This window comes from Eumetopias jubatus, unplaced genomic scaffold (genome assembly GCF_037043125.1).
Source record: "Eumetopias jubatus isolate StellerSeaLion01/CBP00866 unplaced genomic scaffold, mEumJub1_p1.0 scaffold_1, whole genome shotgun sequence".
In the NCBI taxonomy this organism is placed as follows: Eukaryota; Metazoa; Chordata; class Mammalia; order Carnivora; family Otariidae; genus Eumetopias; species Eumetopias jubatus.
The window spans coordinates 172,598,187-172,742,365 of NW_028274807.1; the positions used below are offsets into that span (position 1 = coordinate 172,598,187).

A 144,179-nucleotide genomic window follows, 5' to 3' on the forward strand; every position below is an offset into this window, starting at 1 on the left:
AATAGCACACTGCACAAGCTCAACGAGTAGGCACTAACTAAAGGTAGCTGTTTACATTTAAATTGATTAAAATAAATACAATTAAAAATTCAGTTCTCAGATGTGCTAGCCGCATTTTAAGTGCTTAATAGCTACAGTTTCTAGTGGCTACCATATTGAACAGCACAGGTTTAGAACATTTCCATGATCACAGAAAGTTTTATTGGGTAGACAGACTTATTTGCGCGTAAAGACCTCCAGAAGAAAGAGAGGGCCTGGAGTGTTTGAACATAAGCAAAAAGACGGGTGTGGCAGGAGCAGAAGATTGAGTATGAGTGTAGGAGTTGAGGGAGGTCATGGGGGTAGTTGGCAGAGTGATAAGAGCTCATATTGAGCCTTACCGGAAATCGTCAGCCTTTCACTCTGAGTGAGCTAGGAAGCCACTGGAGGATTTTGAGCTAAGGAATCATGGGCTCAGTTTTGTATTTCAAGAGGATTATTCTAGCTATCTTTCAAGAATAGAGTGTAAGAGGCAAGGGCAGGAGCAGTGAGGCCAGTAAGCAGACTCTTGCACTCAACAAAGCAAGAGATGATAATTACTTGATTCAGGTGAGAACCAGTCTAAGACCCTATAGGATTCTCCAATAATACAAGTAAGAGGTGATGGTGGTGTGGATTGGGCTTGTATTATTGGAGGAAGCAAAAGTAGTTGCATTCTGATTTTATATTGAAGGTAAAGCCAATGGGATTTGCCAGTAGAACATGTAAGTGATATGGGGGAAAAGAGGAGTCCGGGGTGATTGGAGTTTTGAGGTTTGAATGAATGGAGGATGGAGTTGCTCTTAACTGATATGGAAAGGATTTGGGATACAGCATGTTTGGGGGGAAGATCAAGAGTTCAATTTTGGAACACTGTTAACTTTAAAATGCCTGTTAGGCATCAGTATAGAGATGTCAAGTAAGCAGTTGTATGTTGAAGACTGGAATTCAGGACAGAAGTCTGAACTGGAGATAAAATTTCAGAGCCATGAATGTGCAGGTGACAATTTAAGTTCTGAGACTGGAGTGTGGATGGAAAGGAGTGTGAGAACTGAGCCCTGGGGCACTCCATTGTGAAGAGGTCAGGGAGATAGGAGAAACTATCAGCAGAGACAGAGAAGGACTCGTTATGGAAAACCAAGAAAGTATGGTGCTGTGGAAACCAAGAAGGAAATAGTTTCCGGGAGGAGGAGGTGATTGTTAGAAGGTGGAGGGGGAGGGACCATAAAGTATCCTTCAAACTGAGGTGGTACTTTGAAACTGAAAAATGAAACAGGCAACTCCATACAGTTTACACAGTTCTCTTCAGGTCAATTTACTGACAGAGAGGGTCAGGGATGATTCAGACAGCTCTGCAGTTGTTCTCTGTAAAATTTGGACCATAGCCTACAGAATTTATCTAGCAAGAGGATGTACAGGAGGACCTTGTAGTGAGGTCAAAGGGTCTACATACACTTAATTGAGAGCTCACACTTAATGGACCTTGTGGTGCATCTGTGTGTCAGGAGGAGGGCAGGGAGCAGAAACTATATTATCTCTAACAGTTATCTGAACAAATTTAGGGAAGACCTAAGAGAAGCCTCCCTGCATTTCAGTCAGGGCATACACTAATCTCCAAGGGGGCTAGAACACGTAGCCCTGAGGGAGGTCATCGTGTGGACATGGACAGGGCAGTGGGCCAAAGATGGAATCTCTATTGTCAGCGTTCCTACAGTGGCCGACTGTGTCAAATGCTGCTCACCATTCAGGTAAGATTAGGTGTTAAAGTCAGCCATTATATTTAGCAGCATGGAGGACATTGTTGTCTTTTGTCAAGACTAATTTCAGGGAGGTAGATTCAAAGGAGAATGAGAGAAGAGAAAGTAGATAGGAGTTTTGCTATAAAGGGCAGCTGAGGAGAAATGAAGTGATAGCTTTTCAGGGGGATAAGGGGTCAAGATTGTTTTGTTTTGTTGAGATGAAAGAAATTATAGCAAGGATAATTCAGTAGAGAAGGAAATTTTCATAATGCATGAAAGAGGGAACAAATACAAGGACAATATCCAAAAGTAGGCAAGAGGGGATCTACTGTACGCTTAGAGGGAATATATTTAGGTAGGAACAAGGATAGTTATTCCAGGAAGCAAACAGTAGTAATGTGAGGGAAAACAGAGCATATGGACCCAGATGCAGATGGGTGTATAGATGTGGTGGTGAGAACATAATGAAGTTTCTTTTCTGATTGGGTCTGATTTCCCAGCGAAATAGGGAGCAAGGGCATTAGCTAAGAGTGAGGGAGTGGAGGAGTTTGGGAATGGGGGAAGAGAGAAAATATAAAATAATTCTCTCAGGACAGAGGGAGAGGGAATGATTGGGAAATATAGTAGGTTTACAGGTGACCACCAAGATCCTTTTAAGGGCCTTGCTCTGTGAAAGGGAGGTATAATATGCAAAATAATTTCCAAAGACCTCTGGAGCCATAAGACAGACAAAAAAGATGGACAAGTCCAGCTTGACAAGAAATGGCTTCTTAAAGGGATTTATAGACAGAAGCATGTCTTGGGTAGCTGCAAGACCAATAGATCTCCACAATCCCACTTCCCATAAGACCTACATTTATAGCCCTAGAGGCTAGGGAGTACATACTGGAGGACCATCCATGAGGAAATGTTTAAGAATCAGTAATATTTCCAGAGCAGATCAAGGACATTATTTCTCACGGGTATACTTAATGATGGGGTTAAACAAAACCAAAGAATGTTGGGTGCTCAAGAAGTCTTCATGTCACAGAGTGGTCGTCACAGAGCATTTGTCCAAGATGGTGTTAGTCTGGTTCACACCGTGGTCATGAACTTAAAGGCAGAGCATTTCTAGAGTTACCATGTTCAGCTACACAGGTATAACTTCAGGGATGTAAATAGTTGGAGTTAGCTAGGATAGGGTTTGGGTCGAAAGTATGAAAACAAGAAGACAGGGCAAGGGAATGGGTGTTGTGTGTACCTCAAAGAATGTAATGATCTATCAAGAGTGTAAACTGGGTAAGGAGGAAATGACAACATGGGAGGTGTAGGGGACAGGAGAATGGCATTAGGGCTAATGGTTTGCTTGTCCTGGTTGTGTACAAAGAATTATCAGAGTGAGCTGGAATGATAGGGGGTAGTAGGTGGGGAGTGGGATATTTGAATTGAGACTATGGAGGGTTGTTAGGAATGACAAGATCCACAGTTTGCCTGTTGGGGTGAGTGGCTGAGGTCATGTGGGGAACAAAGTCTTTGGAAGAGAGGAAGGAAGCCAAGGAATTAAGATGCTATGCGACTGAAAGGTTAGTACCTGTGGATATTAAAGTCATCAGGAATTATGATAGGGTTGTATTGGAGAAAGTGACAAGTGAGTCAGGACTTAAGATCTCCAAGAATAATAGAGCGTGAACCTGGGGTCTGTAGAAGCCAGTAACAAGGAGAAATAATAAGTGGTATAGTCAGATATTGGGGTATTTTATAGAGGGAGGAAGGAAGGAGAATGGTCTTTAAGTAGAATGAAGCACCTGCCACATCAGAGCCCTATTCTTTTCTGAACGCTTATGTCTTCACCTAGTTCCCATGAATAGGGAGTTCCTCCTAGGTGAAGGAAAAGGGATAGGTTCTGCTCCCCACCAGAAAGAGTTGGCATTGTTCATGACTTTTGTCAGTTGAGAACAATAACTGTGTGCTATAACATTCTTGGGTCCCAAGGTTAAATAGACACATGATTGTAAGAGATGTCGGAGGGAACACAGCCCATTGGTGAAAGGTTTCATTTCCAGAACTAAAGAATCCTGTATTCAAATGTCTCTTTCCCTACTTATTAACTATGTGACTTTGGGGAAATCACTTAACCTATTTTTGTTCTCCATGTCCTCATCTGTGTAACTAGAGTTAATAGTAGTATCTACTTTATCAGATTATGATGAGGATTAGAGGATTAAATATTAAATCTAAGTTAAGGGCTTTAAATGTACTTTGTGTTGGATGAGTTTTACTATTATTAATATTCAGATTATGATGTTTATCTTCACTCAGCAAGATTTATTTTACAAAATGCATTCCTAAATTGGGAATTGGTTCATTTCTTTCAAAAACTGTACTTGTAATTCAGGTAGGTGCCATCAGAGGAAGTGAGGGCCTATTAGATTTCCCAGATACACCTCCCCAGGCTGGCTTGCTGATTATATGTCCTCTATTCAAAATTCGAGAATTTACTTCTGACCTTGAGCAAACCATTTAATCTACTGCACCTTAGTTTCTATGTCTGTAAATTGAGGTAATGACACTTCTTTTACCTAATACAGGATTATGCAAAGAATCAAATAACAAGTGTGTATTACAATGTAAACCATATTGTTTATGTAGATATAAGAGCTTTATACTGTTATTATAACATTAGTCTTTCACTCATTTTTAATGAGTTTCCCCTCAAATATCTAACTAAACTGATATGTTTGTAACTTGGGTTGATCAAGTTTTGCCCTTGTCCTCATGTGAAAGTTTTATATAGATCTCAAATAGACAAAAACTCTGATGGCAACCTTGTGGCTAACAGTTCACTAGAAGACAAGTGCCATGAGGACAGAGACAATGTCTTTCTTGTTCCTCATTTTATTTTCAGTGCTCAGCATAATATCTGACACATAGTAGGTGCTTAATAAATATTTGTTAAATCAATCGATCACTAAACTGATCAGTCAGTTGGTCAGTACTTGGAGGAAACCTACCTTTTCAGAAGGCTGCCTCCTTTCTCACTGCTCCCCATCTGGAAATCCATGCTCTTGTCATACCAGACTATTTGCATTTCTAAGAACATATCATTTACTTTTATCCTTCTGTACCTTGCTTCTATTGCTCTGTCAACTGGAATTTTACCCCTGCTTTTCCAAATGGCAAAATTCTACTTTGCTTTAAGGACCAATCATAAAATAATCTTTTTTTTATATATTATGTGACTAGATGGATTTATTCAGACACTTCAAGACTTAACAATGGTGACGAAAACAAAAACTAAGTATAGTTTCCATTGTATCCAAGAGCTGCAGAGGGAAATGGGGTAAAATAATATCTCTATGTGGTTAGCAGGTTAGCCTTTCAGGATTATTGATCGTTCCACTAAGTGGGCAATTAAAATGAAAACCTAAGAGATGAATATCCAGATTCAAACAAATGCTTGTTTGAAATTTTGTAAAGCAAAGACATTAAAACACCTTCTATTCTTCAGCATTTCTTTGAAGGAAAAATGGGATTCTGAAACTTGGTATATTCAGCTCATCAAATTTACAGACAAATACACACGGCCCCTAGAGAGAAAAGTAACAGGGGCAGGAAGAAATAAGACAAATGTGATCAGATCCAAATTGTGAGGCCTGATCATTTCTCAGAATTTTTAAGAGATTGGCTTCTAATGTTGTTGCAACTATCATAGTTAAAGAATTTATGTTGAAATTGTGCAGTTCCTAAGCAATGAAAAAGTTAAAGAATTTCCTAATTAAACTGGGTTGAGGTGGGGGTCTACAACATTTAGAACAGAAATGGTAGCCATAGGATTAATCTCCTTTTTGAAATATTCTCCATTGTCTTTATTAAAAGTTGTTCACTCCCTGCTTTCTGTCTCCAAGGTATTATGAACGTGCAGTTATGCTTGTATTAACCATATGTCATATTATAGTGGGGGAGTGAGGAATAAGCATTTTCATTGTTCTTTATGGGCAAAGATGAGTCTCATTATGATTGTATTCCCAATGGTTAGTTCAGTCCTAAAAGTAGTATCTCAAAAGTAGTACATGTCTGGGAAATATTGGCTAGGTATATAGGTTGCAAGTAGGCTCTGTGTTTAGTTATTTTATATATATTATCTTTTATATTTTTACAGTAGTATCCTGTGGGAGTAATTACTATTATTATCGTCATTTTAAAAATGAATGAAAAGACCCAAAGAGGTTAAGTTCTTGTCCAAGGTCTCAGTTAGTAAGTGGCAGAACCTATATTTGACTCTAGACAGTTTGACTTTGGAGCCTCTACTTCTGAAAACTTTTGCAATTAAAATGAGGGTTTTAAATACAGCACTCTTGTCTTGAGCATCTCAAGTTCATGTTTCAACTGCCAACTTTGCAATCACTCTAGTGAAAAATAGGATTTGCCGAAACTGTGCAGTGCAGAAGTCTGCTGTCTTCTCTTACATGGCACAGTTATTGCTGTCTCTCAACTTTATTTCTATAGGCAAAGTTGAGTCACTTCTTTTAATCTCTTCTTGAAAAGTTAATTTTCAACTCCCAGAAGTACTGTGTTTCTGAAGAGTCAGGGGAAAAAGAGCAAAGCATGAAAGAGGAATTAGAAGAATAGGGTAATTAGAGTAACATGTGGCTGAGCCTATTTCTTTGTGCACAGTTTGGTATGAAGCAGATCCTAGGGGGTCATAGAAGAATCTTGCTTGATGTTTTCTTTGCCTTTTTGAGAAATTTTCCCATCCATTCTCTCCTTCTTTGAACTCCTGATGTAAGAATCTAGATTATACAATGTAGTGTTTGACTTTGTATTGCCTAGATGTTTCTTAAATGTAAAATTTTCTAAAATTCTAAGGTTTTCAAGAGGGAGAATGTAAGTGACTTGCCTAAGTTCATGCAGCAGGCAAGTGACAGGGCTAGGATCGGAAGACAAGTCTGCTTGTTGTTAGACTAGGAGTTGGGCCACTGGATCAAACTACCTCTTGCCTTCTCAATTTGATTTTTAAAGATCTCTTAAAATATTTATTCTTGCATTTAGCTAACATTTATAGAATGTCTCCTGTGTGCCATGAATGCAGCAGATCCTGAGTTACAAAGAGTAAGTGATGGTGCCCCCTCAAAGAGTTCAGGTGTAGAGATAAAAAATTCCCTGAAAACACATCCTCATGGGTGGTGAGCATTAACAGAGATGTGTATACAGAAGGCTCCCAGGGCCTCTCTGTGAGCCCAGACAATAACCGGAACGGGAGTTTCCCAGACACATTGGGAGGTAAAGAGCACCCTGGCAGAGGGATGGGCTTTGGCAATGGTGTGCTGCACGAGAGCATGGTGTGAGGAGGAGGTGGGCCACCTGGAGGGAGGCTGCTGCTCAGGGAGTGGTGGACAAAGACTATGGGCAAGGGCCACACTGTGAAGCGTGTAATACGCTATATACCTAGAAGGACAGACTTTATCCAATGAGCAAATCCTGCAGGGTTTTAAGCAGGAAAATAATATGAGCAGATAATGTTCCCTTTACTGTTTCTAAAACCCCCACATAGAGTCAGGTTGGTGCTAGGAATATAAAGACATGAAGCTAATTGACTTAAAAACAGAAACTAGATCCAGTGATAAGTTTCCAATCACATACGCACTTTCTCTTTCAGGAATTTCTGGAAAATAGGATACATCATAAAATTAACATTGTTTTTAGACAACTACAATGCTTTATACATGTGGTGGTTGCTATAAAAGTCACAGACTTTAAAGTAAAGGTATAGTCCATTTATTCTGTCTCTCATTTTTTTTTTACATTTTTATTAAGATATAATTCATGTACCATAAAATTGACCCTTTTAAACTGTCTACTTCATTGGTTTTTATTTGGGTATGTCTGTAAAGCTGTGCATCCATCATACTAATTCCAGAATATTTTCATCACCCCAAAAGAAACCCTGTACCATGAGCAGTCACACCCTATTCTCTGCCCCCTCTCCTAGCTCCTAACAACCACTAATATACTTTCTGTAGATTTTTTTTCTAGAGATTAGCCTATTCTGGACCTTCATATAAATAGAATCAAACAATATGTGGTCTTGGTGAATGGCTTCTTTCACTTAGCCTTAATGTTTCAAGGTCCAGCCGTGTAGGATTGTGTGTACTTCGTTCCTTTTTATGGCAGAATAATATTCCATTGTGCTTGTGTGTGTGTGTGTGTCTGTCTGTACAGTTGACCCTTAAGCAACACAGGTTTGAACTGTTTTTAGACAACTAAATGAGTGCACTTACACATGGATTTTTCATAGTACAGTATTGTAAATGTATTTTTTCTCTTAAGATTTTTTTTTTAAGTAGGCTCCACATCCAGCATAGAGCCCAATACGGGGCTTGAACTCATGACCCTGAGATCAAGAGTTGGACTGTTAACTGACTGTGCCACCCAGGCTCCCCAAGATCTTCTTAATAACATTTTCTTTTCTCTAGCTTACTTTTTTTGGAAGAATACAGTATATAATACATGTAACCTATAAAATATGTACTGTTTATACTATTGGTAAAGCTTCCAGTCAACATTAAATGATTAGTCGTTCAGTTTTGGGGGTTTCAAAAGTTATAGATGAATTACTTATTTTGGGGGGGTCAGCACCCCTAACCCTGCATTGTTCAAGAGCCACCTGTGTATGTATGTATGTATACACACACACACACACACACACACACACACACACACACACTACATATTTGTTTTCTCCACTCATCAATTAAACTGACATCTGGGTTGTTTCCACTTTTTGGCTATTATGAATAACATCGCATCTCTATATAAGTTTTTGTGAGGACTTATATTTTCAGTTCCCTTGGGTGTGTGCCTAGGAGAGAATTGCTAGGTCATATGGTAACTCTGTGTTTAACCTTTTAAGGAACTGCCTGACAATTGTCCACATCATCTGCATCATCTTACATTTCCACCAGCAATATACAAAACTTTGATTTCTCCATATGCTTGCTAACACTTATTATTTATCCTTTCTTCATGCACAGTGGTTCTCCACTTCGCACAAACACCAGAATCTTACTATAATACTGCCCTACATGCATGCACATAGATGAAGTAGAAGTGTAGAAAGAGACAGCATGGATTGATTAGTGGAAGATGCTCAAAAGGAACTTCAGAGATACATATTGAGCACTCAATGATCAGAGGTTGACAGTGGATATTTCAAACTCACCTTGGCATTCGTTTCCCTTTGGGTTATTTCCTTATGTACTGGTTATATCCTACATTTCCTTCTATAGATAGTGCCATATAGTAGTATTCTCCATTTTTTAAGAGTATTTTTATAGACTTCTTTTGTGATTATAGTATAAATTAAGATCCTTTATTTTTCTTGGGCTTGCTCTGTAGATGTTTAAAAATTGAACTTTTGTCTTATCTGTGATACTTGGATATTAAACATCTCAGGGGATGTTGGAAAGCTAGGTTTTATAAATGATATCAATGTATTATAAGCCCCTGTCCTTATCTGGGGCTTTTTTCAGATAATAGACAAGGACATTTATCTCAAATTGCCAAGAATCCATAGCAAGAAAGTAACATTCTAAGATGAGATTCACAGAGAGACATCAAAATGTGATTTTGCCTCTTTCAATAATATTCCTCATTGCTTACTCAATGATTGAATTGCTGTGGTGGAAGAAAGGGTGTTTGCTGCTCTGGGAGGAGATTAGGAAATAGGCTGCAGTTTGGTGATATAGTAGAGGCCATCATTGTTCCGTCCTTATGTGTTAGATGCAGACCAGCCCGAGGTATAGATGCCTACATTTGTATCTCTTTTTTTCTGAAGGCTTTTCTCACCTTAGTTCACTTACCTGCCTGCAGGCCAGAAATACTGGAGAATTAACACTCCCTAACCAGTGAGTTGGTGTTATGTATTAGTTTCCTCTTCCTGCTATAACAAATTACTACAAACTCAGTGGCTTAAAACAATAGAGATTTATTATCTTATAGTCTGGACATCAGAAGTCCAACACTGGTCCCATGGGGCTAAAGTCAAGGTATCAGCAAGGCAGTGTTCCTTCTAGAGGATCTAAGGGAAAATCTGTGTCCTTGCTTTTTCCAGCTTCCAGAATTGTTTGGCTTGTGGCACATCATTTTGACCTCTGCTCCCGTGGTCACATTTTCTTCTCTAACTCTGATCCTCCTACTTCCCTTTTATCATGACCCTTCTAATTACTTTGGGTTTACCAGGATAATCTTCCCATTCCAATATCCTTAACCTAATCACATCATCGAAGTCCCATTTGCCTTGTAAAATATACAGACTCTGGGAATTAGGATGTGGATATCTTTGGGGGTCATTATTTACCTCAGTGTATAAACACCCCAGTTTCCTCACTCTTTGAGTGGGAGAACTCTAAGAATATGTTCTACACAGTGCCCAGAGTTTACCAGTGGGGTTGAGCTCTATCTATTCACATTGATTACTAGCTTAATGACAAACTCTTTTCTAGTTGTTTTCCATTTCCTGTTCCACTGCTCCCCTATTTCCTGGAATAACTTCCCAAATTCAGATACTTGCATTCAGGTTTGCTTGTAGCTCAATTATTTAACTTCTGTAAACACTTAGGAGAGTGAATTTCTTTGAGTTCTCCAAGAATGATGGGATCAAACTAAAAGGATACAAGAAACAGCTTGAAGGAACTCCCACCGATCAAACTGGGACAACTGGAGAATCAAAATAAATAATGATCATAAAGGATTACAACCTATTGAATAAAATAAGAATCCACGAGTCCATGATAAATAAAAGCAACAACAACAAACAAGAAGTGGAAACTTCATTATAGTCAAATGTAAGGAATGTGGAAGGGAGGATGGAATTATAAATCATTATTTGGCAAACACAATAATAAATATCCAAGCAAGAATATTCGATGGATGCTAAAATCAGGGAGTGAAAGGGAGAATAACAGGAATTAACATAATCTCAAAGTATTTTCCTATAAACAAGATCATTATAAAGGGTAAATGAGTAACTATGGTGGAAAAAGCTGGTAGACATTATCTTAACCAAATGATCTAATTGGTTAATGGGATGTATTCATAGCATGCGCCTTCTGATATATTGAAAAGAGCTCGGGATTGAGCAAGATGGCGGAGGAGTAGGAGACCTGGATTTCGTCTGGTCTCAGGAATTCAGCTGGATAGGAATCAAAACATTCTGAACACCAACGAACTCAACAGGAGATCGAAGAAAAGAATAGCAACAACTCTCCGAACAGAAAAGCGACCACTTTCTGGAAGACAAAATGACAAGACAAAAAAAATCACCTAAACAAAAAGAACAAGAGGTAGTACTGTCTGCCAGGGACCTACTCATACAGACATTAGTACAATGTCGGACCTAGAGTTCAGAATCATGATTTTAAAGATACTAGCTGGGCTTGAAAAAAGCATGGAAGTAATTAGAGAAACCCTTTCTGGAGAAATAAAAGAACTAAAATCTAACCAAGTCGAAATCAAAAAGGCTATTAATGAGGTGCAATCAAAAATGGGGGCGCTAACTGCTAGAATAAATGAGGCAGAAGAGAGAATCAGCGATATAGAAGACCAAATGATGGGGAATAAAGAAGTTGAGAAAAAGAGAGATAAACAACTACTGGATCATGAGGGCAGAATTAGAGAGATAAGCGATACCATAAGATGAAACAACATTGGAATAATTGGGATCCCAGAAGAAGAAGAAAGAGAGAGAGGGGCAGAAGGTATTTTGGAGCAAATTATAGCAGAGAACTTCCCTAATGTGGGGAAGGAAACAGGCATCAAAATCCAGGAGGCACAAGGAACCCCTCTCAAAATCAATAAAAATAGGTCAACACCACGACATCTAATAGTAAAACTTACGAGTCTCAGAGACAAAGAGAAAATCTTGAAAGCAGCTCGGGAGAAGAGATATGTAACCTACAATGGTAGAAACATTAGATTGGCAACAGACCTATTACAGAGACCTGGCAGGCCAGAAAGGACTGGGATGATATCTTCAGAGCACTAAATGAGAAAAATATGCAGCCAAGAATACTATATCCAGGAGGCTGACAGTGAAAAGAGAAGGAGAAATAAACAGCTTCCAGGACAAACAAAACTTAAGGAATTTGCAAACACGAAACCAGCCCTCCAAGAAATATTGAAAGGGGTCCTCTAAGCAAAGAGAGAGCCTAAAAGCAAAATAGAACAGAAAGGAACACAGACAATATACAGTAACAGTCACCTTACAGGCAATACAATGGCATTAAATTCATATCTTTCAATAGTTACTCTGAATGCAAATGGGCTAAATGCCCCAATCAAAAGACACAAGCTATCAGATTGGATTAAAAAACAAGACCCATCGATATGCTGTCTGCAAGAGACGCATTTTAGACCCAAAGACACCCCCAGATTGAAAGTAAGGGGGTGGAAAACCATTTACCATGCTAATGGGCACCAAAAGAAAGCTGGGGTGGCAATCCTTATATCAGACAAATTAGATTTTAAACCAAAGACTGTAATAAGAGATGAGGAAGGACACTATATCCTACTTAAAGGGTCTATCCAACAAGAAGATATAACAATTGTAAATATCTATGCCCCTAACATGGGAGCAGCCAATTATATAAGGCAATTAATAACAAAAGCAAAGAAACACATTGATAACAATACAATAATAGTGGGGGACTTTAACACCCACCTGACTGAAATGGACAGATCATCAAAGCAAAAGATCGACAAGGAAATAAAGACTTTAAATGACACACTGGAACAAATGGACTTCACAGACATCTTCAGAACATTCCATCCAAAGCAATGGAATACACATTCTTCTCTAGTGCCCATGGAACATTCTCCAGAATAGATCACATCCTAGGTCACAAATCAGGTCTCAACCGGTACCAAAAGATTGGGATTATTCCCTGCATATTTTCAGACCACAGTGCTTTGAAACTAGAACTCAATCACAAGAGGAAAGTCGGAAAGAACTCAAATACATGGAGGCTAAAGAGCATCCTACTGAAGAATGAATGGGTCAACCAGGAAATTAAAGAAGAATTAAAAAAATTCATGGAAACCAATGAAAATGAAACCACAACTGTTCAAAATCTTTGGGATGCAGCAAAGGCAGTCCTGAGAGGAAAGTATATAGCAATACAAGCCTTTCTTAAGAAACAAGAAAGGTCTCAAATACACAACCTAACCCTACACCTAAAGGAGCTGGAGAAAAAACAGCAAATAAAGCCTAAACCCAGCAGGAGAAGAGAAATCATAAAGATCAGAGCAGAAATCAATGAACTAGAAACCAAAAGAACAGTAGAACAGATCAACGAAACTAGGAGCTGGTTCTTTGAAAGAATTAACAAGATTGATAAACCCCTGGCCAGACTTATCAAGAAGAAAAGAGAAAGGACCCAAATCAACAAAACCATGAATGAAAGAGGAGAGATCACAACCAACACCAAAGAAATACAAACAATTATAAGAACATATTATGAGCAGCTCTATGCCAGCAAATTAGGTAACCTGGAAGAACTGGATGCATTCTTAGACATGTATCAACTACCAAAATTGAACCAGGAAGATATAGAAAACCTGAACAGACCTATAACCACTAAGGAAATTGAAGCAGTCATCAAAAATTTCCCAACAAACAAAAGCCCAGGGCCAGATGGCTTCCCAGGGGAATTCTACCAAACATTTCAAGAAGAATTAATACCTATTCTCCTGAAACTGTTCCAAAAAATAGAAATGGAAGGGAAACTTCCAAACTCATTTTATGAGGCCACCATTACCTTGATCCCAAAACCAGACAAAGACCCCATCAAAAAGGAGAATTACAGACCAATATCCTTGATGAACATGGATGCAAAAATTCTCACCAAAATACTAGCCGGTAGGATCCAACAGTACATGAAAAGGATTATTCACCATGACCAAGAGGGATTTATCCCAGTGCTGCATGGTTGGTTCAACATTCGCAAATCAATCAATGTGATAAATACATTAACAAAAGAAAGAACAAGAATCATATGATCCTCTCAATAGATGCAGAAAAAGCATTTGGCAAAGTACAGCATCCTTTCTTGATCAAAACTCTTCAGAGTATAGGGATAGAGGGTACCTACCTCAATATCATAAAAGCCATCTATGACAAACCTACAGCGAATATCATTCTCAATGGGGAAAAACTGAGAGCTTTCCCCCTAAGGTCAGGAAGGTGGCAGGGATGTCCACTATCACCACTGCTATTCAACATAGTATTAGACGTCCTAGCCACAGCAATCAGACAACAAAAAGAAATCAAAGGCATCCAAATCAGCAAAGAGGAAGTCAAACTCTCACTCTTTGCAGACGATATGATACTTTATGTGGAAAACTCAAAAGACTCCACCCCAAAACTGCTAGAACTCATACAGGAATTCAGTAAAGTGGCAGGATATAAAATCAATGCACAGAAATCAGTGGCATTCCTATACACCAACAACAAGACAGAAGAGAGACAAATCAAGGAGTCGATCCCATTTACAATTGCACCCAAAACCATAAGATTTTGGGTTTATTTACTTATTTATTCCTTACCTAGGAATAAATCTGACCAAAGAGGCAAAGGATCTGTACTCAGAAAACTATAAAATACTCATGAAAGAAATTGAGGAAGACAGAAAGAAATGGAAAAATGTGCCATGCTCATGGATTGGAAGAACAAATATTGTGAAGATGTCAATGCTACCTAGAGCAATCTACACATTCAATGCAATCCCCATCAAAATACCATCCACTTTTCTCAAAGAAATGGAACAAATAATCCTAGGGCGCCTAGGTGGCTCAGATGGTTGAGCGTCTGCCTTCGGCTCAGGTCATGGTCCCAGGGTCCTGGGATCGAGTCCCGCGTCGGGCTCCCTGCTCCTTGGGACCCTGCTTCTCCCTCTACCTCTCTCTCTCCCTCTCTCTCTCTGTCTTTCATGAATAAATAAATAAAATCTTTTGAAAAAATAATATTAAAATTTGTATGGAACCAGAAAAGACCCCGAATAGCCAGAGGAGTGTTGAAAAAGAAAAGCAAAGCTGGCGGCATCACAATTCCGGACTTCCAGCTCTATTACAAAGCTGTCATCATCAAGACAGTATGATACTGGCACAAAAACAGACACATAGATCAATGGAACAGAATCAAGAGCCCAGAAATGGACCCTCAACTCTATGGTCAGCTAATCTTTGACAAAGCAGGAAAGAATGTCCAATGGAAAAACGACAGTCTCTTCAATAAATGGTGTTGGGAAAATTGGACAGCCACATGCGGAAGAATGAAACTGGACCATTTCCTTACACCACACACAAAAATAGACTCAAAATGGTTGGAAGACCTAAATGTGAGACAGGAGTCCATCAAAATCCTAAAGAAGAACAAAGGCAGCAACCTCTTCGACCTCAGCCGCAGCCACTTCTTCCTAGAAACATTGCCAAAGGCAAGGGAAGCAAGGGCAAAGATGAACTATTGGGATTTCATCAAGATAAAAAGCTTTTGCACAGCAAAAGAAACAGTCCACAAAACCGAAAGGCAACCAACAGAATGGGAGAAAATATTTGCAAATGACATATCAGATAAAGGGCTAGTATCCAAAATCTCTAAAAAACTTATCAAACTCAACACCGAAAGAACAAATGATCCAATCAAGAAATGGGCAGAAGACATGAACAGACATTTTTCCAAATAAGACATCGAAATTGCCAACAGATACATGAAAAAGTGCTGAACATCGCTCAGCATCAGGGAAATCCAAATCAGAACCTCCATGAGATACCATCTCCCACCAGTCAGAATGGCTAAAATTAACAAGTCAGGAAATGACAGATGTTGGCAGGGATGCGGAGAAAGGGGAACCCTCCTACACTGTTGGTGGGAATGCCAGCTGGTGCAACCACTCTGGAAAACAGTATGGAGGTTCCTCAGAAAGTTGAAAATAGAGCTAGCATACGATCCAGCAATTGCACTACTGGGTATTTACCCCAAAGATACAAATGTAGGGACCCGAAGGGGTACATGCACCCTGATATTTATAGCAGCAACGTCCACAATACCCAAACTGTGGAAAGAGTCAAGATGTCCATCGACAGATGAATGGATAAAGAAGATGTGGTGTATATATACAATGGAATATTATGCAGCCATCAAAAGAATGAGATCTTGCCATTTGCAACGATGTGGATGGAACTGGAGGGTGTTATGCTGAGCGAAATAAGTCAGAGAAAGATATGTATCATATGACCTCACTGATATGAGGAATTCTTAATCTCAGGAAACAAACTGAGGGTTGCTGGAGTGATGGGCAGTGGGAGAGATGGGGTGGCTGGGTGATAGACATTGGGGAGGGTATGTGCTATGGTGAACGCTGTGAATTGTGCAAGGCTATTGAATCATAGATCTATACCTCTGAAACAAATAATGCAATAGGTGTTAAGAAAAAAAAAGAATATAGCAGGAGGGGAAGAATGAAGGGAGTAAATTGGAGGGGGAGACGAACCATGAGAGATGATGGACTCTTGAAAAACAAACTGAGGGTTCTAGAGGGGAGGGATGTAGGGGGATGGGTTAGCCTGGTGTTGGGTATTAAGGAGGGCACGTTCTGCGTAGAGCACTGGGTGTTATGCACAGACAATGTATCATGGAACAGGACATCAAAAACTAATGATGTAATGTATGGTGATTAACATAACAATAACAAATTTAAAAAAGAAAAAAAAAGAAAGGAGCTCAACATCACTTCTTTGGTATTCCAGCCCAAAGTGCGTAACTTGGATCTAATCATGAAAAGAGGGATGTTTTATAACATAACTGGCTCATCCTATTCAAAAATGTCTGTGTCAAGAAATGCAAGGTAAGATTAAAGAACTATTCCAGATTAAAGATATGAAAAACTAAATGCAGCATGTGATCTTGGATTTTTGTTTTGCTCTAAATAACATTATTTGGGCAATTGGAAAAATCTGAGGAAGGGCTATAGATTTATAGTATTTTATCAACATTAAATTGTCTTGATTTTGTAAATTGTACTAAGGTCATGTACAAGAATATTCTTATTTTTCTATGTTTAGAATACCTAAGAGAATATTCTGATTTTGAGGAAATGCATACTGAATTATTTAAGGATAAAAGGACATCACATCTGAAACTTATTCTTAAACAGTTCAGTAAAGGGGGGTTGGGATATAAAACATATATAATAAAATGTTATCATTTGGAGAATCTGGATAAAATTATCTGGGAATTCTTTGTACTATTCTTGCAACTTTCATGTATGCCTTAATTCTGAGAAGTTTTTAAAAAGTAAAAAAGTATAAGGGCTTTAAATCATTGAGTCATAGCCCTGCTTGCCAGCAGACTGCTATCTTGTCATTATAAGTAAAATGTCCTCAGCATTCTTTTTTTTTAAATATTTTAGTTTAGTTTAGTTTAGTTTTTAAAGATGTATTTATTTGAGAGAGAGTTTGAGCAGGGGGAGGGGTAGAGGTGGAGGGAAAAGAGAAAAAGAATCTCCAGCAGACTCTCCACTGAGCATGGAGCCCGATGCTGGGCTCCATGATCCTGAGATCATGACTTGAGCTGAAATCAAGAGTTGGATGCTCAACTAACTAAGCCACCCAGGTGCCCCTAAAATGTCCTCAGCATTCTTAAGTCACAGTGTCTCTGTCTTCACTGTGTCTCAAGGATGTGTTGACTATTGAGTAGAGTTTCTGATACGTTTAACAGCGCACTGGCTTTAGAATCAAAAAACTGTAATTTGAATTCTGGCTCAATAGTTGTGAGACCTTAGAAAAGTCATTTTAATTTTCTTGGCTTCAGACCATGTCTGGAATCTTAAAGGTTTGAATTAAGTGATTCTTCTTCATCCCTTCCAGAACACTCTATGATTTTCTCATGTCCTTTGAATATTTAAATAACTGAATCTATTCTGGCTGTGGTTCATGATGACTCTGCCTTATAATAAATTCCACCTGATGTGACTACTGTGAATTTCCATCAAAGGAATTTCCAATGTAGGGTCATTTGTTTGTTGTTGTAAAGAAGATAAATCCAGCTGAAAAATTCAACAAAATTATTCAGTTTGTGATTCCATTTATAGATTTCTCACATAGGAAATTTTATAAGTTTAGGTAAACAAACTTCATATTAATGACTATTGGGAACAATTTTCTTGGTGTAACAAATAAGCCCTTTTGCTGAGTTGGGATTAAGCTGGTTTGCTTCCAGAACCTCCAGGCATGCGTGAGCTGCCAAATTATGCTGAAGGATAGAATGAACAGTCTAGTGGAAAAAGCTAGAAACAGGGGCTCTGAGCTCAGCTACAGCATCAACCCCACAGCTGCTTTGTTCCTTGATATTTGGCTGGTCATTGCCCTTCCTCTTTCTTAAATAGAGGTAATGAGGCTTGAACCTCTCTCTTGCCTGTCAGGAGTGCTGCGGTGATGAATGAGCATGCCATTTGCAAACTGCTGTGAGTCTTCTGCTAGGGAGATATTTAAGTAACAAAGCATCCTCATCAGAGTACAGTTGGCTCTCACTACAAAGCCAACACCAAGGGATTTTTCATATTAGCATGATCTAGATTGTATTGTAACTAGCCATGCAGGAGGAAAGGAATGGATTGCCCTCTCCTACACCAGTTATTCTTATCTCAGTCTTTTTCTTCTTTATAGCACTTATCATGTGTGTAATTAATTAACTAATTCTTTAACTTAGTTATTCAAGTTGACTTTGTTCTTCTTGGGTCCCCAGTGCCCAGCATGGTGCCTGACAAATAGTAAGGGCTCAATAAAGGCTTCTTTAGTGGTCATTGAAAGAATTATGTAATCCATGATACAATCTTGCTATTCCTTTATGACAAGATTTGAGCTTCATATTCCAATAACCAAATAGGCAATTTCCCATTTATGTGGTTTTAAAGATACCAGTTATGGACCGTAAATAAATAAGTTGACACATGATACATAATATGTGGGCCTCTCATACATCAGTGGGAACCCCTTGAGGAACTTTAGCATATATACTTGGTAGCAGTAAAATGGATAATTCAGATCGTGGATTCTTTTTTGGTTTGGAAAGTAATTTGTATTATCTATTTTTCTGGTGAAGAGGCTCTCATATTTTATTTTGTTAAGTTGCTGTAAAAAGTGCAGAAAAAGAAGAAGATAGCAGGAGAGGAAGAATGAAGGGGAGTAAGTCAGAGGGGGAGACGAACCAGGAGAGATGATGGACTCTGAAAAACAAACTGAGGTTTCTGGAGGGGAGGGGGGTGGGGGGATGGGTTAGCCTGGTGATGGGTATTGAGGAGGGCACATTCTGCATGGAGCACTGGGTGTTATGCACAAACAATGAATCATGGAATACTACACCAAAACAAATTATGTAATATATGGTGATTAACATAACAATAAAAAAATAAAAAAAAAAGTGCATCACTTTTATGTTAGTTTTGAGAAGCTAAATAAGTAACAGCACTGAAGGCAGAAAGGTGGTGAGGGAGAAGTAGGGATATACATTGGGATTACTCACTTGCCCTGGATAATTCCCAATCTGTATACTTCTTCTATGGGTGATTGATTTTTGCTTCTATACAGCTTTAAAAGATGAGGCAGTTTGTGTGTTTAACCTTTCAACAACCACCTGTGAGGATTTGAGTCGTCTGTCCCTAAACCTTTCTTTGTTCTGGTGCCCAAAGCCTGATGACCTGAAGCCATGTATGAAATGGGGGTGAGGAAGGATGGGGACTCTCTTAGTGACTGCATCAATTCCTTAATGGTAGTTGAGATTGGGAAATAGCCTTTGTTTTTGAAAGCTGTGTTTTTTCACTCTCTGTATAAATTCTGGGGAGGTCTTTTTTGTATTTATTTTGGACACATGATCTGTGGTCACAGATCCCTGTGCCTTCCTGAAGAATGATGTTAATTATGTCACTTTCATTGTTCAAAATCTTTCACAGCTCCCCAACAGTTGCAGAATAAGGTCTCAGGCTTTTATTCTGGCACTTGGTTTTCCTCCTAATCAAATTCTAGGATAGTTTTGTGGTTATGAGCATAGATTCTGGAATTAAATATCTGATTCTGTCTCTTGGGTGATCTTGGGCACATTGCTTAACCTTTCTAAGCCTTCCCATTTTCTCATGGAGAAAATAATGGAAACTAGTCATGGGGTTGTTTTGAAGATTAAATTAAATTATGCATATAGAGTGCTCACTATTGTGCCTAGAACACTACGAAGGCTCAATAAAAGCTTATTTTTACCACCTCTCTCTCCTGATCCAGCAACTAATTACTGTTGCAAGTACTATTGCAAATACCTCATAATTTACATTTTCTTTAGCTGTCTTTTGCCTCATGCTTTTCCTTACTCCTTCCCCACTTTCCCAGGTTCAAGTGTTCTTCATTCTCTGATGCTCTGTCACAGTGCTGCCTTTTCTCTAAATGCATCCACAAATGTAATTCCTACTTTCCTGCTCTCCCCACAGTTTTTAAGTGAGCTCTCCTTTCTCTAAATTCCCTCGACATTTTTTTCTGAGTTTGAAAGTGGCAGCCGTTTGAATCAAGGATGCTCTTCTGGATTCTCACTTAGGTAGTTGAGATCTGGAGCAAATTTCTTCCTTTCTCATGCATCTCAGGGGTGAGGTAATGTCAGTCCTCTCTAGCATGCTACCTGACCCTAACTACTAAACACACCCACCCTGTGATCATGTCCAGCGTATAATAGATGCTCAATATGTATTCAGGGAAAGGATCTTATGGAGCAAAAGGAACTTTTTGTGGTTATTACATATATCACTCCATCAGAAGATCTCGTTTCAGCCTGAACTGAAATTCCTCAGGAAGTGTGTATAAGTGAAATTCTGAGAGCTTTTGAGCTTTGAGCCTGGGAGGATTTGGTGGCAGTCGGATACATTTTATGATTCATGAATTTAAGTTGGTTTTGGGGATTCCATATGAGAGAGCTGAATCTTTTTGGATTAATAGTTCTTTTCTCTATGACAGCTATCATTTACAGTCATGGCCCAGGTTAAAAACGACTGCATGGGAAGGAGAGTGCTTTGGTATTTGAAAAGATTATGATGGATTATTTCTGTCTTGCCATCTTTTCCTTCACAAGATGGCAGGAAAAAATTAAGTCCTCTATATTTTGAATAAATGTCTCTTTTTAAGAAGAATAGAAATGGCCTTAGGGATGTGCTGCTTATGGTTTTGCTTAGCACACTGATTTGTGCAAGATGTTGGGGTAAAAACAGAAAGGAACTTTCCACATATATTATAGGAGCTAAAAGTAAGATTTTCATAACCAGAACTATATATCACCACAGATTATTCATCCTTGATAGACTAAATGAAATAAACCTGAGGCAGTTATCCTGATAATGCAAGGTAGAAAAGTCTGGGGGCAAATCTTTGTTTTCCTATTTCTGAACTAGGAATATTTCTGAAATAGTTTCTGTTTCTCCACTCACTGGTTGGGAGATCTTGGCCAGGTTGATATCTTTTTCAGTTTCTCCATCTGTAAGAGGAGGATGTTAAGCTAAATCATCTGTGAAAATTCCTACGACATTCATTTCTCACTAAGCCTCCGACAAGATGCCATCAGGTCAGAGGCACCCATTTGATGAATGAGGAAAGCAAAACTCCCTTTGTATGTCATTGTGAAGAATGAGTTCACAGTGACAGCTGGCTAATTGTATGTACCCATCCAAGCAAGCCTCCCAAGCAGGGCTGTTGTGGGCTGCATTGTATACCTCCCAAAATCATATAATGGAACCTAACCCCTCAGTACCTCAAAATGTGGCTGGATTTGGAGATAGGGCCTCTAAAATGGTTTTAAGTTAAAGTGAGGTCATTAGGGTGAGCCCTAATCAAGTATGACTGGTGTCCATATATAAAGACGAAAATGGGACACAAACACACAGAGAGGGAAGAGCACAAGCCTAAGTGCCCAGTCCTTGACGCAGAAGTTGGACATATATTTACTCATTTGGTTGGGGAGGAGAGGAGAAAACAACAGTTAAGATGCCGGAGATTCATTAGTGAATAAGGACAATGTAGTTGCTCCCCCTGTATTTATTTTCTAGTGGTACATGAGATCAACAGCCTTTATGATTGCTAAGAAGAGAAAACAGGCTGATGAGAGAAGGTAGAACAGGCCGAACTAACTTAATCTGAGGGTTTGGGGAAGGCTTGTTTAAAGAAGCTGCAAGGAGAGAGTGAAGATTAAGTAAGGAAAGAGGAGGAGGTGTTCTAGGGAAGGGAGAGGCTGTGTGTGAAGCTGGGAAGTTTTGACCAAAAATCTGAAAAGCAGTATAGTGTAGCTGCAGTGCTGAGAGCAAGAAGCAGGAATGGGAAGAAAACTGAAGCTAGTGAGTTAGAAAAGATAAGCAGCTTAATGCTTTTTATAAGAGGAAGAATCTGAGACTAGGGCTGTGACTACGGGCTATTCTAGACCCTATCATTCATTCTCTAATCTCCAAGAGAAATAGCCAAGAGATGCTTAAGCCAAACATGTGCATTTTTTAAAGAATTCATGGAGAGAACTTTTGCTCTGGATTTTCCTTTTTTATATTCCCTGGGGAACTGGCTGGTACAACTTAAAACTTGAAACTTAGGAACCTTAGGTCTAACTTGAAGTTCTCCTCACGCCCAGAATATGCATTGCCTGTGAAGAATGGTACCCAAATGAGAGAGGGATTAGGAGTAATTTCAGGAATATTAGACAGTTCTGCTTTGAGAAAATGAGAAATGGAGAGGGAAAAGATCAGTTTAAAAGGCTCTTCTTTCACCCAACTTTAATTTGTCCTTTCTCCACTTTTGCCATGGTTGCATGGTACAGAGCTTTTAGGGAGGGAGGTAGATGTTTGTCTGTACTCTGCCCCTATGAAGTTTTCTGTTCCTAGTGTCTGGCATTTCTGTGGTGGTTGCATGGCTTTTTTTCCAATTCCTCCCTTAGTATCATTACTCTTCCCAAAACTCCTCCCCATCAGGGCCATTGGTAGTTATGGAACGTGAGGGAGATTGTTTATGAATTCCTGCTAGTCTTTACAGTGCAAGGTTTTCTGGGAAAAAACAAAACAAAAAAGATGGCTGTACTGTTTCGAATAAAGCTTTCAGAGTTTGGGGATTAGGAAAGTGTATTTCACCAAACTATAAAGAATATGTACTCATCACGTAGGGAGTATTTGGGGCTACCATACCTACTGACAATTGTTAGATGTCCAGAAAATGTGAACTGTTGTGTCGTGTGTTCAGAATAGCACCTTGGAGGCTAAACAAAAATCCCAACACAACGCTCGTGGATCACTATGAGTGGCTCAGCCCAAGCAGATGTCCTGGGTTACACGATTTCAATAAACTTGGACTGAAGTTAGGGGAAAATATCCCAAGCCTCAATACAGAAGAAAAAAAAAGGAAAGAAATGCTGTTGCCCAAATCAACCAAATGGCAACTTGCTCTCTGCAGCAGTCTTTTTAAAAATCTATTACCGGACAAAACAAAATCTAACTAGAAAGATGAATCTGCTTCTAGCAAAAACTTGTTATTCACTCCAAAGTCAAAGTTATGAATGACTTCATTCATTCAATAAAACTCTATTGACTTTTGGATTGTCCAGTGTTTTTCATTGTCTACAAGAGGCTTGTCTCAATTTATGTTCCTAATGGGAAGCTAACTATAACTTACATTGTCTGTCTCGGGAAATAGAAAAGAATGAAGATATCTGTAGGGTGGTTATTTGAGTCTTTGTACAGAGAGAGACCAATAATTCACAGGGTGGGTTGATAGATTCTGAAAACAGGCTTGGACAAATCTCCCAATGATAAAAATGCCATTAAGCATTATGTTCACCAATATACTTGTTAATAGCAGAATTAGGGAAAAGAAACTTTCGTACTAATCTGTTCTTGCTACCATGAATTTCTATTCTCAGGAATTAATCAATTAAGAATCCAAAAGAAATCCTGCAAGAATTGATTCTACATTCAGAAGTGCTTTGTATTAGGTTATACTATAATGTCTTTGACCTATTTTACTTTTGGGAACAAGGAGGGGGTAGTGTGTGAGTTTGGGAGTAGATGCATCAAAGTATGACTTGTCCTTTATTGCTATTCCCAGTGCAAGATCTTCTTATGCCACTAAAAAAATCGTATTTTTTCCCTAAATAAGTGAAACAGAAATATTTGTATTTCCTAGGCAAGGAGCGAGTGAAACAGAGGATTAATTTGTGCTTTACATCATCAGTTTCCATTTTCTAAGCATGCACTTCCGATTTCTTGGACCCTACAGACACCAAAGGAAACCTATACTGACTGCAGGTCACTGACTGGGGTAGACGAAAGAAATTTGGGCAATCTCTCATCTGTTTACAACTTAAGTTTTACGTATTACCACAGCTGAGATTCCACATGGAGGCCCCAGGGCTTGGGAGGTTTATCAAACTGCTCTTGCAAGCTTCTTTTATCTCACCAGGGAGGTACTTCCCCAGGGATCATGCTGAATGGCTAAAAAAAAATTAAATTGGGAGCAAAGCTCTTTCTGGGACCCATAGCCTCCTTGTATTACTCAGCCTCTCCCTCTCATTTTTGCACAAAACCTTGCTCTATCTTCTCTCCTACGTCAGCTTCCTATGTAGTTACTCTGTATTTTTGGTAGCCTCTTTTCCATCACAGGAATGTCTCCAGAATCTCCAGTTTCTCTGGGAAGATTTCTTCCATGTCCTCCAAAGCTCTGTAATCAGGGGGATTTGCCCCCTCTGCCCAAGATGCCCTCCCTCTGGATATTGGCTTGGTGAACACTCACCTCATCTTTTAATTCTGTGCTTAAATTGTGAGATTTGAAGTTTGGAGTTCCCAGCCTGACCCGGGTTCTTCTTCCTTGTGGTTTCGTGCCACCAATTCATCCTTTTGGTGATAGTTCTCAAACTAGGTGGTCCTTTATGTAGATGTCCACCTTCCTCAGTGCCCTGGAGAGCATGAGCACAGTAGGCTCATTTTCATGCCCCTAGTGCTTGACATAGAAAAGGTAAAATGCCCCCGAAAAGAAAGAATTGTTCAATCCTGGATATCTATGTAGTAGATGATTATACAGACTTTAATATCGTGCTTTCCAAGAATCTTTAATAATATGGAAAAATGCTTATTTTTTTGTGTGACAGGAAAAAAAAAAACACTATACAAAACTATATACACCAGGATTCTAATTCTGTATTCATAAACACGTATTTTTATAATTACATGTATATATACATATATAACTATATGCACAGACCAGAAGAAAGCATACCAAAATCTCACTTGGTTTTTTGGAATTGTGGAATTATGTGCTATTTTTTCTTAATACATATTTTTCTCCAGATTCTCTATAGTGAGCATATAGTACTGTTATAATCAAAAGAAAAAAATAGCATTTCAAAATGAATGGCAGATAAGAACTGTTTTCTGATGTGGGGAAGGGGTCACACCTAAACCGGTTAGAATAAAATTAGGTGAAATCAAGCATTGTTTTAGCGTGTAATGCTCTAACAAGAAGGAAAATAATATGGGAGCATACATTTTAGTTAGGAATCATAGTTGCCTTCCTTTCAGTTTTATCGGTAGAATGGGAGATACTTAAACCAGTTTGTCTCTTAGAAGATAGAGAGTAATACATTTTTTAATTAAGGGCTATTGAGATCACAAAGATATGGGATTAGGTATAAAACTTCCCACTTTAACAGTTCTCCAGGGATTGTATCCTCCCTGCACCCCATACTCTGGAATGATTTACAAGAAAGTTAAGATTAGATTACATAAGGAATTGAAACAAGTCTTTGCTCTGACTAATGTGGAATAGCTTTAAAATATAGATCAGAGATATTGTTAAAATGTGTGACTAACTTTAAGGGTTACAAAAGAAAAACACTGAGGCAGCATTTTTCCTCTTACTTAGGCCTATTGCATTAATTCCATGTTAACAATCTTTTTGTGGGAAGGCCCATGAAAGATCCTAGACAGGTCAGGAAACCTACTCTTTTCCTTGCTTCCCAAGTCTCAGGAAAGAACTGAGCCAGTCAAGCAAATGAGAAGGCCAGCCCAGTACTCTGAGAGCCTCTTCAGATAGAAAAAAGTTTAGTGGTTAGTCTTGGGTCTTGGAATCTGACAGCCAGAGTTGAAACCTGGGCTTTATCACTAATGACTGGTGAACTGAAACTCAGCTTCTCTATGTGAAAAATGGAGATCTACCTACTCATAAAGTTATTAACAGTTACATGAGATGATACAGGTCAAGTGCTTAGCACATCTGGAATATGCCAAGTGTTTCACATAGAGCAATACATGGTATCTACAGACTTCCACCCCACCCCACCATTTTTAAACATTTTTTTCTTCTGCAGCTTCACTCTCTTCCATTTGTTTGTATGCAGATGTTGTCACAAACTTTGAAAAGTTGTCCTTTATTTTTTCCTCTCTTTGGCTTGCTGTTATTTCCATGTATTGATCTCAGGTTTGGGCCTTAAATTAGACCGCTATAACTCAGATGCCTCATTGCTGGGCATTCCTCCCTTTTGCTTCTTTTTTCCCCTTCTGTCTCAAGTGACAAACTGACTTTTGGGCTATGTGTTCTACACGCCAGATCCAGATTTAGTTTGCAGACCATTTTATAAGTGAACAACTATAAGTTTTAGTCATATAGACCCCAAGTTAAAATTCTGCCTCTTGCCAGCTGGCTTCAGGTAAGTTGCTTGCATCTCTGAGGCTGAGTACCCATTTTTATCATTCTAATGTAGGGACAATAAGATTCACCTCCTGGGGGCAATCAAGAGGATTAAATGTAAATGATCTGTGTGAAGCTCCTAGGGGAGAGCTATATACAGCGTTTTCCTACCTTATTCCTTCAGAAGTCACTATGGTAAATGGTTTGTTTTCCTTCCCCCATGACTACCCCGTTTTTCTGTTCATATTAGTGAAACATGCTAACAAGAAGACTGATGCATTAAAATACCACTTAATTCAGGACAGCCCCCTTATTAGGAATTCATGAGCATTCTGTCAGGGCCCAGGCTAAAATCTACATCATTTAATCCTATGGGACAAAGAGGGAGGCCAAGGAGGAAAGGAGAAAAGTGGCAATATCTGAACCACATTGTGCCTGGAGCTACTTAAGTGAGGTGCATGAGACTGGTTTTGCTTCATAAAAAGTAATGTGTAACTGACAATGGGATATGTTGGGGAGGCTATTGCATTTATTTAAAAAAAGACACCTTTTTAATGTCCTATGGCTTCCAGATGGACTTATTTGAGGGAACAGTTTCCTGAGTATAAATATCCCACAAACTCCACAAACTTGGTGGATTGTACAAAAGCCTTTTGTTTCCAGATATGTCAGATACCACCCTTATAACTACCCAATTACATGAACTTCAAATTTCCCCACATAAGCTTTTGAGCTAAACACTGAGTTTGTCAGTGATTTTCCACTAGCCTTCCCTGGTTTACTGCAAAGGAAAGAATGAGCTTAGAATCTCCTCCACAAAATCTTTAAAACTTTAATTTTCTAAGCAGGTAACAGAGAGGAGAGTATAGGGAGAATTAAAGATTAGAATTAAAATTTAGCCTGATATAAACAGTTTTGATGTGTAGCTCACAGATCTCCAGCACATAAAGCTTGTTAAGGGGGAAAAGAGAAGTGCATTTTAATACATAAAGAAAACTTTCAATGTCATCTCCCATTAGCTCTCCCTTGGTATATTTACTCTGCCTTACCCACGTGCCCTGTGGCCTCCAGCCTCTGCCTTTTCACACATGCTCCTCTCTCCACTTTAGAAGGGGGCTGGACAGAGGAAGAGGAAGCTAGAAGTGAAGGACCCCATCATGGTGACCACTTACAGAGCTTTATGGTGTCAGGCAAATGACTATTCCTACGGACCTTAGTTTCCTTATCTGTAAATTGTAAAGAATACCACCCAGTTCACCAGAATTGTTTTGGGGATCAAGTTAAATCCTCAACTTCTCAGGATCTGTAGGATGGTATAGTACCCTGAGACATACCAATGGTAAATGGCTGTGGGAAATGCTGTGTAGTTTATATTAGTGCCATCAAGTCTCTGAGGAATTCTACAATACAAAAAACAAAACAAAACGAACCCATTTAGTTCTGTTAACCTGTGCTGGGCAATGCCGAACCAGCAAGTACAGAAATAATGAATTCCATTGTCATCTCCTTATTTTTACCATAGGCCCTAAGTTTCTGACTTAGAGTTCAGAGAGAAGGAGCTGATCTCAGTGCATGTGGGGAAGGAGGGGAGGGCAAGGATGAGAAAGCATGCCCACCCGCGTCCTGCAGAGATTTTAGGCCAAGATAATTCTATAGCTCTGGAGGGTGATTCTAAAACTCACCTTTAAAGAAATATTTTCCCTCTAGTTAACCACTTATGAATAATAATAATAATAAAGTCTATCTGCAACCAGGGTAAGAGTGAAAGGATGGAGGTGAAGAAAGCACTTTCAGTTGTAGTTAGAATGCATCAGAAGTAGTTAAATCCCCTTTTTCAATGACTAGTAAAGCAGAAAGTATGTTTTTCCTGGCAAAGTGCTAGAAATACAAAATATTTTTCTTCCTCCATTATAAAAATAGGAATGAAGAAAAGAAAATGCTTTGGAGGATAAATGCAGAGATAGAAAGCAAACAAGTAAAGAGTTGATTGTGGAGTTTTCAGCAAATGAATGAATGAATGCATGAATGAATGAGTAGAAAACCACATGAGAGAAAATAATGGACTTTGGTAAAGTGTGCTAAAGAATGGAGATGATTCCTTTTCGCTAAACTAAACCCACAGCCAAATTAGAAAACTTGATATTCAAACATTGCATTTGTTTTATATATTCATGGCATCAGTTCAATTTGTCATTAATTAAACAGGCAAATTTGAGAATGCCTGTTTTAAGTAATACCTCCAAAAATAACCTCGTAAAATCAGGTTGAGATACATTATATGTCCTGAGAGCAGCAGGAAGCAAAAGGGAAAATATGAAATTAGAAAGTGACCTGTAATTGTCACTTCACTGGTAAAGGTGATATAACCTCCATTATCAATCAGGAACTTACTTTGATGCCTAATTTCACTGGCTGTCTAACTTACCACATTGAATTAAGCACAAATGAAGAAATACTTGGCTAGGGAAAAAAGTACCATGCCATTTTGCTTTCTGTCAACTGAAAACCAACCCAATTAGGACAGACAAGGAAAAATAAGCTCAAAATATTTTATTGGAGGAATAAAAGTTAAAAGGGATTGTTTCCCCCAAACTGGCCTGGCAAAAGGTAGTTGACAAAAACACCAGATTCCCTGGTGCCTTCTATATATCCAGAGTTGAAAAATTGTTGTTTCCCTTCATTTATTCCACTAATATTTGAGTGATGATAATGTGCCAGGTTCAAATCATTGCTTTATCGGATAAACGATGCCTCCTCTTTCCTCCCTGCTCTAAAGCCTGATGCTTCAGTGTCACTCCCCTTTCATTGTTTGCAGAATTACGAGGAGTTTGCTAGATGGTGTATACTGCTCTCTGTAGATATTTGAAGACAAGAATCACCCAACAGGAAATTTCCCCAAGGTTGCATCCAAAGCAACATCAATTCTCTGCTTCCTACATGTACTTGGTAATATCAAGAATGTAGAAGCTTTTGTGACCCTCCGGTTCTGCCCCTGTGCTGAATTTTGTCCTGAGTAAATAAGAACTTGAGGATATAGAGCATTTTTGAAGCAAGGGCACTAGAGGTTGTTGAGAACTGTGAGAAATGAGCTCTGCACGGGAGTCTAGAAAGCTGCAGGACCCAGAGCAATAGACGGGAGTGCAGAGTTCTCAATGGTCAGGGGAGTCTGACCAGGGCAAGTTTCTTCTCTGGGTATAGGTTTTTCTAATCAAGAAAGGAAGGCTGTGGAAGAGATGCTTCTAGCTCAAATACTCGTTTTTCTGCTGCAGCTCATTTGCTTCAGCATATGAAAAAAAATGATTTTTTTCTAAATGATTCATGAAACAAGGAATTTTACAAAGAAAGAAATCCTTTCAGCTTGCCTCACCTGCGTGTTCTTTCTGCTTCCTTCTTCCTGCTTTTGCTCAGCTGGCACGTGCTAGTTCTCAGTCCCTTTTTTACAATCTGATCGTTCCTGGTGTGATGGCGTGTCCCTGGCAGCAGGTGCCATCTGGAGAAGCTTTTCTTTATTTCTCTGTATTATTCATCTGCATTTTCAAATGGTTCCTTTTTCCTCTAAGTATATCTTCAGCCCCTCCCCACCTCCCCCAACACACATACTTTGTGGAACTGACCTTCTACCTAAATCTAGCTTGTTTTCTGTCCGAAATTTCACACACACATTTCCCAGGAAACATAATTCTGCCAAACTCTATTTTTTTTGGCTGAAAAATGCCAAATGTACAGAAGTTGTTCTGTTTTCTATTAACCATTTACTTGTCTCAGCAGATATCTTCACACAGATATATGGGCTAATATGAGTCTAAGCATATAGAAAGGCATTTAAAAAGGACTAACATGTAATATATTTTGGAATACTGCATAGCTCTGTTTTAGACTTTGATGGAGAGTGTGGATACTACTAAAAAAATTCAGATTTTAACAAAACCCTTACAGAAAAGGAATGTGACATATCTATCTCCTTATAAATGTGTCTTATCTCTATTTTTTTTAACCACATTTAGTGATGCATGGGATAGAGTAATATGCCTTTTTGTTCGTGAGGATGTTTCCCTCCATTAGGTCTGATCAGTAATATTTAAAATATAGAAATCCTTTTCATTTAAAATATCTTCACTAAAATAGGTATTTCTTCCCTTAGAAAAAGAATTCAAAACTTTTTAGGGCCTAGTTTTAAAAAGCATCATGCTTTAGTTGATTTATTTTGGTAGTTGTTTTAGGGATGTGAAATATATCACCACTGCAACTAGCAAGAACTATAAATGATACATTATTGCAAGTGTTCTAAAAAAATCAGAACAAAACTAATTTATTATAGTTCTGTCTTCATTATACACCACATATTGGTGAGTTAAACACAACAAAATTGTCTTTTCTTTTAAAAGTGTCTACTAAAGATAAAAAGAATAAGGTAACAATTAACATGTAGTTTGTTACATTAAAAAATCTGATATACATATTTCTATTGCCTGTTAGCTTATTCTTAGCCTCTTTAACTATTACAAAAAAAGAAAAATCATTGTTCAAAGGCAAACATTCAATTCAGTTGATACAACATTACAGTACAGTCAACTAACATCATTCAAGGAAGGTAACAAGTCTAGCCTTAGCTTCTTGAGTTAAAAGTCTGTAGACCAGATTGCTACAAAAGGTTCAATGCTGCTTCACACTTTGTTAGCTTTTTGGAGGACATGGTAATTTCTACTGATGGCTTCAGAAGAAGAGGTCATGCTATTGGTAAAAGCACAGGGGAACCCCAACCTGTCATTAATAATTTTATTGAGCATTGTAGTTAGAACAGCATTTTTGAGTTTAGCACAACAACTAAAACAAAATAATAATAATCATAATCATAATAATGATAAGAATAAAAACCAAACACAAACTGGAAGCCTAGAGATGCTGCCAGCCGTGTCAAACCCTTGCGATACGCTATACTAAAAAAATTTGAAATATCCACCCGTCCTCTCCACTCTGCCACAAACTAGCAAAGTCAAAAATACAAAAGTCTTCAACTTGTTACTTTTGCAGAATAAAGCAAAAACGTCTTTGTGCTCCTTACTACCAGAAGCGAAATATCCACTGAGTTACCACATGTAATAGCTTCTGGATGTGTCAACCTGGGTTGGCTTGGTGTCTGCAGAACCATCTTTGTCTTTCTCACTGTCACCTTCCCAGAGGTTAATGAGTGGTGGGTACAGCTCATTTAGTGGGATTGAAGAAGTTTTTTGCATATACTTTTTTAATGAATGGTGGTAGTTTTTTCTCTTAAACCTTTTGGCAATGTACACAGCAATGGACGCAAGGCTAATGATGGCAAACATGGACCCCATTACTGCAGCAAGGGCCGTACTTGTTTCTTGATCAGAAATGTCCAGTGCAAAGGCGGCATTTTTAGTTGTGACATTAACACATGACTTTTGAGTCTGCTGATGAATATTGGACACTGTGAGACACACTTCATAATCTGTGGAAGGCTGCAGATGTGTTAAGTTGTACTCATGAACATCTACTGGGACCCTGGCAGTATATGTTATGTGAGGATTGTCAATCTTCATGGTGGCAGATGACCATTTTAAGTTTGATGTCATGACATTGGAATTAACTTTCCAGGACACTAAAATGGAATGAGATTCTGTCTGCTTGACATATATTTTCAGCACCTGGGTACCATCCAGGAGGGTTCCATTAACCTTAATTGTTACCACACGCGTGTCGGCCCCTTCGACATTCTGGGCAACACAGGTGTATCTTCCTGAGTCTTCAGTTTGTATGTTAGATATTTCTAAAGTACCTTCACTACTTAGCTTGTATTTATCTGAAAGTGTATCCACAGTTATCTTGTTTCCAAGAGGAGTGACCCAGTAAATTTCGGGTTCTGGCTCAGCCATGGCCCGACAGTCTAGGAAAACTGTTGTGCCAATATCCATGTTTAAATGATTCGGGAATGTGTCGTGAGATATCATTGGGAGGCACTGTTCACTTGAATCCTGGATTAAAACTTCCTTTACCTGGTGCCCTCTATATTCAGGTGGCATGGCGCAAAACATGGACAAAGGCTCCATGAAGCGAATGTTGGTCTTGTTGGAGTTAATCCAGTGGATGACACAATCACACCTCAGGGGATTGCTGTGGATACTGATCTCACGAAGATTGGGAAGGGATTCTACCGTCTTTTGGTAAACGGCATTCAAGGCATTGTTGTTCAACATCAAGCTTTCTAGGGCAGGAACACTTCGAAAAGCCAAGCGGTGGATATAAGATAATTTGGGGTTATTAGTGGCTTCTAACTTTGTGAGTTCAGGCAAGTTATCAAGGGCATAACGATCCACAGAAACAAGTTCCCCCATATTGTTGATTCCCAGTTCTTTTAGCCGAAGCATATTTTTGAAATCCCCTTCTTGGATTTTGTGAATGGGGTTTTTGTTGAGGTCTAAGAATTTTAAATTTGGAACTTTTTGCAGGGCAAGCTGAGGAACCTTGACCAGTTTGTTATCATAAAAAGACAAGCTTTCGAGGCTGTCCAAGCCTACCAAGGCATTTCCAGGAATATCAGTGAGATACATTCCTGCCAAAACCAGGCTTCTCAAATTTGAGAGGGGTTTAAAGTTCATATCTAGAATTCCAATCACGGGGTTTTCCCCAATCATGAGAATTTCCAGGTTGGGTGTTGAATCAAACCAGCGGCTATCGATAACTTTCAATTTATTGGAGTTCAAATGAAGCCTTAAAAGATTTTTTAAGCCTGAAAAAGCATTAGCAGAAATAGTGCTAATCTGGTTATGGTTGATATAGAGTTCTTGAAGGTTGCTGAGGTCTTGCAGACAGTAATCAGTCATTTCTGTAATCTGATTTTCCTCTAAATGTAGAGTAGTGAGCTGGGTCAGGTTTGCCAGCCCTACCTCCTTAATATTTGTAAAGTTGTTTTGGGAGAAATCTAGTTCAGTCAAGTTGAAAAGCTGCTGGAGCTCATCCACGGTCTTTGCGATGTTATTGCTCTGTAAGAGAAGCACTTGGGTATCACTAGAAAGGTTGCTGGGAATCCTTGTTAAGCGGAGATCATTGCAATCAACAGTAGTGGCTTCTCTATATGTTGATTGTGGGGTAAACCAGGGCCTAATTTCACATACACAAAGTTGTGGACACTCACTATTTTGTAGGGAAGATCCAGTTAATGAAGTCATTAGCAAGCCCAGTACCAACTGGCGAGCTGCTAAAGCAAAGCCCATCCTAGCCATGCTGGCTTGCCAAGCAAGCTCAGCTCCTGACACCCCTAAGTTTCAACAAAAGTTGAACACTAGATAGTGGTATGTAGGACAGCAAGCAGAAAATGTAAACATTCAAGCAAAATCTTGGTTGAGATGTGTAAAATTCCAGAGTCCAAAGGTATGGTTTTCAGGAGTTTTCAAAAGGCAGGAAGCAACTGGGAGTCTTAACTGTGTCTCTCAATTCCAGGCATGCCCACAGCTCTGTGGTATAAGTTACTTCAGTCAAATCAAAGTCTGGAGATGTGCCTGAAAATTAGATTAGGACAGACGTTATGTTTTTTTCCATATACTTTCTATATTATAGATTTTCTTTTGTCTACTAAAAAGGCATAATCACAAATCTATTAACAGGATATTCAAAGTAACTACACAAGTTTTTAAATTACAGTATACTTTTCTATATTCCACTTACTACACTAAAAATAGTTGCCACTTTTACAGTTTAATTGGGTAAAATCGTCAAATGCACACACATACTCACACTTAATAGGGACACTCAGAAAAACATACAGATGTCATTTTTTCAAAAACAAAGTTGGCTTTAAAAATTGCAAGGCTCCAAAAAGTCAAAAGCAAAGCATGAAATGCAGTTTATAAGAGACTCAAAGTTCATTTTTAGTTATTTATATTTTATTTTATTATTTTTTAAAAGATTTTATTTATTTATTTGAGACAGAGAGAAAGAGAGAGAGAGCACGAGAGAACACAAGCAATGGAAAGGGAGAAGCAGGCTGCCCAAGGAGCAGGGAGCCCGATGCATGGCTTGATCCCAGAAGTCTGGGATCATGACCTGAGCCAAAGGCAGATGCTTAACCAACTAAGCCACTCAGGCACCCTTAATTTTAACTAATTGTTTTTATTTGTTTTCAGCAGTTTTTCTTTTCCAAATGGTATATTCTGTAGATATATTCAGCCAATGCTTTTCTAGCTCAGTTATTCTTATGCAAAAAATTAATTTAATACAATTACAAAAAGAAAATGTCAGTTTTTCTTATATTCTAACAGTCACAGCTGATCTTGACTGAATAAAATAGTCAAAGGATTTTACCCCACTATTATCACCGATCTTCATGAAAAACACACGCATACTTACACATGTTTAACTTCAACAATCTCATGGGAATGTCACTGGCCACTCAGTAGCTATAAAGCATGGATATATTGGATATATTCTTTTTGGGGGACATATTCTTTAATATCTTTAAGCCTCAGTTTCTTCAACTATATAAGATAGGGTTGGTCATTAGGATTATCAAAGGAATTAAAGGAATCTATATAAAGCTCAAAAAGTTATTTATATTTATTGTCATCCTTTTTTTTTTTTTAAGATTGAGGGGCAGAGGGAGAGGGGGAGAATCTTAAGCAGGCTCCATGCCCAGTGTGTGAGACTCACATCAGGCTCACAACCTGAGCTGAAATCAAGAGTCAGACACTTAACTGACTGAACCACCCAGACATCCCTATTGTCATCTTATTATATCTCTCATCCATATTAGTTTTAGCTGAATAGTGGTTGTTAGAGAACAAGTAAATGAAGGAAAGCTGGGGACATTTGATTTTATTTCATCATTGTCTATTGGTTTTAATAAGGTCTTCTGAGGTCAAATATGTATTGCTCATCTGCTTATAAAGATAATATTAGCAGTTAATGGTTCTAGTTTCCTGGATTCCAGTCAGGTATAAAAAGCCACTGTGGATCCATTGTCTATCTTGCTTTCTCAAAACTAGGCCTGTCACTTGCTAAGCTATTAAAAGTAGAGTTACATATTTCCTTACATTTGTCTTTCTATAATGAACTTCATCTTTGAGTACTGAAGGACCTTCAGTGACTAGTGTTTTCTTTGGCCTCATAAAATTACTGTAAGTATTCAATAAAATACAGCATATAATGTACTTGAAATCTAGTGTCCAACACATAGCAAACTTTTGATTCACATTTACTGCTATTACTTTGTACTTTGCAAAACATAGTTATGCTTGTGATTGACCAAGAAGCAAACTAATACAAGTAGCCAGTCCTAAAAGTTCTGTATTTGTCAAATTTTAGTAGAAAGAAAGAGAAGTCCTACATTTCTGTTGTTGTTCTACAAAATATGCAAATCAGGCTACGGTCTAACAAGATGGTATTAAAAAAAAAAAATCACCCAACCCAGATTTGGCAGTTGGAGGGAGAAGAAGGAAATGAATGTGTTGCATAATGCTGATGCTGGATACTTGCTATTCTTTGTGGGGAGGAAACACACTGGCATTCTCCTCTACCTAATCTGGCTATTTTAGCATATATTATGTACGTACAAAACTTTTCAACATTATAAAACTACCTGATTCTGACTTTTATCAGGAAATTCCATAAAATAAAAACATATTTCAGAGAATAATAATTTTCCAAATATTATTGCCTCCACAAATTTATTCCACTCTTTGTTTCCATTTAGAATAATCCTAAAACATGTATAATGACCACAGCAAATTTTCCATTAAGAAGATTTCTACCACATGTTATTGCTTAATTTTAATTCAAAATAGAAAACCAAAACAAAAATCTACTTTTCATAACTCTGAGATGGAATTTCAACTAATATTTATGTTTTGACTGAATTTAAGGAAACATAGCAAAAAGTAAGTATGTGTTGAAGCTGTGCGAGACTCCCAAAACCATCTGTTGCCATTGAAAAATATCTTTTATGGCTTTGGATATTTTCATGAGTAATGCCTCCATTTTAGTTTAAAATATATGATGAGGTAATTGGATTGCAATACTCAAATTTCTGTTTGACATACACATTCCTCTTTAAGCAAACCAACAAACCACACAAGTTGAGAATGTTAGACACCATATCAGACATAGAGGAAAGACATTTTCCTCTCCCAACGTGCATTTGGCTTCTTTGAGAGTGGAGAATGAAACTTCCTTGACACAAAAGGAGGTGTTTTAAGATGTTTCTAGTTGTATGCCATTCTGAATTCTCTTTAGCATATTTTCCAGCCTAATTTTTGAACATGACATTATACATAGAACAAAGCTTCATAGAGTGCTTAAACCATTTTGTCTGTTATAACATAAGGCATGTCTCAGAAGTTATTCACTAACTCTGTTTATAAGTAAATCCATTATCACAACAAGAGTAGAAAACTATAGACCAATGTCCCTGATGAATACTGATGCAAAACTCCTCCACAAAATACTAGCAGATTGAACTCAACAGTTTATTAAAAGGTTTATACACCATGACTAACATGGATTTATACCTAGAATGCAAGCATGGTTCAATATATGAAAATAATTCAAAGTAATATACCATATTAACAGAATGAATGACAAAACCCACATCATCATCTCAGTTGATGAAGAAAATGCACTTGACAAAATTCAACACTCTTTCATGATAAAAACACTCAACTGACTAAGAATAAAAGAAAAAACTATATATGAAAAGCCCACAGCTAAAATCATAATCAGTGATGAAAGAGTATAAGCTTTTCCTCGATGATCAGGAACAATGTAAGGATGCCCACTCTAGCTACTTCTATTCAGTATTGGAAGTCCTAGCCAGAACAATTAGACAAGAAACAGAAATAAAGCATCCAAATTGGAAATGAAGAAGCAAAATTCTGTTTGCAGATGGTATGATCTCACATGTAGAAAACCCTAAAGATGTCACAAAAAACCCTAAACTGTTAAAACTAATAAACAATTTCAACAAAGTTGAAAGACACAAAATACATAAAATCAGTTGTGTCTTTGTACCCAAACAATGACCAATCCAAAAAGGAAATTAATAATTGAACTTACAATAGCATCAAAAGAATAAAATACTTGGGAATAAATTTAACCAAGGAGGTGAAAGACTTGTGCACTGAAAACTACAAAACACTGCTAAAAGAAATAAAGTATTCAAATATATAGAAATATATCCCATGTTCATGAATTGTATTGTTAAAATGTCCATACTATCCAAAGTGATCTACAGATTCATTGCAATCCTTATCAAAAGCTCAATCACAGTTTTTGCAGAAATAGAAAAAAAAATCTTGGGTGCCTGGGTGGTTCAGTTGGTTAAGCGTCTGCCTTCGGCTCAGGTCATGATCCTGGGGTCCGGGGATAGAGGCCCGCATCGGGCTCCCAGCTCAGTGGGGAGTTTGCTTCTCCCTCTGCTGCTGTCTCTCTCTCTCTCTGTCAAATAAATAAATAAAATCTTTAAAAAAATCGTGAAATTCATATGGAATCTCAGGGGACCCCGAATAGCCAAAACAGTCCTAAAAAAGGACAAAGTTGGAAGCCTTACACTTCATGAGTTCAAAACATACAATAAAGCAACAGTAATCAAGATGGTGGGTTACTGGCATAAAGACAGACATATAGACCAATGGAAGAAAGAGCACAGAAATAAACTCTCCCATATATGATCAAGTGATCTTTGATGAAAGTGTCAAGACTACACAATGAGGAAAGGATAGTCTCTTCAACAAATGGTGTTGTATATCCACATGCAAAAGAATGAAGTTGGACCCTTACCCTATACCATATACAAAAATTAACTCAAATGAATTAAAGACCTAAACGTAAGACCTAAAACTGGAAAACTCCTAGGAGAAAACATAGGGGAAAAGCTTCAGAACATTGGAGTTGACAATGACTTCTTGGAATATAACACCAAAAGCAAGGGCAATAAAAACAAAAATAGCAAATGTGACTAAATCAAACTTAAAAACTTCTGCACATCAAAGGAAACAATCAACAGGTTGAAAAGACAATCTACTAAATGGAAGAAAATATTTGCAAATAATATATCTCATAAGGGACAAATGTCCAGTATATATAAGGAAATCCTATAACAACTACCATAACAACAAAACAAATAATCTGATTAAAAATTATGCAAAAGATTTAAATAGTTCTCCAAAGATATACGAGTGGACAATAAGCATATGAAAAGATGCTTAAAATCACTAATCATATGGAAATATAAATCAAAACCATAATGGGATATGACCTCACACCCATGAGGATGACTACCATCAAAAGAACAGAAAGTAACAAGGGGTGGGAATGTAAAATGATGCCTCCACTATGGAATATAGTATGGGGGTTCTGAAATAAATTAAAAATAGAATTACCATATGATCCAGCAATCCCACTTCTGGGTATATATCCAAAAAAAATTCAAAGCAAGATCTTGAAGAGATATTTGCACACCAGTGTTTAATGCAGCACTATTCACAACAGCCAAGAGATGGAAACAACCCATATGTGTATAAATGGATGAATGGAAAAAGAAAATGTGGCATATACACAAAATGGAATATCATGCAACCTTAAAAAAGAAGGAAAACTTGTCATATCTACAATGTGGATGAACTTCCAGGACATTATCCTAGATGAAATAAGCCCATCACAAAAGGACAAATACTGTATGATTCTACTTATAGAAGTATCTAAAGTTGTCAAAATTATAGAAACAGAAATTAGAATGGTAGTTGCCAAGGGTTGTGGGAATATCCTTAATGGATATTTAAGTTTTACAAGATGAAAAAGAGAACTCTGTTGTACAACACTACTGAATTGTATACTTAAAAATGGGAGCTGGTAAGTTTAATGTTATTTTTTATCATTAAAAAAAGAATCCATTATAATTCAGGCCAACTTTTATCACATACATACCAACTGATTAACTTAAATTCTGCAACAAATAAAAAATGGCTGGTAGATTTTTTTTTTTTTTTTGAAAAGTGGAATTGCTTTGTTCTATGGCTTACTGGGCTAAGTTGGTCAAATGTGAGAAGAAAATATCCTAATTTCTAGAATGATGTTCCATAAACAAGTCTGGCAGTTTAAGGAAACAATCCCTTAAATAAAAACCCATAGCTTTAAAGGCCCAGAATTGGCAAGGGATGCATTTTAAACAGGCCCACAAACAATTATATAATTACATTTGATGCTTCTTTTTCCAATAAGATATGTTTAGGACACTCTGAATATAAAATTCCAAAGGAAATGGACTGCATGGTCATCACCAGCAGTCAATTTGGCACTGATCCCCATTTTCCCCATAGAATCATAAGAGATGGGATGTTATTTTAACAAAATCACAGTATTTAGTATGGCTTGGGGTTGGATCCTTATGCATTAAGTTCTTATGAAGTTGGGTGAAAGAAATAAGCAATCACAATAACATGATGATTAAGTTAATTCTAATTATATTAAAACCCAGATAGCTCTCAGTTTGTAGGAAGAATTCTGTCTTGGGGGATCAAGTGATCTGTATTCAGATTCTGACTTCTTCACTTATTACCTTGTATAAACTATGGAAATTCTCTCAGTTTCTGTGCCTAAATTAAGGCTAATTATACATACTTCATATATGAAAATTATAACTAAAGAGCCTGGGAAAGAGTCCAGCACGGAGTGAGCCCTCAGATACTTATTTGAATCTCTGGAACCTCATCAAGTTTGCTATTAAATTTCATTTTCACCCTACAGGAGTATTGGGAGGTAAAGAATAAGCAAATCTCTTTAAGACCTTTGGGCATGACAAGTATTTGGAAAAAAGTCGTGGTTATTTTTTACCATTTCCATTATGTTTTCAACCAGTGTTATTGGAATTAAGTGTTAGAAATTCAGAGACCAGATATGGCACTGTGCTAAATTAAAACCCTATGCAGGCAGTCAAATTATGGAATACAAACCTCCAACCTGAAAATTAGCATCCTTTCATAGACATAGTAGTCGCAGTGAAGAACTAAATTTCTGACCCCCTCTTCCCCCTCCCTGAAAATGAAGAAAAATGCCTTCTTAGGACGTGTGCTTTTATGCATACTGGCCAAATTCACACTGTGTACGTGTTTCGGAAAATCAGTTTTTTAGTCTGTTGGTCCCCAAATAGATCCAGAGCTAATGAAGCATTCAAATTTGCTTATCTTCTTTTAGGTATGGCTTAATAATGGGACAATGGGATTTTTGTTCAATGAAGCTTTCCTTCTGGTTAAAAAATGCAGTATCTCAATACAAATTATCCCTGTAGACACTGTGTTGTGGGGGGATGGGAGCAAGGTGGAGCCAGACTGCATTCATTGGATTGACCTCCCAGAAGTAATTTCCTATGCTGAAGACCACCTTGACTTCTGCTGCAGGTACAAGTGGCTGATTGTTAGGCTCAAAAGGCTATACTTTATTTTTTTTTAAGATTTATTTATTTGAGAGAGGGGGAGTGCAAGAGCCGGGGTGGGGGGCAGGCAGGGGGAGGGAGAGAGAGAGAGAGAATCTCAAGCAGACTCCCCTCTGAGCGCAGAGCCCAATGCGGGGTTCAGTGCGGGCTCGATGCAGGGCTTGGTCTCATGACCCTGAGACCATGACTCTAGCCAAAACCAAGAGTTGGTGAGATCTGTGACCTGAGCCAAAAGCAAGAGTCGGCCCCTCAACTGACTGAGCCATCCAGGTACCTGGCTATCAGCTTTTGGAAACAGGAGTTTAGAGTAAAAAGTGTGGCTTCTGGAGACAAACCTGGTTTGAAATTCAGTTCTGTGACCTTGGGCAAGTTACTGAAGCTTTCTTTCTGAGTCTCAGTTAATTTTTTTTTTAGAAAATGGAGATCATAAAACCTACTTTGCAAAGGTGGTGAGAGAATTAGGATGAGATGTTAAATGTAAAGCTTTTGGCAGAGGGCCTGGCACATAGCGAGTGCCCAAGAGGTGTTAGGTATTATTATTTACAGGTTTGATGTCTCACTGGATCTAGTCTTTTTAGTGGGTGTTGAGTATGAAAGGAAGGAGTAGCAAGTTGAAATTGGCACCTTTTGTGGTATTAGCAACCATAAGTTCTGAAAAAAAGCCTGACCAGGCTTTTTTTTTAAACAACATAGATGGCTAGTGCAGGTAGAGCCAGAAAGAGAGAGATCACAGCAAATTCTTTCTGGAGGGTATATTTTATTTTTCTTGGGAAGGAAATAAGATCTTGCAAGTACATTGTGAACACTGAATCTGCAGGGGCTATTTTTATTTTTTAATTATTTTTTTAAAAGTAATCTGTTCCCCCAACATGGAGCTCGAACTCTTGACCCCAAGATCAAGTCACATGCTCTACTGACTTAGCCAGCCAGGTGCCCCTGCATAGATTATTTTTAAAAATATTAGTTTCTTGGACTTTTGTCTGGTCCCTGGACCTTTCTGAATCTTAGATTTCTTTCTTCAACCATTTCCTCAAATTATGTTCCTTGTTCACACATTATCCAAACCAAAACACCCTGTAGTGTGTGTCAGTGATCACAGATGGAGGGTTCGTATGGGAGGAAGAGCTATAATAGTCTCCATAACGCATTAAGGAAACAATAAAGTCTATCCCCTTGCAAGGACATAATGGAGCTTGCTGAGGCTCTTTTGCATAAGGAACTGTTCCTGAGAGCCCACATTATTCATCAGCAAGCAGTGCAGCAGCATGTCTGAGTGGGCCGAGCAACAGAATGAGGACACCAGGGAAGGGATTCTTAATTTTGGCTTCACCACAAACTTCCTAAGTGACCTTGAGCAAGTCTAGTAACTTTGTGTCCTATTTTATTTATCTTATAGTAAGTAGGTTGAGACCAAAGGTAGTCATAACTTCCTTCCCAGGCTAAGAGGAACCTCAGGAAGTCATCTATCAACCCATTCTGGGTGTCATGCAAAACTACTTCTAGCCATTTTCTGAGAGACAATCCTTCTTCCCTTCTTCCCTTCCTTTTCTGTTATTAAATTGTTACGGAGGCAACTAGCTTGATTATGCCAAAATCTCAAACTCCAGTGCTTTCAGGGGCTAGGTAGGTGAAGTCAGCTGAATCTAATACAATCATGTAAAAAGCTGGAGTGTGCATGGACTCCAAAAATGTCCAAAAATGTTAACTGTGTAGGCCAGACAAAAACCATATGCTTTCCAAGGCCTTTTATGGCCTGTGGCCAGTTTGCAACCTCTGAATTATATATAAATATAACAATAATCATATCAGTTATAATGCTGAGCTAATGTATTTGATAAGTAGATGATTATCAATTTTAAACTAGTGGCAAATACTCCATATGTAAAAGCCTATAATTAGAGACTCAGTATATTATAGTGTGAATCTTTGCTCTGAAGAAAACTTTAGTGGTTTAAAAAAAAAGTGTTGCATTTACAAAAAATTCATTTTACACACTTCTTTTGGAAGACCTACTTTTAAAGGCAGGCAGAACCTTCCAGGTCCCCTAGGTGATCCAAGATGACCCAGTTACTTGGCAGAGAAATGAAATAAAACCCAAATGCCTTGATCCCTAATTCAGCTTTTCCTAATCTGATCACTTCAAATGCTTATGGTTTTCCTGGTTCCCAGAGAAAAATTTGATTGTCCATTCTCTAGTTTTATTTTAGTTTCTTCTTTTTCTCCTTCTTCTTCTTGTATTTATTATTATTATTATTAATTAATAAAGTCTCAAAAATTCTCTGGTATACTTGGGTGGCATAAATGCACTACTGTGCAAAGGAGAGGGTAAACACAAGTGATCTTTTGATTCCCCCTGATTTTCCTTCCCCTTTCGGTCCAGGGTAAATCTATCACATTGCAGGTGCAGTGTCGGCCAACATCTCTGGGAAAAACCCAAAGGTGCAGCTGGTCTCCAAACTGAGCATAGAAGCTGGGGTCACAGTTCATTCAGCTTCTAAGAGGAACTGGGCATGGACAGCACATTAGCCCTTGCACGGTAAATGGCAAGGCTAGGCTAGATGGACTGAAGAATTACAAAAGAAACTTAAAAAAAGAAAGAAAGAAAAATGAAAAGCAAAAAGCCCAGACACAGCCAGCTGGCATAAATCCAAATCCAAGTAGGTGGCTTGGCATGGTGGGGAAAGGTGCTTGTGGAAGAGCCTTTGGGAATAACATCTACTTCAGATTCTCCTTTGGCTTCAACTGATCAAAGGCAAACAAGCTGACCTCCCTGTGAAGTATGAGAAACACAAATTGTGAAAGTTGGAAAAGGCCTCAGAGATCACCTAGCACCTCTAAAAAAACTTCTCATTTTATAGAGGACACCTCAGGGAGGTGACATTAGATATTTGGAAGCCAAACTTGACTCCATCCTACTCTCCAAACATATGATCCTTTACACTATAGAACCCCACACTGCTTCGCTTAGTGTAGGGTTAGTTGAAATTTATATTCTTGATCACTTGGGCAGGAACTAAAACTCTTTGAAGGATGTTAGCCTCTAGTGCTCTATTAATCAATTACCCTTTATTAGAAGCCTAAGAAAACATCATTCAATTTAGGGAGTAAAATGGCTTATTTAATAACCACTATCTTGACCTTTGATTAGGTAGATCAGGGATAGGGTAGACAGCTCAATCAATCATCCTGATGGCCAACTTATTCCAAAAAATTAAGTCAGGTCAGCTTAACCATGTTCATTGATTTTTTTTTTTTAATGTGGCAGTGAATTGATCATAGTTGATCTATTCTACATATGCATGGCCAAATCACAAGTTTAATTTTTAGAATGTATAAATTAAACTTCTCTTAATTTGACAATGGATAATGTGTTGCAAACTCTGTGAGGGCACAGAAAATCAAATGTATGAAATGTAAAGTGGATTTGAACAATTAGTAGTAGTTGGAAATGGGCATTCAAGATAGAAGAGACCTTATAAATAATATAATACTAGGAATATAGCTAACTTTAATAATAGACTTAATTGAATAAAAGACTTACTATGTATTAACCGCTATAGTGAATGACTACATGTGTATGGTGTAAAGTATATCATCCCTGTTTTTCACAGAGAAGTTGTCACTTGTTCAAGATATCAAATAAGATAGCAAGTCAAGGACATAGGGCCCACACCCTAAAGCTATCTAGCTCAGAATCCCTATCTGGTTTTCAGGTAGTTTGAGAGGTAGTGTGGTACGGAGACTGAAGCACTGGACCACCAGTTAGCGGGTCCTTACCTCTTGTTTTGCCTCCAACTCAGATCATGCAGGCTATCTGCTCTACCTGTAAGTGTTGAGGTTAGGCTAAACCTAGATGATGTCTTAGTGCTTCTCCAGGTCCAGGATTTTAGGCAGTTGATGATTCTTTTCTGGGTTTCTACTTTTAAACGCACCCATGTAAGCCAGCACTCCTTATGGCTGGGAGCAAAACATTTGGTCCTGGCTTTTAAAAAAGAAAACAACACTGTTCAGTAACTATTTTTTTTTTAAAGAAAAGGCATGGTCTCAAGAGGCAGACAGAGCTAAGTCCATATCCTGACACTACCTACGGTGCTTTGGATAAATTGTCTACTTCCCTGGCTCTTGGTTTCCTTATCTGTTAGGAGATAGCTCTAGATCTTCCTCATGAGAGAACAAGGTTTGAGAAGGGGCTGGTACAGAGTAGAATCTCAACAATCATAAATTTCCTTTGGAGTTCTCAACTTAGAAAATTAGAGTCAGGTGCTAAAAAAAACCAAGTCAACATTTGCTCTTCCAACAAGGAAATTAATGGTTTTCTTGAGAATTATCTGGAACAGATATCCTTCCCTTCCTTCCTTCCTTTTGTTCTTTCTCTCCCCTCCCTCCCTCCCTCCCTCCCTTCCTTCCTACCTTCCATTTAAACCCAACCCTCATTTGGTGCCTTATTTTTTCTTCATAACATCCCTGGGAGGTAAGCAGTATGACTGTCCCTTTTCACATTGAGGAAACCATGCATAGAGATAGTGCGTAACTTGCCCAAGACATGTAGCTAGACAGTGATAGAGCAGGATTCAGAGATAGCCTGGCTCCAAAGCCCATGCCCTAAACACTATCTCCCAAATGTCTCATGGTCATCCCAAAGAACCCTCAATTTTGAAATGGATGACTGGGACTGTCAATGAAGTATCAAAAGTATAGATCAGGTGGCTGGGAACATTTATAGCTCTTGAAAGCAATGTAGAGTCTTTGGAGCTCAACAAATCACAGTGAAGGCCTAGAGATGGTTCATCTCTTTGTCAAATAGCTTGGTTACTACTGAGAAATCCTCTGTCCCTCAGATAATTATATAATAGATTTCTAGGATATGAGATTTCTAGAATACGAGAAAGGTTTTAAAGCAAAGGTACAGGAATATTTCTGCAGTTTGGTTTGCAATGAATTTTACAGGAGAATCTGGTAGGTCCAAGATTTTCATTTTATTTTATTTTAATATGATATTCAGGTACATAAGCAGGTGTCCTCTGTCAGACAAACAATGGGCAGGGCTCAAAAAAATCTCAAACCCAAGTATCACATGACTGTCTTCAAAGTTCAATCGCCCCTCTTTTACAACTCATTTCCAGGATATGTTTTCAAAGGCAATGTCATTTTTGGAAGAAAAAAGTCACACATTTATATTAATGAGACCATGCTAATTAAATCTTTGCATGCTAGTTACTTAGGATTTCAATTTTGCAGTTTAATGGTAAACCTCTTTAAAGGATTCTCCTTTGCCACTATGTTAAAAAGTACATATATCTCTAAGAGAGGTTGAATGACACCCAAAGCATTTCTGTTCCTGCCTTGGAAAGAAGTGTCCCAAATGAATAAAACCCTGCACCATAGAAACAAAAAATAAAGGATGGGCATCTAGCAACACATTTCAATCTTAGTTACTCCTGGTGCAAAATATAAACATAAGCAAAGGGAATTAAATTGTTAGGCCAAAAAAAAAGACAGGAAACATCCTTTCCAAATAATGAGGAATTTTCTAGCCATATAAACACTTCCCATTATTTACATCTAATGTTTATTTCAGGGCCATCCTGGCTGAGTAGTAGTCATAAGAATAATAGCAGTTAGTACTTACTAATAGCACTTAGCTCTTACTATGCAGCATGCACAGCACTAAGCACTTCACACAAATTATTTTATTTAATGCTTACAGCCACATGAGGTGGGAACCATTTCCCCCCCTCTTTTTACCGATGATGAAATGGAGACTCAGGTATGATGAAGCAATCTGGTCAAGGTCTTGGAACCAGGAGAGTGGTGGAGGTTCTATGTGAATGCAGGCGTCTGAGGCCAGAGCCCAATCATGCTCCTCCCATCCCAGCCTGTCTGGGCAGGGGGAGTCCTTGCCAATATTTTAATCTGCCAGAACTAGAATGAGTATCACAGGGCAGGGACACTGTTTCTGTTTTGTTCAGTGAGTCATCCAGGGCCAGGCACTAGCCTGCCATCTACCTCATGGGCACTCAATAAATAAATAACTGAATCAATTAAAATGTGCTTTCCAGGTACCCAAATATATCAATAATTTTAAGCTTGTAAATACAGTCCTGCTGGGTCTCTTCTATACTTGGGCTGATATAAAAACAAATAAAAACCCTTGCCATTTAGCATATATCTGCTCCCCATACATCCTAATCCTTGTGGTTTAGGAAAAACCTACTCTGATTCATTCTTTTCTCCAGACTTCAATGAAATCTAGACTCAGACTAAATGCAAAAGAGATCCAAATAACTGGCGCCTAATTTAATTAGAGTAACTAAACACTGATTGGGTGTTTACTGTGTCACAGGGCCAGAAAGACCAGACCCCACCCTTAAGGAGTTTATAATCCTGTGGGGAGAGAAGACAAATATACAAGTGACTCTGTAAAAAAAGATACCATGTCAAAAGGGAGGAATGAGTGAGTAGATATGTGAATCCTTGGGAAGAGGAGCAGAGAGTCGCTACCTGTGCTTCTCTATCAGCACTAGCCAGTACAACTCTCTGCAACGACAGAGATGTTCTGTGTTGACAGTCCCTGATTGGGTAGCTCTTAAGTACTGAGTACTTGAAATGTGGCTGGTGTGAATGAGACATGGAATTTAAAATCTCTGAATTGTGAAACAATACATTTCTGCTAAGCCAACCAATTTTTGGTATTTTGTTGCAACAGTCCTAGGAAATTAATACAGTGCTCTATGTGCATCAACTACTCTCCTAATTATTCTTATATGATTGCTTATTTTATTAAATACTTAATATGCTGCCTCTCCTCACCCTCCTTCTCCCCACTGCATACCTACTACACATAAGAACTGATTATGAAAGGAGATGTTTTCTACTGTTGCCTGTAATCTTATGGATAGTCAGATACCCATCTCTTAATTTTAAAAGCAGTGGTAAACTTAATGATCTCTGCAGCTTCTTATTCTAGGACCTAGGAAGCAAGACTAATACTTTTTATGAACTATCTCAGCTCTATGCCAAAATAATTTTTCCTTCAATATTTTAAAAGTCATATGCCAGATACACTTTTTAAAAAAATCATATACCATATTTTATTTTATTTTTTAAAAGATTTTATTTATTTATTTGACAGAGAGAGACACAGCGAGAGAGGGAACACAAGCAGGGGGAGGGGGAGAGGGAGAAGCAGGCTTCCCACTGAGCAGGGAGCCCGATGCGGGGCTCAATCTCAGGACCCTGGGATCATGACCTGAGCGGAAGGCAGACACTTAACAACTGAGCCACCCAGGTGCCCCAGTCATATACCAATATTTTAAAAGTCATTTACCAGATACACTTGAATCTGTGGTCTTTCAAATCCCCTTTAAGAAATCGAAAATTCTGTGACGGGCAAAGTTGGACCAAAAAAAACACCCAGGTTTTTTTCTGTTTAAATCACTTGTAGGATCAAGAAAGTTTGGGTTTTTTTTCTTTCTTTATAAGAAATTAGCTATTTGCATCGCTGGAATCATAAAGTAGGAATTTAACATTATTGAATTGAGAAACTTACAGAAGGCTAAACAGAACAAAACATGAACCAACTGGGCTATTTTTATTGCTCCTTTTTAGTACCAGCAAGTGTAGTAATATAAAAACTACCATGAAATCAATTACTTTTATTCTTTTTACAAATTGTTTTAATTCTCCTCCCATAATATGTCTATATGAAATAATTGCTTTGCAATTACTGACATAATTAAACGTTAAATAAATGTAAAATCTTCAGTTTGTCAGCCTTGTATGCCTAGAAGGCTCAGTTTCATCACTTCCTTTTAAGTACTTCACAGTATATTGCTTAGTATTTTCACTGCAGACATAGATTTTTACCATTCCACATTAATACCTGTTGCATAAGGAGCCAGTTGCTACGATGGCTCCTGATTATACATTCAAAACTTCAGCTAGACCAGTGAAATAGCAGGCTTATCATAGTTGGTCCTGAAAGTGCCAATATGTAGGCTGCTAATACCAATACCGTAGATTTTTGGATGCTAACCAAGTAAAGCAATTCCATTAGACTGTATCAGATTTGCTTTTGCTCCCAGACCAAATTAAAGTTTAGTTCGTAATAGTGAAAATAACTTCTCATCAAGAAAATGGCAAACATTTTCACATCCTTTCCAGATTATTTACTGCATTTTTCTTTGCTCAAAATGAGTTCTATACCTATTTTGTTATATTTTTTAATCCACTAGTAATCTTTATTAACTATCTGACATTTAAACAAATTTTTACTTAAAAACATGAAGTATCCAATGTCGTTAAGATGGGAGCCTATATTTTTAGCTCAGATCTAACAATATTTCTCTAAAGAGTCTGATTGCTTAGAATTTGCCAATTAGGAGACTAAAAGTTTAGACAGAGAAAATGTCAAAAACATATCCCTTCCACATTAAAATGTTCCTTTAACATGTGGAGACTGATATATGGAAGTGTACATACATTTAGCATTAAAGCTCCTGCTACTCAAGGTTAAAGACAGCCCTGTTTGGGTAAATGACAGTACTTGTCCTTCAACTTGATAGACCTCAAGCACATTGTATTTCTACAGAATACCATCTCTTTAAAGAAGCAAAATAAAGCCATCTGCCCCTGAACTCTTAAAATAAACCAAGTTCTTTTACTGTTATGTTTTTATGACTGTTCTAATAAAGGAGTTAAAGAACTTGATTTTCTTCATCATCAGGAGAATGAATATGGTAAAATGTGCCTGCCTGTTCAGACCTCTCTGAAGGCTGGGGGCTGCAGTAGCTTTCTAAGGAAGTGTCACAATGGCCAAAGGACATGGATAGAGAGGATACAGAACAAAAGGGGCAGCCCCATGGAAAGTGCTTTATGTTTGTTCTCACAGCACCCAATGGAGGCAGATGTGGTTATTCTTGTTTTATAAATGACTTCAGGGCTCAGAGATTAAGTGACCTATCAGAATTCTCACAGCTAATTGGTCAAAGAGCTGAGATTAAATTCAAGTTTGTTCTGTTCTGAAGTCAGGCCTTTTCTGTGATACCACCTGCTTCGATCGTCTTACTGGATTTCCAGAAAGATTGTGAGTGCATACAGCATTCTCTTATGTACACACAAGAAAACTAACTTGTAGAGTAAAACCTGGGTTAGCCAGAAGATTAAGGGAATTTGCAAATTTTATTTTCTGGGTTGCTGAAGGTTTCCTAGAAAGCTTTTAGTTTCAATCTTTAATACCCACTTTCTTGTTTTTGATAAGGACAGTTATGCTTTAGGTGTTTTAAAGACATTTTTCTTCAAGTCCTGATAATGAACTCATATTGGAAATCTTATTTTCCCAAATGTAAAGTCTTGGTTATTAACTTATTTTCTTCCAATTTTCCCTTTTCTCCTAAAAGTGCACTCCAGAGGAAAAAAATTCTAGTTAATTAGAACTTCTGGTAATCAGGTTTTAAAATTATTTTGGTAAATGAAAATCAGGTGAAAGCTACCTCCCTGAATTTGAAATTGTTTCTTATTATAGGTTCTTCTTGTTGCCAGTGTGTTCCCCTATGTTAGTACGCATTTGAAACTAATGGTCCAATACTCAAAATGCTCAGATCCTTGATGACCTGGATACCATAAATCCACCAGAGCACATTAGTGGGATGGTCCTTAATTACACAGTTTAGGCTTTGTGTAATCAAATGGTGCAAAGGAACAGCTGAGAACATTAAAATGACAGCAGGCATTATAAATCATAGTGCTTTCTATAGTCTTTCTTTAACTCACGTGTTTTGTTAAATTGAAAGTAAAAAGAATAATTTTAGTTGAATATCCATATTGTCATTTATAGCCATTAAAACATAAAATACTGCAATGCTATTAAAAGATCATCTTTATTATTTACCTCCTAGTTGCCTAATAAAAATTGCAGTTATTTTTTAAACTTGAAATATAGGAATCATTTTTGTTAGTGAAACAAAATTAAAGTTATCTCTTAGAAAGGTAGACTAAATAAAAAGGCTATTTCTAAATAAAATACAATTTAGATAAATTGCAGTGCAATCTTATCTATCTAGGACTAACATGCACCTTAAAAGTTTTCTGTAGAGTTTTAGGTTTAAGGGGACACAATTTAAATTGTGTAATATTCAAATTGTTATAATGGAGAGGAACTATATTTTAATGGTGTTTTATTACTTTAAATGATATTTAAATGAGGATAATGAAGACCATATTTGAAAACAAGCCCAGCAAATGAGATTCATTTTCTTGGAGAATTAAGCAACTTTAAGTAGTAAGCTTCAGTAACTTGGCATAAAATGTGCAGCTTCTATTTGCTTCAGGGCTTTTAAGTCTCCAAAATCTAACTAGCACCCATGTTAGCACTCAAGAGAAAATTCTGGGTTAAGAAGTATTACCATCAGCATGTGGCTGGTAATTCAGTACCATTCCAAATGCTCACAGGAGTGATAGAAATCAATCAGAATGGCTTACTGAGCAGGTGTTCTGTGTAAGGTCTTGGGGATCATGGGGCAGGAAACGGCATTCTTGGTGAAGGGGAAGATGTATGCAAAGCAGTGGTGTCCTGAGTCAATTGTCAGCATTTCTTTCTAAATCCAAGTTTAGAAACATCATATCAGTAGCTTAAAATTGGTCCTGGTGGGTGTATTTACACCCCAGAAATTAGTGAACTTTACAAATGAGGGCTTTATGTTTTTGGAGAGCTGGCTATTAAATATTTACCAGCACACCACACAGAGGAGCTTGAATAAGTACATGGAGCAGGAACTATTTCATTTTGAATGGGATTTAAGATCTGCCAAGCTAGGAATGGAAATCAAGACAGAAAGGTTGGATGGGGCAATGCCTAGGTGGCTCAGTTGGTTAAGCGTCTGCCTTTGGCTCGGGTCATGATCCCAGGGTCCTGGGATCGAGTCCTGCATCAGGCTTCTCGCTCAGCAGGAAGCCTACTTCTCTCTCTCCCTCTGCCTGCCACTCCCCCTGCTTGTGCTCTCTCTCTCTCCCCCCCTGACGAATAAATAAAATCTTAAAAAAAAAAAAAAAGGTTGGATGGTACCTAGATACAGAGGGCCTTTAATGCTTCACTAAGGAGCTTTTTTTCATTTATTATCCTGTTCAAGACCTAGCAGAAAACAGATGGTACATTCAAAAACAGTGACTAAAGCAAGTTTTAAAAAGGGACCATTTACAAGGCATGGACAAGGTTAAGGTAGATTCACAGACGATGGCCAAACACCCCCGAGCTAGCTGCTTCAAGAAGCAAAAGCCAACGAGAAGCCAGACAGCAAAGGACCCACTGATGCAGGCCATTCAAGTCTGATGCCCAGAGTACAAAGAAAAGTGGAGAAGGGCAGGATGGCTCTGGAAGGGTATAGAAAATATCCAGCACAATCCCAAAGCAAGTGGAGATCACTAAATGTCTTGTAATGGGAGCTATGGGCTCATTTCTATAATTTAGAAAAATTTATCCATCAGCTATGTGTAAGACAGACTGGAGAGGGAACATGATGGATATAGGGACACCCATTAAGAAGCACTCACAATAAGCTAAATAAGAGGTAATGGAACTGGGGTTTTGGCAATAAGAACAGAGAAGGGTCATATTTAGGAAACAATGGAAACTTACAAGTGGAGAGGTAACTATTAGATATTACACTTGACTAGATGTAGAAATGGGGGAGGGAAGAGAAAAAAATAATATCAAGGTATTTAGCCTGTTTGACTTTGATGATAGTGGTTGCCAAAACCAGATAGGAGCATGCAAGAGCAAGAGCAAGAGCTCACTTTGAAAGTGGGCTGAGTTTCCATTTGTGTGATTAGAGGGTGGGAAGAGAAAGGTTAGAGCACACTTTCCTCCAGTTTTCTCCCTGCTGGGCCAGTTTATGGTGGATTTGTTCCTCTGCAGAAGGCTATGGTATATTCCCCTACAGCCATAGCTCATTCTGGATCCGAGAAACCACTGCATCCCTTTGACCCTACAGTGATGTGATTCTTAGGGTGAAAACAGCCAGCAAGCATTTGGAACAAAATTAAAGTTATCTCTTAGAAAGGTAGACTAAATAAAAAGGCTATTTCTAAATAAAATACAATTTAGATAAATTGCAGTGCAATCTTATCTATCTAGGACTAACATGCATCTTAAAAGTTTTCTGTAGAGTTTTAGGTTGAAGGGGACTCAATTTAGATTGTGGAATGTTCAAATTGTTATAATGGAGAGGAGATATATTTTAATGCCAGTTGGGAGTGAAGTTATAGAGAAGTTGGATGTTTTTCTCATGAAGGCCTAGTGTAGAAGGCTTAAGATCTCAAGAGGCATAGAGAGAAAATGAAAGGGCTCAGGGGAGCCAGAGATGTACTAACATAAAACACAGTAGAAAGTGAAGGTTAAGTCTGCATCTTACTGAAAAGTAAGTGGCTATCTCCACCATTTCCTTTGATAACTACTTGGTGATAGTGTCTGGATTTAGTTATATGTCAATACAAAGATGGAGCTAAAACAGATTATTACACAGCCATGCATTAGCAATTCAGTGTTGAAATGATCTCTGTATTATGAACCATAATAACTGAGATGAGGCAGAAAAGTAGATCTCTCCATGGAGGACAAATCAATAACAACTAGGTTTTATGGTCATTAGTGTCCTAATGAAATTACTTACCATCTAAATCTCTTCGAGGGTCTTGAACATTCAACATCCTTCACCTCTTTTATGTTAACACCAGCCAGATGTGGCTAAGTGCAATTTACATAATGGAGATCATGAACAAAAATATTTCATACATGAAACATTTGCATGCCAAGCAAGAGGGATTTTTTTAAAGGTATCCCCAAACTAGTACTAAAAAAAATTATGTCTGTGGGCAAGACAGGTGATGTGCTATATCAATTAGCCAGTACCTTAATCAGGGGTTCATCTACAATAAAAGGGAAATGTATTACAAGGGGAGAAATAGGCAATAGAAAGCAAATAATAAAAGAAGGTAAACTAAGTTACTAGACCTTATGTGTCACTTTCACATACATTATATCTAAGAGTCACACAGAAAATGATGGAGAGATTTTCTTCTTCATGTGCCGTTTAGCTCTTGGAGTTTGGCATGTGCCACTCCAAACATTCCAGGCACTAGCTTGCCACCCAACCAGCCAAGGGCCCTTGCTTATGTGCTTTGTTTCTCCAGACATTCAAGCCTTCTGTAATCTTCCCCCTTCTATGACTAGATTCAACACATCCCATCCCTTCCATGCATAATGCACACTCTCCTTTTGTGGAATTTCATACTAACTAGCAATTCTGTTTTCTCTGAACTCCAAGTATACCTTGGAGGAAGGGGCAAAGGAAGGTCTGAGATTAATGATCTCCCTTTTTTTCTATTCTAAGCCACACTGGTCTTCTCTCTCTTCCTCAAACCCATCAAGCTCCTTCCAATGGCCAGGGCTTGGCTGGCAAAGGTCTTCTCTTGCATACCCCATGCCTGAGCAACTCGCTTATACTTGAGATTTTGATTGAAATGTCACTTCCTTAGGAAGGATTTCTCTTAGAATCCTCCATGTAGAGGGGAGGAGCAACATGGCGGAGGAGTAGGAGACGTGGATTTCGTCTGGTCTCAGGAATTCACTGAATAGGGAACAAACCATTCTCAACACCTACGAACTCGACAGGAGACGGAAGAAGAGAGTAGCAAAAACTCTCTGAACAGAGAAGCGACCACTTACTGGAAGGTAGGACGTGCGGAGAAGTGAATCAGAGGCGATATTCGGGAGGATAGACGGCGGGGGAGGGGCCTCCATCGGCCGCTTCTGGCAAGTGATAGAGCCACGGAACACAAAATCAGAACTTTTAGAAGTCGGCTCCACTGAGGGACGCGGCTCCAGTGGCTAAGATGGGGGTGGAAACCTCGCGGGACAGTGTGGTCTCAGGACCCTCGGTGTCAAGAAAGACCGGGGGTACCTGAGTGCAGCAGAGCTCCCAGGTATCGGAGCGGGGAAGCCAGCTGCAGAGACGGAGCCGAGGCGCAGGCTCTCAGCTCGGGGTTGCCATAAACTGTGATCCGCGGCCCAGTCGGGCCACTGCTCCTCCAGCAGGGACCCAACAAGCGGCAGATCCGGGGAGACTCCCCTATCTCCCCCGGGGAGGAGTGGCGCGGGAGCGCACTGCAGGGATCTGCTGGGTTTGGAGACTCCACAAGGGTCGGGAGCCAGAGATAGAAACGCTCAGTCACAGGCCAGGTGAGCACGGAGTGCGGCCGGAGACTGGGGACACGGGAGTGACTGCTTTTCTCTGGGGGTGCACTGAGGAGCAGGGCCCTGAGTTCTCGGCTCCTCCGGGTGGAGACTGGGAGGCCACCATTTTCACTCTGGTCCTCCAAAGCTGTACCGAGAGCTTGCAGGGAACAAAAGCTCCCGAGAGCAAACCCGAGCAGATGGCTTAGCCGGGACCAAAAAGGGCGGGGCAATTCCGCCTCCGGCAAAGACATTTCGGAACCACGGCAACAGGCCCCTCGCCCAAAAGATCAGCACGAACAGCCAGCAAACCAAGACCAAGTTTACCGATCAAGGAGAACGGGAGAACGCCAGCGCTAGGGGAAGACTGCACATAGAATTCATGGCTTTTTTAATCATGATTCATTAGTTATTCAAAGTTAATTTTTTTAACTGTTTTTTTTTTAATTTTTCTTTTTCCCTTTTTCAACCAACATCTTATCAATCCCTTTAAAAAAAAACATTTTTTTTCTATTTTAGAGTCATATTTTATCCCTTCATAGTAGTTACCTTTATTTTTGGCATATATATATATAAGTTGTTCTCTCTTTAAAATTTTAAGATACAGTTTCTTCTAACAGATCAAAATATACCCTAAATCACTGGTGTATGGCTTTGTTCTAGTCTCCTGCCTGATCACATTCTCTCCGTTTTTTTTTTTTTAAATCTTCTTTCTTTTTTCAAACAACATCTTATCAATTCCTCTTATAAAATCTTTTATAATTTTCATCTTTACAGTCATTTTCCATGCCTTCATTGTATCAACCCTAATTTTGTACATATATAAGTCTTTCGTCCTTTAAAATTTTAGGAGGCACTTTCTTCTAACAGACCAAAATATGCCCAAAATCCAGTGTGTGGCACTGATCTATGCACTAGCCTGATGATATTTGATCATATTCTGTTTTTTTTTGTTTTGTTCTGTTTTTGTTTGTTTTTATCTTTTTCTTTTTTTTTTCTCCTCTTTTTTCTTTCTTTCCCTTTCTTTTCCCCTGGTTTCAGGTCTTTTCTGATTTGTATAGAGTATATTTGCTGGGGACGTTGTTAACCTGTTAGCATTTTGTTCTCTCATTCATCTATTGTCCTCTGGACAAAGTGACAAGACGAAAAAAATCACCTCAGCAAAAAGAACAAGAGGTAGTACCGTCTGCCAGGGACCTACTCAATACGGACATTAGTATGATGTCAGACTTAGAGTTCAGAATCATGACTTTAAAGATACTAGCTGGGCTTGAAAAAAGCATGGAAGTTATTAGAGAAACCCTTTCTGGAGAATTAAAAGAACTAAAATCTAACCAAGTCGAAATCAAAAAGGCTATTAATAAGGTGCAATCAAAAATGGGGGCACTAACTGCTAGGATAAATGAGGCAGAAGAGAGAATCAGCGATATAGAAGACCAAATGATGGAAAATAATGAGGCTGAGAAAAAGAGAGAGAAACAACTACAAGATCACGAATTTGAGAGATAAGCGATACGATAAGACGAGACAACATTAGAAAAATTGGGATCCCAGAAGAAGAAGAAAGAGAGAGAGGGGCAGAAGATATACTGGAGCAAATTATAGCAGAAAACTTCCCTAATGTGGGGAAGGAAACAGGCATCAAAATCCAGGAAGCACAGAGAAGCCCTCACAAAATCAATAAAAATAGGTCAACACCCCGACATCTAATAGTAAAACTTACGAGTCTCAGAGACAAAGAGAAAATCCTGAAAGCAGCTCATGAGAAGAGATCTGTAACCTACAATGGTAGAAACATTAGATTGGCAATAGACCTATCCACCAAGACCTGGCAGGCCAGAAAGGACGGGCATGATATCTTCAGAGCACTAAACGAGAAAAATATGCAGCCAAGAATACTATATCCAGCTAGGCTGTCATTGAAAATTGAAGGAGAGATAAAAAGCTTCCAGGACAAACAAAAACTAAAGGAATTTGCAAACACGAACCCAGCCCTCCAAGAAATACTGAAAGGGGTCCTCTAAGCAAAGAGAGAGCCTAAAAGCAGCATAGATCAGAAAGGAACACAGACAATATACAGTAACAGTGACCTTACAGGCAATACAATGGCACTAAATTCGTATCTTTCATAGTTCCCCTGAATGTAAATGGGCTAAATGCCCCAATCAAAAGACACAGGCTATCAGATTGGATTAAAAAACAAGACCCATCAATATGCTGTCTGCAAGAGACTCATTTTAGAACCAAAGACGCCCCCAGATTGAAAGTGAGGGGGTGGAAAACCATTTACCATGCTAATGGACACCAAAAGAAAGCTGGGGTGGCAATCCTTATATCAGACAAATTAGATTTTAAACCAAAGACTGTAATAAGAGATGAGGAAGGACACTATATCCTACTTAAAGGGTCTATCCAACAAGAAGATCTAACAATTGTAAATATCTATGCCCCTAACATGGGAGCAACCAAATTTATAAGGAAATTAATAACAAAAGCAAAGAAACACATTTACAACAATACAATAATAGTGGGGGACTTTAACACCCCCCCTGACTGAAATGGACAGATCATCAAAGCAAAAGATCAACAAGGAAATAAAGACTTTAAATGACACACTGGAACAAATGGACTTCACAGACATCTTCAGAACATTCCATCCAAAGCAATGGAATACACATTCTTCTCTAGTGCCCATGAAACATTCTCCAGAATTGATCACATCCTAGGTCACAAATCAGGTCTCAACCGGTACCAAAAGATTGGGATCATTCCCTGCATATTTTCAGACCACAGTGCTTTGAAACTAGAACTCAGTCACAACAGGAACATCGGAAAGAACTCAAATACATGGAGGCTAAAGAGCATCCTACTGAAGAATGAATGGGTCAACCAGGAAATTAAAGAAGAATTAAAAAAATTCATGGAAACCAATGAAAATGAAAACACAACTGTTCAAAATCTTTGGGATACAGCAAAGGCAGTCCTAAGAGGAAAGTATATAGCAATACAAGCCTTTCTCAAGAAACAGGAAAGGTCTCAAATACACAACCTAATCCTACACCTAAAGGAGCTAGAGAAAAAACAGCAAATAAAGCCTAAACCCAGCAGAAGAGAAATCATAAAGATCAGAGCAGAAATCAATGAACTAGAAACCAAAAGAACAGTAGAACAGATCAACGAAACTAGGAGCTGATTCTTTGAAAGAATTAACAAGATTGATAAACCCCTGGCCAGACCTATCAAAAAGAAAAGAGAAATGACCCAAATCAACAAAATTATGAATGAAAGAGGAGAGATCACAACCAACACCAAAGAAATACAAACAATTATAAGAACATATTATGAGCAGCTCTATGCCAGCAAATTAGATAACCTGGAAGAAATGGATGCATTCCTAGAAATGTATCAACTACCAAAATTGAACCAGGAAGAAATAGAAAACCTGAACAGACCTATAACCACTAAGAAAATTGAAGCAGTCATCAAAAATCTCCCAACAAACAAAAGCCCAGGGCCAGAAGGCTTCCCAGGGGAATTCTACCAAACATTTAAAGAAGAATAAATACCTATTCTCCTGAAACTGTTCCAAAAAATAGAAATGGAAGGAAAACTTCCAAGCTCATTTTATGAGGCCACCATTACCTTGATCCCAAAACCAGACAAAGACCCCATCAAAAAGGAGAATTACAGACCAATATCCTTAATGAACATGGATGCAAAAATTCTCACCAAAATACTAGCCAATAGGATCCAACAGTACATAAAGGATTATTCACCATGACCAAGTGGGATCTGTTCCTGGGCTGCAAGGTTGGTTCTACATCTGCAAATCAATCAACATGATACAATACATTAACAAAGGAAAGAACAAGAATCATATGATCCTGTCAATAGATGCAGAAAAAGCATTTGACAAAGTACAGCATCCTTTCTTGATCAAAACTCTGTTCAGAGTATAGGGATAGAGGGTACCTACCTCAATATAATAAAAGCCATCTATGAAAAACCTACAGCCAATATCATTCTCAATGGGGAATAGCTGAGAGCTTTTCCCCCAAGGTCAGCAACGTGGCAGGGATGTCCAGTATCACTACTGCTATTCAACATAGTATTAGAAGTCCTAGCCACAGCAATCAGACAACAAAAAGAAATCAAAGGCATCCAAATTGGCAAAGAGGAAGTCAAACTCTCACTCTTTGCAGATGATATGATGCTGTATGTGGAAAACCCAAAAGACTCCACCCCAAAACTGTTAGAACTCATACAGGAATTCAGTAAAGTAGCAGGATATAAAATCAATGCACAGAAATCAGTGGCATTCCTATACACCAACAACAAGACAGAAGAGAGAGAAATTATGGAGTCGATCTCATTTACAATTGCACCCAAAACCATAAGATATCTAGGAAAAAGTTTAACCAAAGAGGCAAAGGATCTGTACTCAGAAAACTATAAAATACTCATGAAAGAAATTGAAGAAGACACCAAGAAATGGAAAAACGTTCCATGCTCATGGATTGGAAGAACATACATTGTGAAGATGTCAATGCTTCCTAGAGCAATCTGCACATTCAATGCAATCCCCATCAAAATACCATCCACTTTTTTCAAAGAAATGGAACAAATAATCCTAAAATTTGTTTGGAACCAGAAGAGACCACGAATAGCCAGAGGAATATTGAAAAAGAAAAGCAAAGCCGGTGGCATCACAATTCCGGACTTCCAGCTCTATTACAAAGCTGTCATCATCAAGACAGTATGGTACTGGCACAAAAACAGACACATAGATCAATGGAACAGAATCAAGAGCCCAGAAATGGACCCTCAACTCTATGGTCAACTCATCTTTGACAAAGCAGGAAGGAAAGTCCAATGGCAAAAAGACAGTCTCTTCAACAAATGGTGTTGGGAAAATTGGACAGCCACAGGCAGAAGAATGAAACTGGACCATTTCCTTACACCACACACAAAAATAGACTCCAAATGGTTGAAAGACCTAAACGTGAGACAGGAGTCCATCAAAATCCTAAAGGACAACACAGGCAGCAACCTCATCAACCTCAGCCACAGCCACTTCTTCCTAGAAACATCGCCAAAGGCAAGGGAAGCAAGGGCAAAAATGAACTATTGGGATTTCATCAAGATAAAAAGCTTTTGCACAGCAAAAGAAACAGTCCACAAAACCAAAAGACAACCGACAGAATGGGAGAAAATATTTGCAAATGACAGATCAGATAAAGGGCTAGTATACAAAATCTCTAAAGAACTTATCAAACTCAACACCCAAAGAAGAAATAATCCAATGAAGAAATGGGCAGAAGACATGAACAGACATTTTTCCAAAGAAGACATCGAAATTGCCAACAGACACATGAAAAAGTGCTCAACATCTCTCGGCATCACGGAAATCCAAATCAAAACCTCAATGAGATACCACCTCACACCAGTCAGAATGGCTAAAATTAATAAGTCAGGAAACGACAGATGTTGGCCAGGATGTGGAGAAAGGGGAACCCTCCTACACTGTTGGTGGGAATGCCAGCTGGTGCAACCCCTCTGGAAAACAGTACGGAGGTTCCTCAAACAGTTGAAAATAGAGCCACAATATGATCCAGCAATTGCACTACTGGGTATTTACCACAAAGATACAAATGTAAGGATCCGAAGGGGTACGTGCACCTCAATGTTTATAGCAGCAATGTCCACAATTGCCAAACTGTGGAAAGAGTCAAGATGTCCATCGACAGATGAATGGATAAAGAAGATGTGATATATATACACAATGGAATAGTATGCAGCCATCAAAAGGAATGAGATCTTGCCACTTGCAAGGACGTGGATGGAACTGTAAGGTGTTATGCTGAGTGAAATAAGTTAATCAGAGAAAGACATGTATCATATGACTTCACTGATATGAGGAATTCTTAATCTCAGGAAACAAACTGAGGGTTGTTGGAATGGTGGGGATGGGAGGGAGGGGGTGGCTGGTTGATAGACATTGTGGAGGGTATGTGCTGTGGTGAGCGCTCTCAATTGTGCAAGACTGTTGAATCACAGATGCGTACCTCTGAAACAAATAATGCAATACATGTTAAGAAAAAAAAAGAAGAAGAAGATAGCAGGAGGGGAAGAATGGAGGGGAGTAAGTTGGAGGGGGAGACGAACCATGAGAGACGATGGACTCTGAAAAACAAACTGAGGGTTCTAGAGGGGAGGGGGTGGGGGATGGGTTAGCCTGGTGATGGGTATTAAAGAGGGCACATTCTGCATGGAGCACTGGGTGTTATGCACAAACAATGAATCATGGAATACTACATCAAAAGCTAATGATGTAATGTATGATGATTAACATAACAATAAAAAATTAAAAAAAAAGAATCCTCCATGTAATATTCTCTTCTGGCCTTATGTACTTCTCTTTCACTGGACTTAACACAGTCATACTTCCACATTTACTTGTGTGGTAATTGGATTAATGCTGTTACCCCCATCAGATGGCAATCCCCACATGGGAATGGACCACATTTCATCTGTTTTGCTTGCCACTGTATCACCAACTCACAGAAAAAGATCTGCACTGAGGTCGTGGTGTTGATATCTGCGAAATAACTGAAATGAATTAACTGTCATGTTCTAAGCACTGTCTCAAGTGCTTTCCCACATATTCTCGTAGCAACCCTGTGGGTTCATATTATTCCCCATTCTATAGATAAGAGAGCTTGGGGGTCAAAAAAATTGAGTCTTTTGGCCAAGATCACACAGCTAGCATGTAATAGAGTTGAAATTCATACCCAGACCCATCTCATCTGAGCTCTGTTTTCTTTCTTTTTTGTTGTGGAATTTCCATAGATGATCACTTAATTATTTTCTGTCTTGTTTCTGTTCATTCTCTCTCCCCAGTGAGTCTCAAAACACATTTGGGATGGAAGTAACACCACGTACATTTTTTTCATCCCCCACATCACCCTTGTAATAGCACTTGATATTCTACATGCATTTAATGAATACTTTTTGATTAATAACACTTCCTTGGCATTAATATCATCAAAGCATCCCCAAATGAGTTCAGCTTTCTGTAATAACCTCTCTAAAATAGTAATGCAGTACATCTCTGATATAATACACGTTTATAATCTACTCATTTCTACCAAACTATATAGGAAATAATTTTGTAAAAAAATTTAGTAAAAGCAGTATGACAAAATGAAATAGGATATGAAAATCCCTTTCCTCTTTCATTCACTGACTATTTGCTAAGTGCCTATTCCATGTGCCAAGTGTTCTCTAGGTGCCAAGGATCCAAGTCTAAGTAAGTCATAGTCTTCCCTCACGGAGCTGTTGTTGGTGGTATTATTAAGGAGATGAAAATACATAATCCAAAATTAAGATAACACATCCTATACTTGAAGTGAGTACAAGCAAATGTGGGAAAATCAAGGACATTGTGACTAACTCAGCCTGGAGGAAAACCAGAGCAAGTACCTGGTCCTATATACTTATTATCTCTAAAATATTGGGCCAATTCCTTATCTCAGGTTTTTTTCCATCTTTAAAGTGGGGATAATACCTCCCAGAGTTGCTGTGTACTTCTCTCAGCACACTTAGAAAATGCTATTTATTGGCCTACAAGAGTTGCCAGAGATGACTAGCTTGGTGGTTGTACTAGCTGTCCCCAAGAGCTAAGAGTATAGGTATCTCCAATTACCTGTAAATGCACTCACCTGTCAGTTGGGGAACTTTGACTAGGAAGATTAAACATGACAATGAAAATGAAGTTCTTTGTAAATAACTGTTATTTCCAGCTCCAAAAGAATTCAAAGAATAATGAGGCAGTTAATACATATTCTCAATGCTCTCCTTCATGTGTATATGAAAATCTGCTAGCTGTAACAGGGTAGAGGCTAAGTCTCCTTAAGGGTTACCTGATTTAGCTCGCCTGGTGACCTTCTCTTGCTTTGTAATTGACCCTGCTGCCAAAAGGACTTTGGGTTACACTGCACTGGGTTCTAATCTGGTCCCAACCAGGAGGCTCGTAGTTTGGTCCAGCAAAACAATGATGTTATGAAGATGATAATACCAAGAATCAGTAATAACAATGGTAGCAGCATGATTTGTTGAGCACTTACAAGACGCTAACCATTGTTCTAAGAGTTTTACAGGCCCCAACAACTTTATTACTGGATCCATCAGCGTTGAAGCTTTTGGGTCTGCTAGTTTTGACAATGTCTTGAATTCAGTTCCTCTTTGAGGAATGGTAGCTCTGAACCAAATCTGTTCTCTCTGGTTAGAAAATGTGATTTTATGAATTACAACTTAGGGGCAAATAGTTCCAGAGTGAGAAAAGGGAGAGTGGATACAGAACATAATATAGAAACAAAAAAAAAGGCTGTAATGTATTCGTCTGTCTGCCTTTTCTTTTAAAGCACATCAGCTGACTTAAGATTTCTTGAATGGGCAAATTGAAATCTCTCCTGGGGTCCACCACAAAGGTGACAACCATGTGAATTACTGACTTCACAGACATCTAGTCTGAATCTTGTTGTCTCTTAAAATCCCTACACTTTCCTCTGAGTAAGCATCCTTGGAACGCAGACACCATACATTCAGAAAGGTCAGATTTCAATGTAATACCACTTCTACTAATTGTTCCTATTTACAAAGTACTTACCTTGGTCCAGGAACTGTGCAAAGAGCTGTAAATGCATGATCTCATTGAACACATCCAGTGATGTGTTCTATTATTAACTATATTAGGCAGGTTCTATTATTAACTCTATTTTACAGATGAGGATACTGAGGTTCAGTGAAATCACTCCAGACCACACAGCAAAGATGCAGTTTTGGAACTAATTCCTCCCAATTCTGAGTCCTGTCTAGTTATCCACTCTTTTTGCCCTGCCTTGGGCTATATACATCCTGTAACACTATCGTAGTGACTCACATTGTTCTGATGTTCACTTGCATATCAGAAAGGTCCCTTAAAGCAAAACAATCTCTAGAAGCAAACTCAAGTAGTTTTTAATATTGCTAGCAGTTTTAAGCTCTTGTATCACTCAACACTTTTCATTAAGGGTCAGCAATCTAAATTCTGCAAATATCAAAGATACTAACTTTTCTCTAATAATTTTACTTCTTTTTTCTGTGTAATAGAAAGGTGCTTTTCAGTTTTTAGGAACCTTCTAAATTTAAGACAATGATGATATAACAGTATGCAATGTGATGGTAATGGTTAGAAGAATGCAATCTTTATGCATTTCTATTCATTAGAAATTTTTTAATCTTAAATATGATTTAAAAATATATTGTTAATGAGGCGCCTGGGTGGTTCAGTTGGTTGAACATCCGACTCTTGATATTGGCTCAGGTCATGGTCTTGGAGTAGTGGTATTGAGCCCCTGCATTGGGCTCTGTGCTCAGCAGGGAGTCTGCTTGCAACTCTCTCCCTCTGCCCCTCCCCCCGTTCTCTCCCTCTCAAATAAATAAATAAATCTTTTAAAAAATATGCTGTTAATAATGCCAATATAAATTTAAAGACTAATTCAATGATGATTGGTTAAATAAAAATACCAAGGTAGATTTCAAAATTTAAATAAAATGCATCGTTTTATTTTATATAAACCTCACTTTAATAATGGAATTACAGAATTTTTAGGGCCAGAAGGGCTACGAGAGCTAGTCTAGTCCAATTCTTTTGTTTTATAGCTGCAATTAAAGATGAAGAAACATAGCCCAGTGCTTTAACAGTGCAAGTTCAGAGTCACATAGACCCAAGTGCACATCCTTGCTCTGCCACTTCCGAGCTCTGAAACTATCTGTCATCCAGTCACAGAGCCAATTCTTGCAAGTGCCCTGCCTAGAAAGCAGGACTGCTATAAACTGAGAACTCAAATAAAAGACTCTCTCCTCTAAAACAGATGTATATTCATTCATTCATTTGACAAACATTTATTGAGTACACACTAGTTGTATGACCTTGCACAAGTTCCTTGTTTTGTGCCTTAGTTTCCTGCACTGTAAAGTGGGTATCCATATTATAGAGTTTTTGCAAGGATTAAATGAATTAATGCATATAAGATGCATGGGATGGCTCCTGGCATGGTGGAAAGGCAAACAATGTTAGATATCATTACCTTTCTCCTACTGCTACTGCACTCTATATTAGGTAATATAGCAGGGCTCTGGGGATATAATTCAGGAGCCCTATGTAATATTTTCCTCCTAATTACTAAGGCATCTCTTTTCTATGGAATGAATCTCTCACTCCACTGTCACTCCTGAGGGTAAAGCCATTTGTAAGCTTCTTTTCTAGGGTTCTGTTTTGACAGTGCTATCCTTCATGCATGAAGAGAAAAATATCTCACCAGCATTTGCCCACATATTTTGTGTTTTTCTTTCAGATGACTTTGAAGACACTCAAGTTTTGTTTTGTTTTGTTTTTTTTAAACCTGGTCTCCCAGGTGAGAAATGATGAGGTTGCGAGTATGTGAGGATGTTGGCTGGGATTCCAGAGACGGGTTTCCCCCAAAGGACATGGTAGAACTAACTAGTCTTTTGGGGGTTTTAAACCTTACATGTAGTCCTCACTGCATAGAACCATAATGAGCTGGAAGAACAAGCAGAGAAATGCAGTTAATTGCCACTCCAGTGTCTTCAGTGGTTCTGTCATGGCTGGATGAGTTACTATGGATTCCATCAGTGTTCTGGAAACTCTCAGGACATGGGCTGAAGTCCTACATATCATGATCTTGGAAATCAGAGAATTGTAAAGATGAAAAGAACCTTGAGAGGTCATGCAGCTTCTCAGTCTTGCTTCTCACAAGCAAATGTTACGCCGTCACAGAGAAGTGCAAAATTAGATCTTTAAGACCTTGAGAGAAGGCTCTTTACAAAACTCATTTTGATGAACAAGTCTTATTTTTGAAAACAAAAACATAAACTTGTCAGTATGGAATCCGTCTCCCCTGTTTGTGTATGTGTGTGTACATGTGTGTGTGTACATACACACAAAGTTAAAATACCCCTGCCAAACACAACCAGAAAACCATGCCACTATTGCTTTTCTTTTGTAGGCAGAACACCCTCAGTTCTTCCAATGTTCTGGGATATCTCATTTTCTTATCCTAGCCATCACTCTCCTATGAACCTTTCTTCCCAGCTTGTCACAAGTATTTTTTTTTTTTTTTTAAGCTTCTAAGGTCAACTTAAGGTAAGATATTAGAGAGAAAGTCTGGTTAGTCCTTAGGTGTCTGGGAAACCCAGCTTAAATTTCCCTGCATGATACATTTTAATTGATACATCCCAGATCCTTGCTCTCCTTGGTAGCCCAAATGCTAGAGTGCTGAGTCACTGTCATATTACCTGTTCTGTCACCACAGTCCAGGAATCAGGCTTCATGCAAGCAGGGAGCCTCGGGTCTTATCCCAGATCCAGTCTTATGCTAGATGTATGACCTTATGTAAATTCAACTTACGCTAGAAAAGTGAGAGTTGCAACCCTTCTTCTTTTACAGCGCAACCTTAGAAATTTATTAAGTGACTTGTCCAAGGTTACACTGAACCTGTCCATGGCTCTGGGTTCCTTAGTTATTGAAAAAAGAGAAAGAATGATACTTGGTGTCTCAGAATGTTACAGGTCAAAGGAAATATATATTTAAGAACCCTGCAAAATGTGAAGTTCTAAAATATGAGGCACTATTCACTTTCTTTGTCAATGAAGCCCATCTTCTCTTAATGCAGCATGTGCTGTTATAGGTTTCTTACAACTGACTTTCATTCTGTTTCTAGCTTCCTTTCCTGCTTGCTCAAGACACTGAATTCTAACCAGTTTAGAGGGGTCTACCCTCTTGTAAGCAACCATCCCACTCATTTGTGTTCAATGAGACTAGATTTAAAATTGTCTCCTGCCAAACACTTGTGTTCCAGGTGAAAGCCTATTCTGTGAATTAACCATAAGGTTTTTAAAAGCCTTTGCTGATGGCCAAAATCTGAATTAAGGTCCTGTTTCTATACTTCTGTAGCTCACACTTTTGCCATCAGAATACACACAATATACTCCCCTTTCTGTTACCCCTAATGGGCTTTAACTCCATGAGGGCAGAGCCAATGTCTTTTAGAGCAGGGTTTCTCAAAACCTTGATACTATTAACACTGGACCAAATAATTCTTTGTTGTGGGGGAACTATCATATGCATTGTAGGATGTTTATCAGCATCCCTGGCTTCTACCCACTAGATGCCAGTAGCATCCTCCACCTTCAGTTGTGACAACTGCTAGAAATGTCTCCAAATATCGCCAAGTTTCTCCGGGGTGGGAGCAAAATCACCCCCAGTTGAAAACCCCTGTGCTTGATCCAGCAGAGTACCTTTTTCGCTCCATAAATATTTGTAGAATACATGACTGATGGAAAGAAAATGCTTCTGATGGATTTAATGTACAAGATGCAGAAAAATCAAGCTAATTTCTTTTGGTTTTAGTACCTCCTGTAATGCCTGGCACACAGCTGTAGCTCAGTATATATTCATTGGGTGAACAAGTGTTCCAAGATCATAAACAGCTTCCTGTATCCCAGGTAAAATTATTTCCCTCAAGAAGGCCCAGGTGAGGTCATAGGGAACTGTCACATTAGGGGGAGAAAATTTTTAAAAGAACAAAAAATTTTCTTAGCTGTGGGATTAGGAACCAGAAAAAATACCTTGCAGAAAAGAGCATCATGGCTATGTTCCCCAGACCTTTAGCTCTCCATCCAATTGTGGCATTTAGGGCAGAAATAAAATTCTTTGCAGTGGTAATGCTAGAAACATCTAGCATTCCTGCATCCTTTAAAACAACTCAGTTAGGGACATGAAGCACCAGGAGGGTTGCAGGACATCTAGAAGGTCACACATTCAGTCATTAGTGTCAGAGCTGGGAAATGAGCCTGTGCCTTCCTGACTCCCTGTACAGTACTTGATTACAGTGATTATTATGGATGCAAATTAAGACTTATTACTATTGTGAAATAACAATGCAGGTTAATGATATTCTTTATTGCCATGCTAACATTTTTTCTAGAGGGGAAAATTATAGGCATGAAACCAATTAAGCAACCTTTCTTTCTTTGCAAAGCTTTTTAGTGTTCCTAAATGAAGACTCTCTCTTTGTGCTTACTGCTTAATAGTGCAAACTGATTTTTTGTCTCCTAAGTCTTAGTGAGATGGATGCTAATACTGGTGCTGTCTTTTCTTCCCGTATGAATTGAAAATGACTATGTTAATACATTATCTTACAAAGGGCAGGCATAAATAGGAAGAGCAAATATTTTGAAATGAATATTTAATGGACATTCTCCTATAGAGGTTAGGCATTTTTGGAAATACCTCCCTTGGAAATCTTTTGTGAGCCCAAGTCTTGCAATTGCCCTCTCCTGGACACCACTGAGGGACAGCTCTCCTCTCATGATTGAAATGTTGGCTCCAGAAAACAATGGCACGTTAATTTACGTATCCCCCAAACTTTACATAGTTGTCCTTCACTCCTTGTTCTACAAAATACAAAAACGTTCAAGTAGAAGGATGTCATGTCACATGTACATTGTTACTGTAGCTATGGGAACTGAAACATGCCACCAGTGTGTCTGTTTCATACACAGATGAGGGGACAGCTGTGGAGTCCACATGTCTTCCGGTGGTATAATAGATGTGAGGTAGGATGGCCTGGGTCAGAAAATTACAACTCATTTATATTAATCAGAGCTTTCAAATAACATCCCAACCCTTTTGCCATAAGGAGCATAAATGGAAGGCAATAAGTCACTGTAAAAGCAGTTTCATTCCATAGCTTTCAAAACCGTGTTGTAAGTAGATGCAGCAGCATCTCTGGAGAGGACTCTCAAGTCCGAGTTGACGGAACTTCGTTGTGCATCATGAAAATTTAAGCTTCGTTTCTTTGCATGTCAGGGATGATTTTCAGTAAGTATAATAGTTCCATCCAAGTTAAATGTTTGTTAGTTATGGTATTGGAAGCATGGCTTCCACAAACCCCTATAGCAGTTTCACTGAGTAAGTTAGTCCTTCCAGCTCTATTCACTCAATACTATCAGGTTACAAATGAGAAAACTGAGGGCTGGCAGGGTTATGAAACATCTAAGATAACTCAGCTAGGAGTGGATAGTAGCTTCCTTACCAACCAAATAATGAATAAAATTGCTAATAATATCCTACCTTTGCTAGACCTTTTGAAAATACCCAAAAAGTAAAAAAAAAATAATATGTAACCCAAATGTTTCTCTTTAAAAAAGTGTAACATAAAATAGCATATATTTTAATTATTGAATAATATGCATAACAGTTCTATAGGTGCCATAGGTCTGGAAATATATACTATATTATTTCATCATGTATTGTAAATGCAATGTCAACTATTTATTATGCATTTGTCTATGTTTTAATCCTTGGAGGCCATATCCTGTAATATATCTATATAAAGTAGGCAGATGGTAATATGTTAAAACAAAAAATTTAGAAAACAAACTTCAGTTAAGATTTGTAGTGCGAATGGTTCCCTTGGACAGTAACTATTGAATTTTACAGATAGGGTTTAACTTTTGTCTCCATTCTATACTTTAAGCCAAAAACAAGAGAGGATACATGTTTTCCTGACTTCATCTATATAATTATATTCTCACCCTGAATAAAATATTAATCAAAGCTCTATTCATGAGTCAAAGAAACTTCCATTGTTCCCAGAAGCCAAAATATGATTCTAAAATGGAATTTGCTTTATCTCCTGACTGGCTTAACCCCAAATAGGTATTCAACATAATAATTTTGAAAAATTAAATATAATATTTAAGCAACCTTACATTAGTGTTCAAGTGAATCATTCAAAGAACTATTATTTTGTAGCTGAAAATAAATTTTAAGAAAGCATTATGAAAGCCTAGTAAAAAGTGACAGGTAGATCCTATAATTTACTATATTTTTTTTATGGTGTATGGCTTATTTATGGTGGCATAAAAAGCCCACCATTCTGTTTATTTATAGTCATACCCAACTGGCTTGGAAAGTAGCAATATAACTCTATAGAGGCATATTTTCTTTAATACCTACCAGTTTGTTCCCATGAGTGTCACTGCTTTAGGATATGTGGTAATTGCTCCAGCAATTCAGGTCAAGAAACTAGCCTTAGCAGGGCCTAACCAGAGAGAAATCAATGGTTGAGTTTTCCCTTGCTTCTTTTGAATTCCAGATACTATCCAGAGCTATGCGTATTATCGTTCAGGGCCAGAGTCTGCAGTTAGATCTGGTCCAAGATTTTATTTAGCCCAGTGATTTTTTAAACCAATAAGTACTTTATTACTTTTATTTACCAAGGAATGAGCTCTAATTTTCCCTTTTATTAGAATTGCAGAATAAAGATTTCACATAGGCAGGATAATAACCAAAGTTCTCACAAATGTGAGGCTGTGGTCATTTTAAAGTTATCTGGTTTGTTTCAACAATACCTAGATACTTAACAGTAAAATCATTTACAGCCTAGTTTAGAAAAGTCAACTATTTTCTAGTTAATCCTCAAGTCCATAATGAGGACAGAATCTCAGGCTTCAGTCACTATTATTATAATGATTTGTTACTTTCTGACTTCTTGATAGCTTTAAGACACAAATGTAATCTTGGCTATAACATTTTCTTACTGAAATTTGACTCAATTCATGTCTCCCCTCCTGGGAAAATACTGCCTTATGTGTAAAAGTCACTGAACCAGCAAAAGTAACTTAAAGGAAACACATAAAATAGCAGACTAACATCTGTTGTGCACCCTCCCCTGCAAACACCAAGCCCTCAAAACAATGCTGTCTTTTCGGTGGGGGGAGTGGTATTTTACCGTCCCTTTCAGTGAATATATAGAATACAGGGGCAAGCACTGTTTAGTGAATAGGTTCTTTTTCCCTTCAACAGTGTTTCAGACTGACAAAAGAGGCCAAAGGGGCTGGCTTGTCAGTAGGTATAATCCCAGGGCTCACGTGCAGCCCACACCATCGGCCTTTTGTTTGGTGGTCACACTACTTCCAGGAGGTGAGCTGCACAGTGGTCTATTAGCTAATGTTAGACCCTAGTTTGGGGTCCAATGCATGACTGCCTCCCATTCATCGTTTGGTCCTGTGACCCGAAAACCCCTCGGGTGACTAGGAACATGATGGTTTCATCACCTTCAGTTCTACAAGTTTGCCTTAACAGCTAAAATAATTTTGATCAAACAGTAAACATTCTTCACGTCAGTCAACTACAACTATTTTTCCCATTTGTCTATCTCTGAGGATGGAGAGAAAAGGTGAGCAGGGGGTAAAATTACTAAAAGACAAAGAAAAGAAACTCTAAAAGTTAAAAGGTCAATTCAGTAATCACCTCAAACCACTAGAAATGGATTAAAGTTACTGCCTGCTTCATATAAACATTTTTCTCACTATCCAGCTCAGAACATCCAGCCTGAATGTTGCACAAAAATACTCAGCCAGGTAAAGAGCAAGTAGTACTTTGAGCTTTCAACACAATAGCACTCAGAGAATTTGGCTCTTGAATAAAGGTGTCAGCAAGCCATGGAATTCCTAAACAGAAAAACTCACACTGCGCCATTATTCCATTTTCTTAAGGTCTATTGTTAACTAAAGACTCCTTGTCTTTTCAAATTCCTTCATGTGAATGGATGAGGCCAGACATCTGCCAGGATTCGCTCACATTTGCATGCAAATCAGAGACTTTGGGACACACATGGCCAAGGAGCCAACAACACCACTTTTACTCTAGACTTATACTGATCAAAGTGTCTTCCTGAACTTTCAACATCTCTAGTCCTAGCTCTTAAAAAGAAAGTAATGAGCATATATTATATTATTTAGACCCTGGCAGCAAAGCATACTGCAAAACAAAACAACATACTGTTTTTCAGAAAATCCTACAAGCAAAAGCCCAAATCAGCAATACCTGTTCCCTCACTTAATCTGGCTTTTCCTTTATTATGTAGGTCTGGAAATGAACATGCTAATCGTGACATAAGATTTAGGGAAGGATCCATTTTCTTGGACTCTTGACCTTTGCCTGTGTAGTTCAAATGCCTCAAAACTATTCACACCCCGTCGTTCATTCATTCATTCATTCATTCATTCATTCATTCATTGCCAGGCACTGTACTGGTCCCTGGGGCTACAGCGGTGAACCCAACAGACAAGATCCCCCTCTCCCAGAATAGGTACCACCGCCGAGTCTCCCACTCCGCGTATCTACCTCGACTCCTTCGCAAGGGTCCCGGGACGGGTTTTCCACCAATCCTGGGTGCGTGGCTCCGCTCCCGTGCTTGGATCTTTCTAAAGCACCCCAGCCTGCCAAGGCAGGGGACTCCTGCCGCGGGAAGTGGTCGCGACAGGGCCCCGGGAAACGGGGCTGCCCACACCCCTCTACACGCAGCACGAACGACACTCGCTGGCAAACTTTCCTTGCTCCAACCCCGGCCGAGCGGGGAACTCAGCACCGGCTCGGTTCCTGGAGCGGACGGAGGCTTCCCTGACATTTCGGCATCCCTGGCAAGCCTCCTGAGGCTGCTACTCCTGGACTCAAAACGTGTAGGGTGAGGTCTTTTCCCCATTTACACTGCCCGACAATTGAGTAGATTCTAACGAACGCTCTGACTTCATTACACTCGATGCTTTGTGAATTGCGTCCCTTGCCCCTTTATCAACAAGGCCACCGCCAAGACATCCTTACTCTTATCTCTTCCCACTACCTGCCACCTTCCTTTCCCATCTCTTGGTTCTCTTTCCAACTCCCCAGACCCCTCTACCCGCTCTTCTCCGGCCCCGGCTGCCTGACCCGTTCACATCCCAGCAGCCCCTCCTTCCTTTGGATCCCCGGGCACCACCCTCCCCCGCCTTGATCCCTGAAATTCAGCGGGCTTGCCTCCTGTCACTGCCTTTTGCCCATTTCTGTCTGGTCTTCATTCCGAACTATCGCTGTACCCCACCACTGTGGAGGGTTATTTTTGGGAGCGGGGTGGTGAGAGGGTAGGGAGAGGGTTACTAGATTCCGTTTCCCCGACTTGGTCATTTTCCCCAGCTCCATGAGCCGCGCCCCCTCGTCCCCCGTAGGCCCGCAATCTTATCCCGCGGTTCCCCAAACCCTCTCAGGCCCGCCACGCCGCCAAGTTTGCCTCGACTTCCCCTAGTTGCCGCCCAAACCTCCCGCCACCGCCCGGCTACGCGAGCGCACTTACCCCGAGGCCTGGCTGGCGGGGGTGTGGGGTGCGCACGGACCCGCGGCGGCAGCAGGAGGAGGACGACTGGCTGAGCGGAGCCTCTCTGCCAGCCCGCAGCGCGCACTGGCTCCTTGGGGGGTTCCCAGCAGAGCACCAAGACGGGAGGAGAGGCAACGACACGAGCAACAGCTGCTGCGCGGGCCTGGGCTCAATCCGACTCTCGGGGATCGGGGCAGAGGCAGGCAGGATTGGGAAGGAGGGTTGGAGAAGTGGGGTGCAGAGGGCGAGGCAGAAAGCGGCCAGGTCCTGAGGAAGGCACCCGGGGCAACTAGGGATGCCACCGTGCGGATTCCGCCGCCTGGGCTAACGCCACCAGCCCCTCTCCCCAAACGGAGGGCGCTGCGGGCGCTGGCGCACGGGCCTCGCCTAGCTCCCCGGCTCGCTGACGGCGCCCTCGGTGCGCCCCGCTTTGTGCTCCCCGCAGCCGGCGTGCACCTGGTGTAAGCAAAAGCGGTCAGCTGATGGGCTGCGCGCCGATTGGCTGCTTCGCGGTCTCCTCCCCTCCCTCCCGACCCCCTTCCTGGCCTCCCCCTCCCGGCCTCCAGCCCCCGGCTCAGACCCGTGCTGGGGCACCATCTGTAGCCCGCCCAACAAAGGCGCAGCGCCACGGGTCTCGGGTGGCCCTGCCGTCCTGCGCCGCCTCCGCGACCGCTGTAGGGAGCAGTGGGCCGCCGCTTTTTGTCTGGGGGACGACAGGCTGCGGCTGGGTTAGGGAGGCAAAGCATAGTGTCGTTTCTTAGCAAAAGACATTAAAAAAAAAAAAAAAAAAGCCCTTGTTAGGAGGCCAGCTAGGTACAATGGGGCCCAATCTGCACAACGTAGAACTTGGGCTCAGAGGCTGAGAATCAGGCAAAAATCAACCCAAGAGAGAGCCAAGTTTCAGTATGAATCTGACCTTCCTCTTAAAATGCATGGCGATTACTTGGAAAGCAGCTCTGCTCACCACTATTCCACCAATGCTGCACTCATGGTGATTACTCGGGCTGTGTGTTTGCATATTTAGGTGGCTGTGGAACTGGCTCGTGCCCTTGTCATGGGAAGTAGTATTTGCGGACACTTAAATGAATGGTGAAGCCACTTCTGATTTAGGGAGGCTTCAAAAACAATTCCGAAACTTTGTAATTACAGCTTTCCGATTTGTTAGGTGTGAAAGTGTGTTCAGACAACGGGAAGATTGGGAATGCAGTCTATTCAAAGTGGGGGGTGTCTGAGAGCAAGAAGTGGAAATGGGTTTTTGGAAACCGCACATGAACCTGAATCTCACCTTCCAGTGACCAGCTTAGAACCAGGCTGGAGAGAAAGAAGCCTTTGATACTTTTCACTGGGGAATCTGCTAGACAATTATTAACCCCTCATTACTGAACAGCTTCGGGCAAGAATGTGGTGACATTTCCTCATGATGTCCAAGCTTAGAACTTTTGGAGAATTTGGAAGGATACATTATTACAGAATCATCTTTTGAACTCCTTGAAGACATAGTGTAAATTTAATAACAATAACTTCTATGTTGGTCTCTATAGCATTTCTTGATGTCCTTCATAGATGTCTGATAAATACTGATGCTACTAATGTTCATCTCCTTTATGTTATTTTGAAACTATCATGGAGATACCAGTGGGTCACAGCTCTAGGGAAAGGAGATGTTAGGATTTAAGGTAGAAGGTAAGTGAAGAGTAGAACAGCTATGAGAAAAGGCCCATTGCAACTAGGGTAGGAGAGTACTGCCTATAAATGAATAAGATTTAAGCACTTTCTAAGCAAGTGGAGTCTAGAAACTTTCCCAAGATTCATATTTTTGTCTCTTTTCCCTTTCTCATACTGATTATATGCAAGTTAGAGTTTGTCTGAAAGGAGGCATGCCTCTGGTGAAAATACAGAACTTGGATGATCAGGGAAAGATAGAACACAGTTTTCTTAGGGAGTCTCCTTTAGGTTTTCCAACCTGTCTTTCTGGGAATGGAGGGGAGTTGATGCTGTACCCTGCATGGTGGGGCTTTACAGAGGTATGTCATGGGGGGCAGTTGAAGCAATTAATGGTGTGGAGAATTATCTTTCTAGGAGGCAAGACTGATAACAGCCTCTGGGTTTTGGAAGAGACAAGAAACCAAATCAGGCACCAGCGTGTGAGGCCATTACTGCTTTAAATCCCAGCACTGCAATTTATGAGGTGTGTCCCTCTGGGGGAGGCTTAGGTTCCTTGGCTGTAAAGTGGGGTTAATAACAGTACCTATCCCAAAGGGTTATGCTGATTGAGAAAGAGTAAGCACATAAAATGCTTACTGCAGTTCTTGGTATACAGTAAGTAATCAATAAATGTAAGCAGTAGGCATTATTAGCCAGGTAGTAAAAACTGAAGCCAAACATCAGGTCAGACAGGTGGAATAATTAATTCACAAAAGTGACACAGGTGACAGAATATTTTAAAGGCATTAGCACCAACAATGAGAGAAATAGACTTGTCTCCCAACTATTCAATTCATTTCTTTTAAAATCAGCATCTCATTTACTTAAACTTATTTCCTTCTTCCCCAAGGCAAGAGTAACAATGGAAGCTCTGCCTATTTCTACTTGACCAGTGCATTTACTTGGCACCAGAGTATTATCATTTTGAGGAAATGCTTGTGTCAGAGATGGGGAGGGGGCTTGGGCAGAAGGACGGGAAATGTTTTGTGTTGGGAAGATTGCTGTGGGACAGAAGAGGACAAATGTAGGCATAGCGATTACAAAGGAATCTGAAATTTAGTCTAGTGGTTGGAAATTTAATAAATTGCCTGAATGGCTAACTGGTCCAAATTTTAGAAACTGCCATTTAGTAACTCTGTAAAAGTTTTCAGGATTATTTTACTTAGACACTTAAAAGCCCTTTGTCATTGGGATGGATGAAGAGGAAACATCCAGTCAATGGACCAGGATAACTAAACCAAACTCACTTATTTCTTTTTTAGAAGTCTATCTGAATTACTCCTAGTGAGCTCACCCAGTCTTGGGGTCTTAAGTTTATTAGTGGAAGAAAACTTTATCTTAATACTTACTTATTTGGGGCATTGTAGAAGACCTTGGAGGCTTTGGAGGACAGTGGAAATGGGTAGAAGGGCCTATGAGTTCCCCAGAAAGCTGGATCTTACTACTGATGTAAGGAGGAGTTCTTGCCCCTGGAGCTGGCCATGTTGAGACACTACAAATCCCTCGGGGTTCCCCCAACAGCCCCTTGAGGTTCTTTAGCTTTGGTTTGAAGAAACATTATAATTGGTATTAGCCTAATTGTAATGATCTCTGTGGTAAAAAAGAAAAATGAAACTGTAGATGGTGATCATATTAAAATAATCTTTAAAAGAACATTTGTATTTTGAGAATAAAATTATAATATGCCATTTAAAACCACAATTTTTAAAAGTTGAAAATATGTCTCTCTCTAACTGAAATATTAATAGAGTGCTGGTAGTCAGTGTTCTTTACAGCCTCTGAATTAATATTATAGTTTGAAAACAAACACCACCAAGCTCTTAGAGGATAATGACTTTACAGCTCATAATTATGTGACTGTTGTGATTATTGTTAAATTTCATACCAAATGTGTTGTTTCTCTAAAAAATTTTTTTAAGATTTTTTTATTTTAGAGAGAGAGAGAGAAGGTGTGAGTGAGCAGGGGGAGGGGCAGAGGGAGAGAGAGAATCCCAAGCAGACTCCACACTGAGCTTGGAGCCCTACTTGAGGCATGATCCCAGGGCCCTGAGATCACAACCTGAGCTGAAATCAAGAGTTGGATGCTTGACTGAGTCATCCAGGTGCCCCTCATTCTCTAAAAATTTTTGACAATGGAGTGGGTTTACTACATATATGTAATTCCTATTCTTCCAGTTTTGTTCTGCATGCATACCAACTTATTCCAACAAAAAAATCATTCCAACACAACACAAAATTGAGGTTTCTGTAATTTAAATTATTTAAAATCTAATAATTTGGCATGAAACTAAGGTGACCAACCATCTCAGTTTCCCTGGGACTGTCCAGGATTTAGTACCAAAGGTCTCACATCTCGGGAAACACCTCAGTCCAGGCAGACAAAGATGGCTCTTTGTCCTAAATGGAACTCACATTAGTAAGTATATGGTATGGTATGCCTGATGGATCAAGTATCTTGTTTTCACTTGCAGAACTTAATTGCTGCAGAGCCCTTGACAATGATCTAATTTAACCTTATTTTATAGATAAGGAAACGAAGCCCTAGAAAGAACTCTGCCAGTCTGTTGACAAAGCCTATACTAAAGAGCTAGACTATATATATTTTTGGAAGGCAGAGACCAGAGGGCTAACTCCTATCCCAGCATTCAGCATGTGTTAAGTACTCATGAAACATTTTTGAATCACTGAATTGAATAAATTAAATAAATGAGTGTCTTTATGTAATTGGAGCACATTATAGCACAAGCATTTTCTTCATATCATTAAGAAAAGTCTTTGAAACTATAATGCTTAATGACTATATAATTCCACAATCTTCTGTTGATGAGAAATAAGGGCTTTATCAGTTATTTTCTATGACATATTATAATAAACATACATGTTAGAAATGCCCATTTTGGTTACTGAGCTATAGATACATACACAATAGTTTGGATTAGCAATTTAACATTCAATTGTTTCCATTTTTATTACTATTTACCTTTAGACAGCCAGACCTTACTAAAAAATAAAAGTTCATTTAGGTCTTTTGCTTTTATAGTGTAAAGATTTTAGTTGGTAAGAGGATTTTAGAATCAAGTTTCTTTGTTTTCAATTATTTGCTCTCCATTTTGATTTCTCTTTTCCCTGTATAATAATAGCTAACATAAATTAAATACTTTGTGCTGGGTACTACACTTAGTAATGTTTCCTCTGTTGGAATAGGCAATATAGTACAATGGTTATAAGCTAGGGCTCTTGATTTGTGCTTCTGAGGTTTATACGCCAGCTCGACACAGCTGTGGAATTTGAACAAGTTAAGCTCTGTGTTTGTAACAGTACCTATATCATGGGGTTTATGAGAATTAAAGAGATGTGTATGTGCCTAGCATATGACAAGCATTCACCAAATATTAACAAATTAGTTAATAGAATGTTAGCTTAATCAACCAAAGAACCCTGGTGGTTTAAATAAGGCAAGTTTTTTTGTACTCATGTAAGGGAGTGTGTTTCTGGCTGAGTGGACTCCTCATGGTCATTCAGGGCCTAGGCTGCTTCCATCTGTTGGTTCTTCCTCTTCTATTTCCATTGACTTCTTTCCCTTCACATAGAGGCTGGGGAAAGAGAGAAAAAAGAAAGGACCACAAGGGCAAATTTTATGGACCTGGCTAGGAAATGGCTTACATCGCCTCCACCCACATTCTGTTAGCAAGAACTCCCGAGGAAAGGCTGCATGTAATAGCAAGGGAACATGGGGAATGCAGACCAGGTGTGTGTCTAAAAGGGTGAGGAGGAAATCTTACAACATATATTGATCTATATTAAAAATATAGCTACATATGTTAGCAATATAGCAATCTCTCCTACTGCAGACTCTCATCTTACTTAGTCTGAATCACAAGTCTGATAAACTAGGAGGGAGGAAATGACTGGATCAGAGTCATAGGGCAAGTAAGAGGCTATCATTATAGCAAACAAAATATACTTGAAACAATTACTAGGCAGGGGTTTCCAAATATCAGTTCCTTTTAAAACTGTTCTTGGGTGATTGCCAACTTGAATATCGTCACACATTACCTTTCTGAAGCTCCTAGAGACCTCCAGCAGGGAGAGGAAGACCATCACCTGCCTCACCAGCAGCTTATACTCCTTTTTCTTTCAGTAATCATAAAACTTTAAGGTAGTTCAGATTCGTTCCTCATAAGAAAATGCTTAGAGACTATTGCGCTGGAATTCAGTGCCCCTATTATCATAAATTTAATATCCACATTTACTTTTACTTTTGGTCCTAGGGACCTACCAGGCTATAAAAGAGAGATTGGCAGGTAGAGTAAGTACAACCAGTTTATATACATTCTGCAGAAACACTGAAGCTCAGAGAATTTTCCCTACATTTCATCTAACACCTTCCTCTGTCAGGTTTGTCTGCATTTTGTCTGCATTTCATCTTATTTTTATAATAGAGATGCTCACACTTTTTATCTTTGAGCATGTTAACAGTCTCTTCTGAGTGAGGCACTGCCCAAATTCCATTTTCATGGATAACTAAGTACCCATCTACCAGACTAATCATCTGTTGGAATCCTTATTCTCTTAAATTTGATTCACATTGTGCCCTTGACTTTGTATCCTTGTTTAAAACCTTGCACTGAATGCATGCTGTCTTTTGGAAAAGGGACTTTGGTTTTGAGTTTTGTGACTTTGGGAGAAAGAAAAGCTGCAGAAAGATACGTGATGTATAAATGGTGACATGCTAGTCATGAGAAGAAAGTCCATACTGCAGTTCATTTTAGCAAATACCATTGGAATTGAGGACTGAAAAAACCCGAGAGATAATCTAGCTCAACCCTTTCATTTTACAGATGAGCAAATCCAAGTCTCAAAAACACTAACACTTCCATGTCCTTGAGAGCATCTGGGAAATTTGAGTAGATTTAAACCCTTACTCAAAGTCATAGTGCTGGTTAATAGGAGCACCAAGCCTAAAATCTAGTTCTCTAGATTCTCAGATCAGGAATCTTTTTCTAATATTAGTGTAACCTTCCCTGGGATCCTCAGACCTTCCAGAAGTTTGTGGATATACTCTCAAGAGTCTGCTATGCTGCTATTAGAAATTCATATTTGTTCTAATTACAATAATAATATGAAAAATAAATATAAGCATATTCTGAATATCTGAGTGACTTTCTTATAATTGAATGCAGAGAAATGATATCTAGTGCCAGCATTCTACATTTGTGTTTATGATCATGTTGATGCCAAGCAGTGCCACTTAAAGTATTTGGAACGAATGAGAAAAAAACAGAGTGGTTTTGATGTATAAATGATGTCTTCTCACCAGTGAAGGCCAGATGATGTCTCAGCACATTTTAAGAAAGAAGGGTCCACAGAAATTTCATGAGTTAAAGGTGATGGGAGAAAAAAAGGATAAAAAACTGAGTCACCTCATAATATGGAGTAGTCTAAGCATGTAAAAAATGAAAGAGAGAGAGAGAGAGAGTGATTGGGCACCTGTACCATATTCACACTTCAAGAGATGACTTAATTTTAGAAAAAAGAAAGAAAAAAGTTCAATTATTACATAAAATTGACAGTTGAATTTGGGTTTAATTGTTTTGGTAGTTTTTTTCATAAATAGTTTTATTTAAGTGTAATTGCTGGTATAAGTTGACTTGTGTCTCCCACAAATTCATATGTTGAAGTCCTAACCCCAGTACTTCAGAATGCAACTTTATTTGGAAATAGGGTCATTGCAGATATAATTGTTAAGATGGGTCCTACTGGAGTTGGGTGGGCTCCAATGTATTATGACTGGTATCTATATAAAAAAGGGGAAATTTGGACACAGACACACACACACACCCCATGTGAAAACAAAGGCAGAGATCAGGGTGATGCTCTATAAACGAAGGAACAAACCAAAGATTTCTGGCAAACTGCCAGAGGCTAGCAGAGAGGCATGGTACAGATGCTTCCTCACTGCCCTCAGAAGAAACCAACCCTGCTGACACCTTGATCTCCAACTTAGTGTTCAAAACAATGAGAAAATAAATTTCTCTTGTTTAAGCTTCTCAGTTTGTAGTACTTTGTTATAGTTGTCCTAGCAAACTTTTACAATTGCCATAGAATAAACTACACATATCTAAAATATACAATTTTGACCATATACACCTGTGAAACCATCATCGCAATCAAGATAATGAACATACCCATCATCCTCAAAGGGTTGTTTGTGCCTTTTTGTATTTAATTCCCTCCTACCCACCATGCCCTTTTCTTTGCTGCCCATCCCTCGACTCAGTAAACTCACCTGCTTTCTGTCACTGTAGATGAATAAGTATTTTCTAGAATTTCTTTCATTTTGCATGATTATTTTGAGATTCATCCATGTTATTGTATTAATTGTTTTTTATTGCTGAATAGAACTGCCATATGTTTATTAATTCACCATTGATGGACATTTGTGTTGTTCCAGATTTTGCCTGTTACATATCAAGTTGCTTTGGGTATTTGTGTTCAAGTCTTTGACTTGATATATGCTTTCATTTCTCTTGGGTAAATACCCAAGCATAAAATGATTGTATCATATGGTAGGTATATGTTTTACTTCTTAAGAAACTGCCAAACTGCTTTCCAAGGTGGTGGTACCATTTTTCATTCCTACCAGCAGTGTGTGTGTCCCAGTTGGTCTGCACATTCACATTAAAATCTCTTGAAGGCAAATCCCTTTAGGAAGGTAGGAACTTTTAGAGGATTCAGTCACACTGTGCGTACTGCCTTATACCCAACTTGATTCACACACTTATGTTATCCACCTGTATGGTTTTGAGTGTGCAACCTGTGATTTATAAATTGATTCAGAATTGGCTATTCAAATATGTTATTCACACATTATGTGTACAAATCTCTACAGAGTCCTGGGCCAAAGTCAGAAGATACGAGTGTGCCGTTGACCAATCGTGTCCCTCTCAGTATGTCACAGCTGCCTCTTAGCTTTAATGTGCTCCCTGGAAAGTCAGAGTAAAGAGTAAAGTCCTGCTTGCCTCCTCATAGAGTTGTTTTTGGATCAAATCAACTGTTCAAGGAAGCATTATGGAAACTATGGGATATGTAGACTATATTTTCATGATGCGACGACAGTGGAAGGATCTTTGAGAGGTGGGTTTCCACAGATTGTGAAAGCCTTCATGATGTGGGTGGTGTCTAATGTAGAGTGCACTGACCAACTGTACCTGCTCTCTTCCCCCTCATTTCTGGGCAGAAAACAGGTACCAGTAGACCTTGGGACAATGGCTAAATGTCCTATAGGACAGTTTCTCTCGAGGTCTCTAAGGAGTCTGGGATTGAAAGTCAGGAGACAATAACAATAAATATGGCAGCTAACTCTTATTAAGCATGTATTATATGCTAGGCTGGTACAATTTTTTTTATTGAAGTATAGTTGACACACACTGTTACGTTAATTTCAGTTGTATGACAGTGATTCAACAACTCTATATATTATGCTATGCTCACCACAAATGTAGCTACATGGTGTAATTCTTACATGAATCCCATGTAATTCTTATAATACCGTGGATAGATAGTTATGATTATCACTCTTGTTTTTGTTTTTGTTTTAGATAAGGTAAAATTGAGATCTTAACAAAGATCTTAGATAACTTACCCCAGATACTAGAGCTCTTTCTCTTAGCTATGGTATAATCTATATTGTCCCAACCTATCTATGCTATAATAATATAATCTGAAAGGCCCATATCATTTTAATCATATTGACATAGAAATACCTGTTGGGAAAACATTTTTAAAATTAAAAAAATAAAACAGACTGAAGTAGTGTTCCAGGAACTGTCCCCAAATATCTTAATACTTTCAGAAAGGAAGAATACGAGGAACACTGCTCAGATTTTATTAGAATAACAGTCACATTCACAAAATAATAAGATTTGAAAGTCAATAGCAAGGGATGGAAATTGTTGAAATGTAAAAAGCAATGAAATTTCAATTTGTAACACTAGAGCTTTTGGACAGGTATGCATGAAGGGCCAGCCATGGGCCACCTAGTTGATTCTTAAGGGCTAAGCAATCCTATGGGATGTAGTTTGCCAAGGACCAGTATTGGTCACTCCTGGAACATCACTTGGTGAGCCTATAGAGAGAATTAAATTCTAGACTAAGCTTTACCAGTAATAGTGTCACTTCTCTGAACCCCAGTTTCTTTATATGTAAAAAGAGATTGCTGATAAAGTGTGTGAAAACCACAGAATTCCTCCCCCCCCTCAGAATTCTTTAGTTAAATTAAGGAAACACATGACATAAGGAAACACCACATGAGGACATAAAAGCAAATTTGTCCAGGCTCTTGGTTACAACAACCAAATCTACTTTAGGGAGTTTATATAGGAAGAGATTTACTAAAAAGTACTAGTGAGTCTTTGGGTCTTTGGAAGAGCTGGAGAGCTGGGCATGGATGTTGCACATCCAAGAACAAAGCACAAGAGAATATGCCCTACCACCAGGCACCTATTCTAATGGAAGCACCATTGTCACTGTTGTCCATCTTGATCCCTACCACACTATGGTTTGGAATCTAGAAACTACACAGCCCTCCCTAAGATGCTGCCATGGTCCTTGCCAGATCTGAATCCCCTGCCTGTGGCATGTAGTTCACTTGTACCTATGTGTTGCTTGACTGAACCCAGGCCTTGTTTAGGACAGGAAGCCATCTTTAGAAAGGGGTTCAACTGGGTGCGGGTGGGCAAACTCACAGCATCTGCCATCAGTGCTCCTTTAAGATGGCCAGAGCCCCTACTCAACCTTCACCTGTCACTGTTCCTTGATGATGATGGGGCCTTGTTGACTGGTCATTCACTAAATAGGACCCCAAGGCCCCTGCAGACCAAAGTTAGAAAACCACCAAACTAGATTTTTCTAACACTCTCTAGGGCTAAAATTCCTTGACTCTATGCATTTCCAAGATTAAAGTAGAGGTGTTTAAAAAACTTTTTCCTGTAGGGCTTGGCTAATTCTAATATATTCTCTGTAATTATCAGTAGTTAAGAATATTATATCCAGGGACTATGGCTTCATGTACATTTGCATTTTAGTTGAATCCCTCAATTAAGTATATTAGTACAAGAACATACAATTCACACAAAAGGAAAGGAAATTGTAAGAGAGAAAAAGGGGGACATTTGACAAAGATGTATAGGATTTCTTTTCAGAAGGGTGTATTTTGAGACTTCCAAGGGGAGCGTTTTTAAGTTGTGAGTACTTGCAGATGCAGTTAAACTGCTTACAGTGTTTGGCATAAGCTCAGAATTACAAAATCCAAGCACAAAGATCCAATAATCAGAAGAAAGAGCAAGTAAACTTAAGCTACCTTAAATTGTACACATATCTGTTTATATAATCTTTTGCAATCTAACATCTTTCAATGACCAGAAAATAACATTCTTGTTATCACCAAGGCACTCCGAAGACATCAGAAATCAGTGAGATACCATATTATTAGACATGGTATGTCCATCAACTGTATGTTAACTTGGGATGTACTATGTCATTGTGCCTAAGAGCTTGGGCTCTGGATTCAGCCCCTGTGGAAGCTTTAGCTAACTTACCTAGGAGATGGGAATAATAATAGTAACTGCATCATGTTGCAAGTATTAAATTGGGATAATGTATGTTAAATTACTGGCATGTTCCCTGGGAACATAAGAAATGTTTTCTAGTCTACCCATTAGGACACCTACACTGGCCTTTGGCCTTGTGCAAGCTCAACTGGTGTTGGCAGCCAAGAAGTGATCTGGGGAGGCTGCTGCCCAGGAGAGAAAAAGTGGCTCCACACCAGTTGATTCTCCAGAGGAGAGAGATGTGATATTCATAAATGTGCAATCAATCCACCATCCTCCACCATCACCGAGACATAGAGATGGATCATCCCTCTTCCCCTGAGTCTTCTTTAACTCTTTAAGATCACTCTTGCAATTCATTAGGGACTGATTTCACCTGTATTTGATTCAAATCTGTATGCACATTGACTACATACATGCAAAACACTGTGGCCTATGAACTGAGAAATGAGACAAACATGGACACTGATTTAACAAATATTTATTAGGTTTCTACTATATTCTAGGGGCTGTTTTTGGCTCTGAGCATTCACTAGAGGACCTGATATGGGCTCTGGTGACGACATAGGGTAATGATATTAAATATGCAGATACTAGGATTGACTGTGTCCCTATATGTATGGGGACACCACAGGGAGAGTAAACAATCATCTTAGTTTGCCTGGGACTGAGGGCTTGCTGGTGCACACAATTTTCTGTTTTAAACCATGACTGAGTTATTTCTCAGGATGTGGTATTTTGGTGCTTAAACCAGGAAGATTCTAACTAAACTGGGACGAACTGGTCCTGTTAACAGGTTTTATATCCCTTATTGGACATTCTCTCTACCTCTGAGGAATTTAATTCCCTTCATTAAAAATGAGGAACTCTGTCCTGGGATGCAGCTGTGATGTGCAAAGAGATCTGGAGTGGGTTTTCAGAGAGCAGCTGAAAACTTGGCCCTAGCTCTCGCTATTGTGATGACCCTCGACAAATTACCTCTCTGAACCATAGCTCATTCCTCTAGAGAAGCAAGGATTTCTATGCCCTGGGTGTTTGAACAGGTTAAATGGAATAATATGTGTACAAGTGCCTGGCACAGAGAAGAAGAACAAAAATTTTAAAAAATTTTTTCTATTTTTGCATAAGAAAACATATGGTACTGGTTTAAAAATAAGAAGTTGCTTATATACACGGTTGTCTACATTAGCTTTGCATCATTTATGCTTTGTATATTGTCCTGGAAATGCTCTTTAAATGTTTCCACTGGGTGTGTTCCAAGTTACTAACAAAATTGTAAAACTCCCTGAGCGCAAGCATGATCCTTTTATGTTTTGGGTGTCTCCTAAATGTTTCGTAGCATGGTCAAATCTTGGGAACACAAAGTGCTGAGGTTGGTTTGTAACGCCCTGGGGATAAAATAAGCAGCAAATATTGTGTTTATTTTTACCTGCATTTTATTTTATTTTAAAAAAGATTTTATTTATTTATTTGAGAGAGAGAGATTGAGAGCATGAGCAGGGGGAAAGGGGTAGAGGGAGAGGGAGAAGTAGATTCCCCACTGAGCAGGGAGCCCGATGTGGAACTCAATCCCAGGACCCTGGGATCATGACCTGAGCTGACGGGAGATGCTTAACCAACTGAGCTACCCAGGTGCCCTTTACCTGCATTTTAAACTTTAAGTCTACCACCATAAATGTTATTCTTATATAGATAAATGATCTCACTCAGATCAAATCTTTTTGAAGCCTCCCCCTTAACCTAGATTATTGCATTTTAATCCCTTTAACTGTGTGATTTGCTTGCAATGTGCAAATTTAGTGGAAGGCAAAGGTGGCAGGAGAGGACAGATGTAAACCTTGCCATGCTAAGTAGGCAGAAATCCCTCTGTGCCCGTGAGTCTGAGAAAACACAGTTTAAATGTCAAAGCTAATGCTGTGCGTCCTAGAGTTTATAAGCAGCAACAAGCCAGCACATACAACCCACATTAGCCAAATGGAGATAAACTTCTTTGTAATTTTGAATTTTCTATTAACATAATAGGTTAGTGGGTCTGCTCCTTTAGGAAATCCTAAAGAGATTTCTTTAAAAGTACCATTTAGAAGAGAAAATGTCACCCATTATTAGCTAGCTTGACTCTCCCTGTATTAATTCCCCATCTCTCTTTTTCCAGCCTCTCTTCATGTCTTTCAAATCAGGCAATTTCTGTCACTGATTTCTTACCAAATATTCATTCAGCATCCTTGACATATATTGTTGTGCTATGGCTGTAATGATCTTCACATTAGGTCTCTTCTCCTGATGATTGAATCAGCTGGGCCACATGCTCTTGTGGCTAAAGGCACCATAGATTCTGAGAGATGGCTCATCACCAGGTCATTGGGATCAACCCCTAAACCAGATTGGAGAGATCTACTCAAATCGCATTATTAGAATCATTCCCTTCTGATGCTTGAAGGATATTCCTGAGTTTGTGTCCATAGGTTATAAGAGGTTATTTCTAATGTTTTATTTTCAGGGTGAGAAAAGGGCAGGGAGGGTTCTACAGAATGTTTATAATTGCTAAAACAGCTAATGAGACTTCAGGCTGTATTAAAAGAAGTATTGTGTTTAAAACAAGGGAGGGGGGATAAGTTTTAGCAGAACATGAGCAGCGGTCTTCAAATTAAATTATTCATTTATTCATCTAAAATGTGTGACATCTCTGTAAAAGGCACTGGGCTGTGAAAGATACAAATATAACAAGTAGCACACTAAGACAGATATAAATCGTATTAAGTGATAGTCGTGTGCTGCTTTTCTGGTTTGGTTCATGGGACTGCCAGAATCTTTTTTTTTTCTCTGTATTTATGAGCCTATTTTTCATATATATATATATATATATATATATATATATGGTAACATATAATGTATTATTTGTTTCAGGGGTACAGATCTGTGATTCATCAGTCTTAAACAATTCACAGTGCTCACCATAGCACATACCCTCCCCAATGTCCATCACCCAGCCACCCCATCCCTCCCACCCCATTGCACTCGAGCAACCCTCAGTTTCTTTCCTGAGATTAAGAGTCTCTTATGGTTTGTCTCCCTCTCTGGTTTTGTCTTGTTTAATTTTTCCCTCTCTTCCCCTATGATCCTCTGGCTTGTTTCTCAAATTCCTCATATCAGTGAGATCATATGATAATTGTCTTTCTCTGATTGACTTATTTCGCTTAGCATAATACCCTTTAGTTCTATCCATGTCATTGCAAATGGCAAGATTTCATTTTTTGATGGCTGCATAATATTCCAGTGTGTGTGTGTGTGTGTGTGTGTGTGTGTGTGTGTGTGTGTGTGTGTGTGTTTGCTTTATCCATTCATCTCTTGATGGAAATCTAAGCTCTTTCCATAGTTTGTCTATTATAGACATTGCTGCTATAAACATTGGGGTGCACGTGCCCCTTCAGATCACTACATTTGTATCTTTGGGGTAAATACCCAGTAGTGCAATTGCTGGATCATATGGTAGCTCTATTTTCAACTTTTTGAGGAACCTCCATACTGTTTTCCAGAACGGCTGCACCAGCATGCATTCCCACCAACACTGTAGGAGGGTTCCCCTTTCTCTGCATCCCCACCAATATCTGTCATTTCCTGACTTGTTAATGTTAGCCATTCTGACTGGTGTGAGGTGGTATCTCATTGAGGTTTGGATTTGGATTTCCCTGATGCCAAGTGATGCTGAGCACTTTTTCATGTGTCTGTTGGCCATTTGGATGTCTCCTTTGCAGAACTGTCTGGTCATGTCTTCTGCCCATTGGATCGTTTGTTCTCTGGGTGTTGGGTTTGATAAGTTCTTTATGGATTTTGGATACTAGCCCTTTATCTGATACGTCATTTGCAAATATCTTCTCCCATTCTGTCGGTTGTCTTTTGGTTTTGTGGACTGTTTCCTTTGCTGTGCAAAAGCTTTTTATCTTGATGAAGTCCCAATAGTTCATTTTTGCCCTTGCTTCCCTTGACCTTGGTGATGTGTCTAGGAAGAAGTTGCTGTGGCTGAGGTCGAAGAGGTTGCTGCCTGTGTTCTCCTCAAGGATTTTGATGGATTCCTTTCTCACATTTAGGTCTTTCATCCATTTTTAGTCTATTTTTGTGTGTGGTGTAAGGAAATGGTCCAGTTTCATTCTTCTGCATGTGGCTGTCCAATTTTCCCAAACCATTTGTTGAAGAGACTGTCTTTTTTCTATTGGACTTTCTTTCCTGCTTTGTCGAAGATCAGTTGACCATGGAGTTGAGGTTCCATTTCTGGGCTCCCTAGTCTGTTCCATTGATCTATGTGTCTGTTTTTGTGCCAGTATCATACTGTCTTGATGATGACAGCTTTGTAATAGAGCTTGAAGTCCGGAATTGTGATGCCACCGGCTTTGCTTTTCTTTTTCAACATTCCTCTGGCTATTCGAGGTTTTTTCTGGTTCCATACAAATTTTAGGATTATTTGTTCCATTACTTTGAAAAAAGTGGATGGTATTTTGATAAGGATTGCATTGAATGTGTAGATTGCTCTAGGTAGCATTGACATCTTCACAATATTTGTTCTTCCAATCCATGAGCATGGAACATTTTTCCATTTGTTTGTGTCTTCCTCAAATTCTTTCATGAGTATTCTATAGTTTTCAGAGTACAGATTCTTTGCCTCTTTGGTTAGATTTATTCCTAGGTATCTTATGGTTTTGGGTGCAATTGTAAATGGGATCGACTCCTTAATTTCTCTTTCTTCTGTTTTGTTGGTGTATAGGAATGCCACTGATTTCTGTGCTTTGATTTTGTATCCTGCCACATTACTGAATTGCTGTATGAGTTGTAGTAATTTGTGAGTGAAGTCTTTTGGGTTTCCCACATAAAGTATCATATCATCTGCAAAGAGTGAGAGTTTGACTTCTTTGTCTATTCGGATGCCTTTGATTTCTTTTTGTTGTCTGATTGCTGTGGCTAGGACTTCTAATACTATGTTGAATAGCAGTGGTGTTAGTGGACATCCCTGCCATGTTCCTGACCTTAGAGAAAAAGCTCTCAGTTTTTCCCCATTGAGAATGATATTCATTGTGGGTTTTTCCATAAATGGCTTTTATGATATTGAGGTATGTACCCTCTATCCCTACACTCTGAAGAGTTTTAATCAAGGAAAGATGCTGTACTTCATCAAATGTTTTTTCTGCATCTATTGAGAGGATCATAAGGTTCTTGTTCTTTCTTTTATTAATGTATTGTATCATATTGATTGATTTGCAGATGTTGAACCAACCTTGTAGCCCAGGAACAAATCCCACTTGGTCGTGGTGAATAATCCTTTTAATGTACTGTTGGATCCTATTGGCTAGTATTTTGGTGAGAGTTTTTGCATCCATATTCATCAGGGATATTGGTCTGTAATTCTCCTTTTTGATGGGGTCTTTGTCTGGTTTGGGGATAAAGGTGATGTTGGCCTCATAAAACGAGTTTGGAAGTTTTCCTTCCATTTCTATTTTTTGGAACAGTTTCAGAGGAATAGGTAGGTATTAATTCTTCCTTAAATGTTTGGTAGAATTCCCCTGGGAAGCCATCCAGCCCTGGGCTCTTGTTTGTTGGGAGATTTTTGATTACTGCTTCAACTTCCTTACTAGTTAAGGTCTGTTCAGGTTTTCTATTTCTTCCTGGTTTAGTTTTGGTAGTTTATACATCTCTAGGAATGCATCCATTTCTTCCAGATTGTCTAATTTGCTGGCATATAGTTGCTCATAATATGTTCTAATAATTGTTTGTATTTCTTTGGTTTTGGTTGTGATCTCTCCTCTTTCATTCATGAGTTTATGTACTTGGGTCATTTCTCTTTTCTTTTTAATAAGTCTGCTCTGATCTTTATTATTGGGACTATCAGAATCTTTACTAGAGCAATCACATACCAAGATATCTAAACAAGGCTAGCTGATAAAAGTGAGTAAAATAGCCCAGTGGCAACTGGGCCAAATTGGATAAAACATGCCCTGTTTAAAGTGGGCAGTTGCTATTCAGTACTATTAGATTGTCATCTTGTCAGAATGTGGATCCGGTTTTGCTAAGAGAAACTGGAGATTCAGAATTGCATGTGAAATATTTCATTTAAAAATATTGTCAAGATGGTAGCTAATTCAAGTATTTAAGATTAAGATTTTGTAGAATCTTACATGTCCTTGGGCTACATCTTGCTCATGGGCTCTCAATTGTAATTTCAATTTCAATTTGTAAATTCTGCTCTAATCATAGATTTCACCTAGTCAAGGTGTATTTGTCAATATTTAGAGGGGCTCTTTAACTTGGGACTTCACATAAATAACCAATTGGTATAGATGCCAGGAGTCTACAACGAGAATAACTCTGTTTACTTAATATAACCAGTAGGTAAGATAAATGAGTGACATATATGTATTTTATATGATTTTTGGAGGAGAGAGTTGATTCTCTACTCACAGTGACAAGTTTTAGCATATTCAGCTGCCTGTGTAGTAGAGGCATTTCACACTCCCATTGAGACAGGGTAAGGGGACTAGAAACTCCTGGACTCCATTTGTTAATTTGGACTGAATAAAGCTATTTTTCTGGAGGTTTTCCAGGATGGATTTATGGTGGCCTCAGGCTAAATTCTCTGTTGATGCTTTGAAGTTATGTCCAGAGCATCCTATCCATTACAGAGGAGCTTGCCTTCTTTATGTCCTTATGAAAGAAATCCATGTGCTCAATTACTGGGTGGGTAGCTCTTGAGTAACTTCTAGAATTGTCTGGATGGAAACCTCTATTCCTTATGGAGCAGCTAAGTTTCATCTCTTTCCCTGCTGCCTGTATCATACCAAACAGAAATGCCCTAATTAAACTATGTGCATGATGAACCAGCCCCATTAATAAGAGAAACAATGGGCCATTTTCATCTCAGTTATTAATTATATAAATTACATTTGCAATACCAAATCTGATTATGGTTACCTTTTTATTTGTTTGGGCAGAATAGAGAAGGTAGATGGTATACACTTCAGTTGCCTTTTTTATTTTTTAAGTAAAATAAATGGAGTAATGGTTACCATTATCAGTGAGGGATGATCACTCATTTGTTACAAAGAAGTGAAGATTTGGCTGGTACATTTGTTCAGATTTGTCTTTCTTGGAGTAGGAAAGTTAGAATTCAGGCAGAACCTGTCACTCACACAGAGACCGGCTAAGTACTTTACCAATGACTTACCTGGATTAGGCTGTCCCACATTAGTGTAGGTAGAGCATGATTAATATGCTTTGGGACAAGGCTGAAGGAGTGAGGAACAAATTTTATACTTGGTCATGAGATGAGCAATTGAAGCATTAACGTCTGTTGAACTTATCATCTTTGTTTTTATTTTTTAAATAAAAAATTGTGATTTTTATATTTTTTACATAGTAGAAGAGTAAGTTATATCTTACAATTATTTGTAGGTGATGGTGATATACTTTTGATAAGTCTTTCACATTTTTAACATTTATAATTTTCTTCCAATGGAAAGTTGAAAACTTTGTGCCCTTTTTAATCTGTGCTTATATGAAGTATGTTTTCCAAAGTTCTTTTTTATGTGTGTGCTTTTTCTAAGCACTAAGCACTTTACAAAACTCAACCCATTATTCATCCCAAAGGTTTCATGAGGTAGATATTGTTATCCTGCTTTACACTGCAGGAGCTCAGGCTTAGCATAATTAGCAACTTGCTTGAAATCTTGCAGTTAATAACTTAAACATACAAGATTTGAACCCAGCTCTGTCTTATTCTCATAGCAACTCCCTTGCCAGCTATGAAATATCCATGTAGCCTGCTTAGGTTCCAGGAAAAAATTAGTTTTATATTTACTTTTACCTAGGACATAGTTAATTTGAGTCCAGATATTTTTAGCAAATACATTTAAACCAGGAAGTTACCTAACACTTGAGAGGCAAAGAGATGGCACAAACTCAAATTTAAAATTGAACAGGAATACTGTTGTCTTCAGGCAAATTAACTAATATAAACAAATAGAAATTACCCTCTTCCTTAAGATATGGTAGTTGGATCTGTGCTTTTGCTTTATGAAGATCTAGATTGAGGTTTGAGTAAAGAACCCATCTGGGGGCCTGGGATCCTGGAACTTTTAGGCAAGTCTTTTAGATCCGACCTCATCAAAACAGCTGTGTTGAAATGTACATAACCCAAATACAAGCTGCTATTCTCCGTAGTCCAGTTCTTGTCAGTGTTGCCTTAGAAGAAAAATACAATCCATCAGTCAAAAGTAATTTAGTCAGTTTGAAGTTTTACTGGACTCGCCTAAATAATGTCTAGGCAGATATGATCTGAAACTCCCATCAGTTTCTTTGTTTTATTAAAATCATCCGCAGTTCTCTCAAATATGGTATCTCTCAGATAAGTAGCTGACCTTAAAATTTTTCTCTCTTCTCGCTGTCAACATTCCAAGAGTTTTTCTTTTATAGCTTAAGCAAGTCTTTGTTTTTAATACCTTATCCCTTTTCCTTCCACTACTCATTTCTTCCATAAACAAATCATGGCTTTTTAAAAATACTGCCATCGCCCAGATTTTCCATCACAAAATCCCAGATAGAATTCTCATTAGAGAGAGACCAAGGAAGGTAAGACAGGGAATAGTCACATTGTAATAATTTTTGTTCTATCACATAAAAAATGCAATTACTAAGGATCATATATATCAAATATGCTTGGATGTACTTAATCCCTGAATGCCCCTTACACCCTCACTGTGGACAAAACTGAAGAATAGCATGAGGCTGAAGGCAGGAGGAAAGTGAAGTTTTAGGAGAGATTCAAGTATGTGGTGAGAGGTGAGGTCAGGTTCATAGGTGGACCAAGTATCAGCCATGGGTTGAAACTCAGCATTGCGTGAATATGCCAGTGATATTTTTGTGTGTGGGTTTTAAAATATCATTTGATGACTTTCACTTTGAGCAGCATCAAAATAATCCTGTGCCATAGTAACTGCTCCAGAAGGTTGTTGACTCTGTCTTTGGTATACTCTAATGTTCTTGCCTCTCTCTTTTCCACTTGTATCAATTTTTCCAAATTTCTACATTCCAGATCAACTGTTTAGGTTGGAGTCATAGCAGCTTGGAAAGATAAAAGTCATGGAGTTCAGTGGTTTCCAAATAACAACCCTGAGCTGTTTTTAAAAATGCACATTCTTATATTCCACCCCTTAGAGGTGTTCATTTTTCAGTTTACTGTACAGTTCCAGAATCTGTTTCTTTGTTGTTGTTTGTTTTGTTTTATATTGTTTTTTAAATCTTCCCAAGTGTTTTCACTAACCATTCTGGTTTGGGAAATTCTCATCAAATTCATCTCCTTCCATGCCACCTGATGCTTTTCTCCAACAGCACACCTTGCTGGTGGTCAGCCCAAGGATAATGATGGTGGTGATGAAGGAAGCTCAAATGTGTCAAGTGTTGACTAATTGTTAGACATTGAGCTAAGGGCTTTACCTAATTTGTCCCATTTAATACATATAACAATCTCAAGGGACAGGTAAGATTATATACATTTTCCCTCTAGTCTTCGAATTTGCCATGAATTCACTCTCTTCTAGGTTTTTGGTTAGATATTACTTGCGCTGCAAGGTACCCCTGCCTAACCTAAAGCCTTGGTTACATGCCTTTCCTTTGAGCTTCTGTGGCATGTATGCTTACTTCTCTTCTTCCATATTTTATTGAGAAAATAGTAGAGTTTAAAGCTAAGGGTGTGAATTCTGTAGCCACTCTGGGTTTTAAAACCAGCTTTGCTACTCTCTGGCAATGTTACTCTGGGAAAGCTAACATTGCTCTGCAGTTTCCTCTTCCATAAAATGGAGATTTAAATTACTACCTCCTCACCCTGTCTTGAAGGAGTGGCCTCTTGTATGAGATGAACCTTATCATTCAACCCTGCCTCAGCTTTTGGTTGTCTCAAACTTTTGTGCTTGCCCAAGTAGCCTGATATATTTTTTAATAGGTTTCTAGTAGTTAAGACCTGTCAGTGTCCCCAAAGAGAGGAACCAAGCGCCTAGAATCAGGCAAGCCATACCCTCAGGCAACAGTTTTTAAAACTATGAAAATAAATACAGTCCTGTGAGATCATAAGCATAAGCCTCGTTGGCCACCAGAGCCACGCAATCTGGAGGTGTTTTCTGGGTGGCAGTCCACAAAATTCAGGGCTCCAAATGAAAGTATAAGATCTTTTCTGGATGATACCAGTGAGCTGGAGCAAGGCAGAGGGGGAGCCCCAAGATGGCATTCACAGCTGTTCTTTGAGAGCAGCTGTATAAGCCATGAAATGTGTGCCAAACCTGAAGGCTGCCCCTACGGCCAAAGCTCCAGGACAAGCAAAGAAGCCTCTTTCCCAGAAAGACCAAGGGGTGTGCCTCAGTTTGCTGTCCCGTGCAGTTTCCCAGGGTGGTAGCCTGCCAAAAACCATCTCCCTGATTGCCATGGTCCCATGGGACCCAAGAACGAAAGGCTCCTCAGCTGCCAGAGCCAGGCACTCAAGGCTGTCCCCTAGTCAGCAGCCACAAAAAATGAGGCACCAATCATAACAACCAGGGCACCAGGCACATGTAAAGCTTCCCTCCAGGAGACACCACCAGCACTCCAGAACATGGCAGAGGATGAGTGTGAAATAGTTCCCACTCTCCTTGGTCTCTGGGAAGCACTATAGTCAACCCCTATATGTCTGTTTAATTAGAAGCCTGCCCTCAGGCCACAGCCAGGAGCTAATGGCCCCCCTTCACACAAAGATCAAGCTCCAGGGTTTGTTGCCTCTTGCTGTCCCCTGGGGGTGGTAGCTGTGTAAGACCTTTCTTCGTTGGTTACACTCCTGAGGGACCCACAAATGTAAGCCCCACAGGCCACTAGAGCCAGGCAATGTAGAGGTGTCTTCTAGGTGGCAGCTGCAAAAACTGGGGTCCCAGATGCACGTGAAAGCTCCCTTTTGGGAAATACTGGTGCTTGGGAGCATAGTAATGGGAAAGTAGGAAGGTGGCGCCTGCTGGTGTCCATCCTGAAGCGTATTCTAGCCAGGCTCCTAGGTGTGTGTGTTTAATTACATGCCTGCCCCTCAGGCCAACACTTTATTGCAAGCAGGTGAAACTTCACTTTAAGTCTAGGTGCAATCAGCTGCTTCTGAGGGGCCCTGGGGTACATCATTCCAAGCCCAGGAGAACTTTCAGAGCTGTTTCTCAGATTCCTTCAGTCTTATGGGCCTCAGGATATGAGCCATTGGTTTTCAGTGTTAGATGTTTTGGGGGCTTGTCTCTCAAGTGTATGTCTTAAAAGCTGGAATGCTTGGTATAGGGTTCAAACGCTTTGCTGTCTAGGGATAAGCTCTGGGTTGTGAGTTCCCCCCTGGTTGTGGTTCACAGCACCAGGGCTGGGGTTTATAACAAGCTTGTATAAGACATATGCACCCCCATGTTCATTGCAGCATTATTTACAACAGCCAAGATATGGAAGCAACCTGCATCCATCCATGGACAAATAGATGAAGAGACTGTGGTGTATATATGTACAATGAAATCTAATTCAGCCATAAAAAGAATAAAATCTTGGTGTTTGCGGCAACATGGACGGACTTCGAGGGTATTCTGTTAAGTGAGGTAAGTCAGAGAAAGATGTACTGGATGATCTCTCTTATATACAGAATCTAAAAATAAACACAGGTATTCCCCACTATCAAAAGTTTGTATTATATCACTTTGCTTCTATGAAAGACTTCCATTAGTAGTTTTCGCTATCTGAAAGAAATCCAAAGAGGATTTATGCTTTTGTGGAAAAAGGCAAAAAACAAAAATAGCACTCAGCGTTTGTATTGGAGTGAGACATTTTAGGGGCAATGCACGCCCCAGCAGCAGGAATGGTACCACCAAAATGCTTCCCTGGGAACTGTAGTCAGCTTCTCAGCATCAAGCTGCCTAGCTTTGAACTGTGTCTGGGAGCATCTGTGCTTTATCTCGATTTATTTTGTGCATCTGTTGGCAAGATGTGTCCTAAGGTATCAGAAAAGCCTATGAGAGTTTATTTTTGGGGTCTGTGAACGCCAACAATTTTTTTCCATAGAAATTAATGGTAATTGCTTTTTTGCTTTAATCCATTTTGGTTTAGGACAGGTTTCAAAAGGAATGCTCTACTTTGGATAGTGGGAAACCCATAAAACAAAAACAAAAACAAAAAACAAAAAACACCAAGTTCTTAAATACAGGGAACAGATTGGTGGTTGCCAGAGGTATGGGGTAGGGGCTGAAAGAAATGGATGAACTTGTTTTTTGTTTTTTTGAGTTTAAAGAAATTGAACTTAAAAAACAAATAAAAATGTGATTTGGAGGAGCACTTTTACCCTTCGTTGTATGTCAGATTGCATATATAATACAATTAAATTATAAATCATGTAATTGAGCAAAAAATAATTTCTTTATGTAAACTATTAATAGATGTTTTAAAAATGAAATCATTGTATATAGTAGTATTCATAAATGCAAGTACACTAATCAAAAGCTACATAACAACATTAACAGCAAATCCACATACAAACAAAGATATTCCTCTGAATTTTATGTTTCATTGAACATCAGAAACCACCAATGTACTAAACTGAGTTGAGGACAAAGTATTTAAAAATTATATAAAAGATTTAATGCTTCCAGCTCACTTTCTTTTTGCAATAAGCTAGTTTGTTATTTGATCTAAAATGCACAAAAGAATGGAATTTACTGTTTACTATGATAATTGGAAATGAAGAAAAAAAACAATTTCAATTTTTATTACTCCCCTTTCATGTTACAAGAGACCAATTCACCAAAAAAACACTGAAGCAGGTTAAAGGTGATAACTTGTAGATTTAAAAAATATTGTTAGGTACCACCTAAAAAATTATTCCCAGTCTTTCAGCTAAATTGTAAGCCTCACTTTTTCCATCAGGTAGCATATATACACACTATTTTTATTTCTTTTTGTATGATTTAGTTTGTCCATAAACTCAACCTCAAGAAGGAGTACTTCATTAAATAGAGAATAGGCCCAGGAATGGACTAACTGCCTGATAAATGTTACATAATTATTGTCTTATTACACCGAATTTTGATTGTCCACATCTTGTAGGAAGAGATGACATATTGTTTAATCTTGTATCCCAAGTGTCTGCTGTAAACCCTAGCAGATAATAAGTGTCCAATAATGTAATTCTAATCTGTAGGAGGGTTCAGAATAAACATCATAAAGACCTCCAGCCCACACTCTGAACATTTACAACCCTTCCTAATGATACCACTCCACTGTCAATGAATAATAACTTATGCTAGTATTATTTAACTACGTGACTCTGTAAGTGTACCCACTGCTTTGTCTCTCAGACACCCTGGATTTGAATCTTGCTGCATGTCTTGCTCTCTTGACTTGACATTGGGCAAGTCATTGTACCTCTTAGGTCTTTCTTTTCCTTATCTGTAAACCTGAAATGAAACATCTACCTTGCAGGATAGTAGTAGGATTAGCATAAGAGACATGGTGGACAGTGCCTGTGATGGAAAAGGTGCTCAGGGAGAGTCAGGTAGGCTTATTGTTGCATGGGAAGGGGTTCAACAGGAATGTTTGTTGATATGGTCTTGGCCTCTTCAGAGTTCTTCATTTATGTGGCCTGAAATCTTTTGGGGTCAGATTTCTTTAAGTATTGTGATGGTTGAATTGTTTCCCTGAAAAAGGTACGTTGAAACTCTAACTCCTAGAACCTCAGAATGTGACCTTTTTGGAAATAAGGTAATTGCAGATGGAATTAGTTAAGATGAGATCCTACTGGAGCAAAGTGAGCCCTAATCCAATATAACTGATAGCTTATATGCAGAAGAGAAAGAGACACAGGGAGAAGAATGCTGGGTGATGACAGAGAGATCCAAGTGATACAGCCTCAAGCCAAGGAGCACCAGTGGTTGACAGCCACCACCAGAAGCTGGGAGGAGGCAAGAAAGGATTCTATCTAGAGCCTCAGAGGAACCATAGCTTTGCCTACACCTTGACTTTGGACTTCTGGCTTCCAGAACTGTGAGAGAATATATTTTAAATTGTTTTAAGCCATCCATTTTGTGGTACTTTGTTATGGTAGCCCTAGGAAATTAATACAAGTACTATGCTAAACTTTAATGACCATGACTTAACCAAAGTTACTCCAGAAAAAAGGAACACTTGCAATACTCAAAAAAATGAGTGAATTGAGGTTTTTCACAGACACCAGATTTTTCCCATCCTAAAAATGATTATAACTATAGAACAACTGGTAGACTTCTGGGGAAAAGGAGGGGGAGAAACAAATCCTTGATCTACCACAGTCCACAGAGGCTTTTGTTTTTTATTGTACCCCTGAATTTCCAAAGATTTTGTAAAGAAGTTTGAGTCCCTGGAGAACCAGAAAGCTTTCAGTCGTACTTGTTTGAAAAGGTAAGAAAATCCTGTTTGCATTTACTATTTATGAGCCATGGTTTCATATTGCCATGTGGCCACGTGATGCTTGCTTTTAAGAACCTGCAAATGAGATCAGATTCATTATTTTTTAATGTAAAGAGGATGATGGCAAACTCTGCAGAGTAATATAAACAGACTGTCACTCTTGCCCTAGAATTTGTAATAACATTGTTCCTTTAGAAACTAGTAAACTACATGCCATATTTAAAACATTGCATTTGACATAAAAGCAATTATTTGTTGGAAATAGCATTCAAGTACTTAATTGCAGTACATGATTCATGGGAAAATATTCAATTCTGGGCAACTCCATGGTACTAAAACTCAGGTGCACATTTTCCCATGTAAAGCACACATCTAATAAGGAAACCCATTGGCTGTGCTCTTGTATTTCTCTTTCATCGAGGCGGCAGCTGCCATTTCTGCTGCTAAGTTTTATTCAACTTCTAAGAACAGGGAGAATGAAATCAAATAGATGAGTTGGTATAAAAACTAAAAACTAACTGTAGGGTAATCCAATGCGTTCTAGAAAAGAATTTCATTTTATTTATTTCTAAAAAGTCTCTTCTGCAGAAAAAAATGTATTCTGTTGCAAGACTGAAATAATACAACTGAGAATCTAGTCCCGTTCTGGAAAAGATGCCATTCTCTGACCTTTGCTTATCTTCAACTCTCATGTATCCCTCCTGGTCTCAGCTTCAAGGAAGACACTTAACTTACGGATAGATGAAATTCCTCTCTTGAAGGAAGTAGTTCCACATTTCCTAGGGTGAATTTTTTGGCCAAGGTTCCTGCTGCATATTTGTGATTTTCTTAGTGTTTTTTTACAGATTAACATGTTCCCCCAGAATTTTCCTAAAATAGCTGGATTACCATAGAATATATTTTCCTCTTGAAGTCCATCTTCCATTGCTCCTGGTGTTATCTATCTCTGTTCCCTAAAACACCTAATAAATCATTTTCACTCATTCATTCAACTCTAGTCTGACACTAGAGTTGCCAAACTAAAGCCCATGCTGTATTTCTACTATTCACATTTTCACAGATGGCTGGGGGGAAAAACAATGAAAGAAGAATATTTTGTGACTTGGAAAATTATATAATATTCAAATTTTGGTGTCCAGATAGTTTTATTGGAACACAGCCACACTCATCTGTTTGCATATTTTCTTTGGGAGGTCATGGCCTTTCAAAGGCCCATAGCCAGTCTAATACCTCAGGAGTTCTGCCTCCTTCTCAAAGTTTCATATCCACCAGCGCCACCCTGACTTCTTGTTGCTGTCATGGCCCATGGCCTTGCATCTTTTTTAATCTGTTCTCCCTAGTGCCTTTTGTGTGACACTCCAGTAGAGTTCTACATGGCTGGATTCCAAATTTGTTCTTTTCACAGTAGCTCTGCAGGCCATGATCTAGCACCACCCACTTTTGATTCCAGCCTATCCATTAGTGTGACATTTGTTTAGAAAGCTTGGGCTGCTATAACAGAATACCAACGTCTGGGTGGCTCAAAAACAAACATTTACTTCTCACAGTTCTAGGGGCTGTGAAGTGCAAGATCATGGTGCTGGCAGATTCATGTCAATGGAATGGGATCACTTCCTACTTCACATTCAGCTATCTTTTCACATGATGGAAAAGTAAGTGAGAGCTCTCTGGGGTCTCTTTTATAAGGGTACTAATCCCATTCATGAGACTCCATCCTCATGACCTACTCATGTCCCAAAGTCTCCACCTACTAATACTATCACATTGGGGGTTAGGAGACAATGAAGAGATAAAAGTCTTGAATTTTTTAAAAACGAATAGCTCTCAAGCTGGGCCTCTCATCTTGCATTTGTTTAGTTGTTTCTTTTCCATTTTTTAAAGGCTTAAATATAAGAATCTTCTTTCATACTTGTATTTCTTCTGACTCATTTCAGCCCAGCATAGCTACCTGCAGAGATGGTTTTGAACTTCATTTTGTTGGCCCTTGTACTGCTATCTTTCCCAGAATTGTTTTAGTCTAAAGAGTTTTTTACAGACACATGTTCTACATTTTAATCAGATGTATTGATTAAAATATTCAGGAGAATTGGATCCCAAACAGAGCTTTGTGGCACTATTCTAGGGACTTCTCTCTAAATCAATATTGATCTTTTAAGCAGTACTCATTGGGAATGGTTCAAATCATTGCTAATCCTTGTAAGAACAGGTGATTATGGGAGACTGTGTGAAGTGCTTTGCTAAAATGGACATGAATTGTATCTAAGCCCTTACCCTCATTCAGTAGCTTAGAGATTCCCATCAGGCTATCTGTGAGTAAATTTATCATCCTATATATTTGACTCTAATTCCTTGGCATCAAATTTTTTGATTAAAAAATTTAAATCTCCTATTTAAGTTCTTAAATATTACTAATGGTTTTTTCATTTTCAGACCCCCATTATGTAATTTGCTTAAATATGTGGATATGAACATATGGAAGCAGCCGGGTATTTCTGTATCATCTCTCTTTTGCAAGCCTTCTTTTTAGCTGAAAACCTTGATTTGGGGTTAAGAGCTCAGGATCAGGAATAAAAACATCTAGATGCCGATACTTAATCTGCTCCTTAACTAGCTGTGTAACCTACGATATGCTCTCTAACCTCTCTTAGCATTAGTTAATTCCTATGAATTCCATGAGTTCCTTCTTGTTGTAGAAATCATAATCATAGTCAACCTATTGAGCACAAACAAGAAACCCTCAGAGGAGTTTATAGGGAGGGAAGATGAGTGGTACCATTCAGTAACTACACAATTTCAAAAAATGACAGTTATGCACAAACAATGAATCATGGAACACTACATCAAAAACTAATGATGTAATGTATGGTGATTAACATAACAGTAAAAAAATTTAAAGAAAAAAATGACAGTGAAAATAAGGGTGGCATATAAACTGCAGGAATGTGGAGAGGGGAGAGAGCTGTTGGGATTAGACTGTTGAGAGTGGATTTCATGGATGCAACCTAAACAAAAGGGAGAATAGAGGTAGTAAAGTGTTGATATCTGAAATACTTTTTATTCTTGTTTTATTTTGTTATGTTTTAATCCTCTCCAAGGTCAACGTCAGTGCAAGATACCTTCCCACCATTTTTGGAATACTGCCTTGACACTTAATCAGGAGTCCTAACTTATACTTTGATTTCAGAAATGGACAAGGTAGTGCCAATTATTTCCAAGCACACCATTTTGAAGTAATATATCATTTTGTTTGGAGTGAAATAACATTCAACACATAAGAACTCATAAAACTAGGCAGAACAATTTAGAAATTGTCTTCTGGCCTTAGCAGCATTTGAAGGCAAACAGCTCATATAATTGCTACTAGTGTTTGCTTTTTAATGTTGAATAAAGATTGAGAGAAAAAAAACAAGGGAATAATAGATGGCATCAATTTAGCTTGCTCTTTGAGGGATGAAGTAAAATGTGGTGGTTAGGAATATAGGCTCTGGAGTCAGACTCTGGATCCATCATTTGTGGTTGGATGAGGTTGTAGATGTTACTTAACCTTTTGTGTTTCAATTTCATTCATCAAATGGCCATAATAATAAAACTTAGAGAGATATTGTTAGGGTGAAATGTATTATCCCATAAAGGACTTAAACTTGTAGCTGGATTCGAGGAAACACCAAATAAATATTTATTATTATTATTATTACCATTCTTAGTGTTTTTGTATTCTCCCATAAAAGCATACACATTACTAAAAGGAGTACAGGATGGAAACAACATGAAATGGAAAGGAGAAATTAGAAGAATACTGAGTTACAAATTCTAAAGACATAAATTATGGTAGATGGAGCCTTGTCCACTACAAATTCTCTTTATGAAGTGGTCTCTCCAACAGTTGGTCTCTTCATGCCTCTTTACTTTTGAATCCAAAATTGTTGCAAAATTAAAGCAAAAGATCTTAGAATTTTGAGTAATATCTCTGGACCTTAGAAATCATCATGTCATGTGACTCTAATCTGTAATTTTATTATTTAAGATTAATTTACTTATCATTATCATTATCATCAACTATAACTAATTAAACATGGCAAGAATGCAACAATAGCAAAACATAAGCATTGTTTTGCCTAACCTATGAATTCATTGGAATGATTAAGGGTATGAGAATTTAGTTATACAATAAAATAATTAAAAAATCTACTGGAAATTATTAAAATGAATGACCCAAGATAAATAATCCTTCTAGGAATTTTTGGCAGAAAAAAAAACTATTCCTAATTGTCAAATGGGTATAATCAATACTCCTCTTTCAAAATGTCTGTGATTATTTTGTCTTGAGTCAACTCAGTTGTGGGAATCAACACCTGGAGAATTAGTGGGGTGAGACATTACGTGTGGGAGAGAAGAAAGCATAAAAAGGCTTTAAAAATTGGGGGTACTAGGTAGGAAATTCATCCACTCCTATAGAGGATCAACTAGCTAATGATTATAAAGTACTTAATGCATTCTTAATTCTGTAGGAGAGCTAAGATCTATTTCTTCAACTCTGTATGTCTTTTCAAAGCCTTCTGGCAATTCTCTCTCCTTTTTTTCTCCCTCTCCCCATGCCTACTTTTGTTGGGGGACAATATGGGTACTGGTAAGGAGCAGTGAATAGAAACAATGGGATGAACATAGTCCAATGTACACTTATAGGTAAGAAAGGACACTTCTTGAACAACGAGAGATCTTAGGCAGTGAAAGACTCTTTGCTTGATCTATTTAAAATGAGGCTAAGTAAAGCAGTGGAAAATACCTGCCAAGCAAGACTGTGGCTTTGTCAGGAAGATGGGTTAGATGCTTCAAGAGTTTCATCTTGAAGTTCTCTATTTTGGTAGCACAAGACATTATTAGTTCATCATACCGAGTCCTGAGAAAATTGTCTGCTGATATAAAACAGCTAGATTTGAGCAAATGAAAACAAAGTCAATAAAGAGCTGCAAGATAAGACTTGCGCATAAAACCAAACTTCGTAGTTTCCCAATGAGCCGCTTGCTGAATGCAAGGCTTAGTTTTCTTTCAAGTGGGTCACCTGTGAATGTATTGAAATGTGGACAAACTCAACTTTCCTCCAAGAGTTGGATGAGGCTGTAGAGAACATACATGCCGTATTTTCACCTAAGCATTTCTTTGTCATTCATTCTCTACTACCTCCACTTTCTTTATTCATGAAGTACAAGTTGACCCTTCTCTGCAAAACCTATTTTTTTCTACTTTATAAAAGGAATCTTATTTGATATGACATAATGCATGCATGTATACTATCTTCCACAAAAGGGCTGAAACCATTGAGTATCATGGAAAACAAATTTTTTTAACCTTTTCAAATGTTTTAACTTTCCACATTATGTTTTCACCTCCTGCCTGATTATCCTTCATCACCTGGACAGGGCAAGTGTGTTCTCTTTTGTGATCTCTCCTAAAATGAATATGAAAAGTAAAGGCCACCTGTTGCCATTTAAGAATATGGTTTTTCTCTAAATCCACTTGACATTTCAAGGCTTCACATCTGCTACTTTGTGATAACATTTTCCTTTATAGACCATGTGATTTCTAAAATGGTGTCACGTGAGTCAAAAATCTAGCCAAGAATGGTGTTTACAATTTCTAAGCTTAGGGTTGTTTTAGGATTTCGTCCCCCATAGGCGAAAGGGTGCACGGTGATTATTCTGGGCTCTTATTTAAAATATATGAGCACATTTCTTCTCGAGTGCCCATTCTAATCAGTTGAAAGTGATTGCTCATACTACTGGGTTGAGATTGGTGACTAATGGATGCCCAGGTAAAACAGTCCTTGCCAGTTTGGGATGTCTGGCATTGGTGAGGGATTGGCCAGCGTTCTGTATTGGCCTTTCTTTCTTCAGAGGCTTCTTACAAGCAAGAGAAGGCTGTCACCTCTGTTCCAAACACATTTGCATATCTGGCTGAGAAAGCAGGATTACCACAGGCATGTGGCAACAAACTTCTTCCTACCTGTCCCCCCCTTTCCCCCTCCTCTCTTAGCTTGGCTGTTATTCAATCCCTGTGAGTTTTCTGAACAAAGAGGAACTATTGCTGGCCTCAATTAAAAAGCCTAGGCAGGGTGATGTGTGCTTATCAAGATAAACATTTATCTGCAACCCTCCTCTCTGGGCCTCTGGGGGCTCTTAATCACCAAAGAGGTTAAGGTTGCAGCAATATTTGCTCTTGGTGCATTTTCAGAGGCCAGGGTAATTCCATGGCCTGCAAATGAAGATAAGAGGCGGGTTGCAGACGGGGCAGCAGTTGCTGGTAGATAAGAGTGTGTTATTCCATGCCAGAGGTTAATGGGAATTGTCAGTGTGGTGGTGATTTTTCCAATCCTTTGTCTCTATTTTGACAGAGGACATGGCCCAAGCCAAACACAGGATCCCATTTCCAAGAACACCTGTCGCTTCATGGATCAAATGTAAGAGATACTTCTTGGGAACTCCTTCTATCCCAATACACCGTGTCCCTAGGTCATATTCTGTCTACATTCTTGGCATAAGCTTTCCTCTGGCGGGGCCTCTTGTTGCCAAATGGCTAATCTTCTCTCTTCTGTATGTTGCTTGCTTGCAAAGCTTTAAAAATGTTTCTCTGTTTCTTTCTTCTTTGTTTCTGAGCAAGGTATGTAAATGACAAATTTATTTCAAGTCAAGGCTTAAATGCTTAAATATTTCTGTCAGCGTTAGCAGAGAGCTCTGGGTAATAATAATCCACAAAGGAGTCAAAGTTAAAGTTTATTTTTATATTCATATTTAGGATACAGTCAGTCAAACAAATATAAACATACCCACTGAGTACCCAGGGTTGCCCTCTCTCCATGGCTGCTCTCTGCATGTGAGTCCAAATCTAGGGAAATCCTGCTCCTGCAATTGTAAATTATTTGGACCTAGTAACTAAATGACTAGCATTAGTTTTCAGTGGATTTTTTTCCTTCTGCTTATCTGAATAGCTGCAAATGGGCTCTGTTATTTTAAAAATGCAAATATTTAGTAGACTAATCTATAACATGATAGATACCATTCACCAGCCTAAAGAAAGCAATTTGCCATAATCAGGTTATTTCACCTAGAAAAAAGAAGGGGCCTCTTGAGAAAATAAAAAAGACTTGTTGCCTCTGTTTTGAGGGCGTTAGTCATTGTGTTGTTATCTACTATAATAATACCATATCCCATTTTTGAGTGCTTACCAGGAGCCAAGCACTGAGTTAATGTCGCACACGGGATCCCATTTAATTCTTTTTTTTTTTTATGGAAAGTTCCTGAGGTGGGTATCTATCTCTCTCTGATGGACGAGGATACTGACCTCAAGTGATAAAGCAACTTGCCTGAGGTCACACAGCTCAGAAGAGATTGAACTAGGTCTTTCTGCTCCCAATGCCCATGTTCTTTTCTGCCTCCCAATAAAGCAACAGACTTGGCCTTCAGAGAAACAGTACTAAAGGATCTCTTTCCAGTTTCTGAATTTCTGAGGCCTTCTCATTTTTCCAGACTTCCCTGAGATCTTGAATATAAGTGTACCTAACAAAGATGAGCCCCCTTGCTGAGAAGGCTGTGCTTAGAGCCCATGTCTCCTGCCTCCTCACCCAGAGCTCTTTCTCAGTTTCACCGCTCCCTTTCTGGGGGCTAATGGCTGGAGGTAAGACAAGAGCGAACCATTTTCATAAGCCCTTTCCCCACTTACCACCTCCCTTTTTCACTCCACAGCTACTCTTCTTTTCTCATTTCCAGAGACTGTATCCCTCAACATGTTATTGCATATGTATTTGCTTTTTGTTTATCATGTTTCCCCATAATAGAATGTCTGCCTTAGGAGAAGAGAGACTTTGTTTCATTCACTGCTGTATCCTCGGGACCTAGAAGAATGTCTGGCTCTAGTAGGCTCTCAATAAATATTTATGGGATGAATGGATGAAGACACAGATCTCTACAGGCTTAGTTAGATGCTTCCGTTCCCTTGAACACATTGGTATTTGAAATTTAACAAAAACCTCTCTCCTTCACAGGGTATATACGAAAAGCTGTGGATACTTGGTTATGTACTCTAGAAGCAGTGGGTTTTCTGTTTTGTAAAAATGATTTAATACATCATTAATATAGTAATGTTTCATATTCAGGACACATCTATCTATAAGCTCTGTCCTTTGAAAGCTCAGGCCAATTTGTAATTAAATATACTTCAGAAATATTGCTCTAATTTATCATGCAACATCATAGCGCTAAATGATTTGACATTTCTTTTTCCTCTACAATATGCAAAACAGAACAAAACCAAATGACCTCCCCCCCTTGTTCCATTACATTGCTTCAGCTTTTGGTAAAACTTTTTTCAGATGTTCATTAAATTTAGGCAGAGCGTGCACATGGTATCTCATGTTAAAAGGTTCAGATACTCCAACTTTGAAAGATGTAGGGAAACTTAAGCTTCAGTGAGATTTCCTTGTTTTGGGGGGTGAAAGGAATGCCCCAAGGTGTCCTGCAGCATTTTTGGCCTTGCAGGGTATTTAAGGGTTAAGGTTCAGGCTACAACACAAACTTTCCGAGGCATTAATACTTACAAAGCTGTGAGTGTCAAAGGGTTAAGAAAGGCCATGGTTGCTTGATGCTGGAGGGAAAGCTGGGAAGAAAATATTTTTATGCTTCTAATGTTAATCTAGGGAATGATCTTCCCTGCTTGGATAAGGGGAGAAAAAAGCTTTCTTCTTATTTCATAATGCAACTGCATAAAACGTGATCTTTCTTGCATACAGAAATGACTCATTCTGAAAGGGTTTTCTCAGCCAAGGTTATCAGCTTTTCATTTTTCCTTCAGCAGTACTAAAGGCTCCTTTGCTTTCTCTTTTCTCACCTCCCTACAGTGAGCTTTTGCCATGTAATTTCTTCTGAAAGATCCAAATTCCCATTGACTCCTTTTACTTTAGAGTGTTTACTTAACAGAAAATGATCAATGTTGAGCTAAATAGGGAAGAAATCATCTGTATAGTTACATTTCTTTATATCTCTCAGCACATGCTCGCCTATTTTAAATGCTAACATGGCAAACTGTGTTGGATAAGCATTCTGGGGTGTCCATGTGTTCGTTATTTTGCAACATAAAGTGGAGATACTCAATCCTTGAAAATTGCTTTCTGAGACTGGATGCTCCACTGTGTCTCCTAACTTGTATTTATCCTTAATAAAAAGGTATTACGGGAGGAATATGCTTATACTTGCTAGATCAACTCTTTACTATAAAAGTGGGTTAAGATACATTGACATTTATTGTTTTGAGAAGAGCTGCTCTGGAGAGAGAGAAAGAGAGACCGAGACAGAAAGAGAAAGAGAGAGTTTAATATACATCTATTTACCAGGTAGACTGACTTCATCAGGAGTGGTATGGATCCTTTATAAGAAAGTTGAGGGTTAAGAGTGTGGCAACTCTAGAAGGGCAGATTTGAATTTGAGTTTTGACTTCAGTTTTCCAGTTTTGGACAAATACTCAATACCTCTGTGCCTTTGCTTGCTTCCTCATCTACACAGTGGGGATAGTAAGAGCATCAGTCTTAAAACAGAGTTGGTATGAGGGTGCAATAGCTGATCTGTATAAAGCACTCACCACAAAGCTGAGTATATGATAAGTCATTTGTTTATGTTAACTACTACCATTATTGTTATTAAATAATTCAGCTGACAAGTAGACATACAGTGAAGCAGACCAAGGTTTGGAAAGGGGTGATCAGTGGCCTATGGGTCTTAATTAATTAGTGTCATGTCCTCAGAGAGACCTGCTTTGAATCTCTAAATTAGGGTAGGCAAATCCTGGTATATGCTTTCGATGTAGGAAAGATGTTATTAGGGTTTGAAGCCGACGGCCAAGAAAGAATTCTTGAGACGTCTTTGGTGCAAAAAGGTGATTTTACAGGACCCGTGGGCAGAAAGAGCTGCATCGGGGTCATGAGGAGTGGCCTATTATATACTTTCAAGTTGGGAGGGGGTTAGGGAGAGTGTAAGTCTCTAAGGAATTTTGGAAGCAAGGTTTCCAGGACCTTGAGTGGGCTAGCTATTGTTGGGAAAAGGTCATTTATTACTGTCTAATAAAACCTGAGTCATGAGACCCTTCAGATAAATATTGGTGGGTCATATGCTTGGGGGATGATTGCCAACATGTATCTTGGAGGGTTTGGAGATAAAGGAAGTTTCCAAAGGAATTCTTATATGTTAAGTAGACTTACAGGATCCTGGTGGAGGGTGTGGGGACTCAGGCTAGGATTGCCTTTTGCCCTTAGCAAAGTATTAACATGGAAGCAATTGTGTCTCTAGAGGAATGTCACTCTGCCTGTTTCAAGGACTTGTCAGTGGTCTCTAGGTAGTAAGGAAATTTAATGATTTTTCTTCTGCCTTTGTTTCCCACATCACTTTCTTAGCATCCTTTACTTTTTTTCTTTAAATAATTTCCCACAGTTTCTTTTTTTTTAAAAAGATTTTACTTATTTATTTGAGAGAGAGAAAGAGCATGAGCAGGGGGAGGTGCAGAGGGAGAAGGAGAAGCAGACTTCCCCCCTGAGCAGGGAACCTGATGTGGGGCTCCACCCCAGGACCCTGAGATCACGACCTGAATTGAAGGCAAACGCTTAACTGACTGAGCCACCCAGGTGCCCCTAAAATTTACCACAGTTTTATTTATTTGTAGGATTACGATTTAGGGTGTGACAGGTGATGGAAGGGATCCTATGTATCCTGTTCACTTCTTTATACCCCGTGCATATTCCACAGTGCCTGGAACAAAGTGGGTTCTCAAAATCACTGGATGAATAGATGACAAATTCAGGAAAGATTTATGAGGTACTTACATACCTGGCAGAGCACCTTTGTAAATGGATGGATGGATGAACTCTTTTGGTTCATTAGACCTCTTTGGCTGCTCTTTTTCAAGATCCTTTGCTACATGTTTAATTGTATTTAGAGTATATATATATATATATATATGTATAAAATATAGATTTAGATATAGATATAGGAGTACAAATGTAGATTATTCCACAAATCCAATTCCATTTCAGAACTGTCTTACTGCTTTGTTATATCACCATTCTAGAGTCTGCAGTTTAGAACTGGAGAAACAGTCCTTGAGGTCTTGAAATAGGTTCTATCTCTCTGTTGTGCCTGGTACTATTCAAATTCCCCTTTGACAATGGCTTCTACAAATGTGCATGACATGAGGGTCTTGGTGCAGTTGGTTTCAACGGAGACAGCACATTTACAGGTACATGAGGACCAGACAAGTAATGTAAAATAGGTAAGCTGGCTAGATGGGGACAGTGGCCAATGACATGAGTGCCCCATTCCAGAGGCACCTATAACTCAGTTTCTGTTGCTTTTTGACACATGAGAACCCAGGATTGCCAGATCTGCCAATTTTTCGAGAAGCTTGACATCTATATTTCTGTGGGAGGTTTTCTTTTTAAAAACATTATCAATGAGTTCTTTTTTTTAATTAAAAAATTGTGTGCTCCAAACTGATAGTTCTTATGGCTGAATCCAGCCATGCAGAAACTGGACTGGTGTATATATAACCCCAAATCATTCACCATCAAGTGAAAAAGAATAGTGACCTAAATGTGAGAAAAGCTACTACCAAAAATGTCTATGAAGAGTTGGATACATAGATTTTTTTTTAAAGATTTTGCTTATTTATTTGACAGAGAGAGACACAGCGAGAGAGAGAACACAAGCAGGGGTGCGGGAGAGGGAGAAGCAGGCTTCCCACCGAGCAGGGAGCCCTATGTGGGGCTTGATCCCAGGACCCTGGAATCGACCTGAGCCGAAGGCAGACGCTTAATGACTGAGTCACCCAGGCGCCCCGATACATAGATTTAAATATAGGCTTTGAATTCATACAGATCTAGGTTTGCACTGTGATCTTGGACAAATTGCTTAACCTCTCAGATTATTTCTACTGATAGGATACTTTGATTCTCTAGGGGCTTATTTAACAGGGAGGAATATAAACTTCTATCTATATTTCATAATATGCTCAATTTACTAAATGTACATACCTAATAGATAAAACTTTGAGACATCAAGTTGAATATTTAAAATTTATTACAAATGAAATTAGTTAAGCTCTCAAAGTGCAAATTACAATTCAAATTTTAATGTGACTGAAACCTTTGAACACTATAAATAAATACCTTGAAGAGTAGACAAAATGACTATAATTACAATGTTTACTTAATTTGTTACTATAATTACACTAAAACTATTCAAAATTATTGATGCTCTAATTTCTTTATTATTTTGATATATATTCTTAAATACCTTTGTAGGATTACAATGGTGCTTGTTTTAATTTAACTTAAAATTATAGTAGAGTTTATATTGTCATCTTCCAGGATTACAAGGTCTTTGCTGATTTCAAAAAAAATCCCCAAAACCAAAACAACCCCAGTATCTTCTCATACCACCTTGGTTCTAGGATCTGGATTATCAACAAGCTAATTTCTGATGCGTGAATGGGACTGATTGCTTGTCCCAAATTGATTTGCACCAGCCAATGATCATTTGACAAGGTTCCTTACAAAACTTATACTGTATTTGTTACATTAGTGGCATGATTTGAATTCTGCATCTTTCCCAAAGGTTTAGACATTTGCAATTTGTGTTTTTTCCCCAGAATGAGGCATTCTTTAAATTTTGCATGACCAGCACTGTATCATCAATTATCCTGTCAATGATTATACATTACCCTGTCCTGTAAGTATTATTAACAACTTATCTATGCCTCATTAGTATTTAATATAATTTGTAGGGCCATCTAGTTTTCTGATATTTAGCTAACCAATCATCTCGAAATTCTCTGTTAAACCCTCTTTCTCTTTGATCATTGTGACTACTGATTAAACCTCATTCCACCTGGTTATTATCTGTGACCACAACCATTTTTTTTTCTATTTGAGGATTTAGTTCCAAAGTTCCTTGCAACTACTTAGCCGACTTACAATTACTTCTCTACTTAGACATTAAGTACATATCTGTACCTTATGAACAGATGTACAGAAGAATATATAGAAGCAACACACCTACTTATAATCTCTCTTTTAATTATTATAACCAATCAAAAGGCAAATATATATATTTATAGTCACTCCTCTTTTTGCATTAGAATTACTTTTTCATCTACTTTGTTACATTTTCCCTATTTGTTATCAGGATGGAATCATGGCCTTTCACAGACCCAAACTTGTTCTATTTAACTGTAATTATTGTTATTATTTTTAAAGATTTTATTTATTTATTTGAGAGAGAGAGAGAGCATGAGAAAGGGGGTGGAGCAGAGGGAGAGGGAGAAGCTGGCTCCCTGCTGAACAGGGTGCCCAGTGCAGGGCTCCATCCCAGGACCCTGGGATCATGACCTGAGCCAAAGGCAGACGCTTAACTAAAGGAGCCGCCTGGGTACCCCTGTTTTTCTTTTTTTGATGGTCCAACTGCCTTAAGTTGGTCAGTATGAGTCTCTGTAAGCTGGTCCTTTGTTCTGATGTCTTCAAGAGAACCAGTGTTTTTTAGCAAATGTTCTGGCTCTCCTGATATGACTCAGTTCCAAGGAAGGGAACTAGTTACCCTCTGAGAATCCCAGGTTTCCTTTTAGAAGAAACATATTGGAAACTAATGTCTGGGACCTAGAGATCCACATAAAGAGACAATGGTGTTGAAGTGCTGCTGATGTTGTTGAGTCATTTTTAGAGAAAAAAACTGAAAAAAAAAGTATTTCCTTTTAGGAAACAGAGTTTATATTAATTTTTCCAATTTAGCTATTCTATCACTCAATCTTTCCTTAAATATGATTTTCTCAGTAATTATCTCTGTATTAAAAATATTTGGGGGCGTGGCTCATTTGCTTAAGCTGTCAGACTCTCGATCTCAGATCAGGTCTTGATCTCAGGGTTGTGAGTTCAAGCCCTGCATTGGGCTCCATGCTGGGTGTGGAGCCTATGTAAAAAATAAATTATCTTCCAACCATATGGAAATTGTATAATATTTGTTACAGTCCTTATATAGTCTTTTTTAAAATTATTATGTTATGTTAATCACCATACATTACATCATTAGTTTTTAATGTAGTGTTCCATGGTTTATTGTTTGCGTATAACACCCGGTTCTCCGTTCAATACATGCCCTCTTTAATACCCATCACCAAGCTAACCCATCTTCCCACCCCCCTCCCCTCTAGAACCCTCAGTTTGTTTCTCAGAGTCCATAGTCTCTCATAGTTCGTCTCCCCCTCCGAATCCCCCCCTTCATTTTCCCCTTCCTACTATCTTCTTCTTTTTTTTTTTTTAACATATATTGCATTATTTGTTTCAGAGGTACAGATCTGTGATTCAACAGTCTTGCACAATTCACAGCATTCACCATAGCACATACCCTCCCCAGTGTCTATCACCCAGCCACCCCGTCCCTTCCACCCCTCACCACTCCAGCAACCCTCAGTTTGTTTCCTGAGATTAAGAATTCCTCATATCAGCGAGGTCATATGATACATGTCTTTCTCTGATTAACTTATTTCACTCAGCATAACAACCTCCAGTTCCATCCACGTCGTTGCAAATGGCAAGATCTCATTCCTTTTGATGGCTGCATAATATTCCATTGTATATATACACCACATCTTCTTTATCCATTCATCTGTCGATGGACATCTCGGCTCTTTCCACAGTTTGGCTATTGTGGCCATTGCTGCTATAAACATTGGGGTGCACGTACCCCTTCGGATCCCCACATTTGTATCTTTGTGGTAAATACCCAGTAGTGCAATTGCTGGGTTGTAGAGTAACTCTATTTTCAACTTTGTGAGGAACCTCCATACTGTTTCCCAGAGTGGCTGCACCAGCTTGCATTCCCACCAACAGTGTAGGAGAATTCCCCTTTCTCCGCATCCCCGCCAACATCAGTCATTTCCTGACTTGTTAATTTTAGCCATTCCGACTGGTGTGAGGTGGTATCTCATTGAGGTTTTGATTTGGATTTCCCTGATGCCGAGCGATGTTGAGCACTTTTTCATGTGTCTGTTGGCCATTTGGATGTCTCCTTTGCAGAAATGTCTGTTCATGTCTTCTGCCCATTTCTTTTTTTTTTCTTTTTTCTTTTTTCTTTTTTTTTCTGCCCATTTCTTGATTGGATCATTTGTTCTTTGGGTGTTGAGTTCTATAAGTTCTTTATAGATTTTGGATACTAGCCCTTTATCTGATATGTCATTTGCAAATATCTTCTCCCATTCTGTCAGTTGTCTTTTGGCCTTGTTGACTGTTGCTTTTGCTGTACAAAAGCTTTTTATCTTGATGAAGTCCCAATAGTTCATTTTTGCCCTTGCATAGTCTTATATTTAACTGATCCTTAGTCAGTTTGGGAGATTCTTCCACCCTTGAAATAATAAGAAATGTGTGTGTGTGTGTGTGTGTGTGTGTGTGTGTGTGTGTGTTTGTCTGTCTCTGCATGTCTGCCGTTTGCCCCTGTTCCTGAAGCAGAGCTCCTAAATTCCTTGAAATGTCCTGGGTGATTGATAGGAGATCTTTTGTTCTAATCTTGTGATTCTTGGTGGGCTTCTAGATGGGGACTGGTTATCGGAAAGACTAATCTATGATTAGAAGCTTGGACTTTTTAGCCCCCCCACCTCCACCCCCACCCCCCATTCTGTGGAGTGGTGAGAGAGGCTGGAAATGGAGTTAATAATTGATCATGCAGCATGATGAAGCCTCTGTAAAAATCACCGAAGTATAAGGCTCAGGGAGCATTAAGGTTGGGGAACACAGCCAAGTACTAGGAGGGTGGCCCACTTCCAAGTCCATGGGGGTCTAAAGCTTCTGTGCTCAGGACCCTTCCAAACCTCACCCTTTGTACCTCTTCATCTGGCTGTTCATTGTGTCCTTTAAAATAGTCTTTGTAGTGAATGAGCAGTGGTACGTAATCTGTTTTCCTGGGTTCTGTGAGCTGCTTTAGCAAATAATCAAAAACCAAGGGAGGGGGTTATAGGAACCTCCCATTTGTAGCCAAGCTGAAAGAAGTGTGAGTTACCGGGAGGTACACTACTTATGACTGGCATCTGAAGTGAGACTGAGTCCTTGACCTGTGGGGTATGTATTAATACCAGGCAGTTAGTGCCAGAATTGCCGTATATGGAAAACGCACACACTTTCTCAGTGGGATGACTAACAACAAGTAGCTTACAAGATTGTTGTGAGGAGTTAAGAAGTTCGCTCACAGTGCATAGCACAGAGGACATATTTGGAATATGCAAACTAATATGATTAAGCATGCATAACCTTAAGAAGCCCACTTACCTATAAGGCAAGCTACCTCTTACTTAGAAAGTAACATGCGCATGTAAGCTGTAGAAACCCTATTTAAAATATACAAATGATACACAGAAAAAAATTACTTTTTCAAACATAAGTGCCTTCTTTCTCTTTTGTATTACTAATCCTCTATGTGACAGTGTGTAGCTCTTTTAAATATTTTTGTATTAACATTGAAATTATCCATCTGGGTGGTTTCTGCATCTGTTTGAGTATTAATAATTTGTTCTGATCTGTCTCCATTTATGGAGGAGCTGTTATACCATAAAGGATTGGGTGGTTTGGCCTGAAAGCATTAGGAAAAAGCAGATCCAAAGGTTAGGTGACTCAGATGTATTTGGAGCAACCATGGCCATAATCAAAGGCAATTCTTTTTGTAGCTGTTTTTTAAATCCCCAAATTCCCATTGTTGGCACTATAAAAAATGAATCCCCATCCCTGCTTCTTTTGCGTTACTGATGAGGCTGATTTTGAAAGAGACTTCATTTTATTCATGAATCAGAAATCCATCAGTCTTTTCATACATACCCACTAAATACCCTACTATGTGATGAAAGCTGTCTGGTGCACATAGCGTCATATTTAACAAGGGTCCTGTATTAAAAAAACCACCCTTCACTGTTATGGAGAAAGAACACTAGTTTTAGAGTCAAAAGTCCTTATTTTAAACTCAGCTATATCTTACTAGCTGTGCAAACTTGGGTGAATTGGCTCTTGGCCTGTTTTATCCTCTGTACACAGGTGAAGAAAATACCTAATTAGATTCTAGGGAGGAATAAATTTAACAAGATGAGGTTTGAAAAAATGCTTTATAACTCAATGTATACACAAATGTTTTATTAGTGAAAAGCAGAATATAAGGTACAATGATCTTATGATTTAGCACACCTAATAAATTTGTTAACTGGAAAGTAATAAACTGTCATTGCCTAAAAATGATCACAGTCATGAGGTGTCTTATTAGTCCTGAGGAGAAAGAGAGCATACTTTAGAAGTAGGGGTGGTCAGGCAGTGCTTCATGTAGGAGATAAGAGTGAAAGCCTGTGAAGAATTGCTAAGAATTTGGGAGGAAAGCAAAGGAACAGAAGTAAGCAACCTACAAACATTTCAGGACAGAGTGCATAGACCCAGCTGGCTGTAACTGAGGCTTCCTGAGAGGAGCAGAGAGATGCACATTTGGAGAAGTCAAATGGAGCTAAATTTTGGAGGCTCTTGAATGTCTGGCTAAGGATTTCAGATTATTTGGCCAGCAAATTGATTTTAAACTATAAGCCCCCTGAAAGAGATTTTGCCTGTTTTTCCATTCACATATAGGTAACTGTTTTATTTAATGATGGGGTAAGATTTGCCTTGATGCTGTTTTCCATAATTTTCTAATAATTTTTTCTATAGCCCTTGAAGATGATTCTGGGAAATATTTTTCTTTTCTTTTGCAGAGGCAAAATTTTGGGATGAAATTCAAGCCCAGCATGTTGATCTCTAAGTCCATCTCTCCACTTCCTCTTTCTTCTTGCAGACAAGTATTTTGATCTGTTCCCCAGACCTCTCTGTTTATAGACCTCCTCATGCTGTCCAGCATGTCTAGTGTCTAGTAGTCTAGTGTCTAGTAGCATTCCAGACACTCCATGAGTATGGAGACCCTCTCTGTCTTAACTGCCATATCTCCAGCCCCTGCCATAGTACCACACAGTAAGTCCTTAGGAGAAGTTTGTTGAACAGATGAAGGAAGGAAGCAGGGAAGGATAAAAATGAAGAAATGAAGGAATGAAGAAGAAAAGCAAGCCTACCTAGAAAATGACAGGCAGCATCATTTAAACACTTTGCAACCCCATGTGTTGGACCATTTACAAACCCAATTCTTCATGATGGCGGTGTTAAAGAGTAAAATCAATAAGAAAGATTTATCTTGCAAAATAACAGAATGTTTTGAGAAATGCCTTGTCATAGAAGGCCAGTTGGGAATTTTTAATGGGTCATATATCCCTGGCCATTTTTCCCATCCATTGGCTTGGTATGATGTAATTTAAAAGTGCTTGGGAGCTTAAAGGAGATTTAAAGGAACTCTGAGTACTGACATGAAAAATGGGAGCAGTGGGTAATAGTTGCTGTGTTGGTTGGTTGCAGCTACATATCGACAAAACAAACTCATAAGACTATTTTGTTCTCTACTGCCTTCCAACTTTTTTCTTGCATCAGGGAGGAAGTCTTTATGTCTAAAATGTGGTGATATTTTTAGGAGAAAATGAGTATGTGAGCACGGTCATAAATAACTCTAATCTATTATTTAGAGACATTAACAAGTTCTCCTGTGTATATATGGCTTTGAATGGAAAAAAAAAAGGCAGAAAATCACAATGGAAGACTAAATTGCAGAGTGACCTTTGAAATGCCTTTATCGTATTACTGCTCTCCTGTGGGACTAAGTTTATTTGGAAACAGGGGTTTCATTTAGCTATAAAGAGAGGGAAATCACCACTTTTTATTCTATCATTAATATTTTCTAGAATTATGACATCCATAGTGCCTATTTAAATTTAATTTAAATGAATTGAAATTATATAAAATTTATAATTGAGTGCTCAGTGACATTACCAGTATCTCAAGTGCTTAATAGGCATATGTGGCTAGGCATGATGATACTGGGCAGTACAGATACAGAACTTTACATCATTGCAGAACATTCTATTGGACAGTGCTTCTTTAGAACCAGCTATATCTATTTTCTTAAAAACAACCAGGTTTTGGGCATAACTATCAACAGCCGATGTCATCTGACCTGAATCTACTAGATCTTTCACTTCAGATTTTTTTTAGCTGTTTTCATTTTCATCATATGAATGAACAGGGGAGATTTTCCTGAGCCTATTGGAAAAGGCTAGGGTGGTTTGGTAGGGAGCAGCAATAGAGAGGTTCTATTAATCACACTTAACCATTTGTTACTTGCTGTGTGAGAGGTTGAAAAATAATGTTAACTAATTACATGCTTCTTTAAAACTTATAATATTTTCCAAAATGTGCTGTGAGGGTCATTCCAGAGAAAGCTCCTTAGACGAAGCAGGGCTCCATGTCAAGTGAGTGTGGGAAATGCTCTGGGCCGTTCTTTACACTGCAGTCAAAAATCAGCTTGTAAGAATATTCTACTTTCTCCTTAAACAAAACAAAAATTGTCTTCAAATGCTTCCTTCTGCCTCTTATTTTTTTTTAAGTTTTATTTATTTAAGTAATCTCTATACCCAACATGGGCTCAAACTCATGAGCCTGAGATCAAGAGTCACACGCTCTTCTGACGGGGCCAGCCAGGCAACCCCTTCCTTCTGCCTTTTAAAATCCACATTCCCTACTAGGAGGTCCAAGGCTGTGCATCTAGATCCCACTTAACTCTGCAACTTCATTTCTTGCCATTCTCTCCTACTCACTCTGTCCAGACAGAGTGGCCTTTTAAATCCTTCAAACTGACCATATTCATGGCAGGCTTATGTTTTTGCACATGCTGTTTCTCTCACCTGGAACATTATTCTCCTCCTTTCTCCTCTGACAAGCCTCTTCTTATAACTTAGTACTCAGCTAGAACATCTCTTCTTTGGGGAGGACTCATGGGACCATCTCCCCAGGTCCCAGTGGTGCTCTATCTGACAGGGCTCTGTTTTTATTCCCTTGGCCATTCCTTTTATAATTCAGCCTTATATATTGGCTTATTAACTTGTTTACTTTCTTTTGCCTCCACTAGACTGTAAGTTCTCCAAGAGTAGACACCATGGCTATTTTATTCATCATTTGTTAACACCTAGTGTGCTGAAGTCAGCTTGCACTGGCTGGAATGATTGTGTGCATTCTGTCGCTACTCCAGGTTTGGTGATATTACCTTGATGGCTTGAAATCAATGATGTTTGAGTGTATACATTATAGATATTAGCAAACACTACAAGTTGGGGTGTTTGGTGTTTCTTTTTTCTTTAGAGAGCTGGTTTTTAAACATTTGCCAGCACACCTCTGTTACCATGTTACCTGGCATATGGTAAATTCTTAATATTTGTTAAATGAATGAATTAATGATTAATGTCTCTTGGACTATAAAAATGCCCACTAATAGGTTAATGCTCTGAGAAGTTCTATAAATCAAATTCATACATAATCTGATATTCCCAAACATATATGGCCAAGGAACATCTTTTCAACTAACTTTTGGATGTCACTCAGTAGTGTGGAGCACATTTTGGAAAATGTTGCCCTAAAACATTAAGGGAGAGGAAATATACATGCCCTAATTTGGCTTCTCCATTCTATAAAGACTCCTAATACAGAAGACTCCACAGCATGTATTCTAAGGAAACTGAGTCTCATACCGTGAGGCATTACTGTTGTGCCTACTACACACAACACAGTGCTAGGTTAACCAAGTAACCTTATTCAGTAGGGATCTCTTATGGGAGGCTACTTATATCATCTATAAACATGAATTAGCTCTTTATTGTGTATAGAAATTGTATAGGAGCTTTGTAGCATTCAAAAGAAGTAACAAAAATATTTCTTGCCCACTGGGAAATTATAGTCTCACTGAGAAAACAGAGCCATTGTCCGGGGAAATGCTAAGTGGTTGTGCATTTGGCCATGTATCCATCTTACGGAGCTTAAATGAGGCTGGAACAGAGAGGTAGCATGTTTCAGGTGAAGGCGGAGGGGCGGGAAAATGTACTGCTTTATTGGTTGTTTCTGCAGGAGCACAGGGCTCACATTAAGAACTCACCAGAGACACATTTGAAAAGGAAAATCAAATTTTGAGGACCTTGTATGGCAAGCTAAAGGGTTTGGACTTGACTAATGTGGGGAAGGCTCTGAAAATTTGAGGAAATGAAGCTAAAATTCAAGTAGTGGGGTCTGCTCCAGAGAGACTCTTTGTAGGCTATTAGAGTAGAGTCAGATCATTAATCCAGCCTGCAAAAACCTTACATGGTCTGGCTCTGCCTACATCTGTAGCATCACCTTCATGATTCTCTCATGACTACTACTATTTATTCTAGACACCCTAGCCTCTGTTCAGATCTTGAACCATGATGTGCTTCCCCTCCTCCAGGACCTTTCCTCTGGCTAGAATGTTCTTCCACACCTTCACTCCTTTATCTGGTTAACTTCTACTTCTCTCAACTCGACTGTCACTTCTCTAGGGAAGGCTTTTCTTACCATTTCCCTGCCTATATCCACATTAGATTACTTGGTTGTCATCACTAATAAAATTGTACTTTTAAATTTCAGAGCAGTTAGATTAGTTTGTAATTACACATTCACTTGTCTGATCCGTTATAATCTGTCATTCCACTACACTATATATTTCCTAAGAATAGGCACCAGTGTTTGCTCTGTATACCAGGACCCAGCCCAAACATGACACCATAATTGGCACTTACTTAAGACATATTGTTTGAATGAATGAATGAATGAATGAATGAGTGAATGAGTGAATTAAATGCAATTGATCAAAATCCTAACTACCATAAAACAGGGTGAAAGCTTTGGATAGTAGATACAGTTTCTAAAATTATCTTGACAGCCAAATGTAAGAGGCTGAAATTTAAGAGGGAAAATATGATGAAGAAGTGAGGAGGCAGAGTAGAGCAGATGGGGAAGGAGTGAGTTTTAATTAACTGTAGGTTTAATGTGGTCTCAGAGTAGTGTGGCAGAAAAGCTGATGCAGCCTCCAACTGCAGTAATTGGAATATATACACTCCACATGAGAGATAATTGTTTCCCTCTCCTCTGCATTCATCTGATTACTCATGGAAGACTGTGCCCGATTCTGAAGAAAAAAATGTAGATTAAAAAAAGCATGTCCAAAGGAGAATAGCCAGAATGATGTGGGAGACTCAAAATGGTGTGAGAGTGAGCTTCAGGGAATTAGCAATGCTTGTCCCAGAGGAAAATGAAAGCCTGAGGGATCATGTTGATTGTTTGAAAATCTCTGATTGTTGTAAATATTTTAAGAGATCAAATTGCAAAAGTAAAAAAAAATAAATTGCAAAAGCAGATGAATAAAGAATAAAACAACAATTCTGATACTTTTTTCCCTTTAAACAATAGAAAAAATGCCGAGATTTTAATTTAAAAATACATTTGGAAATGTACACGGAAAGGCAGATTTTGAGATGTATAGAAAAAGTCCACCATTAGGAAGAATTGTCTAATAATAATTACAGATGTCCTGGAATAAAATGGGCTACCTTATGAAAATGGTGAGTTACCAGTTAGAGGAGGATGCAAGCAAAGTCAGCCTGAAGCCTGTTGGGTTTGCTGTTGAGAGGGAAATTCATGTATCAGTTAAGAATTTGGCTGAATTGCCTCTGAAATTCAATGGAGAAATAAAGACAGTAATTGATCTCAGATGGCTACTCTTTTAAAAATGGAGTTTAAAAATGAACTGTTGAATTTGGAGTCAACCAAGATGTCCTTCTTAGGTGAATGGATGAATAAACTGTGATGCATCCAGGCAATGGAATATTATTCTGCACTAAAAAGAAATGAGCTACCAAATGATGAAAAGACATGGAGGAAACTTAGATGCATATTATTAAGTGATAGAAGGCAAGTATGAAAAGGCTACAAACTCTATGATTCTAGCTATATAACATTCTGGAAAACGCAAAACTATGAGACAGTAAAAGGATGAATGGTTGTCCAGAGGGTGAGGGGAGGGAGGGATGAATAGGCAGAGCACAAAAGATTTTTAGTGAAGTGAAACTACTCTGTATGATACTATAATGGTGGATACATTTGCCAAACCCCATAGAATGTGTAAAACCAAGAGGGAATTCTAATGTAAACTTTGGGTGATAACGATGTGTCAATGTAGATTCATTGATTGTAACAAATATAGCTCTCTCATGAGGGATCATGATAGTTGGGAAGCTATGCATGCAGAGGGACAGGGGATATTTGAGAACTCTGTACCTCCTGCTCAGTTTTGCTGGGAATCTAAAACTACTCTAAAAAATAAGGTCCTTTTTTTTTTTTTAAATGAGTTGTTGCACCAATTGATAGGATAGTGGATCTGTCATCTTTTGCTTTTCAATCGAAGGCTTAAAACTTTTATTTTCAAACTTTGACCATGTCTATTTTTATCAAACAAATTTATTTGCAGTTTTACAGAAAATGTAGAAACATCTTTCTTGAGTCTTGGTACCAAAATTACTAAAGCCTTTCCCCTTAAGTATCAGTTACATAAAAATCTAAATTTAGTAACAAAAATGTTTTTGACTTACCTGCTAATATATACAAAATCTTGACCTGAATAATATGGTGCTTTGCTATTCAGGACAATGAAAAAGGGGGGAAAACAGGAGACTGTAAGATTGCAATATGATTTTTTTCCTTTAATAAATGGAAATTAAGAATCCAATCCCTAAGGAAAATGTTAGTACTTTGGGCAATGAAGAAGAATGCTTGGTTTTTCCCTGGTTGCCAATATAATTCAGATTCTAGAGCATTGATTTGGAAATTCCAAAAGGAGAGTTGCTTATGCTTTTATTGTTTCTGAAATTCATCCTCTCCTAGTAACCTGTGGTCTGCATCTAGCTGATGGGACTACTGAGTTTCTGAGGCGTGTGTGCCTTGACATGACAACAATGCATCTAGTCTGGAACACATGGAATAAGGCACTGCTTTGATTTTTATCAACTAAAAGACTTAAAAACTGAAAATATTCTTAGAAATAGTAGTAAGAATTCTGAGACCTTTACTCTCAGATTTTAATTCAAGTCTGCCCTAGGTCAGCATTTTCATTTTCTTTGCTTGTCTGATGTTTATCTAGTGGCTGTTCATATAGGAAAAGAAAGTGATATCTGCAAGTCTGTTTCTTGTAGTCAGCATTCTGACTCAAATTCTAAAGAGCCCCTCCCCCACAATGGGAGAATTATTCAGTGTTCATACTGGCCTACAGAAGAATGATGCCTGAGTTTTCTAATATTTGGTAAGAAAATAGGATCAGAAATGAACATTTTCTTTTCCTTACTTTTCTTTTTTAAAAGATTTTATTTATTTATTTATTTGAGAGAGAGAGAGAGAGAGAGAGAGAGAGAATGAGCAGGGGGAGGAGGGACAGGCAGATTCCCTGCTGAGCAGGGAGCCTAAATCGGGGCTCTATCCCAGGACCCTGGGATCATGACCTAAGCCAAAGTCAGACGCTTAACCGACTGAGCCACCCAGGTGCCCCAGAAATGAACGTTTTCATTAAATAGAGCTGGGAAGTGGAATGTCCCAGAAGGAAGAGTTTAGAGCTGAGAGTAGACTTGTGCATCAGGCCTACCTGCTGCGGGGTAAATCAACCCAGGACCCCCAGCATTTTTATGTAACTTGGTCCTGAGAGGTTGGAGGAACAGTTGTCCCTACTGGACCCTTTCTGCACAGTGCCTTCTGGTCAGTCCAAGCTTCGTGCCTCTCAGAAGGCTATCAAAGACTCATTTTTCTCCACAGGCAACCTCATTGTTTTCTTCTATGGGTAAAAGTCATGTTGTGATTTTTTATGGTGGCTTCCATTGAGGAGGTAAAATGTTTCTTGCTTTTTCCTCTTAGCCTTCTTCTTTCCTCTTTCTCCCTGCTTACTCCATGAAGTACAAGTGAACTAGTAGTGATTATAGAATTCTAAGGTTCCATAGAAGTGTCATTTGGAGGTTCCCTAGGATGTGACAAAAGGGGATAGGCAAAGCCAGGGCAGGAAAATGTGGGCAGGCCTTACCCATGCACATAACTCTCCACAACCTTGCTTTTTATCTCGTTCTCTCCCATTTCTCCTTCCTACTTTCTGCGCTCCCAGCCCACCAAGCTGTTTCTCACATGCGCTCATGTTTTTGGCTTGCCTGATATGACTTTCCCCCATCATGGCCTGCTAACTCTCTTTGATTCTGCAAGAAACCTTCCCTGGCTCCCTCACAGGTGGTTTGGTGCTACCATATATTCTGTGTTTAATTCTCCTTGCATTGTCTGAAGTTACTTACAATGACCTGTTAAAACATGCCTGTTGACCAGACAGTGAGCTTCCTGAGTGTAGACACTGTGTTTGATTCATGTTTTATCTGCAGGGCTTAGCAATTGCCTGGAATACAGTTGATGATAAGGAAATGTTTTTGAATGAATGAATGAAGGAATGAATGAATGAAATACTTCTTTTCCTGCTATGCCTTTTCTGGAGGGTGAATTCTTTCAAGAATGCAATCATTTATACATGTCTTTATTGAGCATGTGATAAACTCTGGGTTTGGTGGAAGGCATCAGAAACTGATGCTTGCTTTCCCCCTATTATATCCATAAACTCTCTTCCTGAAAATAGATGGAAATACCTCTTCTAAGGTCCACTTAAACATTACTTACAATAAATGGCTAGATGGATTGTAGGGCTTAGACTAATAAAGCTCTACCATTATTGATTAATTCCCAATTGAAAGCACTGAGAGGGCATTTACATTTCTTTATAGAGTACATAGCATTGATTTTCAAACTCACCCACTAGAGATTGAGGAGTCCTCAGAGGACACAGGAGGCAGGCCTAGGGAACAAGGGGGAGACTCTTACTGGAGGGTTTAGTACCCCCATCTACAACTCAATTTTCTTTTTAAAAATATTTTTATTTATTTTTTTGTTAACATATAATGTATTATTTGTTTCAGGGGTACAGGTCTGTGATTCATCAGTCTTATGCACTCAATTTTCAACTCCATTTTTTTTACAGCCATGTCCCATAAAACTTCTTTGAAGAATGGATTTGCTGTCTAAAATAATTTGCAAACCTTTGGTGTTATTTCTGAGAAGTGAGGTTAAAGAAAAGAAAGTTGTGTGTGTGTGTGTGTGTGTGTGTGTATTTAGTTATTTATTACTTATTTATTACTTATTGTAAAAAACACATCACCAAAAAATCGACCATCTTAACCATTTTTAAGTGCAGAGTACAGTAGTGTTAACTATATGTACATTGTTGTGCAATGGATTTCTAGAACTATTTTTATCTTGCAAAACTATATTCTTTTAAATACAGTAATATTTGAGCAGGATGACATTTTGCTATTAATCACTCATTTAAGTCTGATTTTAAATCTCTTTGCCTCCCTTTGGTCAATTTATCATCCTAGCATGATAAAGGATATTTATTTCCTTATTACTTATTTATTTCCTATTTATTCCCTCTTGTATTTTTTGGGTGAAGAGGACATATTGGCATGCTAAGCTATGACCCTCCATTCTTAAATACCATATCTTGGCTTTATTTATGTAATGAAAGCCTCTCGGGGCTAGGATTTAATATGGATCGTCTAATTCAACCCCCTTATTCAACACATGAAAAAAATACATCCAAGGAAGCGAAGTGACCTGCTCACAGTCACAGAAGTAGATAGTAGCAGCATATGGACTAGTTTTCTTACCCCCTGATGCAATATCATTCCCCTCCTTTATTAGCTTTCTTTCAAAATCAAAGGTGGGTGGATTATCTGCAATCTTTTACATTGAATTCTTTGCTATGTGCATACTCCAATTCTTTTTGTAAGGATTGGTGGTGGGAGGAAGGAGAATATTAACGATGGTATACGTCTAATAGTTCCCTGCTACAGGCCAGAAACTAATTAGGGACTTTACTTAGGCTGTCTAACTTTTTTAACTTAAAAAGTTATAGTAAATGAAGGGGGGGAAATCGGAGGGGGAGACAAACCATGAGAGACAATGGACTCTGAGAAACAAACTGAGGGTTCCAGAGGGGAGGGGGGTGGGGGGATGGGTTAACCTGGTGATGGGTATTAAAGAGGGCATGTACTGCATGGAGCACTGGGTGTTATATGCAAACAATGAATCATGGAACACTACATCAAAAACTAATGGTGTAATGTATGGTGATTAACATAACATAATAAAAAAATGTAAAAAAGAACTATAGTAAAATACGCACAGCATCAAAATCACCATCTTTACCATTTCTTAGTATACAGCTCAGTGCATTAAATATATTCACATTATTGTATAACCATCACTACCATCCATCTCCATTACTCTTTTTATCTTGTAAAACTGAAACTTTGTAGCCATGAAACACTAACTCTCCTTTTCCCCTCCCCCAGCGCCTGGTACCCACCCTTCTACTTTCTGTCTCTATGAATTTGATTACTCTAGGTACCTCATGTAAGTGGAATCATACAATAGTTGTCTTTTTGTGACTGGCTTACTTCATTTGTTTTATCCTTAAGTTTCATTCATATTGTAGCATGGATGTGTCTGAATGGCCTTCTTTTTACAGGCTGAATGATATTCCGTTGTGTGCATATGCCACATTTTGTTTATCCATTCATCTGTCAGTGGTTAGGCTGTCTCACTTCTGAGGGAGCATTATCATACTTATTTCATGGATAATGAAACCAAGAATGAAGAATGTTCAATAACCTCCCACTGGTCACAGAGCTATAAGCAGGGAGTTATAAGCCAAGCCCACATATGCATGAATCTAAAACTCATGTTTTTTTTCAGCATCTGAGGCTTTCTCCCAATATCTGCAACATGTTTTACCTACATTAGCATGGTTGAGGGGATGAAAGTCCTTAATATTACATTTCAGATGCTTTATTTCTTTTACTTTAGAGGTAATCCAGAAGGAGCTTTCACTAACCTTTTAAAAATTGATCAGGTTTTTAACCTTTAAGATTTATTTACTTGCTGGGAATAAGGTATTTATTCAAAGTGATTTTATCATAGTATGAATAGATGGCAATATTCAAATAAAACGTGGACTTTTTTTTCAAACAAATAGTTCCTTGGTAAAATACAACATGTAAAAATCAACTTATAGTGTTAAGAAAAATCATTATGCCTTTTAGAGTTGGAGGAAAATATTACCAGCATGGGCTTCTCTTCTGTGAAGTCAAGCAAAATAAACTGAGCTTTAAGGATCTATATCCCCACTTTCATGATAATAATAGCTAACATTTACAGCCTTCCAGCGATGTACCAGGCATTATGCTAAATACTTTACATATATTATCTCATTACATCCTCCAGCAGCCCTATGAGGTCAGTACTCCCTGTATCCTCATTCTATAAAGGGGAAGTGATGTTGGGAGAGAGGTTAGGTAACTGTTATGGGTGAAATGTGTCCTCCCCCATAAAGATATGTTGAAATCCTAATTATTAATATGACAAAATGTGATCTTATTAGGAAATGGGGTCTTTACAGAGTTAATCAAGTTAAAATGAGGTCATTAGGGTGGGCTCTAATCCAGTATGACTGTGTTTTTATAAAAAGGGGACATTTGGACACCAAGATGGAGACATGCAGAAAGAAAATGACCATGTGACTGGAGCGATGCATCTAGAAGGCAGAGTATGCCAAAGGTTGGCAGCAAATAATCAAAGATCAAGGCCAGGATGGATTCTCCCCTTGGGCCAGCAGAGAGAGCATGCCCTGCCAACACCTTGATTTCAGACTTGTAGCCTCCAGAACCGCCAGACAATAAATTTCTGTTGTTTCAGTCATCCAGTTTTTGGAACGTTGTTATGGCAGCCCTGGGAAACAAATACTGTAACTTTCAAGGGTCAAACTGACAATAAGGGATGGAGCTGATATTTCCACATGGGTACCCAGTAAGAGCTCAATAGATGTTATCTGGTATTATTATTTATAACACTGTTAGCAATGATATTTAATACTGCTATTATTAATGATTAAATTTAGTGCTATTATTTCCTTTCTCCTAAGCCTGTGCTACTATTCATCCACTATACTACAACTGGAGCTTGCTTGTCTTAGAGTCAAAAACCTATTAATCTCACTCAAAATGGAATATGAAATCAGTTATCTACATTTGAGCAGCTTGCCAAGTTCAGACACCGGATAGTACACACTTGAAGGAAATGTGCCCTTAACAGTCTGTGTGATACCTCCCTGAAACTGTGAGAGAGAATATTTGTTAATGATCATTAAATATAGGCCTTGTATGTGATACCCCCAAACCTGAAGCCCTACATCCTGAGAAAGTGAAGAGAGCAAATTGTTAAAGTCCTGTGTTTGGATGTGGATTTATCTGGAGAGGATCATTATAGCTTCCAACTCTGCTTTAATGTCTAGCATCTGATCATGCATCCACGGAAACATAATTCAACTTCTTAATTTTCCAGACCTGCAGATAATTGGTTCCATAGAGACACAAAGACTTAGCGCTCTCAACACGTACACCAGAGACACTGCTTACCAGTAATCAGAAGATCAGTTCCCTCTGAAGTTATAAAAATGTGTGTGTGGTGGGGCTTGTGGGGGTGGACAGAGAATCATTTCTGGGTTCTTTATAATTACAGTGGATTATGATTTTTTTTAAAGGTTAAGCAAACTTAGCAGCACCAGATCCAGATTTTTCATCATCTCCTTGCTCTGTACCTTAGCTGGAGTCTCATGTGGTTTTCCATGCTGAAGATTACATTGGAATTTAGTGGAAAACAAAGCAAGCAATTTTTCCTTGTTTCTCAAATTATCCCCATCCTCCTCTTTGGAGGAACTACAAATAGCTAATTTGGAAGAATTACGAGGGCAGAGCTGGCCTTGTGGACACAGCCACAGGCAGGACATTTGGAGATGTGTTTTCTAATTTAGGTTCTTTTACTGGCTTGTTTTGACCCTCTGGAAAAATCACATGGTTCCCATGACCCTGATTGAGTTACTTGTGAAATACCAGAAACACACTGCCTAGAGCTGCATTATGAAGTGATTGGGAGGGTTACTATGGTGGATTTGTAAATATGGTGGTCTTCAAAAACAAAGGGCACTCTTATGGAACCCCATCTCCATGTCAAAATTGCATGACACAATGCACCCAATTCTTAGACTAGTTGGAGAGAAGAGTATATAGCTAATATTAGGCAACAATTTTTGCCTCCTTTCTCACCTAGCCTTTATCATAGCCTTGGAGTCAAAATAATTCCACATATCTAAATTATATTCCAGTTACACTATGTGACTCTGGCTGTCTCCAAGTGTGAAAGGGTCAGGGCCAAGCAAGGAGTTACAAGCAAATAGCAACAATCAACTCAGACATGGGATGTGACTCTTCAAGTTGTGAGAGCCATTTCTTTATCCTGATCTGAACTCCAGCTCTGAACTCTTTTCCCATATAGGTCAGTTGCAATGAATTTTATTTTGTTTTGATCCCTCATGTTTTGGCATTTGATAATAGTTCAATTGCTCTATCACCTTGGAATCCCACCTCTAGCATTTGCTCCTTGCTTGAGAAATTTAGATCCAAAAGAGCATATCTCACAGTAGCTGTGAACAGTAGCTATAGATGGCAAATTCACCACATAGTCCAGGGTTCCAGTGTGGGGCCCAGTGTGGGGCCCATCTTGGACTCAGTGCTAGAGAAATTCAGAGAAAGGAGAGCAAAGGATTGGTTTACCTATTCCTGTTAGGAAACAGCTAGAGTTATTAGTTTCTAAATCCCACACACTATTTCCAGATTAATCTTATAGCCTTAGCTTTGCCCTCTTCAGACCTCCAAAAACCTTCAATAATCTGTCAATTCTATCAGTTAGCTTCCACTGTGACCCTAATCCAAAACTTAGTAGACTAAAACAATAAATATTTATTACTTCTTATAATTCTGTGGGTTGTTTTTCTGGTCTGGGTTGGCTCTGTTGGTCTGTAATGTCTAGGATAGCCTCATTCATATGTCTGAAGGTGAGTCGACTGCTTGGTCTAGGAGTCTTATCTGGGATGACATGTCAGAAGTGCACCTGTCTCTCCTCCTCCAGTAGGCTAGCTATAGCTTCCTCACACGTGCTCTCAGGGTTCCGAAGAGCAGTAAGAGAGGGCAAGTACCAGTGTGCTAATGCTTCTCAAAGCTTGACTTGCATCACACTTGCTAATGTATCATTGACCAAACCCAGAATCAAAACAGGGGTCAGGAAGTTGTGATTGTTGCAGGGGGTCATCGCTACACCATTTAATAAGATCCAAACTCTTTAACATGGATTCATTCTGAATACAATCTACCATTCCAACACTAATACCACACTATATCATTAGCGCTTAGGTTCTAGCCAAACTGAACTTGCTGTTTCTTATAGCTGCCATACTTTCTGGTCTCTATGCCATTATTCATGTATTTGTCTCTGTTGGAATGCCTTTCCTCCACTTGCCAAATTCATCGCAGAATGAAAATTTTTTAGGTTCCCACAATGTGCTAAACAGTATGCTAGGTGCTGGAGATAGAATTTTGCAGAAGCTTAGAGCTACTTGTCCTGTATTAATTTACTAGGGTTACTGTAACAATGTGCCAAGGACTGGGTGGCATAGACAACAGAAATATATTTTCTTACAGTTCTAGAAGTTAGAAGTCTGAGATCAAAGTGTCAGCAGGATTGGTTCCTTCAGAGGACCAGGAGGTAAGGATCTGTTTCAGGCCTCTCTCCTTGGCTTTGGGATGGCTGCCTTCCCCCTGTGTCTTCATGTATTCTTCCTTCTATAAATATCTACATCCAAGTTTCCTCTTCTTCTAAGGATATCAGTCATAATAGATTAGAGTCCATCTTTATGGCCTCATTTTAACTTAATCACCTCTTGAAAGATCCTATTACCCAAACAGTCACATTCTGTGGTACTGGGTATTAGGATTTCACCACACAAATTTCTTGGGGGACATGATTCAACTCATAACATATCCTTAAACACCCCACTTAATTGCCACCTCCTCTTTATTTTTTAAATTTCTTTTAAGATTTTATTTATTTATTTGAGAGAGAGAGAGCTAGTGAGAGACAGCACAAGCGGGGAGGGGAGGAGAAGGAGGTTCCCTGTGACCAGGGAGCCTGATGTGGGGCTCCATCCCAGGACTCTCAGATCATGACCTGAGTGGAAGGCAGATGCCTAACTGACTGAGCCACCCAGGTGCGCCAACCACCTCTCCTTTAAAACCTTTATAATAGTTCCTAGATAAAAGCAAATTTTACCTCCTTTTAACTTCCCTTGCTGATTTCATTGCTCCTTTTATGATTCTGAACATTTACTATCTGATGTTATAGTTATCAATATCTGTGTCTGTTTCTCCCATTCATTCATTATGTATCAGGCACCAGCCATGCACTAGGCATTGTGCTCAAAGCCAAATAACAGGAGTAGTGGGCACTGCTGCTGCCCTGCCCATTTTTCTGTGGGCACTCACTGCTACAATATGCCAATGCATCCTATGTGAGCTCCACAACTTTCTGCTCTAGAGCTTTCTGCCAGGTACACAGGGCAGGTGGGAGTCCCAGAGAGTTAATGCCCCTGGGAGCAACCTTCAGCTAGCAGTGGATGGAAAGTAGTGGATAAATAGCCCAGCTTCCTCACCCCTGCAGCTCTTAACTTCATCCAAAGGTGGATGAGAGTTGGTGGATAAGCAGCACAGTTTCCTCACCCCTTTCTGTGGAACAACTCAGAGGCATGATTTCCCAGAGGTTCCTAATGGGATGGAGCCTCAGCTGCCCACAGCACTAACTGGCTAGATAAGTTATACTCTCATCATTGGCTCTCTCACCCATTCTTGCCTTATTTTCCTATTCCCTACCCATGCTCCTGGCATCAACTCCAAATGAACTACTTGCTCTCAAATCCTTGTCTAGGGGACTACTTCTGGGGCCACTCACCCTAACTCAAGAGGTCACCATAGAAGTTGTAGTTTCTGTTTTTCCATAACTCATTCATCAGTGGGGGATACAGACATGAGAATGGAGAATTACAATACAGTATGATAATAGCTAACATTTATTGTGTATTCTGAAAGCAATTCTAATAAAAATAAATATTATTTCCGTTTTACATATAGGGAAATAGAGGCTTAGAGAGGTTGGAAAGTGGCCCAGGAGAAACACAGGCTGATGGTTCCCAGGGATTTAAGCCCAGGTCTACAACATTTCAGAGCCAGAACTTTGCCATTTAGTTACCTTCCTCTCACTTGCTTCTTCTTCCTCCATTGACAGATGGTTTCAGAAGAGTTTGATTTATTAAAAAAAAAAAAAAAGTAACAGGAGTTGAAGTTATGGGCCATAAACATCACCCAGGTGTCTAATTAATGGTTACAATCCATCACGTGGAGCCCTGGCATGGAGTATTGAGACACTAGGGCCCAGAGCAGCCCCAGGCCCTGAGATGCACTCATCCTTCCAATCCAGCAGGTTCCTTACAACAAGTCCCCTCCCTGCAAACACCAGCCAGACCTGGGAACACATGGTTTGCTTCTTGTAGCAAAGCCAGTGGACCTGGCATCTTGGGTAACAGCAGCTGCTAGGCTGTCAGCTTCCAAATGGTAAAGGCCTCTTTCCTTCTCAGCCTCTCCTCCTGAGTGCGGCAGGATCAGGGTGGGGGCAGGGCTCTTTGGCCTTCACCAGGTCACTGATGACAGCAGTTCATTTTGGGCAGCTAATTGCTCCATTCTCCAAGTGACCCTTTTGTCTGTTGCAGGTCACCAGGGCACCTTTTCCCATGGGAAGCCAGCGGGGCTGCTCCTTCCTAAGGGCCGGCCTGGCTGGAGAGCAGCCCTGGGCCTCTGGGGAGAGCCGGAGAAGCAGTCTCAGTGCCTGTGGGCTATGGGGCTATTCCCCATTTAGCAGGGACATCAGCCAGAATTCAGCACCTAGAAGGCCAGCAACCTGTTTCACTTTTCCTCTCCTTCTTGGATTAAAAACAAAAAGATCAAATCCCCCAAACAGCAACAACCATAACACAAGCATGGTTATTTGTTCCATTCTGTTTTACAAATTCCTGTTATAGAAACCTAGGTCTGAACTTCTGTTCCACCAGAACCTGGCTGTGTGATTTGGGACAAGTGGCCCTCCCCCCCCCCCCCAACTTCTGCCTTTCCTGCAGTTAAGCAGGGCAAGCGTTTATCTAAGGCCACATGGCTAATGTGACACAGCTGAGACTCTGTCCCATGCCTTTTTTGGCATCCCAAAACCCATGTTGCCATCTCTTAGAGAGGGACTGACACAGAGTAAAGGCCCAGAAATTCAGCTCTAGGACACTGTGCTGCCACCAAAGTGAAATTGTGAAGGGGACATAGTATGTGCTTATTGTGCTCAGTGTCACCCTTTCTGTCTTCCTAAATTTCAGGTACCCAGAATCCTTGACATGTCTGCTCTTCCCCCTATTACACCTGCTTCTTAGAAAGAGCCTGCAGTTTGGAGTCTCCTGAAATCCTTGGACTTGAGTGCCAGCTCTGTGACTTACTGGCTGCATAGTAGTGGATATATCACTTCTACTTTCTGCATCTCTATTTCTCGTTTTTAAAAAGTAGAGGCTAGGTTCATGTGGGTGGTGCAGTTGGTTAAGCATCTGACTCTTGATTTCGGCTCAGGTCATGATCTCAGGGTCGTGCGATCAAGCCCCTCATCAGGCCCTGCGCTGGCCATGGAGCCTGTCTGGGATTCTCTCTCTCTCTCTCTCTCTCTCCCTTTCCCTCTACCCATCCCCGCCTCCCCCTATCCCCAATGCTCACGTGTTCTCTCTCTCTCTCTTTCTCTCGCTTAAAAAATAAATAAAAATTTGTAAAAAATAAAAAGAAGAGGCTAGTCTAGATAATCTTTAAATTTTTCTTGGTTTAAAATAATAGGTTCAGGGCGCCTGGGTGGCTCAGTCGTTAAGCGTCTGCCTTTGGCTCAGGTCATGATCCAAGGGTCGTGGGATCGAGTCCCACATTGGGCTCCCTGCTCCGCGGGAAGCCTGCTTCTCCCTCTCCCACTCCCCCTGCCTGTGTTCCCTCTCTCCCTGTGTCTCTCTGTCAAATAAATAAATAAAATCTTAAAAAAAATTAAAATAATAGTTTCAGAGTCAACTCGTTGGGTTTAGAAGCTCTCTGTGTGTGAACCTGGGCAAGCCCTTGCCTTCCCCGGGTCTGAAGTTACTCATGTGTAAAATGGGGATAATGAACCACTCCCTCTATAGGTATGGGAGAGGAAGTGTCAATGTGAATGAAGCATTTCTTAGGACAGGGCCTGGAGGGTAATATTCCTAATTTAAATTCTCTGATGTAGGGTCAAGTCGGTCATTTCCACCTCAACTTGAATTTCAGCCATGGTGTTTCTGGGGCCAATTGCTTTATAAAGTCATGGTTAGCTAGAAGGGGATTTCAGTCAAAAGGACGTATTCGCCGGGTTTTACATGTTCCCTGGAAAGCATGCCGCTTGGGCAGCTGTGCTGACAACCTATAAAAGGTATTCTGTGTGGAGCAACTAAGTAGTTAGGCCAACAGGTCAGATTTTTTTTCGCCCTGCAGAAGCTCTCTGTGGATTCCCAGGAACTGCATACCGAAGTCTTCAGTTGGACAGCATGTTGTGTCAGAGGGGGAAGGTGGAGGAGTGTGGCTGAAGATGAAAACCCAGTCCTGGTCTGACGTTTTCTTTTTAGAATTTAGAAAGGCTTCCCTATGCTTCTGCTTTCTCTAGGCTCTGCTGCCTTGGTATTCTTATTCAAATCAGACACCAATCAGAAGGGCGTGCACATCAGTCAGACACACTTGCACGTATTGACTTTAATTACCCTGTGCCTTCCGACTGTTCTCACCCAAAGGAAATCACTGCAGTGGTGGTGAATCTGGACTTGATTCTCAAAGGAAACATTCGGTGAATAGAAAGTGCAAAACCTGTGAAATGCGATGGAAATTGTCATGCAGACAGAGATGGGGGCAGGCCCTGGAAACTTGGTCGGGTGACTCTCAGAACCCAGCAGAGAACCTCCAAGCCCTCGACCCCTGAATGCACTGCCTTTTCCCAGGATCTACTTACCTAAATATTTCTGCTTGTGTTCTGTCAGCTTCCACAATGGAGGTCTTTCTAATCACAGGAACATAGTTTCATGTGATTCAAAGGGATCTTAATGGATACATGGTCTAATCATCCATTTGATGCCTGAATCCCCACTCTCCCATTTCTGCATCCAGGTCTGCTAATCTCTGCTGGAATGTCTCCAGTAGCAGAATGCTTACCTCGCCCAGTCCATCACTACTCAGGCATCTTAAAGAGTTTTTCCATGGTGAAGTATGTTTCCAGAAGCTTTTGCTTCTAGAACCTCTTGGGGCCATTCAGCACATAAATCCTGGTGTTTCCTAACATTCACTTATTCATGCCCATCCAGTTTTACAATTGTTCCATGTCTGTGCATTACCTATAATGTTGTCAACCTAATATTTTCCTTTTCATTGACTTGGTTTTTTTTTAACTTAAATAAGTTTGTCCTAATATGATCTCTAGTTTGAAGGGTGAGTATTGTTTTTTATAATACATTTAAGAACAAACACATGTATGAGGTAAAACCATCTATGGGATGTCAAGGCTGGCACATTCTACTTCTGTACTCTAACAATGCTTTATCATATTTAATTAAATGAAATAAATTGGGGGAGAATTGATGTTCATCAAGTACTTCTGAGATGCCAGGTATAGAGTAGGTGCTTCATATACGTTCTCTCAGTGAATAGTTTAGTACCTACAATAACCTTCTGAGCTCAGTGTTATTTTTGTACTTGTTTTACAGATTTAAAAAAAAAGAAGCAGCTCAGAGAAAGAGAAATAGTGACTAAAGTTGGATTGTTAGTGAATGAAAAAGTTAGGAACTTGAATTCATGTCTTCTGGTTTCAGATGCCATGTTTTGCCCACTGGGCCACAAAATGACCAAAAGTTCTATTTACCCTAGAAAGAAGATACTTCCAGTGGTTTGGTGCCTTTGCTTTCTTGTCTTAGCCAGTGTGGAAGAAGCTATCTTTGTCTCCAAACAGCTTACTGCCAATGAGAACAGTTGTTCGTTCTTTAGTCAGTGCTCTTAGCGGCTCTAGATAGCCAGCTAACTTGACAGACATATATGTGGCAGCTGTATCTTAGCCACGGCTCCTTTCTTTTGAGGAATGTCTTGGTCTGTAATCGAGCCCAAGGCATGCTAGACACAAATAACTTGGGTTGATATAAAAGTCTGGGGTGGGGTGGAGAAAGGGACAAGAATAGTTTCTCCAGCATTCCTTTCAGCCTTTCCTGTGCTACTTTGAAAGGGCGTTGTGTACCATGAAGTGTGGTTGGAAGGTAGGGATGTGAGAGAAGGTAAGGACAAGTTAACAGCAAACCTGTAGGAGATATTTGCTTACTCAGCAGTGAGACAAAACCTTTACAGCCACCCAAGATCCTCACGCAAAGAGAGTGATGTCCTTTGACCCTTTTCTTCCTCTGTTTATCTCTAGCAGGTTAGAGTGCTCATGTGCAGGGTTCCCCAATAGCTCTATAGAATATTGATATTTAATAATATCTTAGGGGCACCTGGGTGGCTCAGTAGGTTAAGCATCTGACTCTTGATCTGGTCAGGTCATGATCTCAAGATCATGAGATTGAGCCCCATGTCAGGCTTCATGCCTAAGCCTACTTAAGATTCTCTCTTTCTCTCTCCCTCTGTCCGTCTCCCCTTTCTCTCTCTTTCCTTCTCTAAAAAGAAAGAAAGAAAGAAAGAAAGAAAGAAAGAAAGAAAGAAAGAAAGAAAGAAAGAAAGAAAGAAAAGAAAGAAAGAAAGAAAGAAAGAAAGAAAAAGAAAGAAAATTTTAAAAAGAATTCCATGAGAAAAGTTTGGTCCCATGACCCAATAAATTTGGGAAGTGGTCCATACCATATTCTCTTCCTATTGATCCTAAATATTTGTTACCCATTAAAGGCTCTGAGAAGAGGTTAACTGATAACTTTGTTTAACCCAGCATGTCCCCAAATTATTTGACCACTGTCAGAAAAAGTTGAGAGACTGAAATGGCCAAAAGAGGTTTCTTCAATTGAATATGAGGCACTTTTTCCCCCCAGTGGAGTTGCAAGGATGCATCTGATAGCAAATTTATTTCAGCGTTTCTGACTGTCTCTATGTGTCTGCTCTCTGGATTCTCCTTTGCACTCATTTTTTTTTTTTTTTACATCTTGTTCCCTCATTGTTTTAATGAGCTAAATAAGATCTTTGACAGATTTTAATTTCATATTTATAGAAGAACAATTTTTCTCTTTTCTTAAAATTATGTTTTCAATACCCAGAAACTCATTTTATTTCTAATCTGTTATGAATTTTGTCTCTTAACATACCTATGCATCTAGACGCTGTGACTTACCAATTCTGGCCCCTAGCTTCTCTTTGTCTTCCAGCTGAGCACCTTTAAGTCTGAATCTTGCTCTGCTGAAAGTAACCGACTACTTTCTGGTCTTAGGACTCTTTCTTCTGCAATGCCTGTAGGCCAGTTAGCCTCAGGAGGCATAGCATCCAACATAGTTTCTCTACTGGTCCTTCCAAGAACATATATATATATTTTTTATTTTCCCATCATCACTTCAGGCATTATTTTCTACTTTTCTTGAGCAGCCATCTTCCAATCTTCACTTACCCAAATCCTTCCTATCTTTCCATGCAGCTGTCCTGAGCTATTCTAGCCTGAATTACTTTCTTTCTCCACTGAAACGCCTTAACATATTTTTATCACTCCTATGGCCTTTTTCATATACCTCCTCATGCTATTTATGTACATTTAAAAAGAACTCAACAAATTCCAGAAAGGAGAGATAATTCTTTATATTTTTTTGATGGAAGAATCGTATGGTCAGTCCTATACGTGGATTTGTTCTCACTGACTCAGTCAAAATGGAACAGTAATGGTGCGTGTGCATGTGTGTGTGTCCATGCACACAAGTGATTTATTAAGGAAGTGCTCCAGAGGAGAGCCTGGTGAGCATAACAGGAACCAGGGAATGGGAGGAAGCCAAACAAAGGTGAGAGTTCAACAAAATATTTTAGCAGTTACCTTCAACCTGATCCCATAGGGAACTATGGAACCCAGGCTGTGCCTCAGAGTTGTCCTGACCAGGGAGCACCCATGAGCAGTTGGGAAAGGGGTCAAGCAGTCATGTTCCAGGCATTTGCAAGTGCAGAGTGGCTCAAATAGCCTGAGGGGAGCCCTCCAAAGATATGATACAGTGATGGTCATTAGAAGCAAAATCATACAGGAAAAGAGCATATAAAGATGTTAAATAGAAATCTTATGGGATCTAAGTGGAGCACCAACATTGCCCATGACAATGGTGCTGCTTCCTAAAAAATTTTCCAAATTTGTGATAAAATATATACAATGTAAAACTGACCATCTTAACCATTTGTAAATGTGGTCAGTGCCATTAAATATATGCACATTGTGCTACCATCATCACCATCTAACCAAAGAACAAACCCATTCTTGCAAAATTGAAATTTTTGATGTAAGACACAATAGCTCCCCATTCCTCCCTTTCCTCAACTCTTGGCAAATACCTTTCCTTCTATCTCTATGAATTTGGACTACTCTAGGTACTACATATAAGTGGAATCATATAGTATTTTTCCTTTGGGGGAACTGTAATGCTTTTAAACAAATGCCAATAATCCTTTAAAAATAGTGCCTTGAACTGTTTACATCACAGAAACAGCCTCTCCAGGCCTCTCTTATTCTTAAAGGGTACAAGAGACCCTTCTTGTTCCTGCCAGCAATTTCAGATAATAGGCCAAGAATGGGCCCAGGAGGATCCTGATTTACCTGGAGCTGTAAGATACCTGATCCTGGCTCTGAGATCAAGTCACCCTGATATCTCTTAAAATACAGGTTCCAAGGTTCCTTTCCAGACTTATGATTCAGAATCTCCTATGCTGAGAGTCTATGTTCTGTGTAAAAAAATTCTTTTTCCATGTGAATTTTGTGTAGCCACAAAAACATTTTCACAATCACCAATCTTGAACAGTAGCTTTCAGCCTTGTTTTGAAGGCACTGAATTCTTCCTAGAAATGACATTTCTCACAGGACCCCATTGTCGCAAGCAGAAAAAAGCAGGGCTGTTCAGATGATGCAGAGAGGAACCTCAAGATTTGGTCACATTTCACCTTCCTCTGTAATTCCTGCATTTCCGTTTCAGAGCTACAAGGCTTTTTGGAAACAGCTTGAAAACTAATGATCCAAAAATATATATTGGAAGCTTCTTTTTTCTACCCATGTGTGATAGTTGAAAAATACCTCTCGGCCCCGCCCAAAGTCCCTGGAACCCGTGACTGTCACCTTATTTGGAAAAAGGGTCTTTGCAGATGTGATTAAGTTAAGGAGTTTGAGAGGAGGGCATTACCCTGGATTCCTCCTGTTGACCCCGAATGCCATCCCAAGGGTCCTTACAAGAGGAAGGAGAGGGAGATTTCAGGCCAAGGAGCAGACACAGTCACGTAGAGGATGAAGCAATGTGAAGACAGAGGCCAGTATTGGAGTGATGCCACCACAAACCTAGGAATGCTAGGGCAGCCACCAGGAGCTGAAAGAGGCAAGAAATGGATTCTTCCCTAGAGCCCGTGGAGACAGCATGGCCCTGTGAGATTTTGGACTTGTAGCCTCCAGAAATGTGAGGCTGTTGTTTTAAGCCAGCGAACTAATTGTAACCTCTTACAACAGCCACAGGAAACTAATATGCCATGCAATTAAAAAATAATTTTCAAAGGTGTTAAAAATTTCTATAGCTACTTTCTGTGAAAGCAATCATTGATTATTGTCATTGCCTCCCCTGGCAGAGGATGGGCCCAATACTAACATCTTGGATAGGCACAGAAATTGAATCAGAAAACTTCCTGTCTCTTTCTTCCTTAGAGGGAATAATGAATCTCTATCATTTCAGCTAGTTTGATTTTCAAGTGTTTCTCTATCAACTTAGCCTTTGGAGGAAGTTTCAGAGCACAGGCCCTTTTTCCAGTCAAATTTTCCCCTTCAAGGACTATATTTTGTTTCCGTGGTACTAATCCGTTTACATAAGTTCTTTCTTGGCGAGATGGAAATGTAAATGGCTTAGAAAAAAAGGACTCTGTCTGCAGTAAGAGATAATGCACCTTTTTATTTCATGGAAATTAAACTACTACTGAGTTCACATAATATAAATATTTAAGCCATTAAGTGACATTTTATGCAAATCAATAAATGAGAAGGAAACAGCCCTTGCAGAAAAATAGCTTCAGTTTTATAGAAGTAGCAAGGCCACTTTTAGTCAGTTCTTATGTACAGGATAATCATTAGGATGGTCACGTTCTGGGGTTCCTGGGTGGTTCAGTCAGTTAATCGTCTGCCTTTGGCTCAGGTCATGATCCCAGAGTCCGGGCTCCCTGCTCAGTGGGGAGTCTGCTTCTCCCTCTGACCTTTACCCTGCTGTGCTCTCTCTCACATAAATAAATAAATACATCTTTAAAAAAAAAGGATGGTTACGTTCTGTAAGTCTCAAAAACCAAATTCCAATAGGTATTTTAAGTCCTAATAATTCCTTGTGTTTGTGTAGTACTTTACCGTTTGCAAAATGCTTTTGTATTCATTTTCTCTCACATCAACTTGGAAGTAGATAAAGCAGGGATTACCAGCTGCTGTGGGTTGCATTAGATTTCTGTCCCCCAGACAAATTCACATACTGAAATCCTAACTCCCAGTACCTCAGAATGTGATCTTATTTAGAACTAGAGTCATTGCAGATGTAATAGTTAAGATGAGGTCACACTGGAGGAGGGTGGGCCCCTAATTCAATATGACTGGTGTCCTTATAAAAAGGGAAAACCTGAACATGAACACACATGGAAGGAAGTAATGTAAGGAGATACAGGGAGATGACCATCTATAAGCTAAGGAACACCTGAGGCTTCTTGAAGCTAGAGGAGAGACCTGGACCATCTCTCTCTTCTCAGAGCTCTCAGAAAGAGCCAGCCTGCTGGCTCCTTGATCTTGGATTTCTAGCCTACAGAACTGTGACACAATAAATTTACATTCTCTAAGCCATCCAGGTGGTGGCATTTCATTATGGTGACCCTAGCAAAGTAATACATCAAGGAACTCTTGCCACGATCATATAAAAATGGATCCAGGATGAAAACCAGGATTTTCTGATTCCTTGTACAGTAATGCAAAAATTTCAGATTCTGTTGATTATAGGTGCCAGAGCTGGGTTGGAGGATACAAGCCATTATCTGTAGCTGAGGAGTATCAAGGGTAGCAGTTAAGTGGAATATCATCCTCTTCTAGGGTTGAGATGAGAAGCATAGAGGGATCTGAGAAGGTAGCATATGCCAAACACAGTTATGAACTCTGAATCATTGTAAGCAGCTGGGTTGTAGGGTTTGCAGGCATATGCTAAGGCTAACATATTAGCAGTTGGTTTAGGGGTCAGAAAGCTATGGTAATGGCTGAAGAAGTCAAAGAGTTGATGAGTGAAAGCTAAGCTCACCCTTCCGGGGGCCCAAGAATTAACTCAGAATAAGGCAGGGGAGCTCTGTCAAAAAGGTGCAGGGATCTCTGTGGTCTCAGGCAGCTCAGGACATTCCCTGGTGATTCTGTCTGTGGACTGTTCCTTAGGACTTAGGAGCAGCACATTCCCACAAGCAAGAGATTCCCCATATCAATTATCTCTGGTCCTGACTTTTTCCCACTTAGTTCTTGTTTTTATTTAGAGACATGATAGGGAAATAATGGGTTTTAAGGAAAGATGTATGCTAGCTGACATTCTCTGCTTGTCCTCTGAGAGGAGCCCCGGTGTATGCTCACAACTGAAGACAACTGCATGGTTCCCTGCCTCTTGCCTTTTCAGGAATAAGTGCAGATACAGCCTGCTGGTGCTCCCTGAGAGTTAGCTGTGTATGTGAAGAGGACAAAATGCTCAGTCCAATGGGAAGCATGTGAGGTAGGTTCTTTTCATTGCAGGGAAGAAACTCAGGCTACTTTCAGGATCCAGGTATTATCATATTCATTCATGGATGAATAAAGAAGGCAAAAATATTGGCCATGCTGTTGATCCTTTAAGAGGCTTGTGTATGGTCTCAATACTGGAGAGATCCAGCACCTCTTCGATGTCATGCTGTCTATCTGCAGAGTAGATTTCTAGATTCCTATGCATATCCTCTGCTCCTGTCTTTTTGTCTCTATGATTCCTGTCAGTAGAGTCTGCAGGAAACAGAAAATCCAACATATGACAGAGATACCATGATCAGTAAAAGTTCTGAGGCAGAGAGAAGAGCATCTCCCTACAGAAAGGCAGGAGGTGGTAGACAGCCAGATGACTGATTCTTTGAATAGTGGCAAAAAGATTTTGTACCAAGAATTTGAAGAAACAAAAGCGGGCCAGCTACAGTCTCAGATTCAGTTCACATTTGCTGAGAACTTAACACGAGCTATGCACTGCCCCTTTTACTTATTCCATTTTAAAGCTGAAAGTAGAATTCCTTCGGAGGAGGAAATCATTTCCATTTAGGGAAATGCTTGGGCTGACAGCTTTTCTGGATGTGTAAGTAGTCTTTCCTGCACCTCACTTTTTATGGGCAAAAGCCAGATATGGAAAGATCTCAAGCTCGGTGTAATAAAGCTGGAGAATATCCAGTTTCCAAAGATAGTCCAAGAAGGAGGGGGTTATAGCATTATATAACTTAATCCTCACAATGACTATGGGAGAGATACTGTTCTTACTTTCACATCATCAAATAAAAGACCATACACAGCAAGGTTTAGTATCCTGCCCAAGGCCACACAACCACCTAATGAAGTTTGAACGCAGCTTGTTTGATGGCAAAATCTGCACTTTTAACCATTAGGCTATATCAAGTAGAAACATTTGCCTGAGTATCTAATGCCAAAAGAGAGAATAAGTCTTTAATGTCTCCAGGTAATTTTCCACTTGGTTCAAAGAATCCACCCCCCCCCCTTCTAAGTGGCTAGTGTGGTTTGTAGCAATACAACTTGCAGTGTTCTTGCAGACAGTCATCGTGAGGGAGACTAAAGCATCATCTGCTTCCTCCTCCAAGAGAGGTTGTAACAACAACAACAAAAACAACAACAACAACAACAACAACAAATGGCATCTCACCAGAGCTGCTTCCAGGCAGGCTTCAGCTTTTTGGCTCAGACTTGACTTTGTAATATTTTATGACTGAGAGAGAGAGAGGCGCTGAAAGTTAATGCCGTTTTGAGATAATGCAGTAAACTCGAATGCTTAAGTGATTTGCAGGGAAATTACTTACCAACAGAAAATAGAAAACAGATTTTGTTTAGAAAGCGTAAGCTGTTTAGAATCTTACATTTGGACTGGACAGCCCATTGCTCATGTAGACTTGTTAGCAAATTTTAAGCTTCTTGGCAGACTTATATTCCTCAGGTCAGTGGTAGGAATGGATTGAGTGTCAAATTTCATTTGTGGAGGAGACCATGTGTTGGGCTCAAAAAATATCAAAAATAGCTTTTAATTTGCTTCCCCTGTAAGCGGATTATATAGAATTTGATTTTCACGTTGTAAGGATCTTACTTCTAACCCAGGCATTATTACTAGAGCTGTCAGAGGAAGGGAGATGCTCATGTTCTGCAAAGCCAAATCATCGTGTTCCCTTTGAATTTAACAGCAACAGAAGACAGGAATACTTTCTCTAGATATACTTTGCTTTAAATCCTGAAAAACCTAGAGATATTACATACCTAGATGACTTTGAAAACAGAGGATTCCTGTGAGATGTTTATTCCTTTCATAACCAGAAGATGAATTGATAGTGTGTGTGCTGGGGTAGAGGAAACAAATAGACGATTTCCAAATGCTTTTGCAATGAATAAAACTAAACTGTCTTAAAAGAGCCAGACTAGTCAAAATAAGTGCAATTATTTTAAAA

At 39.1% G+C, this 144,179-nt stretch overlaps 1 protein-coding gene across 1 annotated transcript; it reads right to left on the minus strand.

Annotated features, from left to right (window-relative positions):
- Window positions 1-30,942: 30,942 nt before the first annotated feature.
- On the minus strand, window positions 30,943-73,769 carry LRRN1 (leucine rich repeat neuronal 1). The gene is made up of 2 exons (XM_028101837.1): window positions 73,369-73,769; window positions 30,943-33,982 (listed from the first exon to the last, which is right to left on the minus strand). The coding sequence occupies exon 2, from the start codon at window positions 33,704-33,706 to the stop codon at window positions 31,556-31,558; it is 2,151 nt and encodes a 716-aa protein (XP_027957638.1). The 5' UTR covers window positions 33,707-33,982; window positions 73,369-73,769; the 3' UTR covers window positions 30,943-31,555.
- Between the last annotated feature and the right edge of the window lie 70,410 nt (window positions 73,770-144,179).

Coding starts and splice junctions, on each gene's coding strand:
- LRRN1 (XM_028101837.1), bottom strand. CDS start 33,706: ATGGCTAGGATGGGCTTTGCTTTAGCAGCTCGCCAGTTGGTACTGGGC.